The 144,179-nt window shown below is 46.8% G+C and overlaps 3 protein-coding genes and 2 pseudogenes across 3 annotated transcripts; 2 read left to right on the forward strand and 3 right to left on the reverse strand.

The window, feature by feature from the left end:
• Positions 1 to 24,792: 24,792 nt before the first annotated feature.
• OTUD1 (OTU deubiquitinase 1) lies at positions 24,793 to 27,887 on the reverse strand. The gene has a single exon (XM_066629044.1). It carries the CDS (start codon positions 27,661 to 27,663, stop codon positions 26,428 to 26,430), a length of 1,236 nt encoding a protein of 411 aa, XP_066485141.1. The 5' UTR covers positions 27,664 to 27,887; the 3' UTR covers positions 24,793 to 26,427.
• Positions 27,888 to 34,138: 6,251 nt separating this feature from the next.
• LOC136652134 (zinc finger protein 345-like) lies at positions 34,139 to 47,620 on the forward strand (annotated as a pseudogene).
• A 7,347-nt stretch (positions 47,621 to 54,967) lies between these two features.
• On the reverse strand, positions 54,968 to 55,087 carry LOC136654806 (5S ribosomal RNA; annotated as a pseudogene).
• A 1,628-nt stretch (positions 55,088 to 56,715) lies between these two features.
• C5H10orf67 (chromosome 5 C10orf67 homolog) lies at positions 56,716 to 111,447 on the forward strand. The gene is made up of 16 exons (XM_066627623.1): positions 56,716 to 56,882; positions 62,820 to 62,943; positions 65,483 to 65,626; positions 67,365 to 67,439; positions 68,940 to 69,095; positions 70,325 to 70,328; positions 76,709 to 76,837; positions 78,468 to 78,526; positions 81,778 to 81,849; positions 85,089 to 85,154; positions 90,212 to 90,403; positions 92,500 to 92,585; positions 92,681 to 92,746; positions 95,694 to 95,778; positions 97,564 to 97,657; positions 111,380 to 111,447. Exons 1-16 carry the CDS (start codon positions 56,716 to 56,718, stop codon positions 111,445 to 111,447), a joined length of 1,587 nt encoding a protein of 528 aa, XP_066483720.1.
• Positions 111,448 to 125,886: 14,439 nt separating this feature from the next.
• On the reverse strand, positions 125,887 to 128,506 carry PTF1A (pancreas associated transcription factor 1a). Its single transcript, XM_066631192.1, has 2 exons — positions 127,885 to 128,506; positions 125,887 to 126,089 (listed from the first exon to the last, which is right to left on the reverse strand). Exons 1-2 carry the CDS (start codon positions 128,504 to 128,506, stop codon positions 125,887 to 125,889), a joined length of 825 nt encoding a protein of 274 aa, XP_066487289.1.
• Positions 128,507 to 144,179: the final 15,673 nt, after the last annotated feature.

Below are 144,179 nucleotides of genomic sequence, written 5' to 3' on the forward strand. Positions count from 1 at the left end.
CTTTGTAGCACACAGAGGGTGTTTAGCACCAATCCTGAGAAGCCTCTTAATATCCTGAAACTCCATCCCTTCTAGAAGCATTTTCACTAGCAAATCTTCAATCTCTTGCAGCCCATTCCCAACTAAATAAATACCCGTGCAATGATGCAGCAGCACCAGACTGGGCTATGCTGCATCCCACAGAGAAATTTAGGCTGCTGTAGTCTCCACAGAGTAAGGGGACATTTGTCCCCTTGTTCCAGGGTATGCCCCAGCAACCACAATGGGTAAACTTGGTCGTGCACCAGCAATATTGTTGTACAAGTCTGAATTGATACGTGCAGGTGGATCAGGCCCGGGAAGGAGGTTAGGATACAGTGTGCACCAGCACTGCTCCTCCCACCCAATCCTGGGCCCAATCCACCCATTCCCCCACCCAATAACTTCCCCATAGCGCCCCTCCCTGCTCTCCCCCCCACCTTCCCCTTGCCCCGATGCTGGATGTACCTGGTCTGGCAATTGTCTCAACAACCACTGATAGACATGGGAAGGCTTTGGATTGGGCCATTCCAAAGCCAAGGTTTAGAAGAGGGTTGGTGTTCCCACACAATCTAGATATGGAACTGAAATGGCAAAATTAGGACAAACTATCTGAATGACTAGCATAGGTTCAGTTTTGCTTTATAATCAAAAGCTTTTCCACAAGCGTGATCTACACTTCAAGCAATTGAAATGGGATAAACACTTCACAGCAACTGAAAGCTGGAGCTAAAATATTACCCTCGGTAGGTGGAGACCATATTTAAAAGACATAGACATAAATGGAAGGCATGTTTATGCTGAAGATGGTCCTTGACATTTAATTAGCCATAACCTCTTGCCAATGTTTGCCTTTCAAGTGCTTATCTATAACTAACGGCTGATCTTGCAAATGCAAGACATGTGTCACTCCAGCTGGAATATATTTTCCTGTGAATTTATCTGTTAACTAAACATCAAGCTTTCTGTCACTTACAGTATTTTTCATGGTAAGGACAACACCCAATAACCACTTATCCTTCTTACTGCTTTAACATCTGTAAAAATTGATCTGATTTTTCCACTTCACCCATCTTCCATTGGGGCAGTGATTTGCAAGTGCTGAACTTCTAGGACCTCTTGGCTCATCAAATCCCCTTTCCTTTCTTATTATCAATTAATATATGTAAAGAACATCAATACAGATAAGTTGCTCCTCATGGGTTCACCTCTGTTTATGTTCAGAAAGGGTTTGTTAATGTGAAACATACTGTACTGTTATTTCTCTTTCAGAAATCTAATATGTGAGACAAAGCTAGCTTGCCTTGAAATGCACTTTGCCTCTTCTGTGTGCCCTCCAAAACTTGTTTTCTTGTGCCACCATTGGATGTAGAATCTGTGGGCATTACAGGGGATTCTGAGAGAGGGGGACACATACAGTTCAAATGGACATCCAAGCCGTCTGACATTCACAATGGCCTTGCATGAACTTTTACAACAGAGCCACAATTGTAGGGTAAGATCAGTATGGGTAAGAAGGCAGACTTTTAGAGACACTTGTCCTCCATTATTGATCATTTCATTGAGGAACCCATAAGTTTTCAAGGAACCCTACAGTCACTTGGAACACAGTTTGAAAACCACTCCGTTAAGGAAATACATGCCTCACTGAGGGAACATACAATATTTGCTAAAAAAATAAAACACAACTTTACCGGAAAATGCAGGCAGCCACGGGACCGCTTTTTATATAATGTTGTATAACTAATCTATGAATAGATTCTCTTTTTCTCATAAGCTTTATGCACAAATGTACACACACAAATAATTGTGAATGTCAGTTCCTATGGACACATCCACATATTTGCCTATCAGCTCTGTGTTCCCTGGAACTCTCTGCTGGATTAAAACTCTAGCAGAAAACCAAGATCTGAAAACTGGTGAAGAATTAAGTCGCCAGGTTGGAACCTAGGATTTTGCACTAGGTTCTCACATGTGAAACCTGCTGAACCTTCATAGGTTTTCCTAAGTGCCCACTTGGGCTGCACTCCAGACACCCCCTTTTTGGAATGAACCCTCTCTTTTCTGTTTCATAGCTGAGACTTTACAAGAGCTTGACTTACCCAGCTAGGGATCCCACATGGACTCAGCAGCCTTAAGGACAGGCCAGGTATCCTTTTGCCTATATTCCCTTTCTTGCATGTAGACTAAACCTTTCCACAGATCGCCACAGTTTGCACATAAAAGTTAGCAATAGTTCAAACAGCCAGGAAAACAGCAAATATCTCCCGTTTTGTTTCACGTAGGAGAAGAAAAGAAAATACTTCAAACACCCAGAAAATGCTGGTTTTCTGAAGTAATTGTCAAGATTGCAGGCAGTTGCTTTATGCACACACTATTACCATTTACTTCAAAGGAAATCTGGTACTTTTATCTCACAGCAAATTAGCTCTGAATAGGTAAGTAGGGGGTATATTACATTTCAACCAAAGTATTGCACACTGCACATATCAAGAAGTGGTCTATTTTGCTGTGTGTGCAGTTAAGAAGCTTCTGCTGATGACCTGCACATTTAATTACCCAATTGTGATTAAATATTAGCAGCCTATGAAAGGCTGCTGCACCGTTTTTTTGATGTAGGCTGTGAATATTAGCAGCTGAATCCTTTTCAGGACCAGAAATTGAGCTACTGCTTTGGTCAGTTGTCTATACTTTTTTCCAAAGTGCTACAAATTGCTCAAACCTGTCTCCTCCCCTCCTCTTTCCAATCCACACACACACACACACACACACACCCGTCATATGTGTTCGGATTATCTCTTTTCCCAGCACTATGAATTTCCTGCTGCCTGTGGCAGGTTCCGCATCCTGCTTTGGGAAACATGATACAGCACCAAGCACTAAAAACCTAGATTTATGCTGGTTTAGAGGTAAAATTCAGTTGTAGCAGCCATTACAAGAAATTCAATTTCTGTTTTGTAAAGCACAGTAGGCTTCTGTTGACACAAGCTTTACATTCATTTTAATGAACACCAGATGCCGGCGGGGAGAGGAGAGAAAAAGTCTTCGTTTGAAATTGAATAGGAATTTTATGCTAAACGCTTGCAAACTTTTCATTTTTATGAACTCTAAAAAAAGTTCAGACTCTCATTCCATGTTTACAAAAAACTTTCGCTGATTTAAGGTTTTCCCATACAGTTCTTAGTTCATGTTTATCTCTGGGTGTTAAACTTACTATCATTTATCATACATAAATCATTTTTAATTGGTGACAGCATCAAAGATTTTACTTTGTTTTCTCCTATTTTATAGACAAGGCTGAGAGCAAATTATTTTGCTAAGGGCTGCAGTGCATCCATAGTAGAGATGGAACTAGGCCATCTGCCATGGCCTAAGAACCTCTGAATAAGACTGGGCCTCAGGTTGGATTCATTTTGGGTCCCCAGTGGAGTTTTCTGTCAGATCTGAAGTAGATCAATTCACCACCAAAATGTGAGTAATCCAAGATTTCAGCAGCATCAGAAGGTGTTAATCACTGCCTCTATTACCCAAAGTCAACTACATAAGAAAAGCCCGCTGGATGAGGCCAAAGACCCATCTAGTCCAGCTTGCTGTATCTTACAGAGGTCCACCAGATACCTCAAGGAGCACATAAGACACCTGCATCCTGGTGCCATTCCCTTGCACCAGACCTTCTGAGGTAGCCTACTCTAAAACCAGGAGGTTGCCCATACCCATCGTGGCTTGGAAATCTGACTTGGGTAGAAATCTGTCCAATCTCCTTTTAAAGGCGTCTAGGCCAGATGCCATCACCATATCTTGTGGCAAGGATTAATCTTGTGGCAAGGATTAATCACCATATCTTGTGGCACAGATTAATGACATGCTGGGTAAATATTTTGTTTGTTCTAACTCTCCCGACACTCAATTCTAGCAGATGTCCCCTGGTTCTGGTGTTGTGTGAGAGGGAAAAGAGCATCCCTATATCCACTCTATTCACCCCCTGCATAATTTTGTATGTTTCAGTCATGTTCCCTCTCAAGCACTTTTTTCTAGATTGAAGAGTCCCAAATGGTATAGAACGTGCTGGAATCCCTAGCATGTATGCACTACTGAAACAGAGACGCCTGCGTTGGCTCGGTCATGTCGTGAGAATGGATGATGGCCGGATCCCAAAGGATCTCCTCTATGGAGAACTCGTGCAAGGAAAGCGCCCTACAGGTAGACCACAGCTGCGATACAAGGACATCTGCAAGAGGGATCTGAAGGCCTTAGGAGTGGACCTCAACAAGTGGGAAACCCTGGCCTCTGAGCGGCCCGCTTGGAGGCAGGCTGTGCAACATGGCCTTTCCCAGTTTGAAGAGACACTTGGCCAACAGTCTGAGGCTAAGAGGCACAGAAGGAAGGCCCATAGCCAGGGAGACAGGCCAGGGACAGACTGCACTTGCTCCCAGTGTGGAAGGGATTGTCACTCCCGAATCGGCCTTTTCAGCCACACTAGACGCTGTTCCAGAACCACCTTTCAGAGCGCGATACCATAGTCTTTCGAGACTGAAGGTTGCCAACTATATAGAAGGAAAGTGCCCCAGCCCAGCAATCATTATGGTCACTCTCTTCTGCATCTTCATGTGGCTATGCCTTTACAAATCATAAGATGACAGCTGCTTTGTAGTAGACTAGAAGAACAAGAAGTATTTCCCTTTTAAATGTCTGGAATAAATAGTAAGTAAATGAGGGTGCAATCCTATCCTGAGCTGGAATAGGCCAGCCAAGAGGCTTGCGCTGTATCCAGCATGGGATACGGGCCCAAAGTGGCTCAGCCAGAGGTAAGGGAAAACTTTCCCCCTTACCTCTGACTAAGGCACCCTGGCCCCTATGGGTCTACGTGGACTTGTAGTCCGAGGAGAGCAGAGCGACTTGAAGTTGCTCCAAACTCCCTGGGAACAGGGGTTGGGATCCAGGAAACTGCTGGTTCCCAGTCCCACCTCCCACTCCATATCTGCCTGTCCCTGGGGCCACCCACCACCTACCCTCCCCTGCCCCAGAACACCTCCCTTCTGCCTCTTCCCCACCTCCTCCCCACCCACCCCAGAGTCTTGTGTTGGCTGAGCTCAGCCAACGCAAGACTCAAAGCCTCAGGGCACAATCCTAACCCCTTATGTCAGTGCTTTCCAGCATAGCTGTGCCAATGGGACATGGCTGCATCCTGCAGTTGAGTGTCACTCACGGAGGCCTCCTCAAAGTAAGGGAATGTTTGTTCCCTTACCTCAGAGCTGCATTGCCCTTATGTCAGTGCTGGAAAGCACTGACATAAAGGGTTAGGATTGCGTCCTGAGTTGGCGCGGAGGCTTGTGTCAGCCTCTGCTGGCCAGCACGCCACTGTGCACCAGCCTTGCTGACTCCCATGGAGTCACAAACATTATGGCACATTTGCAAACCTCCTGGGCTGGCATAAGGGACTTGCACCAGCTGAAGGGCGCCTCTGGATTGCGCCCTAAATCATCCACAACCTGGCAGTAGATTAAAGAAGTTGTACATATTCTTCAAAGTAATAAACACAAGTAAATGATGATTGGTTATTTCTTAAACACGTCCCACCTGTACTTAAGGCAAAACGTACATGTCTAGACACACAAACTATAGAGCCGAATGTACTGGACTGCTGGCACTGTGCAATCAAGAGAAATAATAATTGGTCATAGTGAATAGCCTGAGATAAAGTGCATGGTGGGAAGAAGTCACCTTGTGGCTCAGTGAAAGAAGTTATTTTCATATAGATGAGACAGCCAACTAGAGAGGGATATCCAGCTAAGGACAATAAGTGGCTTTGAAAAACAGAAAAGGGCCATTCTTAAAATTGGATTCTGTTTGTGCTTTTGGAGCTACAGACAGAGGTGATGTAGTACACTAGCTGCTTCAAAAACAGCCCAACTGTAGCCTAATGATTAGACAGTGAAGGTTAAGAAGGACCATAAAAGATAATTGCAGTCGCCCAGTCAAGCAGTGATTAAGACAAGGGAATGGAGCTCAGCCAAGCCAAGCAGCAGATAAGGGTGACTCCTGGCCAGATTTGGGGCATCATGGCTAGAGAGATAACAGTCAGATTAAGCCAAATTTACACTTTGAAAATAAAGGTGGAACAGAGTGGTTCTGCTTAGAAAGGAGAAAGCACATGCCCTTGAAAAGAACAGGAAGCTTTAAGGAGGTAAGTGAACCACCAAAGCAACTGCAGCCCAATCTCCGTGGAAGTTGACCCTCAACGTAAACATGTGCTGCCTGCTTGGGGCTGAAAAGACCAAAGAGTTGCCAAACACACATGACAGAGGTCCCACAACATGCAATCTAGCTATGGACAGGCATTCACATGTGCTGAGTTTGTCAGCAGAGGCTGTGGCATAGCTAGAGGGGGTGCAAAGCACTAGGTTTTGCAGGGAGCCTCACCACGGCACGCAGGGGGCCCCTCCCCCCTTTCAGAGGCATTCCCCACGTACATCTCTGTTTTGCTCCCATTGTCTGGAATGGAATGACTGGACTGATTTGAACCATGTACAGTATATAGCCAGCATCCGTTTGTATCCCCACTGTGAGGTCATTACAAAATGTCACCCTGCTGTAGGGAAACGTCCATTGTTTCACCACAAGGTGGAGATGTTGAGGTATCCACTGAGAGATCTGCCTAAACCTTCAGTTAACAGCCATTTAATTAATTTGAATAGTCTTCAGTTTAACCATTAGGTCCCATTTGGCTCCAAATGAGATTCAAGATTGGCTATTATAATATTAAGCAATGTGTTCTTTAAGAAACTGTTTTCTAGCAAGATCCTGCAATATGAAATGATGTGCTACACGTTGCCAGAATTATGACTTGCGCAGTGTTGTTATTTTTCTTTATTGCCCACACTGATAATGATCTATTGATCAAGCTATTGTTGTCCAGAGGTGCAGCATGGCTTTCCAAAGTCACCAGTACAATGCAGGATTTCTCCTAGCAAATGCTGTTTCAAAGAGCTCTCTACCTGTTAGACTCTCAGCCCTTTTGGATAACACCACTGAATAGGGGCCATAAGCATTACTGATATAGAGGCAAAGAAGGGAAGAGCATTACTGAATCCTTGCTAAGAATACGATACGTTTTTAACCACACAGCTGCATAATCCGAATCACAGCTGCATAATTAGCAGACTGCCAATGGCTCAAAAGAGAAGCAAAACATTTGGAGTGAGATGGTTCCATTTGAAGGAGTCAGAATTCGAGACTTGCCTACAAATTGGTAACAAACAGCAGTGCTGTTTCCAAAAAGAGAACTCAAATGCCAGCGTCCAACAGAGCAGAACAGAATTGCTCTTGGTGGGACAGGGTACTTAAACCTTAAAATACACTGAGATACCAAGCAAGGCTGCAGCTCTTATGCCTCTTGCCCTTTGTCTTGCCCATTGTCTCCTCTTCTTCCATCAGGTGTGGTCAGCAGAACTCTATTCTGCCCCCACAGCAAGCAAGAGAGGAAGATTGGCAAGAGGACAAGTGGGAGAATGTTGCAGCAACTGAACACATGAATACGTGAAGCTACCTAATGCTATCTGACTAATGGCCCATGTAACCCACTAATGCCTACTGTGACTCAGAGGCATCGCTGGGAGGTCTGGGCTGCACAGGGTGACGTGCATGGGGGACTGACATCACTACTCACCCAAACTTTTAAAATCTTAGTATTTTTCAAACAATACTATTATGTTATAATATATCCATTGATGTGTAATTTTATGCAGAATGCAATGAAACAAACCACGTTGAAATATCACTATTCTATCAAAGATAGAGCCAAAAAACCAGTGGGGCAGGTTGATGATACATCATCTTGCCTGCTGCCCAAGGCACTGCCACACACACTGCATGGGAGGAGGTCCATCATAGCGCTGACATGCTGGCCTCCCACATCAGATTATGTAAACCCTAGTGACACCACTATATCTGACTACTGGCCCATCTAACCCACTAACTTCTACTTTGATACTCTCCAAAGCCTGCTACCTGCATTCCTTTTAAGCTGCAGACCTTCTGGGACCTTCTGTATGCAAAGCATGTGCTCGACCAAGCAATTGTGGCATCTCTGCTATATCCAGTTGAGGGCCTGATGACAGTTGGCAAGAGGCTGTATTCTACACATCCTGATCCCAAATGACCACCTGCTCTGCTTGTGGGCTTCCTGGGGTGTCTGGTTGGCTGGGGTATCTGCTTGGCCATAGTGAGAAGACAAACATTTGCAGAGTGGGCAGAGCCCCTTCAGTTATAGGCTTGTAAATGGCCTAATTGGAGGAGAGAGAGAGTGTGTGTATAAAGGACAGTGACTGGAGTTTCTAATATGCAGATGTAGTTATCTGGCTAGTCTTATGACTATTTAATGAAAACACATGTGGAAATGGAAAATGTTTTGACTTCTGACTCCCATTTTAAAGAAACCTAAAATAATCTGCAATAAATTATGTATACCGGGCGTATCTTATAACTCAGTGAACAGGTCTGTGCTTAGCTTTGTATCTGAAACTTCTGAATAAAGGTGATAACCAGCTCACTGCCATAGCCCACCTCTTAAACAGCACAGTTTCAATGAGAAACAAGTGTTATGGGGCTCAAACATGGTTGCTTTGACTCCGCAGCGGTGACCTCGTCCCATAAAGACTGACCTGGTTTAGAAGGCCTGCAGTCAGGAGGCAGCAACACCCTGTATATTAAGAAATCCCAGACTGGCTGCTTCTAACTATATAGCAGGTTGACCCATAGGCTTTCAGTTCTACAGGTTCCTCCTGTTTTCCTTAAATCCTACCTACAACTCCTTCACTTGCCTGTCTGAAGCCAGAGATGGATATATTTCTTGCAAACAACCCAACAAGGCCCTGTCCTCATCGGTGGTGGCCCACGGTCTTTGACCTCAGAGGGCTCTCCATAAACCAGCCAGGGATAGCCCAGGGAAACTAAGCCCCCAGAGATCTGGAGAGAGCAGGAAAGAGTAGGAGCGAGAGTCAGAGCAGGAGTATTTAACCCTCTTTCCTCTCATGACTGAAGCTGGATTTGGGAATAAGCAGGAGGAAGTTCCTGCCCACCACAGAGCTGGTGGTGCCAGCATCACACAGCAAGGAGGGACTGGAACAGAGCAAGAAATTCACATACAGTCCTTTTTTTTTTTTTTTTTTTAGGGCAATTCAGACTCAAGCTATCCTTGTATGTGTGTCCTTGTCTTATGCATGCAGCAGAATGAGGTGATCTGCAAGGTGAGAGTATGTGCTGTAACATTTCAGATGGCAGGTGGAGGGCAGCCTTTTAAAAACCTTCCCTTTGTAAAAAAAAAAAAAATAGATACACACAAACCCTTCCTGCAACAAGAAAACCAGCAGCACAGACAGAAGGCTGCCTGGAATCCTTCTCTCTGCTGTACTAGATTTATTCTGGCTGGAAATATTTTACATGGAGCATTTAAAAATTGTGTCTTCAGTCTGCAATCTGAAGTGGTTTCAGACTTCATCACTTCTTTGTACAGCACATGTTGAGCAGAACTCCATGTACTGAGAGTCTAAGAAAACACATCCTGAATAGAATTAACCCATTTTTGGCTAGCCCACAGGTGTACACATTTGGTCCCTGTTGCGTATATGCAACATTGGGCAGAAATGGCTTAAGCAAGCTAAAAAACTGAACCGCAAGCACAACCAGACAAGGTGGGTTTTCAGCCGCCATCAGGATAATGGGAAAGAGAGAGCCATTCTGATCTCTACTAGTAGAGAGTTTCACGTGTGAGCTGCCACCACAAAGAAGGCCCACCTACTTGTCACTGCCAGCTGAACATCCAGATGCAAATAATTTATCCACAAAGTGCCTTGCAAATTGGTCACAACAGGTGGCTGGGACAACCTCCAAACCTCCCTGCAGACCTAGATGCAATCAATTCTACACTGCTCAGACCAATTCCACTAAACCAATCTCTGCAGTTGCAAGAGTGGTAGAGAGAAGTAAGCTTTATTGCCACAAATGCCATGGAGCAGGTCTTAAAATGGGCTGTAGCCCAGGCTCAGTTGGGCTCACTGTGAGTTTTCCACCACCATTGCTCAAGATGCCTACCCAGTCACTTCATCACCAGCAGCTTCTCAGAAAACCAGAGTGCAAGCTCCCCTGAAATTGGGCAGAGAATACTCAGGAGCAATAATGTTGATGGAACCTTGTGGTTTCCTCCTTCCAGAGGTCAACCCACACCTCAGCAGAATTGCCATCCTTGTCAGCAGGAAGATCCCCCAGAGCCATCAGGAAGCCATCAGGATCCATCACTGCAACTGCCTGAAATGGTTTGTATTGGTTTGATGAAAAAAGTCTTTGTTTCTATCCAAGAGAAACAACCAGTGCACAACATATGGAACTTTGATTTTTACCTGAATGGAACACCCAGCACAGTCTTACATTTAGCATATTATTGCTGTAGGTAACTTTTTTTTCTAGCGCAGTCAGCTTTAGTTATGATCGTCAGCAGCTTATGACAGGAGCGTCAAACTCATTTCGTACAGTGAGCCAAATAGCATTCATGATGCCTGGTACTGAGGGCTGGTAGTGATATCATTAAGCAGGAAATGATGTCATGAAGCAGGTCATGACCAGAAATCAGCATTTTTTTTTCTCAGAAACTGCAAATGAAAGGAGAAAAAAAACACAAAACTTGACCGTATTTTCAAGATATGGCCCAATTTTCATACAGGCCACCCTTTTAGCTGTAACAGCTCAGCATAGCTCAGCAGCTGAGAGCAGCTGGTGGTGGGAGTGTCCAAAGGCCAGATAAACTGCTTCTGGGGCATTTGGTGGGCCGCTGTGAGATACAGGAAGCTGGACTAGATGGGCCTATGGCCTGATCCAGTGGGGCTGTTCTTATGTTCTTATGTTCACATCCAGCCCCTGGATATTGCCAGACTGTACATTGACAAATGCCTGCAGTCAACCAAAGCAACCATCAGTTGGCCTTTTTTCTTATTTTGCCCGTCTCATGAAACAAATACTGGCAGTATTTTCTTCAGCAGATATGCAGTCTGTCCCTGGTCTGTCTCTCTGGCTATGGGCCTTCCTTCTTTGCCTCTTAGCCTCAGACTGTTGGCCAAGTGTCTCAACCGGGAAAGGCCATGCTGCACAGCCTGCCTCCAAGCGGGCCGCTCAGAGGCCAGGGTTTCCCACCTGTTGAGGTCCACTCCTAAGGCCTTCAGATCCCTCTTGCAGATGACCTTGTATCGCAGCTGTGGTCTACTTGTAGGGCGCTTTCCTTGCACGAGTTCTCCATAGAGGAGATCCTTTGGGATCCGGCCATCATCCATTCTCACAACATGACCGAACCAACATTCCATTCCATTCCAACAGTCCATTCTCACAACATGACCGAGAGTGCTAAGAGCATCTAGCACTGCTGGAATAAGCCTTCCAGTGGTGCTAGGCACTTCCCAGCTGTTGCAGAAGGTGACACATGGGGCACAAGCGGGGAACATCCAACACCACATGCCTGCATCCACCTGGTGCCCATGGGGCACAAGGAAATGTGCACAAAGCATGGGAGGGAGACTGGAGTGGGAGTTTAGCAGCAGCGATTCCCACCAAATCCAAGCCCCCTTCCTGGCCTCAATTCTCCCAACCTTGATCCACAAAGACATGCGCTAAATATGGAGCTGGTGCACGTCCCAGTACACCTGGCAGCCTGGCACTGGAGGCCTCCAGGCAGCAATTCTAAGGGCATTTGCACTTCGAGTTTAAGCCAAACTGGCTTAAGTTTAAGGGCACAATCCAAACATGCCCTTGGCCGAGTGCAAGTCCCTTGCGCTGGCCTAGGAGGGTTGTAAATGTGCCGTAAAACACGTTTGCACCTCCTCTAGAGTCAACTAGGCCAGTGCAAGGACGCGCACTGGTCCGTGGAGCCAACTCAGGCAGGGAGGCTTGCGTTAGCCAAGCTCAACCAATGCAAGGGTTGGGGTGGGCAGGGAGGAGGTGGGGAGGAAGCAGGAGGGAGGTGTTCCGGGGCAGGGGGAGGGTGGGTGGAGGGCAGACCCAGGGGCGGGCAGGTGGGGAGCGGGAGGCAGGGATGGGAGCCCGCAGATATGCTGGATCCTACCCTCATTCCTGAGCAGTGCTGAGCAGCTACAAGCTGCTCCGCTATCCTTGGACTTATGCCACCTCGGAGGTGCCACAAGTCCAAAGAGACCCACTGAGGCTGAGGTGGCTTACCTAGGGGTAAGGGGAAGAGTTTCCCCAGCTGAGCCACTTTAGGCCCCTATCTTGTGCTGGATACACTGCAGACCTTCTGGCCTACATATTCCAGCGCAAGATAGGATTATGCTGTAAGTCAGTGGAACTTACTCCCAAGTAAACACAGATAGGATTTCACAGAATGGTTGTGGCAAATATATGTCCTAAGATCCTTTCTGAATGGGCATTTCTTCCCACAAGAAATGCACATTTGTTCCACCCAACCTACACATCTTCTCTCAAGATTTTGCTATCATTGTGTTACTTTGTTACATCACCACTGAAGCGCTGAACTAGGGAGAGTGCAATTTCTGTGAATGGAATACAGAAATGTGGAGCTTAGCAGTACAAGAGAGGATAAAAGTTTCTTCAGAAGAAAGAAATGAAACAGAATGGTCAGTCTGATTTGCCCATTGTCTTGTGCCCAGATGTTAAGTATAGTCTCCAAAAGAACAAGTTTTTGTTTAACAGAGCCCCTGCAGACAACTATCTATATTCCTCTAGTGCCACCTTCAGTTCTTTTAGGCCTACTGAGTTGCTTCTGTTACAATTATTTTTATTCCCAGAAAAGCTTTTCATTGCCAATAAACACAAAAGACTAGGGCCCAATCCACCTGTGATCCTGTGCAAGCCCCCTTAAAGTGAACAGGAGTTGCAGAAGAGCATAACTCATCTCTGTTTTCTCTTGGAAAGCAAGATCCTCCCAGTCCGCTTTCTCTCAGAATCCTTTGTAGTTTTATCTCCGTGTAATTCGTGGGCATGCGTGGATTGTGGTGTCATTCCTTCTCATATATTTGAGCTCCTGGTCAAATGATTGCCACAATCTTCCCTGCAATAGTGCTCTCAGGATTATAACAGCAGGCTTTGAATTCATTGTTGCCTCCAGTGGGCCCTATGTGACCAATATTATGCGGAACAATTCTGATGCTGAAATGACTCTTTGGCATCCCTACCTGTGAGACAAATATTCCATGGATGCATCACACTGGATTCATCAGCAGTCACAACCATGTGATGAGCACCCAAAAAAAAATGTTTGTTTTTTTTCTTTCCGTGACAGAGCAGGTTACATAACACTATTTTAACTTGTTACAAACAGACAGCAGAGCGGAATGGGTGACATGTTCTGATTATTATTAACAACAGGGTGTAAGGGGTTCTTTTACAATGCCAGATTTCACATAAGAGGAGAACTGGGAAAAAATATAATCAGTGTGCAAACACAAGAGCTTAAACAGAAAACCACAACACTTCCTCCAAGACAGAGAGAGTGTCAGAACCAGTTCTTACATAAGAGCTATTACTCACCCCATGAAGGAATGTTAGGTATTTGATGAAGCAAAGCCTACTGAGAGTTGTAAATAAGGCATGGATGCCAACATCTTGGGAGGGAAAGACAGGAATAAGAAGGTAGTGAACTTCAGGAATATGAACACAACGACATACGCTTTTGTTGTTCAAAAAGGAAGCTCTTCAAATGTTCAAACACAACTTTGATTTCCATGCAAGTTCCACATGCCATCATAGAAAAACACTTAGCTGACCAACACATTTCATGAGCAAGGGAAGGAAGGCCTAAAAACAAGGACCCTAACATGGATTGCACATTTCAGCACAAGGCATTGTGGCTTTACCACAGAGCCTGATCTTGTGAAGCAAGCTGAACTAGCCCAAGGCCAGGTGTGTGGGTGCTTGTCTGCAACAAGAAAGTTTTCCATTGCACCAGTACAACCTCTGAGATCATCAGGTCAGTGGGTGTATTGCATGACAACAACTGCACAGACTTGCTATGTGCATACTCCACATCAAACACTGCTCAGCTGAAAACGCTTGGCCCACTTTTTAAGTGACGATTAGCCCAATTTTATGCATGTCTACTCAGAAGTAAGTCCCATTTCAGTCAATGGAACTTACATGTGCATTGGACTGCAGCCTAAAAGGAAGTACTTTGGCAAATTTCAACTGCATATTTAAGTAACAAGCGGGTCCTGCAACAAAATGTTGTGGTGTGGCCCCAACCCCTAAGAAGAGTGCTCCTGATTCAGACTGCAAGGTAACTGGGGAAAGGGCCTTCTCAGTGTGGTGCCCCACTTCTGGCATGCCCTCCCCAGAGAGCCCAACCAGCACCTTTTTTCCTCTTTTTAAATCATTTCTGCCCAACATTGCATATATGCCATAGGAATCACCTGTGGGCTGGGCAGAAATGGACTAATGCCTTTTTATTTGCCCAGGCCTATTAGTTTAAGATGAGAAATGATATCTACCAGTTCTTAATGTATCTGCTGTTTTCAAAGGGTTTTTAAAAATCATTATGTACATATTTTACTGTTTCTATCCTTATTGTGTGATTCACCCTGAGAATATTTATACTAAAGGGCAGGGTGTACCTTTATTACATGAAGTATTTGAAATGGCTTTTTAGTTTTAAAATGGTAAAGGTTATACTGATAAAGCACAGCTAAGGTTTCAATTCTATTTGTATGTTACTTGGGAATAAGTACATGAACACAGTGGGGTTTGCTTCTGAATGAACATGCACAGGACTGTGCTGTACTTCATATATTAAAATGCCTGCATTACCAAGGATTGTAATATTGGCAAACAGCTTGGGTCTCAAGGCCAGTCTGCCTGTCTCAATTTTGAAAAGTCACAAATTTTGAGTTGGTTTAGTTTTGTTTAATTCTTCTGTTGGCTCCTATTCTGTTGTATGCATGTGACACTCCTAATGACTATGACACAGGAAATATGAAAAAAATGAACACGCAGGGACTAATGTCCCATTGCCTCCCAGTAAAGAAAATTGCCATTTTCTTTCTCAATGGGTAGCACAATTCTAAGTAACGCTATCACCGGCATAGCAGTTGCTGCGCAGGTGCTGGTCGTCGCAAACATGCCATAAAGCATGTTTGCGACAACTTGCAAGTAGGAAGTGCTGGCGCTGCACCCAGACCCCTGGGGAGGTAAGTGCTGTGCCAAGTGACATGGGAAAGGGGGAGGGTAGAACAGAGGCAGGGAGGGGCATTTCTGGGTAAGGGGAGGGCAGAACTGGGAGCAGGGACGGCCCGGAAGGTGATGGAATAGGTGGAGGAAGCCTCTATTGTATTCTATGCTCCTTCCTGGGCCTGGAATGGGGCTACGCAGATTTGCATCAGCTGATCAGCCCCATTGGGCAGGCTGGGGATTGACATAAGGAAACCTCTATTCTGCTCCTAACCTTCGGTGCATACTGCATAGGCCACTGGCTCCAGCTGTACCAGCAAAGGATTCTGTGCAAAGCTGAAATCCTATCCACATTTACCTGGGAGTAAGCTCAATTGACTATAAAAGGATTGGGCTCCTAGTACAGTACAGCAGCTGCATTTGAAAGGAGGATTGCATTTCTTGTACAAAAATTCACGAATACAGTACTATAACCCTTTGAAAGAAACGGGAGCTTTTAAAAATTAGCTTCAGTTCAAAACAGCCTCATATGTCCTTACAGGATACTATGCCTACACATGGTTGATGAGTTCTATGCACCACACATTTTAGGAGTGCAAAATAAGTAGAAGATGTAATAATTGGCTTAGAAAAAGAACTAGGGACGTACAAAGAACATGCGCACATGCACTAAGGAATCATTTTGGTCTCACAGGAACTCTTTGCTTCCTTCTAAATTCCTTGGATATTTTGGCAGAGCAGGAACAGCCACACTACATTGAAAAATTTCTCTTCAGGCAAACTTTCGAGACAGTTTAGGCAAGTGTACACAAACACACACAAGTAATTTTGTTAGCTTTATTAAAAGCACTTTTGCCTCCCTTGGAATTCTCCAGGCATTGTGCCTGAACATGAACCTTCACATTCACTTTGGTATCTTGCTCTAAGCAAAATTCAATAAGGGTGGCAACTGCAGAAAGGATGGAGAGTATTTCCTCTTACAGCAGGATCTGCCTCAGTGGCATCTCTAGGGGAGTGTGGGGAGGTGGGGGGGGGGAAGGAAGGCAAACTTGTATCCTACTTCTGCTCCTCCATCACTGGCACTGACTGAATGCTTTGTATTAGGGCTTGGACAACCTCACTCCTTTTCCAGCCCAGCAGAACACAGCTCACTGGTGTTCCTGTTGCCCCAGTGACCAGGAAGCCTGCCTTAGCCAAGGCCTAAGTAGTTGCAGGACCTGTCCAATGCCAAACTCCTGGCTGCAGTGCTAGCTGGTGGGGGTATAGCAACTGGTTGGGTAGCAGTGTGCTCCTCAGTTGCCTACATACCCCCCAGCATGGAACTCACTGGCCATATGGGGGGAATTGCAGCCTCTCGAGGGAGGCTTGATGGGCATAATGACAGGGCAGTAATGCGCTGCTAGACAGAGTGAGCAAGTGTATTAAGCCACAGGGAAGGGGGAGGCTTCCCTGCCCGGAGAATGCAGTGAGACAGAGCTTTAAAGGGGCAATAGGCAGAGGGAGACAACATCCCACCTCAGGAAGCAGACGAGGAGGGCACAGTTTTTTAAAAAAACAACAAATTGTCAGTTATTGCACTGATTATTGCAGTCAACTGCCATGTGGGGCAGCCTTTGCATTTTCTGCTTCAGCCATCTCTGCTGTTAATTTTGAACACACCATTCGGATTAGGATTTAAGCAAGAAGACTCCTGCATTGCAGCCCAATGCATGTCTACTCAGAAGTAAGTCCCATTAGAGTCAATGGGGCTTACTCCCAGGTACATGTGCATAGGATTGCAGACTTAGGGCCCAATCCTATCCAACTTTCCAGCACTGGTGCAATCACAATGCAGCCCCGAGGTAGGAGAACAAATGTTCCCATACCTTGAGGAGGCCTCCAAGACTGCCTCCGCAACACAGGAAGCAGTACATACCCTATTGGCATGGCAGCACCGGCACTGGAAAATTGGATAGGATTGGGCCCTATGTCAGCAATAAAAGGCACTGTATGAAGAATTGCCATGCTTCTTCACATCAACATCAGTCTTCCCATTCCTCAAAGCCTGCTAGAGACCTTCAAAGAAATAAAGGTTAACTAGGACATTTATGGAAACTCATTTTGCTTGGAGATGAACATGCAACTTCATAAAATCAGAACTGTCTCAATTCCACAACCATTGAATAGAACGATTTCTATAACATCTTTGTCCATGGGGACGATGCATGTTTTATTGTTGCAGTTCCTAGATATGGTGATGATGAGTTGGATAACCTTTCAGCAGATACCCTGAAACGAGCGCTCAGTACATTATGCATGGTTTCTGTGTGCGAGGTTACCAATACTGGATTAAAATGTTGTATGCATATAATTGTATCTTTCCCAACACTGCTGATTAGTCAAGTGTTTATAAGCAGCAACTCTTATAAACAATTCTTGCATGCCCTCTTTGAGTCAGTCTATGATTTGAAGCTCTAATTTAGAGACACAAGCAGTGCTATGAAATTAAAACCACACACACAGCGTGGATCAAGGTTTTCCATGAAATCCATACCAAATGATAGCCTCATTGGTCTTCAACCTTTTTTGTGCCATGACCCCAATACATAAAGAATGAGACTGGGAACACACTGCCAATCCCACCCCCTTCCTGGGACCCAACCCACTCTCACCCCTGCCCTGCCCTTTCCATTTCATTCTACCTCATGTATCTTCACAACAACCCTGTGAGGTAGCAGCCTCAGCTGTACTGGCCTTAGGAGCAGTGGAGCAAGAAAAGGCTTTGCAGGATTATATCAAGAACTCAGTTTTGATAAGATAGTAGCATCACTGGATTGGATCCAAATCTTCTCTTGCAGACTTTGCATTGGACTTTGCATTCGTGACCAAAACGAAGCTGGGGTCACGCAGTTTGTGGCTTCTAGGTAGTGTTGTATAGTCTCTTTTTAATTATGTATAAACATCAGAAACTTATTTAACAATATATTTTGTATGTGAGACAGCAACAGATGCCCCCAGTCCTACAATCTCCAAGGGGAGAGACTCATTTAGATGGCAGTGGTATATAGCACAAGCAGGAGCTTGAGAGAGTATCCCACATAAAGGCAAATAACCCTTTTCTACTCATGTGGAAAGCCAGACATTTGAAATTCATATCCAGGGTAGATGTGGTATCTGTCATCTGTGACTAGAGCTAGACTAAGTGGGGAGAATTGCAGCTGGACATCATTCATTGTAGATTGACTACACAAAACTAAATTGACCCTGCCCAAAAGCTAGAAGTGGAACTCAGGGCCCAGCTCCAATGCCATCAAGTTGGAGGCATGAGAATATCCATAGCAATTTGGTTCAAAACTAGCCTAAGACACTGATGCCCAAATAAAGGTGAAAAATTCAAGTGGCTCCCTCTTCTTTCACTCACAAAGATATATTAAATTTAACTGACAATTAGCTGCCTTTAATGGTACCCAAATCCTCTTGCCTAAAGCAGACCACGTCACTCTGCTTAACCCAAAGACTAACTGTAGTTTCTTATGCTAGATTATTTCTATGACAGCCACAAACAAACAGGGTCACACAGTAATCACACTCAAGGGCACAGACTTGAAAACAGTCTTTTTGAAAAATATTTTCTTTTTGATCATCCAAAACTAAGAAAAAAAATGAGTTATTCTCCTTAGATAAGCCTATTCTATGCAGTTTGGAAAAAAATCTTTTCACCAGTCTCTGAGGAGATATATCTCCAGAATAATAATTTTAAAAAAACCTTTTATGGAGACTCCCATATGGTACTAGCTAGGGACTGAACAATTGTTTGCTTTTCAGCCTTAATGGATAACTTCATTTGTTTATGGAATCAGTTTTATCTGCTAGCATTCTCTTGTTCTTGCCAAGGATAAGGTCAACAGACCTATGTGGGTGGATAGCAGAGTCTTTGCAGAGTGGGATCAGGTCTGAATAAGCAATTACTTATGGATTGGAGCTAAATGGATGGGGTTAAACAGGTCAAAAATATTCACCAGCAATAAAAGCAGAATTAAAGCTTTCCAGTTTCCATCTGTTAGTTTATTTAGAGGATAAAATTCACTATAGACGGACAGATGAAAGTATTATAATATCATGAACCATCCTGGGCCAATGAGGTAATAAAATGTCACACAAATACCTGAGGCTACTTTTTCCCATCTGTACATTCTTTGCATGGAGATGCTTAAAGGAGTTACTACTTCACACATGCATGTCCAGTTGACAACTATTTGTGGTGGTCTATTCACACATGCTAAGGAATCCTATCCATTGCCTTATATCTCCTCAAATGTAATGTTCTTCAAGTCAGCTAATAGGGCACAAGCCTATGGATATCTATTCAGAAGTAAGTCCTATTGTGTTTGATGGGGCTAACTCTCAGGAAAGTGTGGATAGGATTGCAGCCTTAGTTGCCAGTGACAGTATACAGTAATCAAGGACTGCACATATGTGTGTAAACCAAAAACAAACTGCTGAAAGTTGCTTTAATCGCCTTGTGAAACTGAACAAAAAGGTCTCTACAGTTGTAGCATATAGCAACAACCTCTACAAAAAACATTTTGTCATCTAAATTCTAATTTGTGTCAACCATGTCTTGCTCTTTAGAAATACTCAAACTATTTGGGGAACGTGATGTCAGTCAAAGACAGACTACTCACCAGCATCAATAGGCAGCTTTCTCCTCACCCTTGACAAGTATGCAGCCATGAGGTGGGATGGGAAATCCAGATCTGAGTAATGGTAGGGTTAAATCCACCTACCAAGAAGTTGACAGTCATGCTAATATTGTGCATGGTGCTCACTGATTAACAAATACTAGTTTGCTAATGCCTGTCAGCCCAGTCCTATCCACACTTCCCTGGGAGTAAGTCCCATTGACTATAATGGGACATTTCTGAGTAGACATGCATAGGATTGGGCTGTATATTAGCCCAGGATTCAAGGCCATTGTCTACGTGTTTTTCAGAACTTTTGCAGACATGCAGGCCTGTTGTTCCATATCATGACATCATTTTCTTACTTGGCAAAGCATTAGGTTTCATCATTCTTTTGGCTTGGACATCATCTTTTCACTATTGCTATTATAAATCACCAACTCCATCCCAGTGTGACATCAATAGCAGCATTTTTCTACTGCACTGGTTCCCAACCTGCGGACCACAGGTGGTCTGCAAGACCCTGAGAAGTGGCTCACAAGGTCTCAGGAGAAAAATCACCTTTGATCACTTCTAGCATCTTGCTGAGCAAGTGCTCCCTAATGGACCACTAAAGAGAGTGGAGAATGGATTGTCTACAGCCAGCACAGTAGCGTAGGCTGCGGGTGGTCCTTTCTCCACCCTCTTTAGTAGTCCATGGGGGAGTGTTCACTTGATAGATGCTTGCCCATGGACCACTAGAGAGGGTGGAGACAATGAAGGCTGCAGCTGTGGGTGGTCCATTCTCCACGCTCTCAGGTAGTCCATGGGGGAGTGCTCACTTGGGAGATGCTTCCACAGGGACCACCAGAGAGGACAGAGAATAGACTGGCCACAGCTGACATTGCATGTGGTCCATGACAATTCCAATTTTTGCTTCAGTGGTCCATGGGCTCCTAAAAATTGGGAACCACTGCTCTACTGTTTTTCAAAGAAATTTGCAAAGTGGTTTGCACAGTAAAAAATGGTTCACTGTCCTAATGGCTCACAAATTTAACAAAAGATCTACATAAGAACATAAGAAGAACCCCACTGGATCAGGCCATAGGCCCATCTAGTCCAGCTTCCTGTATCTCACAGCGGCCCACCAAATGCCCCAGGGAGCACACCAGATAACAAGAGACCTCATCCTGGTGCCCTCCCTTGCATCTGGCATTCTGACATAACCCATTTCTAAAATCAGGAGGTTGCGCATACACATCATGGCTTGTACCCCATAATGGGGTAAAAGAAACACCATCTAAAACATCTAAAAGAAACACCAGCAAATAATGACTAGAAAAGATGCTATGAATAGCAATAGTGGTGAATATACAGTTGCTCTCCCCATGCTAAATATAAGAGAACTGCCACTTTAAAAAGGTACCTCTTTACCCATAGGATTGCAGCCTTAAAATAGCAGGAAGTAACTGGTGATTATCATTACCAGTTACTTCTAGACTGGGAGGCTAGATGCAACAAACACTGGTAAGAGTTTCAGGGTAGATGGGAGGGCTTTTTGAGCATGTGAAAAGCACATGCTGGAGGTCTGCCTCCTAAGCCGAGCCTACTACCTCTGCTTGTCACATTGCATCACTGGTCTTGTTGCCAGGTAGCAGGGGTCCTGAGCATACCACCGGACACCACCTCAAGCACCACTAGTGGTACGTGTACCAGTAGTTGCAAAAAACTGGAGTAGATTGTTTTGGAGTTAAATATGTACTTTTGCACTGCAATCTGAAACACTGTAGCAGAATCCAAGAACCGTTTCAAAGTTTTAGACTGTCTAGTCTGGAAAGCACCTGTCTGGCATGTGCAGCCCTCTTTCATTAAGAGCAGTGGGAGAGGCTTTACAAAGTCTCCTGCTGCTCCCAGAAGTCCTTCACAAAGTAGGCTCCAACAGCATTTTACCTTTGCAACACACTTATTCAAATCTTTATATCACAGCATCCATTAAAATGTAATACATGGACATGACACAGGTCAGATGCTGCAGAGTCTGGCTGCAGAGATGAGAATTATGTGCCTTAAAAAATACATACGCAGGAGATACAGGAAAATAAAAATAGTTGAACCAAGCTGAAATTTACTGATTGTACAATACTTATTCAGACTTTGTCAGTTTCATTCAGCAGGGAGTCTCACTGAAGTCAAGAGAAACCCCTTGCAGTTTCAGCTACTGGGGACTCCTTGCAGAGGCAAAACAGACAAGGGGCTTCTCAGATCTTTCAAAAATAGGTTGAGCCCTTCCTTCATTTCCTGGCAGAGTTTTATTGTGGGTAGGGGATGGTGAAAAGTCAGCCTCCAAAGTACGAGAATAAGGGTCACAACATACTTTGGGCAAATGAGGGAGTGGCACATTAGTCATCACTTTAAACCCCAAGCAATACTGTGCTCACCATCCAGCCACATTGCACACTATCACTGTAGAATACACTATGTAAGAGGAGACAATACAGGTTCAGCAATTCTTCGGCAACAGAATACTACGTATGCAACACTTTGGGTGGTAGAAAAATGAAATATTCCTTCAAAGAAAAGTGCTGCTTCAAAGTAAGATGCGTGAATGAAGACATACAAGTGAGAACAAGATGTGTTCTTTGCTAATTGTTTGGAAGGGCCCCAAGGAAGTTACGACTGGGTGGTTTCCAAAGCAAGCTAGAACAGGTTGTTTGGAACCAAAGACACCTTACCTTGCGCTGATGGGGAGGAATGAAAAATTAAAGAACTGAACAAACCTTTTAAGTATGCCAACAAGATTGCTCTGTTGCAGAATACTTTGCTAGCTTGACCTACTTCTACCAATAAATAGGAAATCCTAACTGTAGAGCCTCCTAGAAATATGGAGACACAATTCAGTGCATGAGAGTGTATGAAAAACCCCACTGGATCAGTCCAGCATTCTATTTTCCACAGGAGCCTACCAGCTACCTCTAGGAAGCCCACAAGCAGAAGAAAAATACAAACTTTTCTCCCACCATTCCTCTCCACACTGGGTATTCAGATATCGCCACTGAACTTGGAGGTAACACATGGCTACTAGTAATGATGGCTATTGATGGAGCTTGTTCAATCCCCTTTTAAAGCATTTCAGCTAGTGCCTATTGCCACATCTTTTAACAATGAATTCCACAGATTACATTATGTGCTGTGAAGTTGCACCCCCTTTCGTCAGTCCTAAATCTCCTGCCTGTCCGTTTCGTGTGACCCCTAGTTTGAGAGAGAAAAACTTCTTTCTATCCGCACCTAATACAGGACCCACTCTTATCCAGCTTTCTAGCGATGATGCAGTTGTACAATACGGGATGTGCACTGCATTCCTCAGTGAATCTGGAGGGCTGTCACAGAGGCCTCCTCAAAGTAAGGGAACATTTTTTCACGGCACTGCAGCAGCATTAGTGCTGGAAAGTTGGAGGGGATTTTGCTCATAGTTTCTATAAGTCTAGATCAGGGGTGTCCAAAGTTTATGGCAGGAGGGCCACATCATCTCCCTGACACTGTGTCGGGGGCCGGGGAACAAAAGGATTAATTTACATTTAAAATTTGAATAAATTCACATAAATTTACATAAATGAATATATTAAAGATGAGCTTATATGAATGAATGAAGGTCTTGCAATAGCTCAAGGCCTATAAAAGGCATTGCACAAAGCAAGGCTGGCCTTTCCTTTGCTGCCGCTGCTGCATCACAGATGTGAAACAGCAAGCAATGGAGGGAGCTCTCATCCCATAGCTCATGCAAGAGGTGAAATAGTCGCCCTCATGCTGAAAGCAGTTGTGTTGGGCCAGTGTGGGCTCCAACAAATCTCCAGAGGGCCAGAGGCTCATTGGAAACTGGGGGCTCCCTGAGGGCCGCATTGAGAGGCCTTGAGGGCCACAAGCGGCCCCAGGGCCGGGGTTTGGGCACCCCTGGTCTAGATCATTCTACTCTTAAACACCTTCTGCAAGATCTTTAGATTAGCTGATACAGATAAGGCTCTAGTGCCCAAACAGTCAGGAAAGAGAAAATAGTGACACTTCCTCCCACATTACATTTAAGTGGTGTTAGGGCTAACATTTTGGCTCCAAGTAAACCCAAACACATGCAATATCTCTTCCTTGTGCTAAGACTACATTACAGCTGCAATCTTACGACACAGGGCCAAATCCTATCCAATTTTCTAGTGCCTGTGCAACCATGCTGATGGGGCATGCACTGTGGTGGGGAGACAGTCACAGAGGCCTCTTCAAGGTATAGGAACATTTGTTCCCTTACCTCAGCGCTGCACTGCGGCTGCATCAGTGCTGGAAAGTTGGATAGGATTGGGCCAACAGTCTCCAAAGAATTAGCTTCACTGAACTGGATGGGAACCAATATAGAGCTTGGCTGCATGTAGTTGACACTTACCACCCTTCAAAGTTGCCCAAGGCAAGTGACTCACTTTGCTTTTTAGCAGGAGCAGCTCTCAGCACTCAGTGATCATGTATAAAAACCACAGTGTGGAAAACGTTAAGTTACCACAAAGAAAAAACAAACACACACAAAACAGTTCTCATGGTAACTAATGCTAACCTTGGGCTGCAATCAGGTCCACTGTACACAGTGGAACTTATTTCCAAACCAAGGAAACCTACTTAAGATTGTGCTGGTAGAGAATAGAGTGCTTCTGAATGAACATGGTTAGGAACAGTAATGCCACCCACCTTCTAAGGAGGCTTTAGTCTTGACATTTAAACAACTAATTGTTATATTTACCTTCACTTCCACCTTCCCTCAAAGGAAGCTGGAGAAAAGGGAGAGCAGGATAAAGACTGCCTAGTGAAGAGGTAAAACCCAAGTTGTTCAACTACCCACTCTCACCTGCCCTTTTCCCTCACCCAGCTTTATCTAGATACTATACCACCAATATTCCCAGAAGCAAACCAGGTACAGAGAGATCAAACTTAAGAGAAGAATATTCTTCTAGTGCAGTCCACTCTTCAAACTGATATGTTCAAACCCTTACTCAAACCAGAGAAATTTATTTATATTTCAGTTGTGGTCTCCCAAAAACAGGCAAATTAGGATCCAAGCAAAACTATACATTTATTCCAGAATAGCTAAGAATATTCCTATTATACAAATACAGTATAAATTCAAAGATCACAAAATTAATAAAAAGTACAAACTCCATTACTTAATAAATATATCTAGCAATTTCAATTTAATTGGAAATTAAACGGTAGATTTTAGCCTGGAAACCTTGAATGTTTGACCCAGCAAACCATACAAACTCTTAGTATAAATACATCTTTACATAATACCAGAGTAACAGCCCAATCCTAAAGCTGGCAGCTTCACTGGGTGCAGTGGCACCAAAATGGCTCGCACTGCATCCAGTGGCACCACCGAGGCCGCCGGAGGTCTCCATGTGGAAGGAGACTTTCATCCCCTTGCCCTGGGGAAAGCCCCAAGCACCACAATGAGGCTTCTCAAGTCTGCACCAGCTATTTTGTGGGTACAGGCTTGAGGGAGCTTCGCTGGTCCCACCCCCCTCCCCCTCCAATAACACCCCATTTCTCCCTGCCTGGATACTACTTATGCCCAGTCAGCACTGCTGTAGTGCCTGCCGGCCTTCCGAGCAGCACTGAGGCTCAGCACCAACAGGCACTGGTCCAGCGCCAGTGGCCCCTGCCACAGATGTGCCTTCGGCATGTTTGCAACACCCAGTGTCAGCACTGGAATTCAGCAGCGGCACTGCTACTGTTTAGGATTGGGACCCTAAGCTCATTACTAGCAATTAGAAAACATCTAAAGAATAAAATGTGATAAGAAACCTTCTGATGCCCTTAAAAAGGCATCCAGGCCTTAAGTAGGAATTTCATGATGTCATAACATTATAAGCCAGATTGTTTCCAATAAGTGAACCCTCAAACCAAAAAAGATGGCACTAACCAGGCAATAAAATGAAAAGTTGGCTTACTCTAGACCAACAATTGAGTGCAGAAGAATCACAAAAGCCATGTCTGAAGATATCCTGCTCTGCAGAGTGGTCAATACATCTTAGAAACAGTCATTTCAAAGGTAACTGTATATTTTGAATGTTTAAAAGTTAGCAACTGAAAGTTACTTCATCAAATAAGAGGAAAAAAAATCAGCAGGCTAGCACAAAGTTCTTCCATTCATTAGAAAAGAAATGTGTATGTTTCAAATTTCAGCATGAAAACAACTGTAGGCCATAAGCCATATTAGCACAGAAAATAAACCAATAAATCAGACTTATTTCTGGCAGTAGGCTTAATAGGCCAGATGCCAAAATAAGATGCAAGAGACAGTCTAACAAGTTTTAAAAATTGTGCAAAAACAGAAAGACCCCCTTATAGAAGAGTACTGGAACTAGAAGAAACAAACATATACAAAAGAAGAGAATGGTAAATAACTAGGATCTGATTATATTTACAAGTGCTCTTTACAAAGTCAAGTCTTGATTTGTTCCCCTCAGATTCTTGTCCAGCCCAGAGGCTGCTGCAGCTGGATGGAGAAGGACTTAAGGCTAAGGCACCATGGCACTGGCCAGCGGATGCAGGGGCCATCTCAGGAGCAGGCGTTCTGCTCAATGTACATCTTCGACAAAGACACGGCCATGGACTTGGCCAGCTCCTCGTCCCTCCTGCGCTGCACCTGAGTCTGCCTACACCACTCCTCGTACTCCGGATTGGGGCACTGGCGGTCCAGCACTGCGTCGTAATGCCCGTTGCTTAGCCAGCTCAGCCAGATGCTGCGCCGGCTGGGGTCCTCAGGCCCCAGATAGTGGGCCATGGTGGAGACGGTGGGGCTCTCGGGCCTGCCCCCTGTAGTGAGGTGGATGTTCACATCCAGCATCTGCCCCATGGCCAGCAGCTCTGGGTAGCCGGCCCATGCGCCGTCCTGGGCAGCATTGATGAGGAACTCTCCCACGTCGCCCTCGATGATGGGGCTGAAGTGGTCCAGGTGGTCTGCGATGTAGTGCACCGTCTGCTCCCGGAGCTCGCCGTGCAGACGCTGGTCCCCGTTAACGGCCTTGCAGACGGCCCTGTACAGGCAGTTGCCATCAGGGATGATGTGGAAGCGGAAGCGGCCCTTATGCCGCAGGTACTTGTCCTGCTTCTCTACCTCGGCCAGGTAGAGGGCCAGCTTCTCATTCCTCTCAGTGGGCCGCACCTGGCACTCCTGCTCCTCGGCCACCACCAGCTCGGCTTCCTGGCGGCACCCCTGGGTGGCAGGGCGAGCCTGGCACTCGGGCTGGACAGGGACACCCGGGTAGGTGCCGGCTGCAGCTGCCAAGGCCTGGCAGTGCTCACTGAGGCGCAGGCCGCGGTTGCTGGGCTCCTGCAAGCCGGGGTGGGTGGCATCGCACCCAGCGGTGCCACCCTCCAGCAGCAGCCACTGGTGGCCATGGGGGGCCGCGGTCAGGCCCAGCTCCCCAGCCATGAGGACGGCCTCCGGGTGCGACACCAGCCGGATGGGCACGACCCTCTCGGTGGGTCGGCGGCGGGTCGCGGGCACCCCTGGGCCGTAGCATGCCTGGGGGGGCTTCCTCTGGGGGGGCAGCAGCTCCAGGCAGGAGAAAGCGGGCATGGCTGTGGCCGCGCTGGAAGAGCCTCCTCCGGCCAGCGCCGCCGCCTCGGCCCCCGCGACTCCCTCCGGGCCCGGCCCCTCAGGCGCTGCCGGGGAGACCTTGAAGACGACGCCTGGACCTCCGCTCGCCGCGCCCGGCCCTCCGCTCGCTGCTGCCGCTGCTGCCGCCGCGCTGGCCGGGTAGTGCGAGACGACTGCGCTGTAGAGCTGCATCGCCGCGGCGCTTTATAGGCGGAGCGCGCGGGGCCTGCGAGGCCCCGGCCGGGGAGCACCCCAGCCCCGGCCCAGCCCAGCCCAGCCCAGCCCCTCCTCGCGGCCTGCCGGAGAGGATGAGGCGCCCGCGCGGAAATAGCCGCGCGCATCACCCGCGCCGCCTCCCCCGGGAGCGCAATTCCTGCTGCGCCACAGCGCTCGGGGCGGCGCCCAGGCCGGGCCGGGCCCTGTGAAGGCGCTGCGGCCGGCGGGGAGGGGAGGGGAGGGCCGGGCCTTGTTTACCTCCCGCCCCCACGCCCACTGCCTCGCCCCGCCCCGCCCGCCCGCAGCAGCTGAGCTGTCGGGGAGGCGAGGGGGGAAGAGCCCCGGCCTGCGCGTGTCTACTCAGGAGTAAGCCTGTGATTGGCAGCGGGGCTTACTTCTAGGAAAGGGTGGGTAGCCCTGCAGCGCAATGCTGCGCGTGTCTACTCAGGAGTAAGTCCCATTGTAGTCTGTGGGGCTTACTCCCAGGGAAGAGTGGGTAGAATTGTAGCCCCGCACCCCAATCCTAGGCGTGTCTACTCGCGAGTAAGTCCTAGTACAGTCAGTAGGGCTTACTCCCAGGAAAGTGTGGATAGGATTTTAGCCCTACAACCCAATGCTGTGCATGTCTACCCAGGAGTAACTCTTATTGTCAGTGGTGCTTACTCTCAGGATTGTAGTCCTGCAGCTCGATCTCAGGTATATCTACTCAGGGGTAAATCCTAGTACAGTCAGTAGGATTTACTCCCAGGGAAGTGTGGATAGGATTGTTCCCCTACATCCCAATCCTATGCATGTTTACTCACAAGTAAGTCCTATTATTGTCAATGCGGCTTACTCCCAGGAAAGAGTGGATAGGATTGTAGCCTTTCAACCCAATGCTATGTGTGTCTACTCAGGAGTAACTCCTATTATTATTAATGGGACTTTCAGGAAAGTATGGATAGTATTGTAGCCCTATACGCCAATCCTATGCATGTCTACTCAGAAATCCTGTTGTTAGTCAAAGGAGCTTACTCCCAGGGAAGTCTGGATAGGATTGTTCCCCTACATCCCAATCCTAGTCATGTCTACTCAGAAGTAAGTCCTATTATAGCAATGGGTCTTACTCCCATTGAATAGAGACTGTTCACTCCCACAGTGAATAGGATTGCAGCCTAAATTGGATCTGGCGCCAGGAGGGCTTAGAGCCCTATCCTATGCATGTCTGCTCAGAAGTAAATCCAACTATAGTCTACAGCAGGGGTGTCCAAACTTTTTGGCAGGAGGGCCACATCATCTCTCTGACACTGAGTCAGGGACCCAGGTGGGGGAGGGGGGATTAATGCACATTTCAAATTTGAATGAATTTACATAAGTTTACATAAATGAATAGATTAGAGATGGAACCTATATGAATGAATGAACGTCTGGCAAAAGCTCAGGGCCTATAAAAGACCTTGCACAAAGCAAGGCTGGCCTTTCCTTCGCGACCACTGCTGCATCACAGATGTGAAACAGCAAGCAGTGGAGGGAGCTCTCCTCCCACAGCTCACATGAGAGGTAGAACAGTTGTTCTCTTGCTGAAAGCAGTTGTGTCAGGCCAGCATGGGTTCCAGCAAGTCTCAGGAGGGCCAGAAGCTCATTGGAGACTGGGGGCTCCCTGCAGGCCGGATTGGGAGTCCCCGAGGGCCGCAAGTGGCCCCCGGGCTGGGGTTTGGGCACCCCTGGTCTACAGAATGTACAGCCAGGTAAATGTTGATAGGATAGGCTTAGGCTCTCTGGGCCCTCTTGGATAAGGCTGCAATCCTAACCAACACTTACACAATGCAATGGAAGTAAACACCATTGACTATAATGGGATTTAGTTTTTGAGTATGTATGCCTAGAATTGGGCTGTAAGCAATGATAGCAAAAATAAGCATTTTGAACATGTGCAGAGTGGCTTCTTAGAACCCTATCCTATACATGTCTAGTCAAAAGTAAGTTACATTAGAGTTAATGGGGCTTACTCACAAGTAAGTGTAGATAGGATTGCAGCCATTTGCTCAGTTGCATGGGAGGGAGGGAGGCAGGAGTTTGCTGTGGGCCGCCTTGCACCTCTCCACAGCCTGTGCCCACCCCCCACTGAGAAGTATTCCTAGGCTAGACATCTTAGGCTTTCTGTCATAATACAGTATTAATAAAATCAAAGAAATTTGAAAATGGTTTCCTGCACCAAAGAGGATGAGAGTGTAAATAAAAACTTAGGGCCCAATCCTATTCAACTTTCTGGCACTGATACAGCCATGCAAATAGGGCTTGCACTGCAGCCTGCAAAGGGGGAGGGCAATTCATAGAGGCCTCCTCAAGATAAGGGAACATTTGTCCCCTTGCCAAGGGGCTGCATTGTGGCTGCATCGGTGCTGGAAAGTTGATTAGGATTGGGCCCTTACACATAAGAGATAACACCTACTGGGGGGGAGGAGTAGGGGTAGTTGTTTTTATTCTTCCCCATAGAGACATAAAGAGAAACCAGGAAGGAGCATTCCTCCTCTTTGCTCATAAGATGTAAACCTGCTTCCACACAGGTAGGAACGTGCACACAACCCCTTAGGGGTGAAGATGATGTATGGGCCTGAAGTTTGGATGAGTGAGTTTCCCAGTGTATGTACATGTTGTAACATATACAAATGGACAAGAGATTGCATTGGCCTAACTTACCTTTTCTCTACAATCATGCCATGAGAGCAAAATGTGAGCAAAGCAGCCCTGCCACATCAAGGTCTAAACAGATTCTAAACAGCTTTACAAATTCCTTCTGTTAGACTTTTGTCTGACTTTTCCAATATGATATATGTGGGAATGTTAACATGAGCCCCTGCCTGCACTGAAAGGAGTCCCAAATTATGATGCACAGTAGCATGTTTTTGTTTTAACTAAAATAAGTCTCAAGAACAAGACTAATCCATCCACTTTTTCCCCTAGAAAAATCACCCAACCCCAAGCTGCTTTTCTTCCATAGGAGAAAAACTGCCTGTATCTTTCCACCCTTGTAGAAAAGACTGATATTTCACATCTAGTTGGGCCTAAGGCACTGGAATGAATACTATAATCATAATTCCCTTTTTGTTATAAGCACCCTTGCAAATAAGAACACACAAAAAATTCCTACCAGCTTGCTTGCCTATACACTTCTGTATTAGTCATCTAGCCTGAAAACCAAAGTACCCATTTTTGCAAAGCTTCTCTGTCAAGAAGTGATTCTTTCTAAAGGCAACCTAGAGAGGGCATTCAATTATATTTATGACTGAAAGCCGCATCAGAAAAGTTGCTGCTTAATATGTTGCTCTATATATATGAACAATGTATAAACATGATGAGACTTCATCACATGTGATCCATGAGGTAATAAAGTGGTCAGCATGACTATATTTGACTTTCATGTTCCAAGCACTTATGTGCTCAGCAGACTAGAGTTGCCATTCAGTTTGAGGCAGTATGTGTACTTTGTACAATACACTATAATTTGCAGTTGACAGCATACATCCAACATTTTGCAAGTGAAAATAAGGCCATGCTTATAACAATCACTGCTCTCCTATTATGTGTTGCTGAAGGATCACCTTGTCTGATGCATGCATTTGCTATACAACAGCCTTTAAAGGGTGTTAAAAACAAAATTGTCTGTACATGTACTAAGGGGACTAGAAAAGACTGAGACCACCAGCTGGGGAACAGGCAAGCTGAGCAGGCACTTGTCTAAACTTGTCTCAGCTAACACAAATGAGCACTTAGGGGGGTCACCTGGGAGAACAGGGAGGAGACAAGAAGAGGACAGGGAAGGCCAACTGGTGGGGTAGCTGTAAAAGAGCCTGTCTGCCTGTGATGAAAGGGAGGAAGAGCTGAGGGAGATGATGAGCCAAAACCAGCCAAAACCTCCCTGGGAGACCTCTTGAATACCCAGGGGGGAGAAGGAGACAGGGGGCCTCAACCACCCCCTTCCCACCCCAGCTCTGAGGCAGTACTAAGGGTTCTGACTGCCTGACCATGGTTTACTGCCCCCACAATTGCTCAGTCCTGAAGGGAGCACACTCAGTGGTGTGGACCTCTTGCTGTAGTACCTGGAGCTGTGATACTCTCCACAAGCGATGGGGCAGTAGCAATGGAAATGTCTATATTTGACAGAAATGTATATATTTTATTGGTAAAAGACATATTTGAAACACTTAATAGTTCCACATGCTATTAACCATTGAAAACTTACCACAACAGCTGCAGTGTGTGAAATGGTAGGCTTTGCAACCTTAGGGTTCATGCACACCTATTTACATGCATTTGCCCTAGACAGAGCCACTGGTGTCCACGGTTCCACTGTGAGAATCATCTTCTAGAGACTCTTAGGCTAGGGATGTGAAGAAGAATGACAGCTCCAGCTTCTCATGCTGTTTCTCACATGTTGTATCCCCAGGGAAACCATGAATAAGGGCAGTGACTTGCCAGCAACAGAGAGCAGAAAATAGGAACTAATTAGTGATAGTTGAAGTGCATGTGATAGTTCTCTGATTTGAAATAAAGAGTGGCTTTATCCTCAAAATCTGGTTTTGAGTAGAGGCTAGTGGGTACAATTTAATTGTAAATTTCGTGCTGCCACATTAAATGTTTTCGAAATTGAGAAACACATGAGGGAGCATATATTATGAATCACCATTTTTTGGGTTTTCCTGCCTTTACCACTGACCACATACTATAAAAACTGGTGGATACTCTTCATGTCACTTGGCATGTCTTTTATACAGCACTAAATCATGCATTAGTATGGTTTAAACAGTATCAGTGAGTTCAGCAAGTCTTCACTTAAAGTTTTTTTTCATTCAAGGTAATTTTTTAAATAAAATTGTTAAGGAAAAAGATTCCTGGCCGGGGCTGGGTAGGAGTTTGCATGTTCTCCCCATGTCTGTGTGGGATTTCTCCAGTCCGGACAACTCACATTAATTTCAGGGTTTAATATTAGAAACATTTGGGGTCTTTATTTAGAAGTTTGGTGATGTTTCTGTGACCAGAGATATGCTGTAGGAACATAACTTTTATCAATTGGCCTATGGTAGAATTGATTTTGTTATAAGTCATTTTGCTTAAAGTTGCAGTTTCTAAGAACCTGTTGACAACTTTTAGGGAGGACTTGATGTACATGAGACTGTTTGTGAAGCAGCCTCATATACTAGGCTAGTGTTCTTCAGTCTTGTTCAGTATTGTCTCCTCTGACTACCAAGAACCTTTTAAGTTCTCAGGCAAAGAGCTTTCCTAGCCCTTCTAGTAAAGAGAGTGTAAAGGAAAAGCTGCATGAATGTCTTAATACTGTCTAAACTTTCATAAATAGCCACTGGTTCTAAACACCTAAGAAAGTGTCCATAGGTGTGTATAACTTAGTACATAACCCTAAAAACTTGTCTGGGCCAAAGAATGAAACTGGATGCCTTTACCAATTGGCCACCAACCAAATTTTCATCTGCCACTTATCCCTTGATAAAGAACTTCTGCTAATGACGCTGGAATGAACATGACTTGAATATTGAAGTGTCTTTTACTAGTGATTCATAGTTGGCTTAGTTGTGTCTGTGCTGTTCATGAATCAAGTTACAACGCTTAACACACTGATGTATTAATAAACTTTTATCTAAGTCTCTTATGGTTAGAAGCTGACGTTGTACATAGATACAAGCTGATGTTGTTCCGGCTAGAACAATAAAAGTGAACTGAACCGAACAAACCAGTCTGATCTTGTTGTGACATAAAGATGCCGGCCAGTCATTTCTGGTTAACAGTAAGATCCATTGTCAATACAAGCATTTTAATCTATCATTTGTGAAATTAAAATCAGGCACTGATACCAATCATTTTTTTTTTTTTCTGGAAGGCCATATGCTCGTATGGTAAGCATATGGCAAGGTCTCATGTGCTGTCCAAGAGTTTAGAGGAGTGAGCAGGCAGAAATGTATACAATCATGTAAGAGAGCCTTACAGTGTAAGAAAAACTGATAATACTGCATTCCCTGCAATAGTTTTGCCCCATATCCTCTCACAAATATGAAATACCACCATAATTTATTGTTAAACTGATGAGAATGCAGATTAATCAGAACTCAGAAGTACAGCCTTTTCTTCCGTCTTTAACAAAGCAATCCTTGCCTCATTTCTTCAGAAGTAAAGCCCATAGAATTTAATGGGATTCCATGATAAAGTTTGCAGTCTCAGTTCCTGAATATTGTGATGAGGTCGCTAGTCCCTAGTGATCTGCCAGACAATTACCTGGATTTGAAATTATGGACGTTATGGAAGACACTTTAGAAGCATTAACAACCACAGACTGCATTTGCTGTCAGTAATAATAATGATAATAATGCCACCAACATCTGGTGAGCTGCGTCTAAGAACCAGTATAATAATAAATATTATTATACATTATAGGCTCAAATCCTAACTAGGTTTCCAGCAGTGAATTACCTGTGCCAAAGAGGCGAGTGATGCATCCTTCAGTTGGGTGGCAGTCACAGACGTCTTAAGGTAAGGGAATGTTTGTTCCTTAATATTGGAGCTGCTTTGCCCTTACTTTGGTGCTGTAAAGTTGGTTAAGATTGTGCCCTTAAGCATTGTTTCCTATCACTACTTTTACAAAGAAGTAAAACTAGATGTTCAAGACAGGGTTACCCTAGAAGAAGCAGAGCAGCTTCTCCAAACACTTTGGGCCATCAAAAGCATTCTTATTTTGGCAATGGAGCTGGGTGGTGGCAGCAGTATTGTGCTGGCTGCCTCTCACTGGCTCCATGAACTTTAGCAGGCTCTAAGCAGGGCATAGGTAGGAAAAGGGAGCTATTTGGGGCCCTGGTAGCTCTGAATGCCACAGAGATTTGCTGACCTGTTGCTCTCTGCTGAGACTCAGGAGACCTCAGGAGACCTTCCCAACCTTCCTGGGCTTGGGAAGAAGGAGGGAATGGCAAAATGCAAAAAAAGCGGTACTGGGTATTCTGCAACTGCATTCGTCCTTACCACATGTATCTGAGTCCTCCATTTCCATCGCATGCCAGCTCCAGCATGGTGGAAATGGAAACACTAGAGCATGACAGAGATGGAGAACTGGTTTTTCTATAAACAATCACCTCACAGTGTTATTGTGAGGCTGAATGACATGAGCATAATTCATATCACTTAGGGCCCAATCCTGTGCTCACCAGCTCACTGCTGCCACGCACTGTCGCAAACGTGCCATAAAGTGCAATTGCGAGCCCTTAGTGCTGGCCCAGCACTGGAGCTAGACCAGTGCTAGTGCCAGTGGATAACTGGTGCTTCAACACTCCGTGGTCGCCTGAACTGTCGGGTAGCGGAGAGGTAGGTGGGGACTTGGGGGGAGGCAGGGAGGAGGCATTCTGGGGCAGGGGAAGTTGGGGGGAGGGCAGGGAGAGTGTGGGGAGGAGGCGTTCCAGGGGAGGGAGTGGGGAGGGAGGAGGGTGGGACTGATGGAGCTCAGCTCCACCAGATCCTGAGCCCTGTGTCGAACCGCATGTTCTGACATAGGACTCTCTGATTCTGCAGCAGCTCCACAGCTGCCACAGAATCGAATAGCCCCATTGCGGGGCTACTTTCCTTACCCAGGGGAAGGGGATGAACGTCCCCTTCCCCCAAGGAGCCACCGGCAGCTGCCTGGTTGTGCTCAGGATGCCAATGCAACCATTTTTGGTGCCTGGCAGACCTGCATGCCAGGCAGTTTAGGCTTTGGCTATAAGGCTGCAATCTTATACATACTTGCCTGTGAGAGAGCCTCACTGAACCTACTTCTGAGTAGATAAGCAGATGATTGTGCTGTGTTATTGGTTGGCAACCTTCAGTCTTGAAAAACTATGGTATAAGCCTACAGCACCCGGTATTCCCAGGCGTTCTCCCATCCAAGTACTAACCAGGCCTGACCCTGCTTAGCTTCTGAGATCAGATGAGATCAGACTGTGTTATATCTGATGAATAACGCATAATTTGCTTTTCATATATCGAACCAAAAAATTATAAAAACTGACTTGCCAAAACATAAATGAACTCGGAGAACATATGGATCTCTGTCTTTTGCATATTCTCCAACTGATGTTGTTTACTGAGGTAGTCACCATTTTCTGGTACCTAACCCTGGTAAAAGACTGGCTTTCCATTTTGCTCTTATTTTGCCTTGGGGGAGATTTTGGAAATTTATTTTAGTGTGCACGCCAGGGTATTGGTTTCACTTCCACCACCTCATCTCCGACAACTGCCTATCCATACAGTAAATGCTGCAGAATATTTTGAGGTTCAGGTATTCTGTGATAAGTATAATCTCTATTGTAAGAAAACTTTCCATTAAACATTTACGGCCATGATCATTGACCTAGGACCTAGGGCTGGTCAAGTTATTACAGAATAAATTAAAGTGGTGTAAGACAAAGTGGAGCAGAGCCTTTGAAAATCTCCTCCCAGATTAAAAGGAACAAAGAATTTTGTAGCTCCTTAAAAGATGGGCAGTGTGAACCTGTTCGTGTCTACTTAGAAGTAATTCCCACTGACTGCACAATCTTATGTGTCTCTACTTGGAAATAAGCTCTATTGTATTCATGGTGGTTTATTCCCATGAAAGTGTGCATAGGATTGCAACCTGATTTAGGGCCCAATCCAATGTGGGCCGCATCAACCCAGCACTGGCGCATACTATTGCAAGCATGACATAAGGTACGCCTGCAACAGTCTACGCCAGTCTGGCACCAGAGTAGGCTCAGCATGAGCTTGCTGGGTGCCAGATGGAGGATGGTGGACCATCGCCCGGCAGAGGTAAGTCTGGGGGGGAGGCGTTCTGGGGCAGGGAAGGTATGGTGGGGGAGGGAGGGGGTGGAGATGGCAGTAGTCCCTGCCTCCATATCCTAACCGCTCTCCTGGCCCAGGGGACCCAACATGGGGCTCCTCGAATCTGTGCCTGTTCCATAGTGGGCACAGATCCAAGAAGACCCATTGAGGCCATCTGGAGCTTACATGGGATAAGGGAATATAAGCTCCCTTACCCTGAGTAGCCCCGGTGCTGCTTCCCAGCCCAGCTAGATGCAGCAATAACCATTTTGGGGCTGCTGTACTCCTATGCGCTAGGAAGCTTAGGAATGGGCGGTTACTTCCAAGTAAGTTTGTAAAGGATTGCCAGCCTAATAGAGTAGATTTATTGTGACAGAACATAAGAAAAGCCCTGCTGCGTTTGATCAAATCTTCATCAAGTCCAACATTTTGTTTGCCAGAAGGACCACAGATGGCTTAAGGATGTAAACATGCAGGCCATGAAGACCCTCCCCTGCTATCACTCCCCACATCCCAACCAAACATCTGATGAAAAGGACTCTAGTTCATGTAAGAGTATGTTAACAATAAGGCTGCAAACCTATACACACTTTTCTGGGGATAAGTCATGCATAGGTTTGTGCTGTAAATCTATTCATCTTAAAATGCCACAAGACTTTGTTGTTTTGCTAAACAAAACCAGCAACTTCTCTGGAAATGGTTAGTAGGTTAAACAAGGATATCTGCAAAACTGACCAAATATTTCCATCTCAGACAGCAATAGAAAACAAATTGCCAGAAAATTCTATCTTACTTGGCTCCATTTATTATCTAAGGCTGCAATCCTTGTGACAAAAAAGGAAAATCAATGACCAGGTAACATCTGAATAAATAAAGTTTCTGCTTGTAGCCATGCTGTTAGGCCCAAGTGCCAGGCCCAAGCTGTAACCAACTTTAATTAGTGCATACCAGGCCTGGGAGGACTGTGGAGGAGGCCACTTCACAGGGCCCTCTGATATCCTACCAAGTGGGCTTCAAGGCCAACTTGATTAACAACAGGGTTCAGCTGTGAACATCTCAGGTTGGGAGGGGGGATTCCACCAGAAGGCTTGTGGCACATCCACCCCTAGAATGTTCGGCTGGAACCAAGTTCTGATTGGTGGATGGGTCAGGAGACCTATAAAGGTGAGGGAGAAGAGTTTCTTTTGTTCTAGCTTTGTCTCTGGCTGAGAGGGCCTGAGATCCTTGAGCACCCTGACAAGAGTGACCCAACTTGACTGCAGCAGATTGGACTTTGGAAAGCAAAGACTTTGGTGAGTCATGGTTAGAGCTAGGAGTTAGTTGTTATTGTTTTATTAGTGCTGGGTGTTGTTTTGTATTGGTGTTTTTTCTAAATGCCTAAAATCTTGACTGATGCAGTGCTGTCTGTATAACTATTCTTTAACATTTATTCAATAAATCCTACTTATTACAACTGGCTGGATTATTGGGACTGGAGAGGTCGGAGGTAATGGTTGTGGTTGACAATCCAGTGTGTCTGGGGTGGACCTTGGAGTAGTGGGGGTCTGCTCCACAATTTAAGCCGAGCCCAAGGGGGCATAGGCTGGAGTACGACTCAGGGGAGGGTTCCCCAAATTTGGCCTGGCTACCAGGACTGGAAGCTCTGTGGTTTAGGAGCTATTTGGCAGCTGGATTTGGAAAGATCCATGGGGGGGTGCCAAGGGACTATAGTGGTTTATGGTCACTCGATCACCCTCAAGACAATAAAGTGATTACATGGTCATTAAGGAGGGGGGGGGGGTCTGGTTTTGTCACAATCCTAACCACACTTTCCTGAGAGTAAGCTCCATTGACCAAAATAGGACTTACTTCTGAGTAGACCTGGTTAGGATTGTGCCCTAAGAATTAGAGAAAAAACCTATTTACCCTTCCAGATTATTTTATGTTGCGTACATTGTTTTACAAGTAGACACGCATAGCTGTATTTTCTTCAAATGTTCTATGCCATTAAGTAATGATCATGCAGTGGTGGTCCTGGCCACTGTGCTGCCCTGGAGTGAGTCTGGAAATGCCCCCAATCAGTTGCGTGACCTCTGGAGGCATTCTGAGGGCTGGGGAGGTCACATAGTGCTCCCCCGGCATCAGAATGCCTTCTAAGGCCTCTGGAGGGCCTTAAAATGTTACTTCCAGTAGGGCCCTCAAAACACCTCTGCGTGGGGAAGCAGCATGCCCAGGTGGCCCTCAGGGTGGCACCGCTGGCGGACAGCGGTGCCATCCCAGCCATGCTGCCTAGGAGCAATTGCACCCGCTTCCCCCCTTTCCCCCCCAGTACGCCACTGTGCTCATGAGATATTTGGCCCTTATAGTACTACGGGCACTCCTATGTGTTTTTACATATTTATAGAGTGAGTGCATACATGTGTGCCTCTTTTAAGAGAACATCTTATTTAAGATGACATAGAAGAAATAGGCTTCCTCTCCAGTCTGTAGACTATCCACTATTGGAAGAAAATGTTTTTTTATTTATTGCATCATTTTAATAGATTGCTTAGGCAGAATTTAACAGAGCAATCCTATACATGTTTACTCAGAAGAAAGTCTCATTGTACTCAGTGTACTCTCAGCTAACAGGATTGCAACCAAAGTGTATTATCACATTTGTCACATTTAAAGAATTCAACATACAGATGTGCCCTGGTAGCCGCTGGGGTTGTGTTCCAGACTCCCCCATGGATACTTGAAACCATGGATACACCTTTTTAAAAGGGGAAATGTTTAAAAAATCTTAGTACAACAAGATTTTTTAGAAGTTCCCCTGTCTTTTTAAGAGTTGTCCCTGGTATCCATGGATAACTGAAACCGCAGATACAGAATCCATGGATACTGGGGCTTGCCTTACTGCAGGACTATATGCACCATTGAAAATGTATGATGACAGCTCTCGCTTGGATAGCTATTCAAATGACTCATTGTAAAAGTATCCCCAGCATTCCACAGTCTCCAAGCAACTGTCAGATTACTTAGCCTCTCCAGGACAGTGACACTTTTGGAATGAGTGGCAATGACATCACAGTACATCAGGAGAACTGGAGGCAAAGTTGTCTCTCTTTTGAAGTGACAGACTTTGCTCTCACATTTCAAGGAGTTCTAAAGCGAGCAAGGGTGCAAACAGAATTCTTCTGAGTTCTGAACACCTGCTATACAATTCAGAAACTGAAGGCCAATTCTAATCTGTGCTGGTGCAGTGGGTCCCAGGGCCCTTGAGAGGGGGGTGCAGGGGGTAAAGTGTACCTGGGCCCAGGGTCAAAAAGCAGGCCCTGGAGCCAAAGGAGGGAGCCTGGGGTAAAAAGGGGGCCTGGAAGCCAAAGGAAGAGAGCCAGAAATTTTGTGGGATCTCTGGAATGTTTGCATATATTGTGTGAAGACCAGCATTCACACTTTGTGTAAGCCTATGTGGTTTTATATATAGTAATTTGTAGAAATTCTGATCCAATGGATTTGGAAATAATGATCCAATGGAGAAGGGAAGGGCCCAAAGGACACTTTGTCCCCCCTGATAAAGTTCCTCTGCACTTCCCTTCCCCAAGCAGGGCAGCCTTGTGCAGGGTCTGTGGGGAAAGAGACCTGCAGAGAAGTGGGAGGGCAGCAGCCCGCTCTTGGGTCACTGGCAACAAAGGCCAAGACCACCCTTCTTAGAGGGGGAAGTGTTTTGAAACTTATGGACTGAGCAAGGAGAATGAGAGTTTGTGCAGAGGACAGAGAGGAATGCCTGCTGAGCCCAGGGACTACGTTTCACAACAGGCCCTGCTGTGATTGGGGACTTTGGCCCTGAAAGGGGAGGAGGCCTTGCCAGAGGCTGGGAGTGAGAAGGCCTGGGCCCAGGGAGAGAGGAGAGGCCTTGGGAGAGGGTGAAGGCTTGGGAGTGAAGTCGCCACCCAGCGAGGACTGGAAGCTGCAGGGTCTTGGCGATGGGCAGAGAGCAAATGGAGAAGCAGAGCTGAGGCTCCTGGTGGCGGAGGCTGCGCTGGGAGGACAGGAAGAAGGGCCTGCTGGACTCCCTTCTGCCCCTGTGCAGTGGGGCCTCTGCTGGACTGACAGCCACAGGGGCCTGGCTCAAGGCCTCATGCCACCCCCTTTGTGTGGTTATTCCCCCCCCCCCCAGGGATTGCCAGTCCCCCTGCCTCGCCTGACCCATTAAACCAGCTGTTCTGCTGGGCCAGCTATTGGGGTGATTGCTGGAAACAGCCCCCCCCCCCGCCCAGTGCAAAGCTCCCAACCAGGACTATGGCCTTGTTCTTTGTTCAGCTAGAGAACAGCCAGAAGGGAAGGCACTGATGCCTCCATTGCGGTTCTGTTTGCAAATGACAAAATGGTGTCTAGGCACTGAACTCAAACGTAGGGAGGCTGGCATTTCTCCATTAGAGCTCAAAGGCCTGGAGGCTGTCCTATTTCCTGACCTCTGTCTCAAGAGAAGGAGCCAGCTTGGCGAGTACTGGGAGGTGAAACACCAACGCGAGCCTCTGTGCACAAAGGAGGGAAAGAGCAGCTCTTGGCGCTGCTGGCCTTGGAGGCACAAAAGTGAGCACAGCCTCCGTTCGAGGACGGAGCTCCAGCCATCAGGACAAATGTTAGTTGGCTTCCAGCCATCAGGAGTCAGGATTAAGAGCCATGATGTTCTTCCGTGACTCTGCCTGCCCTTTCCAGCCATCACTTCAACTAGTGGGAAGGGAATCAAGTCAATTAATGAAGCAGGTATAAAAGGTTAAAAAACTCACACGGGTCTCCCTTCTCTTCCTAACAGATAGCAGACAAACGGAGTCAAAGCAAACCCAGTCAGACTCTTTGGGAACAGAAATGGCTGCTGCCCGTTCAGGCCAGGTAAGGGGGACTGGCAGCTTGGGCTTTTCCCCCTGTAGCATTTCCAGCCACATCTTTCTGCCTCAGTCTGGACTCTTTGTACTATACTTGTTTCCTTACTACTACCCCACCACCAACAACAACAACATTCCCTACACCCTCAAGTCGTCCTTCTCCAGGGTTCCTCCGGGAAGCCCAGCTAATCTACCCCATCCCTCCTTACATTGCATTTTCCCCATCTCTGCACTTCTCCTTCACAGGAATTTCTCCCCCCCCCAATCCACTTCCTTTTAACTAACCTTTCTTAGGGCTCCACTGTGCATGCATGTTGGTGGTAGGCAGTAGCATAGCTAGGTCATTTGACACCTGGGGCCCATAAATTTTTGTCACCCCATAAGACTTACTCAGTTAATTAACCACATTTTTATACTACCTTTCCTCTAAGAAGCTCAGGGTGGTGTGCATGGTTTCTCCCCTTATTTTGTTCTCCCAACAACCCTGTGAAGTAGGTGAGACTGAGATAGTAATAATCATGACATGAAATGAATAATAATAATGGCCAGAAAATAAATGCAGTGAATATTTTCCCACAAACAGTAGATGAAATTCTGCATCGAATGGTATATAACATGATGGTATTACTGCTAAAAGCCCCAATTTCCACAACTTTGGTCATTAGCGTGTCACTCCCCCCCCCATATGTCTCATTGATTCATTTTGAGTTAAGGCAGTGGTTCTCAAACTTTTAACACTGGGACCCACTTTTTAGAATGATAATCTGTCCAGGACCCACCAGAAGTGATGTCTTGGCTGAAAGTGACACCATCAAGCAAATTAAAATATATAATTATAAATAATTAAATTAAAGAAAAGCAAATAATTAAATAATGGAAAGTCAGCCCTGTTTCTCCAAGTGAATTGTCTCTGTAGCCTGCCTGCAATAACACCCCCCCATATATAAATGAGTGAGATTTTCAGCGCTCCCCAGTGCCCACCTTACCAGCTCAAGTCTCTGCTTTATTCTTTTTTTTTTGGGGGGGGGGGGGAGGTTGCTGCCTTCTGGAGCATTTGTTGAGCTCCACTTTCATTAGATCGAGACCATGCTGCTAGCCTTGCATTCCCTTGTGCTCAACTTGACCAGGAGCCAATGTAAGTTTGCTTACTTGAGAGTAAATGCAACCGTGTGGCTTAGTTTCACTTTCCATAGGGCTCAATACATTTGTCAGAAGGAGGGACTTCCTTCTTGGGTGTTTTCGGGGGGCTTCGTTCATCAAATCAAGACTATTCTGGTGTCATTGGATTCCTCTCGGCCTGTCCTTTCCGAAGAACTAAGGCAAGTTTGCCTACTCACGAGTAAAGGTGCAATATGACTCGGTTTCACTTTCCATAGAGATCCATGCATTTTTTTGTTTTCCTGTTTTTTGGCCCTAACTTTTGATAGAACTGAGGTATTTCGCTTTGGTTTTCTTCATTGCATTCTACTGGAAATTCTGCATCCAACGGTATATAGCATGATGGTATTAGGATTAGCAATTTCGATCACTTGTGGTGTCACCCCCCCCCCAAGGCTGGTACCTATGGCGGACCACCCCCTGCCCCTCGCTAGCTATGCCACTGGTGGTAGAAGTCCCCCTGTATAGTTTAAAAGTGGGCATGTCAGAATTGTGCATCCCAGTTGAACCCCATTTTTGTTCTTATGCACTTTTATTAAACTTTGGTACACCTTAATACTTGCCAAAGTACATAGAGGGGCCATTATCTTCAATACGAGATCCCTCCACATCATTGCTTTCCCCCTTGTGTGCACATTTTACATGGGTTGGTAAAAAGCACTGCTGGTAACATTGTGCAGGGGCTCGAGTGGGTGGACACCCACCCGGACAATCCCACCACAGCCAGAGCAGCAGAAAGTGAGGACACGTTTTTGAAAGTGGGGAAAGTGATGGGGATTATAATGTGAGAAAGGAGCTACACCAATACCAGGTTGACCAGACATCCTCTTTTTCCAGGATATGTACTCTTCTTTAGCATCGTTTCCTGGAAAAGAACTTAAATGTCCTCCTTTTCCCTGTGAGCGAGCCCTGCAGGCAGTGCATAGCCTTCTTGTAATTAATAAATTACATGTCATCCCTTGTTATCCACTAGGGTTTCATTCCAGAAAAAAAACAATGGATTAAACAACAGTAGAAAAATAGATTCAAAGACCCACTGCTCCTAATGGAGTAAGATTGTGTCTTGACATTTGCAGAGGTTTGATTCTGGTATCCCTGCTGATACCATAAAAATGTGTTAAATAAAAGCAGTTTAACAAAATTAAAAAGTGCATCCCTTACAATTGTGGTTTAAAACAGCTTTTCTTACTGTTGCAGAGAGTTAGGGCCCAATTCTATCTAATTTTCCAGTGCTGGTGCTGCTGCACCAATGGGTATGCACTGCTTCCTGTGTTTGGAAAGGCAGTCACAGAGGCCTCCTCAAAGTATGGGAACATTTGCTCCCTTACCTGCATTGCAGCTAAGCAATCCCTTAGCTTAGCAATCCCTTAGCTGCATTGCAGCTGCACTGGTGCTGGAAAGTTGGATAGGATAGGGCCCTCAGGCAGCAATTAGAACTCCTGCTTTTGCCTGGTTCAGCTGAAGATGACTGTGAGCCCAATCCTATGGATGTTTACTCAGAGTAAGTCCCATTACAGTCAAGGGGGTTTACTCCCAGGAAAGTGTAGATAGGATTGTGTCCTGTCTCTCCACAACAGTAAGAAAAGCAGTTTTTTAAACTGTGATTTTAAAGGGATGCATTTTTTCCCCTTATCCAGGGATCGGCACATTCCTTCTCATTTGCAGTGGCCGTTCGTTTTGAGTCAAATCTGTGTATTAAAAAATCCATGTATAACAAGGTTGGACCTGTATATGTAATATAGTTTTAAATTTAATAATATAGTGTTTAAATTAACCACAGGAAATCAACATATGAGTGCTTTTAGCTTTTATTTTGTTATGCCCTACATTTTGGGGTGCTTTGTCACCTTTTGCAGTTATGTCATCTAGTCATTCTTCACCATGCACAAGGTTCTCAGTCCCGGGTATGTTTTCCTGGGAATATGCCCTATTGGAAGCACTGGGGCTTACTTCTAGGCTTGCGTGCATAGGCTTTTGGGGTCAATTTGGAAGCTGGAATGGAAGGATCCTCTATGTCTCCTTTCAGGAAACTTGGAAATCTACATTGGAGGTGGAAGCCAAAAAGAGGGAAATGCAAAGTTGAGAGGGAACATGTGTGAGAATGGGATTTCAAATTTAGAATGTTTTGTCCTTTCATGGAAACCTGAATACATTTCTCCCTTTGGATTTCAGTCATGGCCTAGGTAGGTCCAGTGTTGCTCATAGGACATTTCTCCTTTTTCTTTCAGGGTCTGATTTCATTCACAGAGATAGCTGTGTATTTCAGCAGTGAAGAGTGGGCTCTGCTGAGTCCACCTCAAAGGCTCCTATATGAGACCATCATGATGGAGAATTATGAAAATGATATCTTTGTAGGTAAGGAGGATCCTTTGGCTCTGAATTCATAATGCCCCAGATTGGAACCTCTTCTCCATTGGATGTAGCCAAGGGGAGTTGGTGGCTGGGCTGCATGACCTGGGCCCAACATCTTTCCCTTCTAGCCAGCCCAGATCTGCATCTTTTGATGAGGAGGGAGCCCCAACCTGGTGCCATAAATGAGCTGGTAATCCCTTGGCTGCCCTTTGGAGGAGGTGGATATGGTTTGGAAAGCACTTCTGCCTGTGTTTGGGCTCTCCTTCTGTGTGCAGGACCCATTTGAGCAAGAAACAGTTTAGAGCAGGGGTGCCCAAACCCCAGCCCTGGGGCCACTTGCGGCCCTCAAGGCCTCTCAATGTGGCCCTCGGGGAGCCCCCCCAGTCTTCAATGAGCCTCTGGCCCTCTGGAGATTTGTTAGAGCCCATGCTGACCCGACGCAACTGCTCTCAGCATGAGGGTGACTATTTGACCTTTTGCGTGAGTTGTGGGATAAGGGCTCCCTCCACTGCTTGTTGTTTCACATCTGTGATGCAGTAGCAGCAGCAAAGGAAAGGCCAGCCTTGCTTTGTGCAAGGCCTTTTATAGGCCTTGAGTTATTGTAAGACCTTCATTCATTCATATAAGTTCATCTTTAATGTATTCATTTATGTAAACTTATGTAAATTTATTCAAATTTTAAATGTAAATTAATTCTTTTTTTCCCCAGCCCCTGACACAGTGTCAGAGAGATGATGTGGCCCTCCTGCCAAAAACTTTGGACACCCCTAGTTTAGAGCAGTGGTTCTAAAACATTTTAAGCGCTGGGACCCACTTTTTAGAATGACAATCCTTTGGGACCACAGAAAGTGATATCATTACCCTAGAAGTGATGTTATGGTGGGAAGTGACATCATCAAGAGGGGAAAATTGTAACAATCCTAGGCTGCAATCCTATTCGCACTTACCGTTTTGTCTTGGGATTCCACAGCACAGTCAGTCTTTTCTCTCCTCTCCCTATGCCATAGAAACTCCAGACTGTTTAGTTAGATTCACCCTTTGTTTTCTTGTTTCACCATGTGTGTGTGTGTACATGTGTGTGTTAGATGATGATGTCATTTTACAGAGGCAGGAATGGTTTTATTTACCTAGATGATTTTTAAATAATTGTGTTGACCCATATACAGTAAATGGTAATTGTAGTTATTTATCATTTTCTTATTTTTTTGTACAGTATATCAAGTGTGTGTGTGTGTGTGTGTGTGTGTGTTATTATTATAATTTATTAACAGTATTTATATACCGCTTTTCAACAAAATGTTCACAAAGCTTCAAAGATCCCTGTTAGACACTCTGCTCCCCCCTGACTCAGGGACACCAGGGGTCATGAACATCATGCTTCCCCAAAGAGTTTCAGTTTATTCCTTTAGTTTCTTACTGCATTTCTCTTATTTCAGCAGCATCAGTTTGGGACCACATTGGAAGAAAGAAGGGGCAGCGAAGAGCCAACACAGGGGAGAAGCCCTTTGAGTGCCAGGAGTGTGGAAAGACCTTCAGTTACAGTAGTGTACTTAAGATCCACCAGAGAACCCACACAGGGGAGAAGCCCTTTGAGTGCCAGGAGTGTGGAAAGGCCTTCAGTCACAGTGATGATCTTATAAGCCATCGTAGAAGCCACACGGGAGAAACCCTTTGAGTGCCAGGTGTGTGGAAAGGCCTTCCGTCGGAGTTCTCAACTTTTGAACACCAGAGAACCCACACAGGGGAAAAGCCCTTTGAGTGCCAGGAGTGTGGAAAGACCTTCAGTTACAGTAGTGCACTTAAGATCCACCAGAGAACCCACACAGGGAAGAGCCCTTTGAGTGCCAGGAGAGTGGAAAGGCCTTCAGTCAGACTGGTCATCTTATAAACCGTCATGGAACCCACAAAGGGGAGCAGCTGTTTGAGTGCCAGGAGTGTGGAAAGACCTTCAGTTACAGTAGTGCGCTTAAGATCCACCAGAGAACCCACACAGGGGAGAAGCCCTTTGAGTGCCAGGAGTTTGGAAAGACCTTTAGTCAGACTGGTCATCTTATAAACCATCATAGAACCCACACGGGGGAGAAACCGTTTGAGTGCCAGGAGTGTGGAAAGACCTTCAGTTACAGTAGTGCACTTAAGATCCACCAGAGAACCCACACAGGGGAGAAACCCTATAAGTGCCAGGAGTGTGGAAAGGCCTTCAGTCAAAGTGGTGATCTTATAAGCCATTGTAGAACCCACACAGGGGAGAAACCCTTTGAGTGCCAGGAGTGTGAAAAGGCCTTCCATCGGAGTTCTCAACTTATTAAACACCAGAGAACCCACACAGGGGAGAAGCCCTTTGAGTGCCAGGAATGTGGAAAGACCTTCAGTTACAGTAGTGCACTTAAGATCCACCAGAGAACCCATACAGGAGAGAAGCCCTTTGAGTGCCAGGAGTGTGGAAAGACCTTCAGTCAGACTGGTCATCTTATAAACCATCATAGAACCCATAAAGGGGAGAAGCTGTTTGAGTGCCAGGAGTGTGGAAAGACCTTCAGTTACAGTAGTGTACTTAAGATCCACCAGAGAACCCACACAGGGGAGAAACCCTATCAGTGGCAGGAGTGTGGAAAGGCCTTCAGTCAGAGTTCTCATCTTTTTGGACACCAGAGAACCCACTCAGGAGAGAACCTTAGACAGCTTAGGAGTATTAAAATTGGTTTTCAGTCAGGCAACAAAAGTTGAGTCCCTTTTTGCATCAAATAACTGATGTCTTAAAAATTCCTGCTATTTCCGCAGTGTTCATTTGGAATGTAGATGAAGTATTTTGCTTGTTCTTGTTTTTCAAAAAATAAAATGTGTAAAAATTGTAATTTTTTTAAATATTTTAATTGTAAAAATTAATTGTTGGAATCTATGAACTGAGTTTTGCTCAGTCATTGACCAATTTGGGGTCCAGCAACAATCACTACAATACAACGAACCCTCAATTTAACAGACCTTGATTACACAGACTTCAGAATTCGATTTCACAGATCTCAGAAATGGACAATTTCTCTTCTATTGAAAGTTAGTTTTATACGTTTTGCAGATGTGCATCTCCATTGACTTCAGTGTTTTTAATGGACTTTCAGCATTAACTGAACCCCTTCCTATTATTCCATTAAATTGAGGGTTCACTGCACTACCAACTACGTTTTCTTTATTAGGATCTACCTGTATGACTGAAATTCCCAGCACACAAGGGGAAACTGAACTTGCTGCATGACCACGCCTTGCTGACGGTCAGAACCAGACCTGCACTCACTCAGGGCCCAATTCTGTGCTCAGCGGCATGGGCCCATGCCGCTGAGCACTGTCACAAACGTGCCATAAGGCACATTTGCCAGCCTCACTGCCGGGCTCCTGCTGTTGCTAGCCCAGCGCTGGCCGGTGCTGGGCTAGCGTGGGCGGTTTCCCAGCTTCTGCAGCTTGGCGGTTTCCAGACTGCCGAACTGCAGAACAGTAGGCGGAGGTGGGGAGGAGGCATTCCGGGGAGGGGAGGCTGGTGGGGGGCAGAGAGCGGGCGGGAAGGAGGCATGACGGGGAGGCGTGAGGTGGGGAGGAGGGTGGGCTGGAGGCATGCCGGGGGGAAGGATGGGAGATGGGTCTGTGGAGCTCTGCTCCGCAGGATCCAGGGCACTCGTGTAGGGCTGCGCGCCCTACGCAAGTGCCTTTACCTTACCACTGACCTTTTGGTCAGCGGTAAAGTGAGTAGCCCCATTGCGGGGCTGCTTACCTTACTCGGGGGAAGGGGACGAAAGTCCCCTTCTCCCGAGGCATCTCCTTTGGTAGCTTGGGAGGCGCAGGATCCAGTGGCAGCCCTTCCGGTGCCTCCGAGCCTGGGCACCCTGGGCAGCTCAGGACTGGACTGCTCGATACCAATAGTCTTTGGAAGAGCTGGAGATGGTGTCATTATTTGGAGCCACAGCTGACCCTGCTCCTTATGCCATTCAAGTAAGGGATCTCAAGCAGCCCTTAATTGAAAAGTTATCTTTGGAGGATATGCAGGTGTTACCAGCATAATCTGTACATGTTTGGTGGATGTCCAGGTGGACAATTAGGCAGGGGCCCTGTCAGAGCGGAGCCCATGGGAGAGGCCCAGGGCAAAGAGGGGACCCGGGAGACAAAAGAGGGAGCCTGGAAATTTCCTACTCACAGCCCACTTGGGGTTCCTGGAACTGCTTGGCCTTAGCTGCTGCTGACATCACCCCATCTCCAACCCAGCCTCCCACAAGTGATGCTGGGGGATGCTACTGTGGGCTGCACCTCAGAGACTGCAGTTGCAAGCCGTACGCACTGGGCTGAGGAATTTATACATGATAGTTCCTAACAGTGTCATATTGAGAGGAAAGTGTCCTACTACAGTAGCTCTTTGGCTTGTGGATCCACTTACCATGAAGGAGTGCATAGGAACTCAGGGACACAGCTGTGGAACTGGTGCAGGAGTAAGTTTTGAAACCTGGAAATTTCCTGGGATCTCAGCTGGCCTTGTGGAATGCACAAGATTGCGGCTGGGTTGTCTGACAGGCCAGGTCTACTGGGCAAGTAGACCTGGGCTCTAGAGAATTTTCTGGTCGCTCCAACCCTTTGCCCCATTTTGTTCCATCCTTGCCCTGTTCCACCTGCCTCCATCATCCCTATTCCCCTGCACTGTTTTTCACCTCAGCCTTTGGGAAGGAGACCCAAAATAAACTTTGTACCCCCTGATAAAATTTCTCTCAGATGCCCTGGCAGGCCCACTGTATCCAGCACAGGTAAAGAGGAAGCTGGAGGTCTACTCAGGGTAAGGGGTATATCTTCTCTTATCTTGGATAAAGACCCAGACTGCCCAATGAGGCTACTTGGATCTGTGCCAGCAAAATAGCTGGCATAAATCCCAGCAGCTCCATGTGGGGCTTCCAGGCCTTGGAAGGGGCTTAGGATACAGCAGAGACCTCCTCCACCATCCTGCCCCCTCCCTCTTGGGCCTTTCCCACCCCATGCCACCCTCTGTCCTGTTACACCCCCTTCCTGCCTCTGTTCCACCCTTCCACTGCACCCTTCCCCTGCGCCATTAGGCACAACACTTATCTCTGCTGGTGGCTGTGCGTCTAGCGCTAGTGGGACGGCGCACACCTTCCTGCCAGCGCTGCTTACACGAGTTGTTGCAAACATGCTTTATGTGCTGCATCGGCACTAGCGGTATTTAGGAATGTGCTGTGAATTTGAGTATGCCCCATTTTGTTCCATTTTGAGTATGATCTTCATGTTGGAAAAAGGGTTATGAATGTAATTTAAGGTATGAGGTTCCCCATGGGGATGGAAACTGCTTCCAGTTTGCCAGAAGCACAGTTTAAAGTGTTGGGAACCTTCAGGAGGTTTTCCTGACATGTCCTGGAGTCATGCGAGGCTCTGTGCACTCCAGGTAAGTGGGGGGCAGATTTGTGCATGGGGGGCACCAGCGCGAATCTTTGCCCCAGGGCAGGGGCTGGGGATGTCTGCCACTGTTGCAATCCTATTTACAGTTAACTGGGAGTAGGCCCCATTGAGTATAATGGGACTTACTATGCATGAATGGACATGCATAGGATTGAGCTGCTAGTCATGCTAAGGCTGCTTTACTTGCCCCACAGAAAACAGAAACTATGTCTCTCCCTTTTTTCTTCCTTTCTTCTCTCCTCATAAAAGTTGATCCTCTGTTCCAGGACGTTGTAACCCTAGGGAACTGACTTTTCAGTATATGATTATTCACCAACTTCAAAAGTGTCATCTTTTTATGGAAGTTTTTTCCTTTAATTTTTTCTTTAATTTTCCAGTTCTAGGTATGAAGGCAGTGCAAGCTTCTGAACAGCATGACATTGGACTTCTGAAGTTCGACAAGGATTGATTGAAACCTTGAGAACAGAAATACTAAAACTGGGTCTAAAGTATTTCAGTGAGGGGCACATCCTACCAACTAATAACCGCTCAATGACAAAAAGTTGGTTTAAGAGGAAATTGGGAGATGGTCATGGTGAGGAAGTGACTTGCTCATGGCTGGTTTATTCCCCTTCTAAAAAGTCTCCATTTTGTATATGTAGAACGTCATCCTGGAGGAACATCTTATCTTTCACCAGGTGTCCAGAATGAATTCAACCACCTGATGGCATCCACTGTTCGCCAGAGTTTACTGAGAGGCATTTGTAAAGCCAAGTACTAGGACATCATGCTTGACTTGACTCTTGATCTGGTACACCATGAGCAGATGTCAGAAGTAGTGAGGTATGTAAGAATTGATTTTGAAAAGAACACTGTGTTAGAGAGTCCTTCCTTGGTTTCATCCAGATAAGACAAAAGGATGCTGTGAGCTTGGTTGAAGACATCTTGAAACAGCTAGAGAAGGATGGAATGGAGCTACAAGACTGTTGATCACAGTGCTATGACAGTGCTGCTATGATGGCTGGACACAGAAGTGGTGTTCATCAAAGAACACACGAGAAAACAAACTGGCATTGTTTGTGAATTGCAACAATCACTCACTCAACTTGGTGGGTGTACATGCAGCCAAGCAGGATCCAATGATGGACAGTTTTGGAGCCATTGATGCTCTCAATGTATTCTTCTTTCAACACTGCACTCTGAGAAAAGCTCAAAAACACCATGTCTGAATCGTTAAGTTGGCGTCTGAAGCCAGGTGGAGTGCAAGGGCAGAAGCAGTGAAGCTCAACAGCAAGTTGAGAGGTTACTTAAAGTTCTCCAGCACATGTGAGACAATGAAAAAGAGACCTGTGAAACAAGGGAGCAAGTGCTGGATCCTGGCCCCACCTCCTGCTCCCTGCCTGCCCGCTGACCACTCTGGATGTTGGCCCCACCCTTCTTTAAAGAGCTGCTTTTTTCCATGTAAATCAGCTTCTCCCTGCTCTCTCCTACAATTTACACAAAAAGTCTATACGTCTGCTGAATCAGGCTGGGAAATGAAGCTTATTATATAGGTAGGCATAGCTTCTGGTTGAACAAATAAAGGACCATGTCGTGTGTGGTCCCGTCCCCCCCACTTTAACACTTCCACAGGCATAGGAATCACTGATTACTGGGCACATTCCCGGATGCAATCAGATTACATGAGAGGCACACCACAACTACAAACACGTCTGGCAGAACATTGGTATCCAATGATGTCAGCTTCACTGCTGCACTAAAAGCAACTTTTCTTATTATGTATGACTGGCAAACAATGCAATGAGAACAGTGGCAAGTAGAGAAGGGGGAGAACTACTTTGTTTTGTATCAGCCCTCATTGAATTATGATTGAACGCCCACTCATGCTACTCCATTATCCATGTCCCCCCTTTTCCTTCCTGATTTGTCTAATTGGTATAATTTGTCTTGATTTGTCTCATTTATCTTTCAAATAAGCACCATTGGCACAGATTGTGTCACTTGTGTTCTGTTAAGCACCTAGCACAATGTTCGCACTAAATCTGTCTGGCAGAAATCATAGTAATAGCAGCAGTAAGTAACGTGACATATTGTGTGGTGCTTCCTGCTTCTTCAAGGATTAGAAAGTTGCATGGACTGCCTTGTGCAGGGATGATTTCCTTGGGGGGTAAAGGACACTTGAGATGTAATATTTATTTTCAGAGAGAAGTTCAGCATTTGGGATATAGACATTCAAATGGGCGATGCTAGCCTTAAAGCAACAACTGGTCTGCCCCCCCTTCCTCCAAAAGTAACAGGTCTTTTGCCTCCCCACACCTCCTCCCCCAAGGTTCCTTTCTGCTAACCAGTCCAAGTTGGACATGTCCTCTGCTGAGCATACTGCTTCTCTCCAGCCCTGACTTAAGTAGGTAGGGTGTAACCTACCTAGGAATGTAGATAGCTAGTAGCCATGAGCCATCAATGTTTGAACTAAGACGTGGATGATGTCTCTTTGACATTAGGAAGATGTTAGAACTTTGTGATGTTAAACTTAAGGAGTTATGGATACATAAATGGAAATTTTATACTTGCAGTTTCCTAAGAAACAAGGACAACAAACAAAAGCCAAAGACGTAATTAACCATAAGATAATTGTTACTTTGTTAATGAAAAGCAATTAGAAACTGCCATTAATTACGTAACCTTAAAAACACGCAGCATTACATTTTATATGCTTTTTGCCACCTATGTCTCCCACATTCCATTACGCACCCTGCAAAACTGTAACCTGAATAAAATTTAGGTGCCCTTTTCAAATATAGGACACGAGATCACCACATACCTATTCATTGACATATTAAATGAGCTGTGTTTATAACACACATCAGTTAGTTATCACAAAAGTAATCCACACCTGCAGGGTGTGCAGCATGGCCTTTCTCAGTTTGAAGAGACACTTTGCCAGCAGTCTGAGGCAAAGAAGCAAAGAAGGAAGGCCCATAGCCAGGGAGACAGACCAGGGACAGACTGCACTTGCTCCTGGTGTGGAAGGGATTGTCACTCCCGGATTGGCCTTTTCAGCCACACTAGACGCTGTGCCAGAACCACCTTTCAGAGTGCGATACCATAGTCTTTCGAGACTGAAGGTTGCCAATATATAATCACACCAGGATGGAATTTGGCTCGGCTGCCTGGAAAAGTGTGTGAATGGAGACAAGAAATTAGTCCATTGCTCAAGTGTGTATATATTTAGAGAATGGCTTCAGGTTTCATAGAAATACAAGAGTGTAATCCTACATACAATATACAATGCTTTATTATCTGCATTATTATTTTCCCCATAAATATTATTTCTAGTATGTATATATTTAATCAGTCATAGCATACTATCTATTATAGTGTATTAATTACAGTTCAAACCTAACCTGCCCTGGAGTAGGCAGGCTGGCAGGCCTACGCTGCATCCAGGTCAGGCTTGGGTCAGGTTGCAATGCAACTCGGAGTAAAGGGAATTCATTCCCCTTACCCTGTGTTGTGCAGCAGCTACCCCACAGGACTACTCGGATCTGTGCCACCTAAATTGGTGGTGCAGATCCAAGCAACCTGAAGTAAGGCCAGGTTGCTCGGGAGACGGGCTAGGATCTGGCCTAAGTGACGTATCCTGGTCTTTTCACTGGTGTGCCTGCTGCCCACTTTCCCCCACCCCAGAATACCCCTGAAATGCCCTTCTCCACCCTGCCCAGACCCCCACATTGCCAGCCTGCTGCTGGTGCAAACTTACCTTGTATCAACCAAATTCACTGCCCCAAATCCCCTATGACAACAGAACCACGCAGTAGATCTAACCTGACAGTAGATTTTGCACCTTGTACAGGAGTTTAGAGCAGCATAAGGAAAGGTTGGGGATTAATATATTTTATGCTATGGTAAATCTTTCCTTCTTCCATCCAGCTCCTTGTATCTCCATGCAATTTTGCAGAAGACATCCTAATGTAATTGGTTTCCCACTGTAACACAAAATAAGATGTAGTGGGAAGATTCAACTATTTGTAGGCTAGCATAATAGTGATCATATGCATGTCTGTGCTAGAGGCCTCACTGTGCTATTCCAATGTGAATTTGGTTGATACAAGGTAAGTGCAATATTCAATCACATATGCACATATGATACTCACTGTGGCAGTGTTAAGGAGGATTATAAATTTGTTAGTCTATTCCATGAGACACAACAGTCCTCTTCACCATTATCCCCCATCCATTCCTGAATGCATGGGGGATGATGATGTGTAAAGTAAGAGAACAGCAGGCTATCTCTCTGGCTCATAACATAATTATTTTTCTGAATAGGTCTTCAATGGGTTTTAAAGTAAACTTCTAAAACTGTCTTCGCATATATACCTACTCCGGAATTTAATTCACACGTTAGCTGTTACCCATTTCATTTATCATGTACATTTGCATTGCTATAGTTACCTCTCTCCTTTGGAAAAAGAAAAATAGTGAGTCTTTTGTGAGTGTGTTCCCCCCACCCCGGGCCACAGAACACTATAAAAGATCTCTTGGAATAGCACATTTTATTTTATACAATCTAACAAAATACATCTTGTTGTTCCTTCTGTTTCATCCTATCCAAGTTCAGACATGTGGGTTGTTTTGCAAGTTGTAAGCATATTGGTTGGCAACCTTCAGTCTCGAAAGACTATGGTATAAGCCTACAGCACCCGGTATTCCCAGGCAGTCTCCCATCCAAGTACTAACCAGGCCTGACCCTGCTTAGCTTCCAAGATCAGACGAGATTGGGCATGTGCAGGGTAACAGTTGCTGCTATCTCCCCTGGGGGCTGGGGATAAGAATACCATAGTCTTCCAAGACTAAAGGATGCCAACTCAGATGTAAGCATATGGTGGCTGATCTCAAAGTAGGAAAAGTTTATGATGTGGTTGAATCATCAAAATCAAACTTGAAAAGTTACTTCTGTCTCAATGCCTTCAACTACAACTTCAGCCTCTGAGAAGCCCACAAGCAGGAGAGAAAGTCATATCGTACATAAGAAGCAACTGTTACCCTGCACATGCCCGATCTCAGAAGCTAAGCAGGGTCAGGCCTGGTTAGTACTTGGATGGGAGACTGCCTGGGAATACCAGGTGCTGTAGGCTTATACCATAGTCTTTTGAGACTGAAGGTAGCCAACCAATCACATAAGAAGAGTCTGCTGGATCAGGCCAAAGGCCCATCTAGTTCAGCTTCCTGTATCTCACAGTGGCCCACCAGGTGCCTCAAGGAGCACACAGGACAACAAGAGACCTGCATCCTGTGGCCACTCCCTCTTATCTGGCATACTGAAATAGCCTACTTCTAAAATCAAGAGGTTGCACATATCCATCATGGCTTGTAACCCGTGATGGACATTTCCTCCAAACATTTGTCCAGTTCCCTTTCAAAGGCATCTAGGCCAGATGTCATCACCATATGCTGTTGCAATGAGTTCCACAGACTAATCACACGCTGGGTAAAGAAATATTTTCTTTTGTCTGTCCTAATTCTCCCAACACTCAATTTTAGCAGATGTCCCCTAGTTCTGGTGTTGTGTGAGAGGGAAAAGAACATGCCTCCATCCATTCCCTGCATACCCTACTTCTCTCCTGCCATTGGGATTCACAGGCACACCGCTGCTTAACTTGGAAGTAGCACATAGCCATCATGATCACTAGCCATTTAGACCTGTCTGCCATGAATTTGTCCAATTCCCTTCTTAAGTCATCCAAATGAGTGGCCTGCATCACATTATGTGGCAACGAATTCCACAGATTAATTCAGCACCTCCTTCTGTCTGTCCAAAACCTCTACCTTTCTGTTTTATTGGATGACCCCTGATTCTGGGGAGCAAGGGAGAAAGACCTCTCTCTCTCTCTCTCTCTCTCTCTCTCTCTCTCTCTCTCTCTCTCCATCATGAAGTGGTGTAGCTAGAGAAGGTTTAGCTAGAGCTAAATGCCTCTGTTTTGTGCCCACTGCCCCAATAGCTCTGAAGGGGAGGGGAAGGGGCCTCTTGCACGTGGTGCTTTGCACCCCCTCTAGCTATGCCACTGGCACCATGCACACTTTTGTAACTCTCAATCACACATACACCCTGAATCGCCTTTCTTCCTAGCTCCATTGGCTGACATCAAGTCCAATCCTTATGCATGTCTACTCTGAAGTAAGTTCCATTATAGTCCGTGGGGCTTACTCCCAGGTGTAAGTGTGACTAGGACTGCGGCCCAAATCACCAAGCACCAGGCTCAGCACCCCGTTTTGCCACTGAAGCCTTTGCACCCATAAGGATGGTGGAAAGAAAAGGATGGGGGGGGGGAACTCTTGCAGGGAGCGATGGAACTGCGCCCCCCCCCCGGAAGAGCATCTGGTTGCCATGGGAGCGCTCGCTGGCGTTATCCCCAGCGCTGGACCAGAGGAGCAAATGATGGCCAGGACGGCGACGCGCGCCCTGGCGGTGCCCCTCTCCCAGGAGGAGGATGTGAGCGCGCAGGCTCGCGCCCTGCACTCCACGCGCGCCCTGAGTCTCTCGCCCCGCATCCTGGAGCTCCTCACTCTGCCTTGCAGTCTGGAGGAGCTGGAGGAGGACTACCGGTAACACGCCGGGCCGCCTGCAGGGGGCGACCAGCAGAAGGCAGCCAGAGGGAGGCAGTGGGCAAGGGAAAGGGGTGCCCTGGGCTGCACCCTTTAGTCCTGCCCTTCCTCCAAAGGACCTCAAGGCTGCCTGCCTCCTTGCCCGTCTTCATGCAATTACTAATCTAGCCACATATGCACAACACACCTTGTGCCAAAGTGCATGCTCAAAGCCCCTTACAACAGAGTTTCTCAACCAGTAGTAAGGGTACCACCAGTGGTACTAGAGGTGGTGTCTGGTGGTATCCGCAGGACCTGCCGCCCAGCAGAGAGACCTGAACCATGATGCAACAAACAGGGCTAGGAGGCTTGGCTTGGTGGGCAGAGCTCCAAAGCATTTTTTCCAGGCTCAACAAGCCTTCCAGTCCACCTTGAGCCTCTTACTGGGGTTTGTCATGTGGCATCTAGCCTCCCAACCCAGAAGTAACTGGCAATGATGTCATCACCAGTTACTTTGAATAGGTGGATCATGTGAAGTGGTACCACAAAGAACAAACTTTGGGAAACGCTGGCTTACAACTTTCATTCAATCATTCACTCACAATACTACTACAGTATGCCGATTTTCAAGAATATTAGTCCACAAAGTAATTTACATACTAAAAGAAATCAATAAATTACTGTATATAAGTCACAATATCAAAAATTGAACCAGTTACAATAAAAAGAAAAACATCAAGTATACGAATTATTATAAACAGAAGAGCAAATAACACAAATCACACAGGACAAAGGAGGACAGAGCAGGAGTCAGTCCAAAGTAGGTGAGACTTAGAGCACAATCCTACAGGTGTGTCTACTCAGAAGTAAGTCTGATTGATTGGACTTACTCCCAAGTAAGCATGAGGCTGCAATCCTAACCACACTTTCCTGAGAGTAAGCCTCATTCAACAAAATAGGACTTGCTTCTGAGTAGACCTGGTTGGGATTTTGCCCTTAAACAGGTGCTAGCCCCCCATAATTTGACTTATGTTGTTTTATGGGGAGCGTATGATTTCACGAGTGTTGTTAGGGTTCTTGTGATGAGAAAGGTAAGGTGCAAATGCCTTACTTAGGATGTAAATAAACACTAGGAATGAAAGTGCCAGGCTGAGGGTGTTCCACAAAGAAGGAACCATCAGAAAAGAGGTCTCTGATGGTGAGACCAATGAATAGGCAGGTTCAGAGAAGAGAAGGCACTTCTTGGGCCTCTGACATTTAGGCCTTTATAGTTTGTTAAAAACCAACACTTTAAATCATGCTCAGAAACAAACTGGAAGCCAATGTCAATACTGAAATATAGGCGATGATGTATCTCAGATTTATCCTCATAATAATTATTTTATCAGATTTTTATACCACCCTTTCTCCAAGGAGTTCAGGGTGGTGTCCATAGTTCCTCCCCTCCTTTTGCCCTCACAACAAACCTGTGAGGTAGGTGAGGCTGAGAGATAGTAGGATGACCAGATGTCCTCTTTTTCTAGGACATGACCTCTTTTTTAGCCTCTTGTTTTGGAAAATAACTTAAATGTCCTCCTTTTCCCCATCAGTGGGCCTCTACAGGCAGCACACAGCCTTCTTGTAATCAATAAATTATATGTAATAAATTATGTGTCATATAGTTTTAAATTTAATAATAAGTAATATGGTATTTAAATTAACCACATTAAATCAGTATACCAGTGTATTTAGCTTTTATGTTGTCATGTCCTAGGATGTCCTACATTTTGGGGTGCCTTGTTCTCTTTTGTGGTTATGACATCTGGTCACCATGAGAGATAGTGGCTGTGCCAAGGTCACCCACAAAGCTTTGTGGTTGAGTGGAGATTTGAACTTGGGTTTTCCAGGTCTAAGGCTGCAATCCTAACCACACTTTCCTGAGAGTAAGCCCCATTGAAGAAAATAGGACTTACTTCTGAGTAGACCTGGTTGGGATTGTGCCCTAAGTCCAACTTGTGAACCACTACATCATCCTGGCTCTCAGTATGAGATAATATGCTTTTATCTGTTTTTAAATTATATTTTTAATTTGTTTTAACCTTGTTGTAAGCCGCCTTGAGTTCCTTCGGTGAGAAAGGCAGGATAGTAATAATAATAATAATAATAATAATAATAATAATAATAATAATAATATGAGAGACAGGTTAGCCTGAGAGACAGTGACTGGTTCACACACCTGACCTGTACGTTCCTCATGTGATCCCTGCAACATCAAGAAATGACTATACAGTAGTTATGAATTGTCTGTGTACGTAGCAATTTTAAAAATAAGCATGCTTAGTATTCTTCATATTTTACTGTTATGTAATAGAGACTTAGGGCACAATCCTAACCAACTTTCAAGCACTGACACAGCTGTGCCAATGTGGTGTGCCCTGCGTCCTGCAGTGGGGAGGCAGTCAAGGGGGCCTCCTCAAGGTAAGGGCATGTTTGTTACCTTACCTTGGGGGCTGCATTGTGGCTAGATCAGTGCTGGAAAGTTGGTTAGGATTGCGCCCTAAGAGATTCTGACTTGCCTTGGCTACATAAGTACAGTGCTTCCAGAGTCACACTGGCTTCATAAGAATAAATAGCTAAATTGGCGGGGGGGAAATATACTCTGGTCAGATTTGTTCACAATGCTGCAAATGGTGCACAGCTCTTCTCCTGTTTTATGTAAAATCATGGAATCAGTGGTAAAATCCAGCTCCGAACTGTCCCTCATTGAAAATTGCACTGATGTGTTTTGCCACCAGATTGAACAGGTGCCTGGACCCTCCATGGAGACCAGATCCATTTGCTGTTGAAAAAGCAAACAGGGATGTGTTTAGCATACATTTCCTGTAATGTGCATTTCTGCCCTCAGATACAGAGATTGAATCTTCTCATGTTGCTATTTAAAGAGTTTACTGACATGAGGAGATTAACATATGTCATCTGTTCAGGTCTGAGAAATGTGAATGTAGAAGGCTATTTAAAACCACCCTGGCATTTCTTCCACCCCTGTCCTCCCGTAGTGTAGCATGAAGAGTTCCCTCTGATGAGCTAAGTTTAGCTTGGGTGACGTACATCTTGACTCATTCCACAGCCAAAGCAGCCTCCATGTGCAGCTGTTCTCTGAAGTTAGTAAAGCCAGTCAGATTTAGAATAGCAGCCTCCTCCAGGAGATTGATGTGCTACAAATTCGTCATTCACACAAGCCAGTCATTAAATGAGATGCTCATTCACTGGGCTTCTCAGATGATGGGAGAGAAGGGCTAAGGTAACCCTCCCAAAGTGGAATTGAAAGATGCTTTGAGTGGTTCCACACAAGAGGCTACCTCATATTGTCTTTTGACTGTACTATCACATAACATAAGAACATAAGAACAGCCCCACTGGATCAGGCCATAGGCCCAACTAGTTCAGCTTCCTGTATCTCACAGCGACCCACCAAATAACGTTCCATATTGTCCATTCCAGCTGGTAGCCCTTCTTCAGAGAAGAATTTTTATTTGCCCTTTCTAAAGATATCAGGGATTGTACCTGAGATCTTTGGCATGCAAAGCATATGCTCTACAACTCTGCAATGTTTCCCCCCTCCAGAAAATGATTTACAGCCCAATCCTGAGCCGACTGGCACACAGGGCTGCAGTGGCGCCGATAATGTCTGCGGCTGCATCCAGTGCACCCCAGGCAGCTACTGCTGTCTCCTTGGGAGAAGGGAACTTTTGTCCCCTTCCCCCAGGTAAGGCGAGTAGTTCTGCAATGGGCCTACTCGATTCCATGGCAACCTAAGGATCGGTATAGAATTAAGAGCCTCCATGTTGGGCAGGTGGCCTGACATAGAGGCTCAAGATCCTGTGGAGCAAAGCTCTACCAGTCCCGCCTCACTCCCTCGCCCTGGCACGCCTCCTGCCCGGCCTCTCTTCACCCTCCCTTCACTTCCACCCACCCCAGAATGCCTCCTCCCTGTCTCCCTCCACACCCTCACCTACCTCTCCGCAGCCCAGTGGCCCGTGCAACCACTGAGTGGTGGAGAGCCGGTGCTCCACCAGTGCTAGCCCAACGACAGCCAGCGCAGGGCTAGCACCAGCGCTCCACCAGTGCTGAGGGCCGCAAACGTGCCTTACAGCACATTTGCAACAGCGTGCACTGGCAGTGAGCCAGCACGCACTGCATAGGATTGGGCCCTCAATGCCCTACAGCAGTGTTCCATTTTCAAACCTAAGCAGGCCTTGGCCTAGTTAGTTTCTCAATACTGCCTGGAACCAACCTTACCTAAGCTGCTTTGAGCTTCCTGAAGGAAGAGCAGGGTATGAATGAAATTAATAATTCTGGCAACTGAGATGCCTCTGGTGTGTCCCTTTTCAAGTCTTTACTAACATGGAGAAAGCCCAACAGCCTGTGCAGTGTGAGCTGTTGCACACCATAAGATAAGATCTGCTGCATAAAGCAATGTGATGTGACTTATGTATAGTGGTGGCAATGTATGCAGGGGGCCCAGGGCTGACCTTAGGGTAATGTAGCCTATGTTGTGGCATTGGGCACTCACACTGGGGTGGTGGGCAGATCTCCCACAGCCGAAGTCAGCATCTGGTAGCCTGGAAGGGCAGCATGTGGGTGGAGTGTGGGCTTACCATCCCCTTGGACTGTTTGGCCTGAAATGGGCCTCCCAGAAGTAGTTGTCATCACCGACTATTTCTGGGTGCCATGCTTTGCACAGAGCACCACAAGTGTCTAGTTCACTGTGGCTGCACTTGCCACCGCTACCTGATGAGTGGGGGGCTGCACATGAGTGCCCCACATTGGGCACCACCAGTCCTGAGGCCGGCCCTGGCTGGGCCTAGGACAAAGCAAACGCATGCTAGGCCAAAACAAAGTAATGTATTATAGCCAGCAAGGTCCATGATGGCCATGTAATGTACAACTTTTAAGCACTCCCCTCACCCCCTACCTCGAAATGAGCTGTCTGTTGAATCTTGACTACTGAGTTCAGGCTCTGCACAAGTGTTGGGAATGAAAAAGGTTGTGTACAGGTCCCTGGCAGGTCTCCAGATCCAAAACCAGGCCTGCAGGATATCTCCTAATCTGAGCTGAAGGAGAGGGAGTCTGGAGAATGTTACTGCATAATTCACTATGCCTAAACTGAATAAAATAGGGAGGCCCCATTAGGACTTAGTCTAGAGACTCCAGTCAGTAAGTACAAGCCACACAGGAGACACTGGAATTCTGCCTCCTGGACAAGTCAGTGTGTTGGTTTGGTTGCTTTAATTGGCACAGAAGCACCTTGGTCATTTACTGTGTCACACACAGTCTAGGCTCACATGCATTAAAGCAGTCCAGATTAGGGAGGAATGCCTATACTTTTGTGGTGACACTTTTAAAAAGGGCTTCTCTCATTCTGAAGCTCACAAACACCTGCCACTTCATGCATCAGTTTTTCAGGTGAGCTTGCAGAAAATGTGTTTGCAAACGGAAGTCTCTAGTTCACATACACACAGCACCAAACATCCTGGCTGCTGAGTAATCGGAAGAACTAGTTCTCATCAGTTGTATAATTAGCACAACAATTTGCACTGACGCAGTACATTGGAGTACTCAGAATGCTTCATTACGTATTATGTTAGTAACCCTTACGATCACTCTGAAAAACAGCATAGTATTATATTTTTCGGGGGGGGGGGGGGAACTAGAAATGCAGATTCTGTAGTAATGATCTGCTTGAGAACAACAGCCAGCCATCATTATTGTTTACATAGCTGAAAAACAAAGAGCAATAACATACTTGCTTAGAAGCAAATTTCATTATAAGTACAATGTGTTTGGCATTGAAGTACATGTGCTTTAAAAGGAAAATTGATTGTTTTATCAGATTACTGCTGCTCTAAGCTTAGTATCTATATAAGGCTAATTGTCTCTGCTGTTTAGAGTAACTATTATTTTCAAAAATATTTTTAGTGTGACTTCCATTTCAGATGACCTAAGAATAGGTTTTGCAATCTCAGATCACGCTACCCAAACTGATACAAATGAAATAAGGGAACTAAAAGAGTTTACAGCATCAACAAGAATGTTGTTAAATGTAAGTTGTTTTCTGAAATCATGTGGGCAGGGCTTGAATGCATATAAGGCACTGCAGTCACTTATATAAGTAGTTAGTTCTCGTGTAGGGATTGTGGGCAAACTGTCATTGTAGTTTTATATCTGCAGTGATTTTTGCTTCAGAAATGATAATTATAGAAGACTTCCGATAATCCGGTGCCTTTGGGAATTAGGTATTGTTGGATTATTGAATATGCCAGACTATCAGAAGGCCTGTACCAGACTGATGTGGTGCCTCCTCAGGCAGTGGTAGCAGCTCAGAGCAATTACTCAGAGCAATTACCTGGCCACTTGGACATCAGCTCACTGCAGTTTGACCGGCTGCTGGCATTGTATTCAGAGTACACTGCCCCCTGCCCAGGGCTGTGCCTATGGAGCTTCCAGCAAGGCCTACTCCATGGTCCTGGGTGCCAGCAAGGATTGCTGCCTGCAAAAGCTTCCCTGCTGGTCACGCACCCAAAGTCAAGACTACTGCTGACCCAAACAACATCCAGCACTTCCACATGGTGACCAGGATCCATTTTGATGCCTGACTCGGGATTGCCATATAATTGGATGTAGGACCATTGGAGTTTTACTGTTGTTGTTTCATCAGCCTCTCTATTGTCTTCTTATTCACATATGATTAACCTCCAGCCTGGTAATATACGCGAGTGAAAGTGAGTGCAAGAACTGTGTTGTCGATAGGAATAGATACAAGATATGAGACAGGGTATTTAAACACTGTTAACTATGTAAGATTTGGATAAGTTCCATGTTGTCGTCCCTGTCGAACCCCCCTCATTTGCCTGAGAAATCATACTGATGTGCCACCGGCACTGAGCCCAGCATCAGTTGGAACTGGGTCTCAGTGCTGGAGGATGTCTGCTGAGAGCTCCAGGTGATAAGTTGGCCGCAGGGTTGTTCAGAGCAGGGGAAGAGGCAGAACTACTGTAGATACTCACGTATAGTACCTGAAATTTTTGCCAAGTAATCAAGCTCCAATTATCACTTCACCTTATCTCCAGGTCAATCAGAGGGCAGAGCCTTGCAACTCTGAAAAGTTTCCTTTCTACTGGGAAATCCTTTCTACTGGAAAACTGGCAACTGGGAAATTCCAGCCAAAGTTAACCTTTTAATCTCCTTCCTTCTACCGCAGCCTGGTTCTGGTTCTGCTTGGCAAATGCTTGCAAAGCAGGTCTGTTTTTTGAAACACCAGGATGGGAATCCTCCTTCCCAGGCTACAGTTCAGTGCACCATTACTTAAGAATAACACCCATGGAAAGCAGTGGGTCTACTTCTGAGTAAAAAGGATTGCAAATATATGTAGCTGCATCTCTCTGCTGTGAATTGAATTGCACACTCCCAGTTACGTGTTATGGGTTGTATGTTGTATGTGGAGCTTCTGCCTTAACACACCAGACACCTTAAAGGTGGATTTGATTCAGGGTTCAATCTTTTTCACTTGCATATCCCTTGGCAGCCCATTTCCATAAATTGTACCCTTCCTATTAGCACAATGTTTGTAATAATACAAGCCCTCACCTCCTCCATATGAAAACCCAGACTTCATGTATTCATCACAGTGTTTTCTCTTTTTATCTGTTTGACAAACAGAAGACTCTGCCTTTGCACTGTTTTGTACCAGAAGTGTGCTGAGAAATTCTGGGTGATTGATCACTTTTCATATTACGTTTCAGCTTTTTTACTGTGCTGGTTTTCAATCACTGGTTCATACATGAATTGATGACCAAAAACTAGCTATTGGTGGGGCTTTCACAGTCAACTAGCTACCTCCCTTCCTGCCTTGCTGGCCCTGCAAAGCATTCTGGAGCACAACCTGCCTTTTTCTGCCATTATTCCATTCTTTTTCAAGTACACCTACAGGTCCTGTTGAGTGTCCCTGGGAGTACATGAATACCAGGTTGGGAACACTCTTTTACTGGTATGGTGTTTACAGTGCACTTACTCTGATAGTGATTACAAAAAGGTAGTGAAGACCAGAATTTAAAAAAGAATAAAAATGTATCTTATGATCTTTTATTATGTTTTTAATAAATTAGAGACTACAGTTCTTAGGTAACAATTAGTGGTAGGTTATTTTTCAGGATCTGGCCTCAGGTAAAATCAGACAAAACTATAGTCAGACACCCCCCCCCCAAGTTTAACCCCCGACTTATCTGAGGGTCATAGAAAATTCCATGATTTATGGCTCAAAACCTGCCCTCGACTTATCTGTGGGATCGACTTATGGGTGAGTGCCTGTGGTGGGCGGGAGGAAGGAAGGGGTGGGTCCAGAAGGGGAGCATTTGTTCCCTTGCCCTGGTAATGCTTCCCTGCCCCATAGGGTACAGCCCTGGGTGATAGGAAACCTTAGGATTGGGCTGCCCAGCTGCAATCCTAAACTCCTTTACTCAGAAGTAAATTCCACTGAATTTTGTGAGAATTACTTCTGAATATATATGCAAAGGCTTGCACTGCAATTGACCATCAATCTCTTTTGAATGCATGGTGCAACATTAACTTTCTTGCATTTTCAGTTCGCAAACTCAATCTATGATGATTTTGCAATGTATAAAACCATCCTTAAAGCTCAGTATGAGGAAAAAATTCAGGAACACGCATTCCGTCTCTGGCAAGACATAAATGACAGACTGCAATATGTTGAGGACTTTTATAAGCAGGTACGGAGCAATTTTTCCTGATTCCTCTTTCCTATAATTTATTCTGTTGCCATAAAGGTTTATTTGATGTTTTTGTTTACTGTAGATATATAGCAATGTATACATGGTGGATTGCAGGGCAAGTAGTCTGCATCAGACCATTGGGCCACCTAGCTCAGGGGTGCCCAAACCCAAGCCCAGGGCCACTTGCCACAATTAGGCACTCGGGGAGCCCCCAATCTTCAATGAGCCTCTGGCCCTCCAGAGACTTGTTGGAGCATATGCTGGCCCGACACAACTGCTCTCAGCGTGAGTACAACTGTTCGAGCTCTCACCAGAGCTGTGGGACGAGGGCTGTGGGAGCTGTGGGACTACTTGCTGTTTCACGTCTGTAATGCAGTAGTGGCAGTGAAGGAAAGGCTGGCCTTGCTTTGTGCCAGGCCTTTTATAGGCCTTGAGCTGCTGCAAGACTTTCATTCATTCATATAAGTTCCACCTGTAATAAATTCATTTATGCAAATTTATTCAAATTTGAAATGTAAATTAATTCTTTTTCCCCAGCCCCCAACACAGTGTCAGAGAGATGATGTGGCCCTCTTGCCAAAATGTTTGGACACCCCTGGCCTAGCTCAATATCTACACTGGCTGGCAGAATTTCTTGCCAACCTATAGGAAGTACCAGAGACTGAACCTGGGGTCTTTTGCATTCCACTGTGAAACTTACTGTACTTCATTTACAGAGATGGGGTTTCTGGATGGGGGAGGGAGGGTGGAAAGGTGGGAGGATAGGGCTGCCCAAGATCTAGCTCATTTCATCCCATACTCTTGGAGTGAGTTGCACTAGTTTAATACAAATGTATGAAAACTGGAAAAATACATGAATGTAAAAAATCGCAAATGGAAAAGATATAGGAGAGTGCTGGACTCACATTTACTCAAAAGGAAGTCCCAATGTGTTCAGTAAAACTTATTCCCAGATAAAGTTGTGTAGAATTATAGCCTTAGAGCACAATCCTAGGACTGCACTGGGTTGGCGCAAGTTCCTTGGGCCGGTCCAGTACTGTTGCAAATATGCCGTAAGGCACCTTTGCACAGACTTGTGAATTGGCTGGGCTGGTGCACATCTGTACTCTGGCCCACAGAGGCCAAATCTGGCCTCTATGCCAACGTGGAGAGGTGAGTTAGCACCAGCCTCCCTAGACCAGTGCATGGGTTTGGGAAGGGCAAGGGGAGGGTAGAACTGGGGCGTTCTAGGGTGGGGGGGAAGGAGGGGTGGCGGACGGGCCCATAGGTGGACTGAGCCCAGGAGGGGGTGGTGCCAGGATCCGGCACTTAGGCCAGATCGTAACGCCCCTCTCTGGTTGCCTGGCCTAGTACCTGGCCACTCGAATCTGCACCATTGCTTTAGGTGGAACAGATTCAGACCACTTCCACATTACCCAGGATAAAGGAATTGATTCCCCTTGCCCCGGGTTGCACCACAGCCAGCCCCAACACTGCTCTGGACACTGCCAGCCAGCCAGCCTGCTCCAGGACAGGTCAGGATTGGGCTGCCCGTAGAACATGAGCACCATCAGAAAAAGAAAATATGGCACATTTCTCTGATTGCCTTCTGCAGAGTCTGATGCTTGCATTTAGACCATTACAAGGAAAACACCAAAATAAGGCTATTTTGATGTCAGATCAGTCTTTCCAATTAATATGTCTTGATTGTTTTGGTAATTTGAAAATGATTGTCAGTGTTTCCTCTTAATTACAGAAAGAAGCCAAAATGCGACACAGCTTCCAGCAACAATTATGTGATGCACTTGCCATTCTCAGAACAAACTATACGGTGAGTTTAAAACACTTGGCTACAATACATAGGACATGCAGCAAGCAAAGAATTGGGCTCTGGGTGTGCAAAAACAGGTGCAGAAGCAGCTGCTTCAACTTCAGTGCATTTTTTTTTTTTAGATTGTGTGCCCCTTGGGGGCAGGGAATCCTTCTCTTTCTTTTATTCTAAATGGCTTTTTTGGGTGAAAAGTGGCATATGCATATTCTCAATAATAATAAATAATAAACATATTATAATAATAAAAATAATAAATAGCGGTGCTGCTTTCCTTCTTCCCTACTTACCACCACCCCAGCCCCTAACTGTTGGAAGTACAACAAAAGAAGATTGCTTGCTGATCTTTTTACTAGCTGGCTGGTGTGGTTCGTGTACCACATGAAGGACTGCATCTATATGGCTGGTGGCTAATAATAATGGCAATAATGAATAATGGTGTTTTTACCTCACCTTGTCTCCAGGCAGTGCATGGTGGCGTACATAGTTGTCCTCTCAATGGAGGAGGGTTAGGCTGAGTTATGGTGAGTGATCCAAATGCTGAGAGAGAGAAGAAGGGTTTACATCAACCCCTTAAGTCCAGGCCCCTCCAGTCCATGGGCACAACTAGGCAAGAAAGTGGAAGATCTAAGGGCACCTGTATGCTGTGTCTCATGGTTCAAATAGGAGCTGGGGGCAGGATTTTAACGTGGAAACAGCACAAGGGAAGTAGTAAACCACCTCTCTCCATAGCACCATGGTCCCAGTTTGAACTGGAGGTTCCTGCAGCTGCATTTTGTCCTCCCACATTTTTTAATGGTGCTCTCAGATCCTCTGCCATCTCATCTACTGTGGCCTTATGTGCAACACTCTCTTCGCAAGACCATGCTGCCTGCTCTTCTGCATTAGCAGAAGTAGCTTCACTAGGGTTTGTGTCACCCGGTGTGGGAGGACAACATGTCATCCCTATGATGGACCTCCTCCCATGCAGTGTGTAGGGCAATGTCCCGGGCACTGGGCATGGTCATGTACCATTGCCCTTCCCCACTGGTCTTTCTGCTATAATTTTTGATAGAATAGAAATATTTCAATGTTGTTTGTTACATTGCATTCTACATGAAATTATGCATCATTGATATATAATGCAATGATATACTATGCATTGATATACAACATGATGACATTATTCAAAAATACCAGGATTTTAAGAATTTTGGCCAGTAGTGGTGTCACCCTCCCCCGCATGTCACCGGCATGGTCTGCATCCCCTCTGCCCCTAAGCAATGCCACTGGTCAGCAGCAGAGTTGGGCATTGTGAATGCTGCTATAAAATTCAGTGGCAATTGTTTTTTCTTAAAAGGGAATGGCAGGCTGGGAAACTCCTGATAAACTGGGAATGAAATAGTTTAGGTGTTACAAAATCATCATCATCATCATCATCTGAAGTTGTGAGGCCACCCAGCAGTTCTCGTTGTACCCTGTGACTGCAAGGTCTCTCACCAGTGCTCTTCTCACTTTTAACAGAAATATTTCCAGATTGAGGAAGGAAAAACTGGAAAAGATGAAGAAACATTGGGGGAGAAGTTAGACAGACTGCGAACCAAGATTGAGGAGCAGGCCGCTCTTATTACAAGTTTAGAAGAAGACCTGTTGAATTATAAAATGAAGGAAACTAAAAGGGTATGCTGTTTTCCAAAGCCATTTGAAAGCCTATACAGAATATGGCTGAACCTTCACGCTTGACATTTTACTACATAGGTACCATTTCTAGGTTGGAAAACTAGGTAAAAACCCTTTAGTGTAAAGAATGTGTGCTTTCCTGTTGCCGTGTTTGGGTTCCAGACAACTACTTTAGGCACAGTTAAGAGCAGTGGGATTTTTAGATGTTCATCTCTGACCAGCATTTCTAATCTTCGTTGTATCTCAAGGTACCTGCTGCTACCAGTAATGCCAAGTGTCAATCATATTTTATTCATTATGATGAGTGCTCCCACATCTTCTGGTGGTTAGAAGTTCCAGGGGCATCACTGTGTCTCGCTTCAGCCAAGAGATCACTGGAGGCTTACAGTGTAGTGTTTGCTTTATTTACAAGTGTACAAATTGTGCATTGGCAACAATAGGCTCTTTAGACACCCACATTCCACTGTGGGCAGGGAGGGGTAAGAAAACATGACACCTTTGATTATTTCTCCCTCTGTCTTGCCAAATTCCTGCTACAAACTTGGCCTAGAAAACCTATGCCCACTTTAAGGCTAATTAGTTCCCCCAGGTTCACCACAGCCAGCTCTAGCAAACACTGTACCCCAGCACTAGTGAAAAAGGTAGCTTGCCTGAGGGCCCCTACAGGGTCCCTCCTCCCAGTTCCTAAGGCAGTAGTTCTTCCAGGTGCAGCAGCACCCCTTTAGCTCTCCACTTAGCAATCTCAGTCCAGACAATCAATTCATTAATCAGTTGGGCAGCCCATTGGTTAATTCACAAGTCAGTCCACCAATTTGTCATGCATCTGCAAGTCTATTGGTCAAGATGCCAATTAATCAGTCCAAAAGTCCAGTAAATCATTAACCAGGAAATCAGTCCAATAAGCAGAGCCATGAGTCAGTTCATGAGTTAATAGGTCAATTGGCCAAAAAGTCAGTCCATCTTAGCCAGCAAGTCTCTTCTCCCTCCACCACACCCTCTCTCCAACTACAATCCACAAACTCTCCCTGCCCCCAGGTGCTCCTTATAGCCTGACTGCCTCTAGTGGCTGCAGCTGTGCAGCACACCCTCTGCTGAAAGCCCAGTTCTTAACCCCAGGTTTCCCAGTTTCATCAGAGCAAAGGGTCACTGTAGACACTACATCCTATCTCCTTGCCATATCTTCAGTGATTCCAATACACTCTTCCCCACCGTGACGTTTCCACCTCCAGGACAGTTTTTCATTAAAGAACATCCTGGACTATTAACAATTAGGTTTTTTCTCAAGCTCCAGGTATACTAGCTTGGAAAACGCTCATCTACAACATCAGATTTCAAGTTTGTAACATTATTTATTGCAGTGCTGCTTAAGGCTGCAATCCTATCCACACTTTCCTGGGAGTAAGTGCCATTGGACTCAATAGAACTTGCTTCTGAGTAGGCATGAATAGGATTGGGCTGTGAGTGCACTCCCACAATTGCCATGAAAACCACCTAAAGACTGTTTCTCTGCAATAACAAGGGAGGAGAGGTATACCACAAACATGGCTAGGAAACCATCTATTATGAAAAGAAGTGGAAATATATTTTTCTCTTCTAGGAACTATTAGTCTGATTCGCCCAAGATTAAGCACTTTTATGACCTGTTGATTCAGTGGGGAAAATGGGGCCCAATCCTATTCAACTTTCTAGTGCCAATGCAAAGCTGCATTCAGCCTTGAGGTAAGGGAACAAACATTCCCTCACCTTAAGAAGGCCTTTGTGGCTGCCCCTTCACCCCAGGATGCAGCACATGCCAGATTGGCAGGGCTGCATCAGGACTGGAAAGTTGGTTAGGATTGGCCCTCAAGAATACTTTTCTCTCTCTCCAGGTGAAAGTGAATCAGTGGGATGTGAAAGGTTTATCTGAGTCATGTCTGTTTCAATCAGTACCTGTGTAGTATTATTTGAGACAATAGTTGTTTACTACTTTTTCTGTAACAGGATATCATGATTTATTAGAAACTGAGTGAAAGGAATGTCCATCTCTTACAGTATTTGCAAGCTGTTCCTTTAGTAACACAACTTGTACAACTGCCCCCTCTTGTGGTATCATGTCATGGAGACAAACTTGTCTTTTGAGAGCTGATTCCAGTTCACTCTTTTTCCTCCATAAAAGAAGAAGGAACACAGTACATAGGACTGAGACGCACATGGATTTTACAGGACAGTTTCTGAAAATTGATATATAACCAATGTAGATACCTATTCTAATATGCATCATGATGTTTTTCTGGGTCTGAGAATACTAGCTAGATATGGCTTTTAATATGGGTGGAAGCATCCATCTCTCTGTGTCTTGGCTGTAGTCCTATACACACTGACTCAGGAATACCATAAGTCCCATAAACTTAATGGGACTTACTTCTATGTAGGCATGCATAAAATTGGGCTGTAAGACCACTAATTGTTGTCTTGTGAGTCATGTGAGTGACTGTGCACAGCTAAAGCTGAATGAGGCCTCATTTTTTGAACGTTGCATTGTAGCTATAGGTGTGCCCCATCATGTATCAAGTTTGTGGACTGGAATGTGAGATGGTTGATTTTTTACTTCATTATATTACTAAATGATAAATGTGTAGACCAGGGGTGGCTAACCTTTAAACTTTAGGGCTCCTGGACATTTAACAAAAGGGGAGAGAATTTCAGCAGGTGCAGCTTGTTATCTGTGAGATGAGATGAGAAGCTGCACCTGCTGAAATTCTCTCTCCCACACCATTGTTAAAAGTTCAGGAGCCCTAAAGTTTAAAAGTTGGCCACCCCTGGTGTAGACAGTAAATATTCTCTAAATTCCATCAAAAGACTCTACAATGTATGTCTGAAGAAAAAAAAATTAGCACCAGCTCAAAGCATGCATTTATTAATGGATAAACAGCTGCTTAAATTGGGAATTAGGTAATTGTATAAGATAATAGGACTAAAATGTTTAACCTCTTGGCCTTCCCTAAGTTAATTTACTATATTTTGATGGCTTCGCACTTTCTGCAGTTGCTGTTTAAGTCCCCTGGTGTAAGCAAGCAAGGTCAAACTATTGCAGTGGGCAGATGGTGTGGAGAACCCCACCAAAAAAACCTGCCACTCAAACTGTAACAGATGACTGTTGCTGCAGAAAACTGTCCTTTGTTCATTTTGCTAATTGGATGTCCTCATTGCAACATGAGCCCAAATAGTTCATTCTTTTATTTGCAGTTCCTGTTTAGAACAGATGGTGGAGCTAGAACTAAAGCCAAGCAAAAAGCAGCAAACTATGAATTTAATATAAGGCTAAGACCCAAGGCAACTAGATGTTTGTGAACTGCTATTTTCAAGCAGTCAGGCTACATTTGTATTTTAAGGCACTACAGGCAGCTCCCATATCTGCGGGATGTGTTCCGTTCTGGAACCATTCGTGGATATGTAAAACTGCAGATACAGGTGAATGCCTCCCCGCCACCCTTTGGAGCCAAGGGAGCTCTGCTACTCTCACCTCTGGAGGGTCTTCTGAGCCCAGTAGAGGCTGTGGACATCCATCCACGGCCTTTGCCTGGCTCAGACTGAGCCCCAGGACTGAAAAAAGTCAGTTTCTCTGTGAAACCAGAAACGAAGTTTTTGATACCCTATAAGGCACTGGGAAGCCCAGGGAAGCCCAAGGAGGCCCATGGAGAAAACAGAAGTGACTTTTTCAGCTCTAGGGTTCAGTCTGAGCCAAGCAGAGGCTGCGGACAGGTGTCCGCAGTCCCTGCGGGGCTCAGTGGACCCTCCAGAAGCAAGGTGAGTGGAGCTACCCTCTCCTCTAGAGGGGGCATGTGCAGGGGGGTCATGGACCCAATCCATAGATAACTGAATCTGCGGGAACTGAAACAGTGGTTCTCAAACTTTTTAACACTGGGACCCACTTCTTAAAAACAGCAGTCTATCAAGAACCTCCTAGTGTTATGATACTTTAAAAAAATCACTGCTGGCTTGGGCCAGCTGCCCAAGTCTCTGTTTTTATCCTTTTCACTATGGTGGTTGTGGGGGCACCTTCTAGAGCGTTTGCTTCAACGAACATCAGATCAGGACCATTCTGGTGGTCTTGAGTTCCCCTTCACCTTGCCTTCAATAATAACCAAGGCACATTTGCCTACTCATGATTAAATGCACACATGTGGCTCAGTTTCACTTCTCTTAGGGCTCAGTACATTTTTCCTTGTCATCTTGGAGAGAGGGGACTTCCTTCTCTAGTGTTTTCTGGGGCCTGTGTTCATTGGATCAGGACCATTCTGGTGGCATTGTGTTCCTCTTGGCCTGCCCTTTGAATTGGGCTAAGGCACATCCACTTATTCGTGAGTAAACTCACATTGTAGGACAGTTTTACTTTCCATAGAGTTCAAAACATTTTCTTTGTCAGCTATCAGCTTGTCAGTTTCAGTTTCACAACCCACAAACAAGTCACAACCCACTGGTGGGTCCTGACCCACATTTTGGGAACCACCGCTCTAAAACATAAGACTGCTGTTCATGTAATGAATTCATTCCTTTTTCATTTGCAATAATGGCAGCTCCTGATACAGTGAGCCACAGCTAAGGAACTACGTTTTAAGCCTATTAAGCCTTGAAACAGTTTATATAAAGGGATCTTTGAAACTGTGGATTTGCTCTGTACCATATAGAGCTTAACAGCATCACATGGGGATCATTGGCTAATCTCTCCTTTGTACTGTTTGATGTTTATTAACACCCCCCTGCAGAGATTCATTGGAAGCTTCCTAGAGCCATGATTTTTGATAATGTTTTTCTCTTTAAATAAAACATAATTCATGTCGAGTCCAATGAAGTCACTAGTAAGTGCGGCTTAAATAAAAAGGCTTCTGCATGGTGGAAACATTCATTTTGAAACATCTTTTGTTGGGCACATGTGATGTGAAGAGTTGTATTATTAATTTTAATTGTTATTAGTAATTTGCTTTCCCCATTATTTGCTGCATATAATTATTTGCTAAAGAAGACAAAAATACCAATTAAAACAATGGCCAAACCCGCCACCTTAAGCCACCATACTGGTTGTTAGCTGCTGTTTACCATAGATAGTAATGCGCATCAGGCACTTAAACAGCATGCTGATCGTTTACCCTGTACTTACATGAGCATCAGCACTTACCTTGAAGCAGCTTCTTTGGCCACAGTAGGATTAATTCTAGGGTGATAATCTATGCACATCTATCCACGCACACCCCATTACCATCCTTATCTTAAACACATTTCGGTGGAAAGCAACAGCCCAATCCCCCATAAGTGCCCACACAGTGATGCAGCAGCCCCAAGGTGGCATCCACTGCATCCTACATGGGAGCTTCAGCCTTCTCAGCACAAGGAATTTCCCCGCAAAACAGGAAGTGGAGCTCGATCGCCCCACTCTCACTTTCCCTGACCTGAGGAGCCCTGCAGGTGCTCGTGCCCGGCTCCCCGCAGCCAGGGATGGCTGCTGCAGGGACTGGAGGGTGCACCCCAGTCCCTGCAGCCTGGTCAAAAGGGGAAGTGGGGCGATTGCGCACCGCTTCGGTTTAGCGGACCGGGACACGATCGCTCCGCTGTCACCTTTCCTGACCCGGGGAGCCCTGCCGAAGGTCACGCAGGGCTCCCCGCACCCCCGGGGCGCAGCAGCGGGCTTGGGGAACTACACTAAGCCCCTGGAGCTCCCCTGAGTGGCGCGATCCTGGGGATTGCGCTGCTGCCTCCTCACTGCCTCCTGGCCGCCCCCGCCCCTTAAGGGGAAAGGGACCAGGACCCTCAGGCTGGGGCGTTGCGACGCCTCAGTTTGAATACCAATGACCTAGGCAGTTGAGCTGCATTGGACAGAAGCAGGCAGTCTCTCAGATACCCTGGCCCTAAACCATATAGGGCTTTAATTTTCTGAACTGGGCCACCAAATGCCTTCTTTGGCTGGCCCTGCTAATTGTCTGCTTCAATACTGACTAACTGGTTAACTACAACCAGGTGCAAAATCAGAACAATTGCATTTTTAAAATCCCACCCTTCCTCCAAGAAGCTCATGCCCGCATATGTGGCCTCCCTCCCTGAATGTTATCCTGTGTGGTAGGTAGACTGAAAGATAGTCAGTGACCTAACAGTCTGATCCTATGCATGTCTTCCCAGAAGTAAATCCCACTGGATTCATTGGGACCTACTCCCAGGTGAGCATTATTGGATTGCAGCCTAATTAGTTCCATGAGCTTCAAGTCTGGTGGTGTTAATCCTACAGTTTTAAGTTTGTCACTGTGACTACTATTCCATACAGGTTGTAACAAACACTTGAAAAGAAATGAAAACTATATTTTACCTGTGCACATGTTCTCACAGCATTTTATTTAAGCATGTGTGTCTTCTAAACCTTCAAATTTCAGTTTCAAGGTGCTAGGGTTTTGTTTTTTTCTTCTTTGTTTTATGTTCAGATAATCTGAAAGGGAAACTTGTTTACAGGTGCCAAATAAATTAACAGCAGCACATGTTTCTTTTTATTAATTGTGGAAATTATTCTTCACTTTAAAAAAAGAAGAATTTGAGAATTCAATCTTTTCTGGTGTCCTTATAAACTTGTTTTCAACTTTCTGCTCTCTTTAAAAGATGCGGCAGTAAAATCTCAACAGCCATTTGACAATATATGCAAATGTGTTAAATAGCTTTGAAGCAGACGAGAAAAAAGGGTAGCTCTCCCCAATAAGCTTGGATGCATGTGAAGTCTTTTTCCATAATGAATGTGGCAAGATTTTAACAAAGGACATGCATAATAAAAATGTAAATGAGTTTGCTTTACTAAAAGTATAACTTTAAAGTCTTTTGTTGCATGCTGTCCTGGAACTTTCCTACAAGGTTATCTCTGTTCGCATGGAGATTTAAACCACCGTCTTCAATGGTGTTAAAGGCCCCTGAACGGCCTATGTGTGACGTGCATGCAAAGCCATCTCAATGTTCAGAATATGAATTGCCTTTGGGTGGCACGGAGCAGAAAGCCAACTGTGTTGGTATCAGGCTGCCTGATGGACTCCGTGCGGCTCCCAGCCTGGAAATTTCACCGATTGACATGTGATGTGCTCCTCACGGCAATGGCAGTGCTGTCACTGAGGAACAGCACAAAGGCAACAAGCCGCCCCCCCCTCTCCTTAGCCCTGCACTTTGCAACCCCCTGGAATTGCCTACCCATGGTTTCCCTCTGCCTGCCTAGTTACGGACAGCACTTCAGAAACACAGAGAGAAGTGTGGGTGGATAGGCCCCAGCTGCCTTCCTGGACGCAGCCTCCACAATAAATTGGCCTGAATGATGAGGGCAAACAAACAGTATGATATGCATTATGCCTGTCAAGAAACCATCCCCGTGTGTTACGGTCTTTGTACATAAGGTACCATAGCTCTTTCTTCCAGCAACTTCTATTTAGTCTCCCAGTTTTCCCTCCCATTCATATTATAACTAATATGACAGGATTCAGAAAATTTTATGATAGCGGCATTGTATATTTATTTGTGCCCAGATGGCATATTTACATTTTTTCCCCCTTTCACGCCTCATGCCTTAGAAACAGATAGCTTCTTAATCTTTTAGTTTTCACAATATGACGATGAAGAAGACATTGAAAAGGAATTGCTACAGCAGGAGAACTGGGAGTTCAAACAGCAGCTTACTAGCCTCAATGAAAAAATGACACGGCTGCAAGAAAACGTCAAACGCAAAGAGAAGGATCAAGTGGAATTAGGTAAAGTTTCTCACTGAGCAAGAAATTAAGCTGATTTTTTTTAAGCAATTAAACATTAAGAAAGCAAATGTTCAAATCCTAAATTGGACCCATAACATGAGGCACAGTTATTCTTAAATGGTACTGCTTTGTTCTATAATTTGAGATGGTTCTGAAATTTTGAACAGATTTATATGAAAGCCATCTCCTTTCAGTGTATATTTAGTTATCCTGTGTTTATAGATGAGAGAAGAATGTTATTCAAAATGAATGCTGAGATTTCTGGTATTTACAGCTAAAAAATAGTGATGCTGTACACCCCCCCCCCTAACATTCCATCCCAAAGGGCCTAATCCTATGGGTACCTTCTGGTGACAGAAGTAGTGTTCTGTCAGAAAGGCCTTCTCCATCCGCCCTGCAGTGATGATGTGTGCAATGGGGTCACCAGTGTGAATGCCTGCCTGCAAAAATATTTTCCCTTGCCTCTTACAGGCTTCCTGATTGCCCTCTTCTCACCATAGCGTGCAGCACATGTTTCCATGGGATACCTGCATGCTATGGTGTGGCAGAAAATAGGATTGGGCTGAAATTTTATTAAGTATTTATACATGTATCAAGGCAAAAACTCTTGCTAGCTCTTCTTTTTCATACCAATAAGTATAATCAGAAGTATATTTAAGCATGAGGTGCTTTGGGGTGAGATGCTCTATTTTTCCTACTGGCATGCCAGAGTTCTACAGAAGTTTGGTATAGTCTTTCGAGACTGAAGGTTGCCAACCAACCATTTGTTTGGTATATTTTACTAATTCTTCTAATCTACACGATAATGTTCCTATTTATGGCATCTGAAAATTGAGGTGTGAAGGATATCTCATACTGGAAGTGTCCAGATAAATGACTCTCTATATACAGGTTACTTCTCTTCTTGTCATTGTCATGCAGTGACAAATGGAAAGCTAGAAGTGTATGGTGGTGACAGAAAAATTCTGTCCAGAAATTATTTGCTACCATTTCCAGCCCTGCCTTCTGGACCTGTGCAGGCACTCAGGGTAGCTCACAAGCTTTACAGCAACAAAAGGCACATCAAACAATTAAAAATAAGTAATTAAAATCATTTATACAAGTCATAGAAAGCCTTCCTAACAAACACAAACCGCCAGCTAAGAAGGCACTCTGGCCAAATACCTTAGAGGAAGATGATGAATTTAACATGAAGTTGGTATTATGTCAGTGCTGTTGTATCACCTCTTGTGACGGTGTCTTAACCCTGCTCCCCATCTTCAGAACGTTGGTTGGAGCAAGCGAAGAACCACCTGCTAAAGGACTTTGTATTAGCTGTGACTAACAGCAAGGATGCGCAAGGCTAGCATGGATGAAAAGCAATGGGTGCGTGGCCACACTTGGCTCTTGAACTTATTTCATAATCTCTGTCTCTGGCCAGCCAGCTGAACAGCAGGAAGAAGGCTGTGAATGTCAAGGGCAGTGGTGAAGGTCACGATTCAGCCACTGCCTCCATCCACTACACATTCCAGTGGCGCTTAGGGATTGACCCACAGTGCACATTATGAAGCCCTTTAAATAGCCATGTAATTTCATGGTCTGCTTTTTCTTCCCCACCTCCACCCCCACCCCCGGTTCCCACTTCTTTCAGAAACTGAAATTAGAAACATGCAGGATAAGAGAGAAAGAGATATGAAGACCATTGAAAAGGTACTGTATTATTTATTTATTTGTTTTGACAGTGATGAATTGACTAGTACAAAGGCGCAAGAGAGTCGCATGTAGTCAAAAGAATGTTCAAAGGGTGACCATCCTTCTCACTGTCCCAGCTTTTGTGTTATGTTTTATATAACCCACTATTCTTCATAGATCAAACAAGCTGGTGTTCTTTCTTCCAGATGATACATTTACTTGGGGGCTTGAACCAGAAAGTGCTGAGTCCAGAGCCTGGGACTAACTACCTGGGCCTCTGTGTTAAAGCTTCTGGCACCCTCTCTAGGTGCGCAAGGGAATACAGTTTGAAACATCAGCCCCACGATTAACTGGCAGGTTGTGCAAAGCCTCTGATTGGACAGGCCTGGTATGAATGCTAAAACCCTGGCTAACAAAGCAGTGCCTTCTTCTTGCTACTCATCAAACGTCAGCTTTAAACTCAGACCATTGATCTTGGACAGCTTGCTGTAGGAGTCTTTCTGCAGGCCTGGGTCTGTGCACATAAGAACATAAGAACAGCCCCACTGGATCAGGTCATAGGCCCATATAGTCCAGCTTCCTATATCTCACAGTGGCCCACCAAATGCCCCAGGGAGCACACCAGATAACAAGAGACCTCATCCTGGTGCCCTCCCCTACATCTGGCATTCTGACATAACCCATTTCTAAAATCAGGAGGTTGCGCATACACATCATGGCTTGTACCCCATAATGGATTTTTCCTCCAGAAACTTCTCCAATCCCCTTTTAAAGGCATCTAGGCTAGACGCCAGCACCACATCCTGTGGCAAGGAGTTCCACAGACCAACCACACGCTGAGTAAAGAAATATTTTCTTTTGTCTGTCCTAACCCGCCCAACACTCAATTTTAGTGGATGTCCCCTGGTTCTGGTATTACTGTGCACAACTACCCTGTCCCTTTGCTGGTTCAGATGACCCAGCAGTTGTGAATGCAGCCCAAAGTTGTGATGTGGGCATCCCAGTTTATCTAAACTACAGCTCTGTACTGTTTTTTTTCAGACTCAGGAGTTGTAGTTTAACTGCGGTTTAGAAACTAGGATATGAAACTAGAATCTAATTCCAATTTCATATCCTGGTTCCTAAACCATAGTTAATAAACCCAGCTCCTGGGTTTAGGCAACACATATAGCTGTGATTGAAACAAACTGGAATCCACTCCCCCCCCCCCAGTGTGTAATGTGAAGAGTAAAAGGTAAGGGGAGCACAAGGGCTTGACTGACTTCAGATCATCTGAACTGGCTCATAATCTTCAGTATGGTATACAATCTTCAGTGTGGTATTTCACAGTATAATTTCAAAACTGCCGTGGGAACATGTGAATCTCAAACACAAACACAATTCATATATCCCTATTGCAGTTCTTTTACTTTCTCCAAACTAATACTGAATGTATTTTAAGAGTGCTCAAAAGTGGAACTCACAAGACATTTATTACATGATTAACTACAGATCTCACTACAGTCAGTTAGATGCCACAGGTATTTAAGGAAATTTGTATCGGTGCAAGGACTCCCCAGCAGAAGGCGGACCAGGCAAAGACTGGGTCATCAGCTGCCACCAAGTTGCAAGCAAGATTGAGAAGTGTTCAGGACCAATCAAGCTTGACCTGAGTAGGCTAGTGACTCGCTTCAGGACTGGGGAGTGGCTCAGGATTGTGTAAACTCAGTAGCCTGGCTCACAAAAACCAAGATTGCCCACTTATAAGCGTCTCAATAAACAGTTGTGATAATGAAAAAATTAGGCCCCGATCCTAAGCCAGGGCAGTGCCAGTTGCTGATCCTAAGCCTCGGCAACCGCCATTGCAAAAATGCTATAAGGCACTCCAGCGTTAACAGAAGGGATGTGGCACTGGTGCTGAGGCCAGTGTCAGTTGGCGCTGGACCTCAGCGCAGGGAAGACGATGACGTGGAGCGGCCAACGGTAAGTGCTACCACTGGCTGGCAGTGAGGCATTGATGGGCAAGGTGGGGGGAAGGTGGAACTGGATGGAGGGCAGACTGTGGGGAAGATCAGGCCCAGGAGGGAGGCAGGGGTGACAGCAGAGAGACTGCCGTAGAATTCTATGCCACCTCTTGAGCCTGTAAGTCCGACATGGCCTTGCTTGGTTCTGCGTTCTCTAAATAGCAGGTGCAGATCTGAGAAGACCCATTGCCAATTGCGGCATTTGACACGGGATAAGGGAACAACTGTTCCCTTACCATAAGGAGACTCTGGTGGCTGCCATGGTCTCATTGGATGCAGTGGCAGCCATTTCAGTGCTGCTATACAGTTGGGTGCCGCCAGACCATAGGATTGGGCTGCCCAAGTGTTTCCCATCCCAGGTGAACATGTGTCTGCAGGCACATGTCACATCCACCTTGCTGAAGCTAAGCAGATCTGTGTCTGGTCAATCAATGCCTGGACTGGTAACCTTCTGGGAAACTCATGCAATTCACCTTGCATTCCATGGTGAAAGAAAGATATCAATTTAATGAATGAAAACTTTTTTGTGCCACGACCCCAATAAATAATTCAAATAACTGGAGATCCCACTGTCAATCTCGCCCCCCCCCCCAGGACTCTATCCACTACCCTCACACTCCATCATGCCCTCCCAGCACTGTTCACTGTAACCAAATATTCTTATTTGGCTACCGAAATAAGAATACAGAACAGAAAAAGTTGCTGTGAAGCCTGCACTAGTGAAAGCTGTTTTAGCACAATTGCTAAGAACCCAGGACTGGGACACAATTACCTGTTACCTGAAGGGGTACACCAGATGCTTCCCCCTTTACCCGGTGGTGTTCTAGTCCAGTGGTCTTCAAGCTTTTTGATTGTTGTAAGTTGCCACGATCCCACAACTGAGGCTTCGTGACCCCATTGGGGTCCCGACCCCATGGTTGAAGAACACTGGATAAGACAACTCCATCTGATGCTTTTCCAGCATCTCTGACTAGGCATGTTCTGCCCAACGGCAAATACCATCCCAGAATTTCCCTCACTACCTTTCAAGATTCAGAGACCAACACCTAACCTAGGAGGCAGTGGCCAGAGTATATTTCCAGACAACACATTTTATTTAAAACAAGAAAAAAGATGGTGTTTTTAAAAACCTGGCTGTGATTGTAAACCACCGTGGGCATTTGTTTCAGCAGAGGAAAAATGGAGTATAAATCTTTTCAATCAATTAATCAAACAATCATGTGAAACTGCAATGCCCCCTTCTAAGAATTTTCATTTAAATTTTAGCTAATGAATACTCAAGAAATACTGAAGCTGGAACTTGACCGGGAGAAGCAGAGAGTACTCTCTAAGGCTCTGGTAAGATGCTATAACATTGATATTATATTTTTAAAGTATGTGTTTTATGTCTCTCTGTACTCCCTTGAAGTTGGGAATAGAGGAGTGAGTTGGTGTTCAATGAGGAAATTAGGATGCAATCCTAAACAAACTGACCTAGGAATAAGCCTCATTGAAATCAATGTTATTTACTTCTGAGTAGAACATGCATAAGATTGTAAGGGAAACTGCCTTGGACTGAGTTAGACCATTGGTCCATCTAGCTCAGTGATTTTCAATCTTTTTCATCTCGTGGCACACTGACAATTGTCAAGGCACACCATTCTGTTTTTTAAAGAATCTATTTAATCCTTTAAAAAATGAGTATTAAGTTTGTGCTTAAAGATCAATAAGTAAAAATTTAATCATTGTGTAAAGCATTTTTACATCGTAAAGAAATGAAAAGATGGTTCTTTTCCCTAAGGGGCTTACAATTTTTTTTAAAAAAAAGAACATAAAGGAGACTCCAGCAAACAGCCACTGTTATGCTGAGATGAATGGGGACAATTGCTTTCCTGTTAAATATAAGAGAACCACCACTTAAAAAGTCCACTTTCTCCTGTTAGCAGGGGAAATAAATAACATCTCAATGGAGTTGACACATTCCAGAGTGTGTTATCTGTTTCCTGGCCCCCTGAAAAAGGGGTGTGAAAATTGGTTGATCTGGGTTCAAACTTGACACATAGAACTGTATCCTGAACATGCATTTTGGGGAAAAAAATGGATAATTCAATCAGCTGTTTATTGTGAAGGTCATTTATGTACAAAGTTCTGCTGCAGAATTTTTATTTATAAAATTTTTCTGCTGCTTTTCACAGGAGGTTAATAAAGGAGCCCTTATATATGAAATATTTGAGTGTTCTGCATTGATCTCATCAACTCAAGTGGGCACAATCCACCATCATTTCAAAGAGGCTTCTGTAGCAGACATCCTGGTGGCCTCATTGGTGCTTTTTATCCCCTTTTAAAAGGATTCAGGAACTTTCCAGATGGCTGATCCTTTTTTTTATCATTTGATTCCCCTTCTGGGCAGGAGGGGGATAACTTGGCTTCACATTGGCCATTGCCAGTATGTTTTTGTTACAGTAAGCTGAGTGGGTTTATTATATCAAAATATAAAACACAGCTTGACTTGCTTTCTTTAAATGTGCCAGAGAAGAATGACTCTGTTCAGAAGAGAAAAGGTTGTGAATAGCAAATCAATACCACTTCAGCTATTTAAATATTCACTTTTTTTTTGCAGCTTGTCACACTCAGTGCCAAGTTATAGCTGCTTTGCTTATTTTGTTTTGTTAGTCTCCGCACCAGACGTCATGGGTTCTCGCACAAAAGGTCACATCCTGTGGGTCCTTAGTCTTTGACTTGAGAGAGAGAGAGAGAGAGAGAGAGAGAGAGAGAGAGAGAGAGAGAGAGAGCTATGAAAACTCTCTTCATTGAGAGGACTGATCTCCTGCAAAATAAGAGGCAACTGAAAAGTTCTCAGCTTATTTTCACTTTTATTTCCTCTCAGGTGTCCAGCATATTTATCCATCTAAATCAGGGGTGGACAAGCCCTGGCCATTTGCGGCCCTCAAGGACCCCCAATCTGGCCTACAGGGAGCTCCCAGTGTCCAATGAGCCTCTGGCCCGTCAGAGACTGTTGGAGCCTGTGCTCACCTGTGACTGCCCGTTGTAACCGCCATACGCCAAGTTAGAGTAAGGCATTTTTTAGTCATCCCCCCCACCCCACCCCCGGTTGCCTCTGAACAACTTATGTCCCCAAGTGTTTCTGGTTTGGTCCATATGTTTTCACTGTGCAAGACGTGTGTGGCAAATAGTTCTCATGTGGTTCTACATGCCTTTATAGCACTATAGTTCTCATGTGTATTATAAATAAGCTCAGTAAAATTCATTCATTTATATAAATTCTGCCTCTAATATATTCATTTATGTAAATTTATTCAAATTTAAAATGTAAATTAATTATTTTTTTCCCCAGCCCCCGACACAGTGTCAGAGAGATGATGTGGCCCTCCTGCCAAAATGTTGGCCTACCACGATCTAAATGTTTGAAAGCTTAAAAAAAAGATCTGATGTTAAATGAGTTTCTCCTCTCCAGTCTTAGGGTGGCAAGTGGCAATGAGAGTTGAGACTGCAGTGCCGAAAATGTCTTCCTCAGAGAGTCTTGCATGTCCATTCACTATTGTCTTTCCAGCCAATACTTAAGATCATAAGAGAAGCTCTGCTGAATCAGGCCAAAGACCTGTCTACTCAAGCATCCATCACCTGTTTCTGGGACACTCACAAGCAGGAGAGAAAGGTCTCCTGCCATTTCTCTCTACAACTGATATTCACAGATTTACCACCACTGAACTTGAGGAAGAACACAAGCTGTGTGACTAGTAGCCACTGACAGAGCTGTCCTATGTGAATTTATCCAATCCCCTTTTAAAACAATCCCAGCTAATGGCTATCACCACATCACGTGACATTGAATTTCAAACTAATTATACACTGTTTACTTGTCGTGTTGCAAAGCCTTTTGTAGCCTAATCCTATTCTTCCCCCCCCCCCCAATGCAGCATCACCAAAATGACTACTGCTGCATCCTACAGTGGAGGGTAGTTGTGGTGATCAGGATTGGTGGCTGCCACTGCTACTGAACCTGCCCTCTTCCCGTGCCCAGTCTGCCCACCCTGCCCCCTCCCTGCCCTGTTTTGCCTCCTCCCCACCCTATTCTGCTCTTTCCCCCAACCTTCTCACCTTGTCTGCTGAATTACCTGCTCCAGCAGGTGGAAGGAGAGCCAACTATGCAGGCAGGAATGCGCTGGCCTTCCCGCCAGTGTCCCTGGCAGTGTGCTGAGTAGTGCACTGCTGGAGTACCTTTTACAACTGGTACTGGCTGCTTTATAGCAATCAGAGACAGAGGAAAAGGAGCACTGCCAGTGAACAGGAATTATAGGATTGGGCTCTGGGTCACCTAATGCGACCGCTGGTGTGTCCTCCTCATTGTGTTATATCTTGCTGCATTTGTTATCTATGTGGTTTGTTTATTCTATTTTGCTATTATTGATTGGTTTTTTAAAGATTTTTTTTTTAAAGCGGCCAGAACAATTTCCCAGAAACTGATCAATATTATAGAACTGATTGGTTAATCAAATAGCCTTAAAAAAAACACTACAATAAAACTATGTTCTATGTAAAGAAAATTTACATTTTCTTTTCTGTGCTTTCTTTTTCAGGAAGTAAAAGAAGCACAGGATGCTGTTCAAAAGCTAAAGGAAGCTTCAGCCAGCCCTGTACAAAAGGTGTGTTAGTCCTTTTGCTGTGTTTATCATTTTATTCCCTTATACCAGGATTCTCAAAGTGTGAGTTTTGATCTGGGGGGGAGAAGTCACTAAAAATATAATATTATTATGTAAGTGACTTGCCTGTCCACCTGGTGGTTGTCACCGGTGCACCTGCCTGCCTGCCTAACCCTCTTCCTGTCCAGTGTTAAGCACTCCAAGAGCATTACAGGGGGAGGGCCACATCCACATATCCTCTTTTCACATTTATCCTTTGATCAGGTCCACGGGGGTCCCCCCATGCTCTCTTTCCAGAGGTGAGGAGAGCAGAGTCAAGCCAATTGGCCTGCCTGTTCCAGTGCAGGTTAGGATTGCACCCTATAAGACTCTTGTAACAAATATATTGTGTTTTAAATAGAAACACTGAGTTTTGAATTAAAAAAAAATTATAAGACAATTTCTGAGAAATATACTTTATTTCATATGCAAAGGAAAATGTGCTTGATTTATCTCCTGCAAGCCTACCTACCAGTGGCGTAGCTAATTATCATGTAGCCTGGTGCCAAGCTCAGAATGTTGCCCTGGAAGTGATGTCACAATCGGAAGTGATGTCACACCCGGGCTTTTTTTTAAGTGAAAATTGGGAGAAACCTACCTTCTCCCCGCAGCAGCTTGTCACCTAATTGCTCTGCCGCCTCCCTCCAGTCAGTGGCATAGCTAAGGCATCTATCTGTTATCTGGGGTCAAAGAATATTTGTCACCCCCCCCCCAGACATAATCAAATTAATTAAGTATATAGTGTGCCCCTGATAGGTTCAAGATAGGTTGAACCTATCAGATACCATTCAAGATAGGTTCACCCCTGTGCTGGGGTGAAGAGAGATGCTTATTCTCCCCTTGCTAAATATAAGAGGGGCACCACTTGAAAAAGTGCCTTTTACCCAGTTATCAGGGGTAACAGTATTATGATACATGGAAATGAGAGCTGACTCACATTAACATCTTAGTGGTTTCATACTATACCATGATAACATGTCATTGCAACATGTCAATAACATGATAATATGTCACTGGCTCTGAGAACAATCAGGTTGGTTTTGAGTTACAGAAATTCACTTTTTGTTCCATAAGGCAATTGTGTTTTCATTTTCTGCTTAATTGGCCATAACTTTTGATAGAATACAGATATTCCAATGCAGTTTATTTCATTGCATTCTGCATTAAATAACCTTTCCAATGATATATAACATGATGGTGTTGTTCATAATACCAAGATTTTCACAATTTTTGTCACTAGTGTCAAGCTCAGCTTGTTGCCCCCCTAAAGCTTGATGCCCGGTACAACTGCTACCCCCTGCATCCCCTTAGCTATTCCACTGCTACCTACTCCTAATGAAATCAATAGCTGTAATGGGGAAAGTTGCATAAATGTAAACATTATATTGCAGTAACAGAACATTTGATAACCCCTGTGCTTGCAGAGTTGCTGTGCTGCTCAGTGAGCCTGGGACTTCACCATTCTCTGTCCATTGGGTGGCAAACTCTGCAAGAGGCAAAGCCACCCAAGCTGAACTCCATATGGGCCACTTCCAGGTGCTCTGCAACTTGGAAATTCAGTGGTGACATGATGATGTCATTGCCAAAAGCCCGGTGCCTTTAAAGAAAAAAGTTGCCAACTCCTGCCTTAGTGGAAAAACCGCTTGTAGCAGCTAATTCCATACATCATCTACTTTGTGAATTACTGTACTTCAGTTTGCTTGTCTTGAAACTCCTGATAATCACTTTAACCAAACATCGGATTCTAGTCTTGCCATTCAATTTCTTCACCATGCATAATTTGATAAACTCTACCATTGTTATCACCTTAGTTATCTTTTTTCCTAAACTACAAAACCCTGAACTTTGTAACCTTTCTTTGAAAGAGAGCTGCTCCCACTCCTAGCTTACTCAGGCCAAAATGGTAAGATGAACATCAGAGGTTTGAGCTAGATCAGTTGTTCCCAACCTGGGGTACTTGTCCCCCCAGGGGTACTTGCCAGGACTTGTAGGGGTACTTGAAAAAGAACTGAATAATAGCGGAAAAAGGCAGGTCTATATTAGAATGCCTTGCAGAGCTGGCATTAGAATGCCTTGTGGAGCTAATACAAGGGGTACAATTTATGGAAATGGGTTGCCAAGGGATAAGCAAATGAAAAAATGTTGGGAACCACTGGGCTAGATGGTTCAGCTCACCTTAGTAAGGCTTCCAAAAACACTTTTGTACAGAAGGCATTTTTCTGTCAATGGATCTAATTTTTTAAAAAATTATATTTATAGGAGATCATGCTCAGCCTTTGCATCCATTGTTGCCTATTCCTTCATGTTTTTCATGGCAAGTTGCTCAATATTTCAATTAACTGGATGCCTTTTCGATAGTGTTGAATTGCTTTTGTATTCCTTTCCAAAGATAGACCCAACTTAGAACTGAGGTAAACCCTTTGACGAAAGGGTACTGTTGTCCTCCGTCCTCTTCCGGCTTCAAATGACACACCGCAAACTCAGAAGTTAATGTCTAAATTCACGTATAACTCTCCTTGACCCTTTGAAGTGATATTGCTGGCAACAAGTATTTGACTTCCTTTATTAATCAAGTGGTATATTTGGCAAAGTGTGACATTCAGTGGGAAACATCACACATGTTGAGATTAGCTGGGCTTAAAAACAGATCGGGAAGAAAGCAGTTCATTATATTTGTGTCAATAGTTTCAAAATATGTGTCTTTGTTTGTACTGAGATATAAAATGCAATCAAGATGTCTGTGTTGACTATCCTTCAATGGTGCAGTAACCCAAATATCAGAAACCTAATGGCCTCCCCCCTTCCCGAAGGTATGACGGAGAGCAGCCTCACGCCCTGCTGGCAACAACCCAAACACTCAGTATATTTCCCCATTACTGCACACCCTGTTTCTCGTATGTTCAACATTGGTAAAAATGGGGTTTTACACATGGAAACAGCTTGCACATTAGTCTGTGTGTGTGAGTGGGGGCCTAACTTTTGTGCCAAGAGACTGCGAAGTAATAATGAAGCACAACCTGCAACAGAACTGGGATGAGATGTGTAGTGCGCCAGCCTGGCTTGATAGCACATCATGCCTCAAAGTCCCAGAGCTCTTCCTCTTTCCACCCACCCTCAATGTTGCGTGGGGGAGGGGGAATAAAGCAACTTTGCCCTGTCTATGAATCGGTCTGTAAACAGAAATATCTGGGTATTTTTGGCTAGCGCCCTGAAGCGCACTGCAAGGTGCGCTACAGTGAGATTCATAAAGTAACATGAGAGAACATGGAATACAATTAATGGTAAACACACAGAGGCACGTTGTTCAATATTTAATCTTCTAGCACAGATTTGGTGGAATAGTTTGTGAACTCTAGATAGATACAGTGCTGGGCACCTGCAACCATTTCAAAAGGTTTCTAAGCCTTATGTTTGTATGGGTCTAAGCTATATTTGTGCAAGAAAATTTGCTTTTTCTTTGTAAAGATATCAAGAGAACAATAGGATTCCTGTGTTTCAGGGAAGGCTTGATCAGTTTGGATGAACATTATGTTTTGCTCTTAATGGGAATATTCATATACAGTTTAAAGAAATATTTATGAAAAATAAAAAACTTATCAGATCAGAAATGGAATGCAGTTTCCCATCCATCTTGTAAACAGTTCTGAAGTTACTTGTTTGTATAGAAAGCATATAAATCTTTACTAATCAGAAACATGGTCCAGTGTAAATAGGTAATCCACCAAATGCAATTCAAATATGTGGGTTACATTAAAAGGTTTATTTTCTTTAAAGGAAGAAGCTTCGTCCAGAGCAAGGAGTTTTTCTCTAGACTGGAAGGAGACCTTCCTCTGAAGGAAGACTCCATACTGGAGAAGTTTCTTTGGAGGAAGTGAACCCTTAGATGTAGCCAAATATTTTTCTTGAAGACTCAAGCTACAAGAGGTCATTATTTGCTAAAAAGGGGCATGTGTTTTTGAACATTTAACCAATATCCATATATGTGCCAAATCTATTGTTACTTAAAAGCATTTGGTGTCTGATTTGGTTTGGGGCCATGGTACTGGGGGAATGAGATTTAATACTGCACTGTTTCCCAAATTTCAATTATTCCCCCTGCTCCCACCAAAAGCTGCTATTTTCCTCATGGGGGAAATCATATAAGTACCATACTTTATATTACCCACCAAGTCATCTGCTACTTGGCTTATAATAAGTATGCATCTATTTAATTTATTTATTTATAGCTGATATAATTTTGTCACTGATACTCAAGGCAGTTAAATACAGATGTCCCGCCATTATCTGCAGGGGTTCAGTCCCCCTCCCCAGTTATGGAAACCCTATATCAGGCGTGCCCAAACCCTGGCCCTGGGGCTACATGCGGCCCTTGAGGCCTCTCATTGCTGCCCTCAGGGAGCCCCCTGTCTCCAATGAGCCTCTGGCCCTCCAGAGATTTGTTGGAGCCCGCACTGGCCCAATGCAACTGCTCTGAGCGTGAGGGCAACTGTTTGACCTCTCGTGTGAGCTGTGGGATGCGGGCTTCCTCCACTGCTTTGTGGTTCACGTCTGTGATGCAGTAATGGCAGCAAAGGAAAGGCCAGCCTTGCTTTGTGTAAGCCCTTTTATAGGCCTTGAGCTATTGCAAGACCTTCATTCATTCATATAAGTTCATCTTTAAGTTAATCTCCTGCACACTAGAGGCAGGAGACTAACTGAACATTAACAGGAAGCAGGACAGTTCCTGCTTCCTTCTAACACTCTGTGTCCCTCTAGCGTGCAAACTGCCTGCCTGCATGTTGCATTCCTCAGTTATGCAAGAAATTATTGAGCAAGAAAATCAAAATAAAGAAAAACAAAAGTAATGGGCGCAGGGGGCATTGCCCCCCGAGCGGAGAGCCGTGGATAAGTGAAACTGCTGTTACCAGATCTGCGGATATGGGGGGAACACCTGTCTCAAAATTCTTGAGCTATTGCCTTCAGTGTGCACCAGCCACCTATTAGGCTCTTTGATTTTTTTAACTGTGTGTTTGTTTGTACAGCTGCCATCATCAGAAGGCATAAAACAAGCGAAGAAAGGAAAAGGAGGAAAGAAGGCAGGAAAAGGAGAAACAAAACAACAGAGAGAAGCAAGAGAAGCGGCTGAGAAAGAAGCGGCAGCAAAGGAAGCAGCTGCGAAAGAGGCAGCAGCAAGAGAAGCAGCTGCGAAAGAGAAGTACTTGGGCTCAAGTCAGGTAATGAGTTTTTAATCTATGTCAGCAGTGAACAAATAGAATAGTCCATCTTCTGATAATATTTGCAACAGAAGGATAACCTAAGACTCCAACCTCACCTGTCTTTTTTTCCTTGGGATCTGCTCCTCCAACAGCTGGTATGGCCTTCACCTCATAACAGTGGTGTTCCTAATTAGGGCTACATTTCCAACAGGGGTCTCCAAAAAGTGCATATGTGTTGTGAGGTGCGCACTGCCCCTGTGATGTTCAGACCAGTTGTTGCTTCTCTTTTGCATGGAGTTCTCAGTCTGTGTTCATTAACGTTTTTACGGAGAACCCAAGTGATGTCATTGGCACATCTGTGCTGCAGATTTTCTGCTATTTCACTACCGAAGAAAGAAAGAGTGGGAGAAAAGAGAGCCTGTAATTAAAGCTTCCCCCACTCCTTTAGAGCAGTGATTCTCAAACTGTGGGTCAGGACCCACTAGGAACCAATTTCAGGTGGGTCCCCATTCATTTCAATATTTTATTTTTAATATATTAGACTTGCTGCTACCATGGTATGTGACTACATCTGGGGAAATGTTACAGCTCTGTACTTTTAACAGCCTACTACATATATGCTTTTAACAATCAATGGGACTTACCCTTGGGTAAGTGTGGGTAGGATTGCAGCCTAGGATAGTTAAAAATTTTCCTGCTTGATGATGTCACTTCCGGTCATGACATCACTTATGCTGGGCCCCTACAGATTTTCATTCTAAAAAGGGGGTCCCAGTGCTAAATGTATGAGACCCCTGCCTTAGAGAACAGAAGCTGACTAATTAAGGGACAATTCATTGCTAATTCACCAGCCAAGTGGAGTAGGAAGCACTAAAAGGGGAAGAACTTCCAAATCAATGTTTGCAGGAGACCTTTGTTGAACAGGACTTGTAAGTATATATCATAGAAGGATCTTGGCCATTGACAAAGACATTGCTGGATAACTTGGTGCTATATTCAGTGTCATTTTTAATTCTGTTTCCAGCTAAATTGTGGAAAAACAGAGCCTCAGGAGCGCCAAATGGTCCTACTATGGAAACAGACCTTGTGGGTGGAAGGGGTGTTCTGGGGGAGGACAGGGGTGTGGCATGGGTGGACTGGCTGTGATATTGGCAGCAGTGGCAGCCCTGATATCCTGTGCCCCTAAGTCAGGCTCAACATGTCCTCTTGGATCCAACTCAGATTTACTCCAACCAAAGTGCTGGTGCAGATCCGAGTAGGCCCATCAGTGACAAGACAATGACAGAGTAGGTAAGTAAAATGTGTTTCACTTACCTCTCCATCTCTTCCTGGCCCCCAGCCAGACCTTAGCATGCAACAGAAGCTGTGCCAGCTTTGCTACATTCTCTGCATCGGCCCAAGATAGGAGTGGGTTGTAAGTGACTCTTCCAGTCTTCCAGCACTGTGCCTCACTTATCTCTTGCACAACTATAAAATTTGTAACAACCATAGATAAAGCTAATTAAAAACTTTTAATTTAGGTGCTTTAATGGGGAGGGGGATTGCAGGGAGGCACTTTTTGTGCTACTTGCTTCAGCTTGGCATCTGTTGAAACCATTGCAACAGCTGGACAACACCAACATAAAAACACTGGGTCCCCAAGTTAAAGTCATCTGAGTTAGGGACAGCTGAGTTCAGTGGCATAGCTAGAGCTCCCCCTGCCTGGAATGGCTCTTAAGGGGACGGGGAGGGGCCCCTTGCATGCTATGGTGAGGCTTCCTGCAAAATAATGCTTTGCACCCCTCTAGCTACCCCACTGGCTGTGTTGGCATTTTCACACATGTTCAGTTCATCCATTGCAGCGCTTCAGCACAGGCATCAAACTGCTGGGTTGGCAAGAGCCAGCGAAACGAGCTTTGGAGAATGGCCACAGAAGAAGCAAATTAGGCAGAGTTGGTATAAAGGGAGTGCATTCCCTCCTTCCATGTCCCCAAAGCAATGCACAAAACTTACCCATTTTCAAAGCATCAACCAAAGACTGGAGCTGTGAAGCTAAAGCCTAGTTTTTATGTCTTCAGTATATACTAATAATTAATGCATGGTTTTCTTTTCTAAAACATATTGCACTTGAAAAGGACTTGGAAACTGAAATATTAATGCTACAAAATGAGATTAAAAGGCTTAAAAAATCAGAAGAGAAAGCAAGACTGCAGGCCCGGAGGTGCGTATACCAGGCATTTCTGCATATGCAAGAATTCTAAGCCCATGTTTGGTTCACATGTGCAAAATGCATATTAATTTTCTTTCCCTTTGTAGACTTGAACATGAAATTCGTCACTCAAGTCAAGCTTGGGAAATGAAGTTTGAAATTCTAAAGAGAAGGTATTGTACTCCTGTCACATTTTCTGTGGTTGTGAGCTAGTCACATTTAAGGCCCACTGCTTTCAGTGGGAGAGTTGAACATGTTTCTCTCTGTCTCTTCAATTGCATTCAGTGGAGCTGTTGGACATTTTTACCTGTGACTGAATCATGCTATGGTAAAAATTTACAAACCACAGAGCAAAGGTTTATTGAACGTTAGTGTAACTGACCAAGTATGGCTCTGTGTAGAAGACCAAGCATAGCTCTATGTAGGGAGATAATGGATGTTATGCTGCACTGGTATGGGACTGACTGCTTGAGAGTGTGTACACACTGTGGATTACCAGGTGGTCCATTCAGTTTAGTGCACCAAAGTAGTTTCCCAAACTGTGAACCGTGGAGGGGCAGCAACGTGCCTTGAGAATGAAGATGTCATGTTGAATGTATCCGCCACAGAGAGACCCTGAGCAATATTGATCCTTCCTGACTCTGCCAGGATTTGGTCAATGAGCGACCTCACTTTAAGGAAGAGAGTAAAGATATACTTGGATTCCCTGATGTTGCTTGTGCTATAGCTGTTAGATGCAGGAGAATCCCAGGAATAGCACCAATGCCCATTCCTGAGCCCTGATTAACCATTAACCGTGCAAAGAAGGTTGCTCAGGAGGTAATCTTAAAGGGGCTATCCCACAGTTGCTCAGTCTATACATTTAGTGTATGTTTGCCCAACACACCGTAACTCCCTGCACAGTGATGCAGTGATGCCAGCATGGCTCCTGCTGCATCCTGCAGGGGACTTTTGGCCTCCTTCTTGGGGCCAAAGGAAGCATTTGTTCCCTTGCCCTGGGGTAAGCCTATGCCAGGCCACAGGGTCTACTCAGACCTGTTCCAGTGATATCACTGGAGCATGTCAGTGTGGACCCATGAAGGCAGATCAAGCTCAGGAAGGGAGTTAGGTTTTGGCATGTGCCATTGTTGCTGAAACTGCCCCCTTCCTGGTCTTGATCCATCATTCTCCCCACACCCATCATTGCCTCATTCAACCCCCGCCCCCCACTTTCCTTCAACCCCCTGCACGATCTTACCCAGGATGGTGGATGCCTGAAGTCCCCTGCCAAGTGGAGCCAGCCACCTGCCACTACCAGTGGCAGCCAGCCCAAGCGCTCCAGCGTGTCGTCTTTTGCAACAGCAAAAGCTCCTAGCACTGCTGGAATGCTTGTTCTCTAGAGGCATTCAGTGCTGTCAGGATATATGACGGTTCGTGTCACTTCTTTAATTGTAGTGGAATTCTGCTAGTGTGGGCAAACTCATCTGATCTGTTTAGTATTTACCAAAAAATCTTTGGTGAACACTGACGGTGATACTGTAGTAGAGGTTTCCTTTCTACTTTGCTACTATTGCAAACAAACTTTTACCAACGTTTGCAAATTCATGGTATTAAAGTTGCTATAGACATCACTTGCTTTGAGTATAGGGAGATCTGGCAGGGATCAGGACAGTGCATACCTTGGAAACCATAATAGCGTGTGCCTCAATCTATTTCACCCCACAGATCTCAGACCAAAATTACTTTGGAAATCTAGAGATTTGAAACCAATAAAGCTAATCAGAAAGTACAGTACACAAATTATTTCCAGGGTAAAAATTTCAGTTGCTCATATTGACTGAGTTTAGCGCCATCCATATGAATGTATATTTATAACGTTAAGGCACTCAAACCTATTCGCAAACTGTAAAACTGCAAGATAAAAATAAGGCAGAAGGAAGCCTCAGCAAAGGACAATTAATTTTTTGCCTAATAAAGGTTTTTGAAATTGAAAGAATCATTAATAGCCCAATCCTACCTAACTCCCCAAAATGCAATGGCACCAACATAGTGTCTGCTTTATTCTGCAGTTTTGTCATGGGGTGAAGAAACTTCTGTATGTGTCAGCAGCCGCCATGGGTCAACTTGGATGATATTGTTGGCACATGTCCTTGTTGATCTGTGAAGGTGGATTGGGCCAAAGAAGGGGCTCAGGATTTGACAGTGGCCACTGCCACTGAACCTCCCCCTTCCTGGGCCCAAACTGCCCTCCATGGTACCCCATCTCCTCCCCAGTCTACCCACACCTGTTTTCCCCCACCCTGTTCCACCCCCTCTGCAGCTTTACCTCCCCAGTGGCATCCCCAGTCTATTGGAGTACAGACCCAGCTGCTCACTGCTTGCACTGACTGCTGTAAAGTGCACTATGCCGGCAGAATGTATCCATAGGATTGGACCGCTAAATGCAAAATGATTCTTGGAAAACTCAACATTTACAAACTATCAGAAAGGTTATAGAGGTGTTAGAAAAGTTATTTTACTCAGAAGTAAGCCCTTTGTGTTCTGTAAGACTTTGGCTGTAATCCTATCTTACTCACTGGAAACAAGCATCTCTATAAGGAAGCATGTTTCCATATGGATTTATTTGGGAAAGGAAATGTATCCAAGAGATACATAAAGGGTTGAATGTTGGAATTCTAGTTTTACTTCAGTTCTTATTGATAAATACGTCAAAATGCATTGTGGAATGAGATAACATTTTCATGGAAATTACATCATCTAGTAATTGCCTTGGTACTATGGCTTTATGGTACTTTTGGTCCCCCTCCCCCCATATTCCTACCTATATTTTTGCTGGAATCAGCTATAAAATGTGGGAGCCCTCTTGTGGTCAAAATCAGTTTCAAAAATGGAAGACTGTCAGTCACATTTTTTGCATGATTACTCAGAAGTAAGCTCCACTATATTCAATGGTATTTATTCTTAGTAAATGTAAAGACTGCAACTTGTTTCCTTAGTGGGTATCATCTTCCAGACTGCCCTATGTCAGATTTAAAAAAGAGTGTGCAGCACTCAGTAGCTTCTGCATTGCAGTTTTATTGACAGCAAATGTATAGTCTACCATTTGATAACTGAATATAATGGCTTCTGTTTATTTGTCAGCCTCCATGCCATTAAGGATGAGATGTTTCTTCGACAGTCATTGCGACAGTCTTCAAAATCTAGACGCCCATTACACACTGATCGGGTATGTATGGAGCATGGTCTTTTGTAACCAGGGATAAGGAAATTTGCAAAATTTAAATGCAAGTGAAATTTTCTAGGAACCAGTTAGGAGAGACCTGTGTCCTGCCCTCAGCTGCAAGCTAGCTGATGGTTGCCAAGCCCTCCCCCTTTGGTTTTAAAGTTCCAGTGGCCATTGGGTAACTGGATATTTGCACTCCTGACTCTAACGTTCTGTTTCTGCTAAATGGAGTGAAAATCTCTTAGCCAGTACAGACTTAATACTGGTTTGCAAATCAGAAGAAAAGACTGAATTTTATAATATTGATCTTTTATCTCAAATGTTCTTGTAAGTGTATACCCCATAACTATATGACCATCTAACTACATTAAGGTCCAGAGCCAACATCAATTTGGCTCTTTGCATACCATGGTCTGAAAATTAGAAGCCAGCCTCCAGGACACATGCACCTTCTCCGTTTCTTTTTCTCTCTTTGGAGCAAATTTTCCTCATCTATTTCTTGTTGGTGTTAACTGTGGTCCTGGGTTAAAGGTACCTTGGTCAAAACTGTGGTTCCTTCACAAATTAGGATTCATACCATGATTTTAACTGGGTTTAGACTGTAATACTTTGCATGCTTTCCTGGGAGACAGCCCCATTGAGCTCAATGGGACTTACTTTTGAGTAGACACGCATAGGATTGGGATGCAAATCAACCCAATAATCAACCATGGTTAGTATTAACCGTGGTTTATTATAGCATGAGACTTCATAAGCAAATAAAATGCTTAACCAGTATTATGTGTTCTCTCCAGTCAGTTCCTCCTCTGCGTCTACAGAGCCACGGAGGCAAAAAAGATAAACTTCAAAGTGGCAGTAGTTTATATGTGCATTATGCACCTCTGGTATGTAGTTTCATGTCTCATTGTGGGGTGTGTGTGTGTGTGTGTGCGTGTGTGTGTGTGTGTGAGAGAGAGAGAGAGAGAGAGAGAGATTCACTGTCAGCATGCCCCACTTCCCCAATTCGCCAGACTCCACACAGGTAATTAGCCCTCATTTTCCTTGGCAATACTCTGCATTCATCCTATTTTCTTATTCACCCTATTTACTTTGCCCTGTTTACTTATTTACTCATTTACTCGCCCTGTTTACTTATTTACTCATTCACCCTATTTACTCCCAATCCATATAAGTTGTTGCTGGGGCTTAATTTTAAAGAGAATTCTGGTCTAAATAAGATAATTGGCAAAACTGATAACCTGTTAGACAAGTGTTCTGCCAGCGCTAAGAGTCTTATGGTAGTCATGAAAGGTGCTCTGGCAGCTCACACATGATGCCAGAGCACCGGCAGGAAGGCCAGAGCCTTCCTGCATGCACCAGAGGATCTTCCTTGACCTTCCAAGGCAGGTAGGATGGTTGGGGGGGCACGTCATCCAGTGTGGCTCACACCACCCTTGCAATGCCACTGCTCTAGGGAAGAGAAAAATTGTTCCCTTGGGGTAATTGTTACTTTGGAGAAAGCATCTGTGGCACAGAGGTGTCTACTCAGACCTTCGACAGCAATTTTACTGTTGCAGGTCAGCATTGACCCAGCATTGCACCCATGCTGGCACTGCCTGTTCAATGCAGGCAAGTGCTTCAGCATCCCTGACAGGTGGCTGTCCAACCTCTGCTTGAAAACCTGCAGTGAGGGAGAGCTCACTACTCCACAAGGCAGACTGTTCCAGTAATTGTACCTGTAACTGTAAGTTGTAGTTCAATGCACAATGGCCTTTGAGTGACATTCATAAGCAATTATTTCTCATTCAGCCTGGAATAAATCCTCAGACAGATGCTGAGGCAAAAGACGAAGGTACTGCTAAAATTCCGCTTACCATTGACATTCCTGGCACATATGAAGGGGGTGAGTAATGACATTTCCTAGAGGAAGTTGAATAGATTTTCATTTAATTATGCGAGGCATAAGCTGTCTATTTTGGTTACTGTGAAACATGCATGTTCTGCACCAGTGGCCTAGCTAGAGGGGGCGCAAAGCACTAAGTTTTGCAGAGACCCTCAACGCAGCATGCAAGCGGCCCCTCCCCTTCAAAGTCACTCTAGGCATGCGCCTCTGCTTTGCTCCCACTGCCTGGAATGGCTCCAAAGGGGAGGGGGAGGGGCCCGTTGCATGCTGCTGTGAGGCTTCCTGCAAAGCTTAGTACTTTGCACCCCCTCTAGCTATGCCACTGCTCTGTGCTTTTCTGCTAAAATTGGATTGTAGATGCTTCACTTGAAAAGTGTCCACAACTGCATTCTGCTTTTCTAACGATTTGAATCCAAGATGTTGTCACGTGGGCAGAAAGCTCATTTCTATTCATACAAGAGGGGGATTCCAATATTTGGTCATTCTCTCTTCCTACTGCAGTTCCCCCATACTACTTGCCATTCTGTCCCAGAAATCCCTCCCCCCAACTCTCAGTAACAAATTTTTGCTGAGGGGATGCAGAGAAAAGGGGGAAGTGGGAAAGCCCCATTCTGTGACTGTAACTCTGTTCTGCCCAAAGACCAGAAGTTAAGGCCCAGTCTTGTGTTGGAAGTAGGCAGAACAATATATTTAAAGCTTCCATATTGCCTAACCATAACAGTGTATAAGATCTGGTTGTTCCCAATAGCAGTCCTTACAAGGTCTCACATTACATCCTCTAAGACACTGTTTATCAACCAGTGGTACTTGTATCACTGGCGGTACTTGAGGTGGTGTCCGGTGGTACACTGTGACCCCCAGACTCCCACCACCTGCCAGTGAGACCAGCAATGCAACAGGCAGCAGTAGGAGGCTCAGCTCGGCGATCAGAGCTCCAGTGTGTGCTTTCTGCATGCTTGAGAAAGCCCTCCCATCCACCCTGAGTCTCTTACCAATGCTGTGTCATGTCTGGTCTCCAAATCTAGAAATAACTGGTGGTTATATCATCACCAGTTACTTCTGGTGGTACTTCCAAGCGATCAGTGTTTTCCAACCTGGGGTCATGACCCCTCAGGGCAGGCATTCCCAACCTTCTTTTGGGACCCAACTCCCTTAAGGAGGGTAGTGACTGTAGTGCTGAAACTTCCCTATTGCTGTTGCCACCACCAAACATGTGTAAGGGTACAGTCCTAACCCCTTATGTCAGTGCTTTCCAGAACTGGCATAGCGGTGCCAATGGGACATGTGCTGCATCCTGCAGTTGGGTGTCACTCACAGAGGCCTCCCCAAAGTAAGGGAATGTTTGTTCCCTTACCTTGGAGCTGCATTGTCCTTATGTCAGTGCTGGAAAGCACTGACATAAGGGGTTAGGATTGTGCCCTCAGTTAAAAAAGGCAAGATTTTTACATGTGAGTGGTGATGGTGGCAGTGAAGCCTGGAAGTGCCATTTTAACTGCACTACAGGTCCTTGATTGGGTTGCCGCCCTCCTTAAGGGTTTAGCATCCCAAAATAAGTCTGGGAAGCACTGCAATAGGTGGACCATGCAAAACAGTTTGACAGGGGAGGAGACAAATGCTGAGAAACACTTCTCCAAGGGTAACTTTTACAAGAAGCACAGGAAGTTCATTGGTCCACCTAGATCAGTGCCCTCTACATTATGGGACTTCAGGCAAGTCTTTCTCATCATCCTACCTGGTGATTCCAGTGGGTTGAATCTGGGTTGTGCTGCATGCAAAGCAGGTGCTCTGCCACTGAGCTATGGCCCCTCTCCCCACCCTGCACTTGCAAGTGATGCCAGCTGCCTTTCTTAATAGCAGATTTTGAAGAACCCCACCTGAGCAATGTGTTTGGCTGTGTGATCAGAGGAGCTCCTTCCTTATTCACTCTACCGCCCATTGCTTAAGGACCCTAGGCTGAAATTTCATTCTAAGTTGTTGGAGTCCTCTGAGTTTTCAGAATTTACTTCCTGCTGTCAGATTAACATAAATGTCAGTTGTGGAGCATTCCTTTGTGCTCTTGCAGCTTACAGGGTTTGACATAAACCTGTCCAATGCCTGCACTGGTGATCAACTGATACGACTGTTTTGCTTTAGGTTAGCTGGTAGATAACTTCAGTTCCTTCTGTTCTTATGTCCAAATGGCTGCATTTTTATTTGGCCATCTTATTTGTGCTTTGTAATGAAGTGCTTTCTTTCTTACACATTGCAATTTTGCACTGGACCAGTTTGAATGATACCATCCAACCAAGCCACTGAAGCATGCAATGAGGCACATGCGTGCACACATTGTACACACCCTGTCCTTCCCTGGTGTACCATCCAGCCACGGTATAACCATATGGGACAGAACATCTGAACCCATCTCCCCACTTTATATTTGAAATACTACTTTAGAGTACTGTACTATTTCAATCGTATAATGAGGGGCAGTTTGGTACCTCTGTTTCTCCCCATATAATTACATGCTGGGTGCAAGGGAGACATGAATGTACTTGCTGTTTCCCTTGTGAGTCAGTAGACTGGTGAGGCAGTGTCATCCACATTAGCCCTGTGTAATGACTTGTGAGTATAAGTCACAAGTCTTATACTTGTAACTTCTGCATTCAACCTGAGCATTCAAATAATTCCAGAATACATAAAAACCTCCAAGCTCACTAGATCCCTGATACTTTAGACTCAGAGGAGGTGCCCAGACACCTGTTTCCTCTACCACTCATTTGGCTCTCTCAGTTAGAGCTGCCATGGGCTCAGTTAGAGCTCCTTAGCTTCCTCCTCGGTGTCTTTTCTGGCACCCCCAGGAAGGGCCTGACAACTTGGGCATGTGTGGAAAACCAAAGGTCTGTTTTGTGGAAGCTCAACCGAAAGGGCAGGCTGAGACACCACAGTTGCCACCACAATCACAGTGACACCATTCACCTCCCTGCCAGATCCCAGCTTGCCTTGCCCTCTCTCCCCCCCCCCCAATCTGGCATCAGGCTGTGGTCCACACCCGTCTTTGCCAGTTACAGGGACAGATCTCAGTATGAGGGCTTCAGTCAAGTTAGTGAGTCACAAATTCACAACCCGCAGCAATTTCTATTGCTTCAAGAGGTCTTATTCCCATGTAAGTGTGTATAGGTCTGCAGCCTGAAGTCAATTGACTTGGTCTGACCTCCTCAATCAGGCCTGGTCAATTGATTTGATCATCAGTTTCTCCCTTTCTTCTTTGTTGGACTTCCTTCTTGTTGGGCAACAGTAAAATAGGATAGTCAAGAGCATCTCAGGTAGGGACAGACAGGAACAGTAAGCATCTTATTGCAAGGCATAAAACCCCACTTTATTTATTCTGAACCTGAGACCTTCTGCATGTAAGGCATCTGCTGTATCACCAAGATAGGGGCTGGTATATCCTTGATGAATCAGGTCACACTTTGTTTACAATGCTTATTTATGAAAAGACTGATACCAAACTCACAGACTTTTCTCACAGTCCACCAAAGAGCACTATTTGCGTTGTAATCTATAGATACTGTCTTAATGAGCAAGAAAGACACGAATCCCTGAGATAAAAAGGCCGAGGAACAATTGCTCTTTGCGCACTTTGTCAACAAGAGAAAGCTCAAACAGGAATTTCTGATGCACAGTAGCAGCACCGATTATTCTGATAGATTACACTATTTGTTTCTAATTCAAATGACTTTGTCAGTCCGAGAAGAAGGGGTTAAGAGGAAGGTCAGACTTAGCAGACAGTTCCAGTAAAGGCCATGACAAGGAATCTTTAATAAATTTGAAATCCATATTTCACTCATTTTGGTAGCCCCTTTGAAGTATAGAACTTAAAAGTATCATTTGACAATTGAGCAATTGGTCTTCTGCTCAGATCAGTGGAATGTTTGCAGTTAGTTTCAGAGGAAAAAGAAAAAGATGCAAATATTGCCATTTAGAGAAAAACAGAAATGGAACAGAGGCATGGTCTATTCTAGCCCATGTTAAGTCTTCAGGATTTCTGTCAAAGAGTTTGGTGCACACAGCTCTTTCTTATTGGACAAAGTGCTTGACTTTGGCTGGATCATGATTTAGGGTTTTCTTTTTCTTAGCATTCTGCTATCCTGTTGTGAACCAGCTGTGCCCCTTGAACTTTTGTTGAAGCACGTATTGAATAGAGATGTTTAACTCATCAGTGGTGGCCTCTTACTTCAAGGCTGGGCTGGACCATATGCTGATGTTCTTTCTGGTTTCAAAACCTACTCCTATCTACAATTATCTTAATGGGTAGAAGTGGGAGTCTGAGGGGGGTAGTAGATAACAGGCAGGAATAAGTGATAACCCATGGTGTATGTGTGGGGGAGGGGAATCCATTGCACATTGAAACTTACTGCGCTGACTTACAAATGGAACATTTCCCCAAATTAAAGGGCCATATACTGCTTTCCTCTCCAGATCCCTATCTCATTTCACTGTCTGTCTTATCTATCTCCCTCCCTTCCAGCTTTGAGAATTTCTATAAATCACAGGTGCTTTGAAGCATTTGTACTGCATATATGAGCTACCTTGTCTATGCCATACAAGTCCACTTGACTTTCTGTCACCTGTGCTGTGAACAGGGGATGTATGTAGGTGCCTTATTATCACACTGAAAATATTCTGCATTTGAAGAAGGGCTACACTCCCTACTTAGTACAGTGCAGAAATGTGCACAGTTCCAAATGTTGCAGTTCAGCTGTTGCCCCCACACCTGCAAATAAGTGACAAGACAACCTGACATGTGGCCACAAGTAACATAACTGAGATTTACAATATATGCACCCAACTATAAGGCAGGCACAATCCCTGAGCTGAGGCAGCTTCTGCAGTGTGTCTACTGCCTCCCACTTCTTGGGTGGTCTGTAGCAGGTTGCTGGGGTCTGGGGTCTGGGGTCAAGTCCTGTAGCGTGTCGCCCATAGTGGTGTATTGGGCAGTACCACTGCTACTGATGGTTCAGGGGATGGCCTGGCCTGGTGACCCTGTAATAGGCATGAACCATCAACCAGTACCTTACCTGGCTGACCCCTGAACCCTAGCTCAGAATCCAAGAGTAGCCACCACCTTGGTGCCACACAACGACCTGTGCCACCAATTTTGCCTGAGTCCCCACCTCAAGCCCTAGGGCTCTGAGTGGGTGAGACAGGCAATCTGCAAAAGGGATTCCATTCCTAAGTCATTGCAAAGCCCTGGGAGGCTGATCCAACCAACCTAACTTCTCAACTAACTAATGCATTCAAATGCTCACAGATGTTGCAGCTAATGCCTATGGGTGAAACTAGTCATGACTTTTTCTTTCTCCTTCACACATCCTATTCCTTAACACCTGTGGACACTTTTTGTTTTCTTTGTTATACTTTGTGATGTTGCACAGCTGCTCTAGGTAAGCATGAATGGTCTTAAGGATGGAGGAATAATGAAATGAGAAAGATGCTTTAGATTGTTACCTGCAAATGGGTAAAATGCTAAAACCTTCTCAGATAGTGTTTGGTTTTTTGTTATTGCTGTTTTTTTGCTTTTGTTAAAGTGGGGAAGATCTAGTAACATCATGGCCAGGAGATCCCAGCAGTATATTCCCCAGCTGCAGCCAGTTAGCCCAGAACATGCATGCTTGTGCCTTACCAGAATGACTAACACATAACTCTGGCTCACTGCCAGTGCTCAACTGCCTCACAAAACTTTGAAGTTTGTTGACTTGGCTTGAAGCCATCAGTGCCTTATGAGCCAAAGCACATGGGAATCTTTAAATTATCTTGTGTCTTTAAATTATCACTCCAAGTCTGCTACACTATTAACACAATTCATCAGACATTGCGCATCATTTCTGAGAAAGGCACGCGTAAGTTCTGTTAGAGTGCAATCCTGGAGTTGCGCTGGGACAGCGCCAGCCCCCTGCGCCAGCCCAAGACTGTTGTGAACGTGCCAGAAAGCACATTTGTAACTACTCTTAAGTCTGGCATACTATCATAGGGACATGCACCAGTCTCCCTGCATCGGTTCCGGTCCAGTCAGGGTGAGTTCACGATGGCCAAGGCAGGCCGGTGCGGGAAGCAGGAGAAGGTGGCATGAGGGTGGAATGGAAGTGGGGGCATTTGGGGGTAGGGTGGTCCCAAGGCAGATTGGGCCTGGGAGGGGCGGGATTGGCTTTGCATTGAAGGAGTGGCAATGCGGGCCAAATCCTAACCCCCATTCTCAGTCCCTGCAACTTTACATGGGCTGCTTGGATTTGCGCTAGCAAATTTGCTGGTGCAAATCTGAGTAGCCCCTACAGGTAGCTGGGCACAACATGGGGTAAGGGGGAAAATGTCTTATTTACCCTTATTTATTGACTCTGAGTTGCACTCCAGCCGGTACCATCCTTGGGCTGCATACAGTGCAGGCCACTTGGCCAGCGCAAATTAGGATTGGGTGCCCATTTTATTTAAAGCTTACAAATAAATAACTGACCCCCTCTTCTAGTTAAATATGTCAATTGAAACATACAACTCCCTCCTCATAGACTTGGACCTACCTTCAGAGGGGTCCCTGTTGTTGGCCATGAAATCCTTCTAGTGTCAAAGAAGGGACCCAGCTCTTGCCTCTGTTGCCCACTCATCCTCAAGTGCAGAACCTTTCCCTATGCCATGGGAATGAAAGAAGGAGAATAAAAGCATGTGCTTTAAGGGCACCACTAGGAGAGGGACCAAAAGTGACCCTTCTAATCTCCAGACGTGCGAGTTCAAATCCATTTTTGGTATTTGGCACTGCTATGAAAGCATTTTGCATGAGCAAACAGCAGGATGACTTTTTATACCTGTGTCAAAATTGGATTTCTAATACAGCATTTGCCAAAAGTTTTCCGAGCATGTAGGAACAGTCATCAAAAAGAGGTTGAGTTTTGTTGTTGTTGTTTTTGTTGTTGCATTTAGTACTGTGGTTAAAAAATAAAATGGAAGAACAGTGGCTGGCTATTTAATTGATAAGGAGCCTTAATAAAAATCTCCATTCAATGTTAGGAGAGCTTCTTCTGGTATAGTAGCATCATTGAGACCTAAGTCCTTCATAGAGCTTTGGCTCCAGTTTCTCTTTCTCCAAAGAGTTTGTTTATTAAGCAAACCAGTCCCTTCCTTCTAACAGTGGCCTAGGAATGTTGAATCTGAGAGCCGCAGGGACCATATCTTATTGAAACATTATAGTGATAACTTTATCAGTAGTCTGTGACACGGGGTGGCACCAGCCCACAACATGTGCCCTCGTCGTAGGCGTCTACAAACATTTCAGATAAATTGTTTGCCTGTTTTGAAAGAAGGCCTATGTCTCTTAGATCTGCTTTCTTCCCCCTCAAATTAAACTTTTTTAGATGTTTCTTTCCTTGGTGGTTTGAATTTTAGCTGGGAGCTTCAAGCCAGGCTGAGCGACAAAATTCACACGTGACATTACTAGTGACTCTTTAAATGGAATTTTTCATTCAGACTTTGACATTAAACTAGAAAGGCCTTTTGGCTGTGACCATACAAGCATAATAAATTGTGTATGTTTGCGATGCTGAATGAATCTTGCCCATATGCTGCACTGCAAGGCTACATGAATGAAGCATTTACCAAATCAGGCCCACCACATTAAACAGAAAAACAATCTTTATTCATGGTAACTTATCAGTTTCAATTAATCAACCTTAACAATGGAAATTCTGATGTGTTCGAGCAACTTGAAAGCAATAGGTCATCTCCAGGGCAGCCATGTTGTGTCTTTGTGTCGATGGCTTCAAACAAAGCAACATCTCCAATAAATGTCCATACGCAATTCCATATTGCCTGCACAGGCACTTTTAAACATCTAAGCAGACCTCAGTGTCTAATGTACCCTCTCTGAGGGTATGTACAGTGTTTGCTTGGGGTTTTGCTGTCCCAAATGGAATTGTTTCCTAGTATTTTTGGAGCTCTGTTAAGTTCAAACAAAGGAAAAGACATTTCCATTGGATGACCATCCTTTCAGTTTCTGCGCTGCTATGTGAATGAGCTTTGTGCAAACCATTCCAATGGTATTGAAAGGGGGTAACCATTGGTTTGATTTGGTTACACGGTTTTGTAAAGCGCTCCCTCCCACTGCCTTAGGGTCTGTGAAAGGTCCGTGACCTGTTTAGAACTGTCAAGTGAAATGTCATGTTGCCCCTCCCAAGTGGGAGTATCTGCATTCATTTGATCAGTATAAAAAATGATTGGGGATGGCGAGATCAGTGCTTTTGAATTGCAATTTATAGCAGTTTACAAAAATGCACATTGTTGGAAAAGAAAACATGGAAGTGTTTCTTTCGAAATTGCATTACCTGTGAAATGTCATTAGTCTTTTTAGGATATTTGCATCCAATTTTTGCTATGAAACTCAAAGAGAGGCTTGAAATGAAGAAACTGAGTTGTGTGCTTTTTTTTTTTTTTTTTGCTCGTTGATTTTTTCATGGTGCTTGCTCTCCACAGCTTTTTGTTGTTCTACCTTTAGCTTTGTTTTGGCCATCAAAATATCTGGGGAAGCTTCATGTTTCATGCACCTTTTGCAAGGTTCTGGTTTAGTTACTGCCTTCTTCATGATAATGGCATCTGGCAGTAATGTGTCTAGAAAGATAGGGTGGGCATATTTTTCCTCCAGTGAGCTTTTGCAAAATCATTGTTTAAATACTTATCCTGTTGATTGCACATATATTTCTGGGGCTGTTTTGTTAAATTGTAGGTGGACTGATGTTTTGCAGAACTCCATCACATTGAAACACCTTTTAAAAAAAATTCAAGATAGATAGGTGACTATCTAAAACACATTGAACACCTTGAAAATACTAATTATTTTACTGGAACCTTATTGTTGCCTCTAAATAAGGTTCCATTTGTAAATGGGCAATCAAAATAATTTGACATCACGTTTTAGTTAGGGAGGACATACAATGTTTGACTACATGTAAAATATAATTTACCTTTACAGAATTCCCATGCACAATAAGGCAGTCTGTGGCATTTTTATAACATGAGATAGAACTAGGTTAATGCTGCAGATGTGGAGAGATGTGGAGTGAGTCCCAAAGGGGTTAGCCCGGGCCATTCAGCAGGAGGCTGTGGCTGTCCCTGTAAAAGAATGAGAGGCTTGCTTGTGTCACCTCCCAATGGAGACCGAGGCTGGTTATTTATAGGGATTCCCTCGGGGACGCCACCATGGGCACCTGCTTCCCAAACTCTGGAAGGACCATAGCAGGGCAGCAGTATTTCACAAACTGCTTGCATTGGTGACGTCACCTGATTAACTGCAAAGCTTCGAAACATCCCTTTCCGCACCAGCCTCAATATGTGCATGAACAATAAGAGGTTTGCGCAGCAGCTGGAATGGAGACCCACATGTCAATTAAGGCCACAGCATGTGAAAGAGAACATCAGTTCCCTTTTCTGTGGTGTTCCTCTCTGCCTGAGGATTTTCGGCCGGATCCACAATAGAGTTGCCACCTTTTCCCCCCCTGACAGAAGTTTCTGTGCTTTGAACAGCTGCATCTGACAGAAATTGAGCAAGTCTCCTAGCATGGAAGTGCAGTGACAGGCAATGACTGCACCTGCTGAACTTCAGTCTTTTAGGCAACTGCATAGCGCAGAGACTCTGTCAGGAAAAAGATGCTCACTCTACTCTCTTGGTGCTGTCAGTCTGGTCAGGACTGCAGGCAGGACGTCTGTTCTAGAGGGTAGAGCCTCTGTTAGCCCAAAGATAACATCCGAAGGTTGCCAGTTTGAGGCCACCGGCACCTTGAATGGTGAGACCTTGAAGCAGCTGACAAGCCAAGCTGAGTGATTCCACCTGCTCTTGGCGTGAGCAAGAAGCGTCTTGGCTGCCTTCCATGTGAGAGATGGAGTTGCTTGTCAGCCTGTGTGGGACAACTGCAGGCCAGAAGTGAGACCAAACCAGGAAGATTCATTCTGAAATGTTGTTGGTTCTTGAAAGAGAGAACCTCTATGATTGTAAAAATCCTCTTGAGGGATTTAGAAACACCTGCCTATGTAAACCGCCTTGAATAAAGTCAGAGGAGTAATCCGATGACCAGAAAGGCGGTATATAAATACCTTGTTGTTGTTGTCAGTCAGCCTCTCATTTTGTCCATTGAAGCTTCTTTCCATTACGTGCCCATTTTAAATTCCAACTTAGAAGCCGCTTCTGTATAGGAACACTGCAGCAGGTGAAACAGCCTCGGAGAGAAAGTTCCCATCCTAAATTCTGTTGGAGTTGATGCAACTTTGTCTGCTGTCCAGAAGGGGTCAAGCTATGACCCAGTGACTCTACTCTTTTTACCTTTTCTCTCTGTGATCCTTGTGGGGGTGTGGCCCCAACCCTTTATCCTTCCCTTCTCCTCCGAGCACTTCCTCTCTTGTCCTCTGACCACTGACCTGTTAAGATGGCACACAGCAGGGCTCTGATGCCCACGCCATCTTGAGCACATGGCATGCAGGGCGAGGCAGCTCTAGGGCCTTGCTATCTCTAAGTAACAGCTAAACCTCTGATCCTAATCAGATGCTGTAAATATACATTCAATGGAACTGTAAGTAAATAACTTCTTTTTTGCAACTTTAACAAGCCATCTTTTTTCATTGAATAGCAGTCAGCCGGGTGAGGGAGGTTCCCTGGGTTGATACCCAAAAGGGGGGGGTTCACTGCTTAAGCTACTCTTCTTCTCCCCCCCCCCAAAGAGGAAACTATTTTTTAATTTCCTCCAATAAATTCATCACATGTATACACAACCCCCCTGGGTTGCAACACAACTTTCTTCCAGGCAGGTATAGGCTCAAGTTTTCACACGGCATCCTTAAGGTCCACGCTCTGTGTGATGAGGCAGGGTGTATGAAAGAGAAAAGTGAGAGAAAAAGAAACGTTTTAGCACCAGGACCCATTTTTAAGAATGACAATTTGTTGGGACCCACCAGAAATGATGTCACTTACCTGGCAGTGAGGTCATGGCTGGAAGTGACGTCATCAATTGAGGCTTCAAACCTAAGCTGCGATCAGCCAAAGGTCCCATAACACAGTGCACTCATGCTGTTATTTTGCACAGCTCAGAATTCAAACATTCCAGCTTGGAAATCAAAGCAGAAGGCAGACTTGGATCCTTCTCCAACCACACAGCCCTCACCCCTTTCCAGCATCAAATCTTCCCACCTGTTCAGGGCAAAGCACTGTGCCTGTCTCTCACCGGGATCCCACCCTGTCCAGCAGGTCTGTACCCTGTATTTTCAGCTCTGCATTTTCAGTGGTCGTTACGCAACCCACCTGAAATTGGCTTGAGACCCATCTAGTAGGTCCCGACCCACAGTTTGAGAAATTCTTCCTTAAAAGAAAAGCAACTAGATTCCATCATATTTCTCCCCCCCCCCCTCTTCTCTGCAGGACCCTTCTCTATTACAAATGTTGGGTGCAGAGTAGCATTTATTTAGGAGTTAAGTATCGACTAATATAAGTCACTGTCTTTCCATATAGTCAGAGGGACGAAGTGGAAAGAATGTTGGATTTGGAGAGGAGAGACTCAGGTTTAGGGTTGTACTTGGCCACAGTTTTCACTAGGTGGCCTTCAATCGGGTTTCTCACTCAGCCCAACCAACCTCAAAAGATTATTGTGAGAACAAAAAGATAAATCTGTATCCGTAGTGGCGTGCTAAGGGGTGGGGTGGGGGACCAATTGCCTTGGGTGCCATGCCTGGGGGGTATCAGAGGGTGCTTTACTGAGGCCTGGAGAGGCTGCACATGGCCTACCTAAGCCTCGGAAGGCCTGCCAGATGCCTTAGAAAGACATTTCTGGTTTTTGGCAAAAACTTGAAGTACCTTTCCAAGAGCTCAGAAGGCCTGCTGGAGGCCTTAGAAAGGCCCTTCAGATTTTAGCAAAAACCAGAAGTGCCTTTTTAAGGCACTTTAAAAAAAAATTGTACCCCAGATGTCAGATGGTGTAGCTACACCACTTGCAGGTCTTCAAAACTATCGTTTATGAGTTTTACAAAAGAATATATTCTCTACAGATGAGCAGCCCAATCCTGAGCTGCCTGGGGCACCCAGCCTTGGTGGCACCGAGAACGGCTGCTGCTAGATCCTGTGTGCTTTGGGCTACTGCAGGTGGCACCTTGGGAGAAGGGGACTTTTGTCGGGCAGGAGGTCTGGTCTATAGGGTAGAGCCTCCGTTTGCCTGAAGATAACATCCACAGGTCGCCAGTTCGAGGCCACCGGCCCCGTGTGACCTTGAAGCGGCTGACAAGCTGAGCCGAGCTATTCCATCTGCTCTGAGCGTGGGAGGATGGAGGCCAGAATGTGAAACCAGATCAGAAAGAAACATCTGAATGTTGTGGTTCTTGAAAGATAGAACCTTCTTTCAATTGTGAAAATCCCAACGGGGATTTAATCAGCCTGCCTATGTAAACCGCCTTGAATAAAGTCTGAGGAGAAATCTGACGACCAAGAAAGGCGGTATATAAATACCTTTATTAATTATTATTATTATTATTATTATTATTATTATTATTATTATTATTATTATTATTATTATTATTATTCTCCCGGATAAGGGAAGCAGCCCTGCAATGGGGCTACTCACTTTACCGCCGACCAAAAGGATCCGGTGGAGCGGAGCTCCACAGACCTGCCTCCCTCCCTCCCCACTCCCTTCCCCCCGTGAGACCACCAAGCTGCAGAGGCTGGGTGCCCACCCCACACCAGCCTGACACTAGCCCAGCACCAGATGCGCAGCGGCACAAAGCTACGGCGCCAAACCCAGGATTGGGCTCTTAGTTAGCATTGTAAAAGCAGTGGTGCTGGATATATAGAGGGCTAAAGAAAGTATTTTGATAAAGGGAATAAAGTCTACATTCAGTATTACTTTAAAAGGTGTACAAGTGTAATCCCTGGTGAAATCTCAGGGTTGCCACTGTTCACCCTGGTCTCCATTGCCTATACTAAATAGGCAGTGACTTTCCTTGGTATCAGACACAAGTTTTTCCCTGCTCTAACTAGATATGCCAGGGCTTAAAACTGGGACCTTCTGCATACAAGGCAGGCGCCCTTTTACTCATCTATGGCCTCTCCCCAATCTTCCTGCTCTTGGGCTAGTGAACAGGACTGTGATTTTCAGTGGTGGAGAAAGCATCTGGTAGTAGACTGGTATGGTGTATAAGTGCTGTTGACTTTCACAGGCCATGTACTCCTTTAGCCCCAGAGAGTACATTGGGGAAAAGCAGCTATACACACACCTGCTCTTCTCATAACCCTTGGCATTGGGGAAATAATAGAGGTGCAGTGAACTTGGCATCAATATGCAGGTCAGTGGCATCACTAGGGTTTGCATCACCCAGTGCGGAAGGCCAGCGTATCACCCCCATGATGGATTTGCTCTCATGCAGTGGGCTGGGCAATACCACAGGTAGTGAGCATGGTGATGCGCCATTGCCCCACTCCCACTGACTTTTTGGCTATAACTTTTTAGAGTAGAGATATTTCAACGTGGTTTGTTTCAATTATGAAATTATGCATCGAATGATATATAACATTATGGTATTATTCAAAAATACCAAGGTTTTGACCAGTACTGGTGTCACCCCCCTGTGTGCATCACCTGGTGCAGCCCACCCCCCCCCCCGCACGTCCTAGCAACACCACTGATACAGGTTTAAGGTACTGATATCCTCTTTTCTTTTCCTCTTCTTCAGGGTCTGACTATGAAGAAGACTTTGAGGAAGCGCCACATGTGCCTTCACCCACTACTCCTCTACTCTGATATAGGGTAGAGGGCACCTGGGGGCAGTGGGCAAGAAAGAAAGAAAACAGGGGGTAGACAGAATCCACCACAATTTTCTGGTCTCACTCAAAGGATCTCCATCCAAAGCTGTCCTGTCTAGAGAGGATGAATACCTCCATTCTCCAGCTGATGTGGAGGAGCCTGTGAGCAAAAGAGGTGGCTCCAAAACTATCCCACCTGCTCATTTTTATTCCTGGCCAAGGTTTCTGAACACAGAGCATGGTCAAAATCCATGATTTCTATTTGACATCCACTTTGCTCATTCTCCTTGGTGAGCTATATTGAGGTTAATTTCTTCATTAAAAAAAATAATAATAAAGAGGTGATTTCCGCCCCATACACCTGCATTCTCTCTCTTTGGGCCATCATGTAATAGCTGTTTAAGATTATTAATGGCCTCCAGTCTGATGCAGGTTTATTCAAATGGGTCCCATTGTGTTCAATGGGGCCTATACTATTGCACAGGAAAGTGTGCATAGGATTGTAGTTGAACAGTCCAATCCTATTAATTAGCATTCTGGCAAAATTAGCATTCTATCATCAGTGCTGCCTTATGAAAGCACCCAAAGGCATGCACTACTGAAGTGCCATCAGGAAGGCCAGCACCAGGGCAACAAGAAGAATTCGTTGATGCAGCGCCTCTTCCAAAACAAGGGTAGAGCCAGAGAGGCACTCATGTGCCTCCCTTGGTGTAGGGTCCAGGGCAGGTGACCCTCAGGCTCTGCACTGGTTACGCCGTTAAGGGCCCAATCCTAACCGCCCCTTGGGCTAGTGCAAGTCCCTTGCACGGACCTGAAGGTGCTGTGAAAGTGCACTTTCACACCACCATGTGAGAAGGCTGCCAAAGCCTCCAGAGGCCAGAACGGGCCCCACTGTGCCAGCACCCAGGTATGTTCACACCAGCTGAGTCCTGCTGGTGCAGGGGTTTGGGGAGGGCGGGCCTGTGGGCAGCCTAGGACTTCTTTAGGTGGTGCAGATCCAAATAGGCCCCTTGACACTGCTGCTGCATTACCCAGGGTAAGGGGAATTAAATCCTCTTGCCCCAGGCTGAGCTACAGGTAGCTCCAACCCCATGCTGGATATGGGGCAGGCCAAGTGGCCTGCCTGTTCCAGTGCAGATTAGGATTGGGCTGTGACTGCATGTTGGGGATAGACTCATCACCCATTGTAATATTGCAGCCAAGCAGTTTGTCCAAATTCCTTGCCCAGAATCTAATCTCTATTTGGAAATTTCATTGATTTTTTTTAACCCTAGCAAGCATTGAGAAGGCCACATTTTAATCTTTTCAGATGCATTTATATTAATCTTTTACCTCCATCGTGTGCTTACTACAATGCTGAGACTTATTCCTTGGACATGAGGAGAGCGGAAAGGGGCTGCCTCTGGATCTGTGCACAGTAATGCTTCCTCACATTGTTATCCAGCCTTCCTCCAAGGATGATATAGGTAGTTCTCTCCACCTCTCCCCCCTCCCACTTGTTTTTTTCATTGCAACAGTTCTGTTAAGTGGATGAAGCTGAGAGCCAGAATGGTGTAGTGGGTTTGGAAGATGAACTTAAGACTTGAAAGACAGAGGTTCAAACCCCCAATGAGAGGGGGTTTGAACCTCACCAAGCCCCCACTGAGCCATGAAGCTTGACTTTGAGCCAGTCATTATCTCTCAACCTCACCTACCTCACAGGGTTGTTGTAAAGACTAAAGGAGAGGAGAAACCAATGGGAGCTAACGGGGGGGGTACATTACCCCAGGTACCCCACCTTGAGGTGGTGCCAACCCTCACCCCTGAAAGTGGACCCAAGGGGGGGGAAAAGTGACCTTGGATCACCTCCTGGATCCAAGGATCACCTGGGGGGTGGTATCTGGCACCAGGGGGGAATGTTAAAAATTATTGCGCCAGATCCTGGTGACAGATCCCTTAGCTATACCACTGGGAAGAACGTAATTCTTACTGAGCTGAGCTCCTTGGTGGAAGGGTGATATAAAGATGTGAAAAATAATTAAGATAATAAATCTTGGGTCAAGATCCCTTCATGACTGAAGAGGGATTTAAACACCATAGCTGTCCCCCACTCCTGGGGCTGTCAGTTGCACCACTTCCACTGGTGTAGCTAGAGGGGGCGTGGCGCACTAAGTTTTGCAGGGAGCCTCCCTGCAGTGTGGAAGCGGCTCCTTCCCCCTCCCCTTTGCAGCCATGTGGGGAGGGGGAGGGAAACTGAGGCGAATGGTTCCCAAGGGAAGGGGGAGGAGCCGCTTGCAAGCTGCAGGGAAGCTCCCTGCAAAACTTAGCGCGTCTTCCCCCCTCTAGCTACGCCACCCTACCAGCACAACCCACCATCCTTCCAACGCAAGTGACAGCACAGTCCTATACATGCCTCCTCCGTTGTGTTCAAGGGGGTTTACTCCCAAGAAAGTGTGCCTAGGCTTGTAGCCCCAGAATGGAGTTCAGGGCTTCCAAATGAGGCTTGGGCTCATCTTTTGGAAGAGAGCCGTCCTGTAGGGAAGCATCTGGGAAGTGGCGTAGCTAGAGGGGGGCAAAGCACTAAGGTTTGCAGGGAGCTTCACTCACTGCAGCGCGCAAGCGGCCCCTCTCGCTCCCCTTCGGAGCTATTCCGGGCTCTGCCCTCTTTTGGCTATGCCCCTGGAGCCTGCAAGCCCACCGCCTTCCCAAGGGTGGTTGTGGTTGCCCTAGAAACTTGGTGCTCGCCCTCTCGCTATATATCAAGCATCTAGTCCTTGGGCTGAATTGCGGGACACAGTTTGGCGCTGCTTTCAAACTTCCTCCCATCACTTGGGCCAAAGAAAGGCTTTTTCCTCCCCTTTAGAAAGGAAGGCCCTTAATTAGTAAGTAGATTAATGGCAATGGCTGGTGAGTGGGTTTCCAGCAGAGTTTCACCAGAGAGGGTTAATCGGAGTCAGGGCTGGATTCTTTCCCAGAACTGGCGGCCAGCCATCTCCCTCCCACCCACCAATCAGCGCCCTTTGCGATACCCACCGGGGAAAGAGAGCGGAGGGACTCGCTTCGAGACGCAGCAGCGACGCTGCCCCGGCAAGCGGGAGCTCCGCGGCAGGGCACTCGCGTCCGAGCTCAAGCCTAAGCCTAAGCCAAGAGCTTCTCCGAATCGGTTACATCCCGGGAAGCAGCTCGATGGGAGGGATCTGGGTTCAAATCCAACCGTCTCAGGACGCTTCAGGCAGCAGCTCATAGCCCAGCCCTAGGCATGTCTACTCAGATGTAAGTCCCATTAGAGTCAATGGGGTTTACTCCCAGGAAAGTGTGAATAGGATTGGGCTGCCTCCTCGCAGGGCTGTTGTGTGGACTAGGGACATCAAGGATGCAATATCCAAACACCTGACTCGAATGGTAGTTAGCAGCAGGGCGGGTACACGTGTGCAGTGGCGTAGCTAGGGGGGAGCAAAGCACTAAGTTTTGCAGGCGCCTGGGGAGGGGCCACTTGCATGTTTAGGCGCCTGCAAAACTTAGTGCTTTGCACCCCCTCTAGCTACGCCACCTCTTTTTATTTACTCGGAAAATAATTCCACTGATTTGAATCTTAGGGCTATGCCATGGACGCAGGTGGACCACTAGAAACTGTCCCCTTTACTTTCGCCTTGATCCACACTCCTTGACTCGGAGGTGTTCGTGTGAACTCTCTCCAAGGAACAGCACTGTGTTTGAAGCGATGTTCACTGAGCTGAGCGTTGTTTTGGGGGTGTTTAATTCACAAGAGGTGTTCCACCTTGACAAGTGCCCCTTTGCTGTTGCAATCATGGGATGAAGGGTTTACACGTGCGAATTTAGCTTTACTTGGAGTTTATAGTCGTGCTTGGACTGCAATACTGCACACACTTTCTGGGAGTAAGCCCCATTGAACACAGTGGGGCTTACTTCTGAGTAGACATGCATAGGATTGCACTGCCAACCCAGTTTACTCTACAGAAGCTTGAAAAGGGGCAACCACAGTGTGGGATACTGGGTGAAAAATTTTGCTACTGACTTGAGTCAAACGACTTCAGACATTCTTGACTGGAGAAGCCAACTTGTTGCATTAGGCTCAGCTTAATCTACATCAACACCTGATGCGTCCCATCTTGTGCCTAATTCTGACGAATGAAGAGGAGAGACCTTGCAAGTTACAACATGTAGGGCTTTTTTTTTTTTTTAATACGAACTAAATCTCGTCTGTTAAAAAATGAACCACATTTTTTTTTTCTCCAAATGTGGCCACCAAAACGTGTCCAGGGAAGTGTATAATCATATGCAACTTTGGGTCTTACTTTTTCCCCCCAGAGTGATAGAAATGCATTCATCGTTAAACTGGCAGCTGCAAAAAAATAAAAGTGCTTGCAAAAAAAAAAAAAATTCCTGCTGAGAAATGCAGATAATGGGGGGAAAACAGATCGCCCGGACAACAGCGGGGTAATTGATGCCAGGAGAGGCCAAGGCGGTTTCATAGCTGGTCTTTTGAGGACATGGGGACGAGACCTCGTGAAAAATGACGCGGGCTTTAGCAATTCAGGGAGCTGGCAAGGAGCAGAACCTCGCCCCTCCCCCCGCCCCACTGCCTCCGAACAAAAGGGTCGGCCGAACTAGCCAGGTTGTAATGAGTTCTGTGTCCCGAGCCCATTAAGGGCATCCTGGAAACATATTGTATCGAAAGGGTTTGGAGGAGAATACCGGGGATGAAAGAGAATGGGGGGCTTTGATCAGCTCCCGGGGGTCCCCAGCGCGCACAGACCGGCTTGCAAGGCCTCATTCAGCTCCAGCGAGACACACTTCCAAGACCTTTCAATGCGATTTGCATATCTGCCATTTATCACTTTTGGGTGTCCCCCACCCCCCCAGCATTTTTTCTCCTTTTTTGCAAGGTAAATAAAAGTGGGGCTGAATAACCGAGATCAATCATCTCGCAGCCAGCGAGAAAGGGAGGAAGCAGGCGGCGGAGGGGCGAGGGGAGACGGGGAGGGAGCCCCGCAAAAGGGACTTCAAAGAGCCCTGCAGACAACAGGTTCAAGGCTAGGAAAAAGGGGCGCTTGGGCAGCCCTTGCCGTCTAGTGCGGGACTCCGGCTCGTCCAAGGCTATCCCCCCCGAGGCACGTGGGAAGGGAGATCCCTGCGTGTGCAGAGCCAAAGGCGAGCGCAGAAGAAGCCCTGGCCTGGTGGCGCCCCGGAACCTTTCCTCGCCCCTCCGGGGGCCAAATCTTATCCCATTTCCCAGCACTGGTGCAACCCTGCCAAGGGGGCATGTGCTGCATCCTCAGGGTGACCAGATCCAGTGGAGGAGGGAGTGCCTGTACCTTTAACCACGGTACAGAAGAGGGCATGTGAGCAGGTGCAGCTTTTTCAACCCTTCCGCGTGGAGCTGCACCTGCCCACAAGCCCTCTTCTATATAGTGGTTAAAGGTACAGGCGCTCCGTCCTCCATTGGATCTGGTCACCCTGTGCATCCTACAGTGGGGGGGACGGACAATAATGGAGGCCTCCTCAAGGTAAGGGAACATTTCTTCCCTTACCTGGGGGCTACATTGTGGCTGCATCAGCGCTGGAAAGTTGGATAGGACTGGGCCCTGCACTGCGTTGAGTTTCAAGCATTCCTGGCAACTCTTACTGGAAATGGGGGGGGGGGGAAATAAAATAACTCCACTTCCCTCCCCCCTCCTTCCCCCCCCCTCAACCCTAGAGAGACATCAAGAGGAAGGGCCTTGGAGGGACTCCTCCCCAGAAGCAGAGGCAACTTAACCAACTTTAACCAAACTCCAGTTAAACAAGAGCCGGGCAAGACTCTTCAACTTGACCTTGGCGAAGGGCTCGGCGCCTCCGGCCCATCGATCAAGCCACCCCCGGTGACAGGGAGGGAGGCATGTCCGGGGATTGTCAGATGGTGAAAAGATGGAGAAATTGGTCGCCCCACACCCGGGCGGAGCGCTCCTTCGGAGGGGAGGCAGGCTGGAGGGGAGCGCGCCTCCTCCGCACGCCCAGGTCCCCGCGAGGGAGGGGGGCTGCCCGCCACCCTCGCGCCCGTATTTCTCGGAGGGGCACGAGAAAGCCGGAGACAGCCCTTCTCGCCCCGGATTCCGGGCTTTGCGAGCAACAAAAGTCGAGGCACGGCGCCTTTGTGGCCCGCGCGGTCAAAGGGCCGCCCGGGCTCCCCTGCGGAAAGGTCGCTGTCGCGGCGGATGGTCCGCCCAGGGGGGTTTTCACGGGCCAGACGGAGCCAGCTGGCCTGTCACGCTCTCCCCGCTGGGGGGGGGGCGGGCAAGCGCTGGCCGAGCCTGTCAGGCGCCTGCTCCACCTGCGAAATGGACCCACAGCCCCGGCTTGGCGAGGCTCTCCTTCCTGGACAGCCATCCAAGGGCTCTCGCTCCCTGCTGAAAGCGCCGGGAAGGCGAGGGGGCCCGTTGAGCGCCCAGCCAAAGGAGTGGCCCTCCACCAAGCGCGCGTGGACGCCGGCTCCAGTCCTGGCCACGCTTTCCCGGGAGTAAGCCCCATTGACTCTCATGGGACTTACTTCTGAGTAGGCAGGCCGGGGCTTGGGCTCCGAGTCCCGAATGCTTCGCCCCGACGTGGGAACGGCCTGTTGCCGAAGGAAGCGCCCTCCCAGCCAGCAGCTCCGGCTGCCCGCCAGGCGAGCGCTCTCCTTCTCCCCCAGGGCTGCCCGCCTGGGTGCCTCACAAAGGGCCTCGGTGTCCCCCGCCCGCTTCCTTGCTGGGGCCCCCAGATTCCGCCGGGGCGGAGAACGGCTCCGGCTGCCCACAGGCCGGATCGCTTTAATTGGAAGGCAACGCCAGGACCTCCAAACCGGCCGCTCCTTCCCCGGTGGACTGACGGGGGCGTCCGGAGCACGTGGGGCGCTCGGGGCTGCCGCGGGGCTTCCCAGGAACGGGGCCCTGAGGCTGGCCTCGCCTCCTGCCCTTGCAGGGCCCAGCCCTGTCCGACTTTCCAGCACCGGCGCAGCCCTGAGGCCAGGGAACCAACGTGCCCAGACCCTGAGGGGCCTCGGTGGCTGCCTGCCCATCGGCACAGGTGCCCGGCACTGGAAACGGGCGGGCATTGGCCCGCAGCCCCCGGTCCTCGGCAGGCTCGGGGTCCTCTCCGTCTGCTCAGGACTCCTCACCAAACGCCCCTCGAGCCCCCACTGGCTTTCGCGCCAGAGGAACGCGCGGGGAAGAGGCCTGGCCAAGCCCGCGGGGAGGTGGCCCTGGGAAGCCGGCGCCGGCGCCAGGCTCTCCGCTCCGCCTGCCCCGAGCCCCTGCCCCGGGGGAGAGGCTCGGGTGGGCACTCTGGGCCGGGGCGGCACGCCTGCCCGCCTCAGCCCGGCTCCGCGCGCCAGAGCATCCCCTGGCAGCCTGACAGGCGCTCCGCGCAACAAGTGGCCTCGGAGCAGGTGCGCGGGAAGGAGAGGGGCCCGCTGTCGGCGTGCCCGGCGCAGGAGCCCGGCGGCTGCGGGGGCTGCAGCGGGACTCCTCGGCCTGGCCTGAGGTCAAGGACGAGCCCCCCTTGCGCGGGCGCCTTTGGCGGGCAGCCCAGGAGGCGCCCTGAGGCAGGGCTGGGAAGGAGCGGGAGACGAGCGCCGGCGGCACAAGTCCTGCCAGGGGGACCCGCTTCTTCTCCCTCTGGCAGCCGCCCGCGAGGGGCGTCCCGGGCCCGAGGCGAGCGCGGCCCCTTTGCCCTGCCTTGCGGGTGCCCTCCGCCGCCGGGCCGCCCCTCCCCCGCGCGCCCCCGTCTCAGGGCGGCCCGCCTTGGCAGGGCCCCTCTTGGAGACCTCCATGCGCAACGAGGCCAGGCCGGGCGGAGAGCCCTGCTTGGCGCTCCCTTTCCTGCCCCTCAGGGCCTCGAGGGCGCGCGGAGGCGGCCCGGGGCCGTGGCGGGGGGTCCTCCCCTCCCGGGAGTCCCCAGAGCGGGCTCCTCGCGGGCTCCCCGGAGCCCCGGCTAGTGCGGGGAACGGCGGGGCGCATGCGCGTCTCCAAGCGGGGACCCTCCCCAGGCGCTCGCCTCAGAGTTTGGGGAGAGTTTGGCCGAGCCGCCCGGAGAGGCGCTTCGCTCTGCAGCGCCGGGCTGGAAGCGCCGGGGAGGCCGGCTGAGGCCTGGGGGGGCTCCCCGGGCGGTGAACTGAGGCCGGGGGGGGCGGCGGGGGGGCGGGCGGCGAGGCTGCGAGGAGGCCCGGGGAGGCCCCTGCGCACCAAGCCGGCGGTGCGCTCGGCAGAGGAGGCGGCTGTGCTGTGCGGCGGCGGCGCGCGCCTCATTCGCCGGCCAGGCACTCAGCCTCCCCTCCCCCCGCCCCTTTGTCCGCCTTAAAAGTAGTGCTGCGCATTAAAAGAAGTGGCCGTGCTTTCCCCCCGCTCGCAAGTCCCCGAGAAGGGCCCTTGAGCTTGGCAAAAATCAGGCGGATCATTCAGCATGCCACCCCGCACCTGTGATCTGGGCATTGAAAGGCCCGCGGCCCCCTCCCCAGGAAACTTAATTATTCCCCCCGGGCGCACAATGGAGCAGGTCGGAGTCTGTTTATTGGCCGGGCAGGTTTTTTTCCCCGAGCATCTCCTGCATCTCATTGTGCGCTCGTCGTGCGAGGCTTGCCCTCTTTCTTTCAGCCAGCCGAGGGGAGCCTTGGACTTCCCCATTTTCAATCGTAACATCTGCTTAATCGTACGGATCAAAATATGGAGGCACAAAACATATGTAATGGTGGATTTGTTAAATCCTGGTAATGAGTTATTAACAAGGCAAAACAATAGGCCGCGATGGTGAGAGCCTTATGGTAACAGAGTCACTTTAGGCAACGCCTGACGTTCCTCCTCTTGATAAATGGAACCAAGGTCTGAACGCCAGGTGATCGCAGGAAAATCAATGTCTTTAGAGGCCAGCACGGAGACTTTTTTTTTTTCCTGTGTGAAAAATTAGGAGACATAAAATTTAATTGGCTGATCGGGGAGGGGGGGAGAAGCAGTGGCCTTAAGTTTAATTGCCAGGCTGAGACAAAAACAGAAGACTTGGGCCTGTTTGTTTGCTTGCATCCCAGCTCCCGGTGCAAGTGCATCCCTGAAAATGTGTTTTATTATAACACATGTCATGCTTTACAGTTCCCCGGATTGTGTCAAGACAATGCTTAATGGTACATTAAAGACAAGCAAACCATGCCAACACGTCTTGGAGACATTGTAAGGGCCTCTCTCTCTCTCTCTCCCTCCCTTTGCTTGTTTTAGGCAGCTGCAGCCCAGCACCCAGAAACACAAAAAGAACAAGTTTGAACTACCAGGTGCATCCCAGAGAAACCCGACAGGGATTGATATGTTATAGCCCAGGACATGAACCTAGCTATAAAGATATCATTCCGATTGTCTGCGGCTTCCACGCCATGTAAAAAGCAAGAGGCACCCCGGCAGCCTGTTTTTGCTGGCCCGCCAAGCTTTCTTCCCCTCCCTGGGTTTCCCTATCTGCCTCAGCCAAATCGGAACACCTGTTGGCCAGACCTCACATCCCGTCGTGGGAATCGTTGCCTCCCAATGCTTCCAGCTCTGGAAAAGGCAATTTGTTGAGGAATGAGCCCCGGCCCATTCCCACAGGCCCTGGGCAGGGGGGAAGAAGGGGGAGAAAGAGGAGGAGGAGGAGGAGGAGAGATTTACCCGGGACACTCAACTGGTGTTTGTTCATCCTGGCAGCTGGTCCTCGATGCCACTGCAAAAGAGACCTTAATGAAAATGGCCTGAGTTCATGCCTAGCCGAGGTTTCACAGCCCATATATTACAGGGGCCTTAATCCCAATATTGGCAGATTAGAAGGCCTGGGAATCCCAGGGGAGCAGGTTCTCAGTCTCTGCGCCCTGCTTGTGCTTGTGGCAGGAGAAGCCCTCCTTTTCCCATACCTTGCCTGCACTTGGGGGCCAAGGAGATTGATGCTCGAAGCTCTTAATGGGCCCTCTGTGTTTTGTACAAGGCAAATGGTCTTTTCAATGGGAATTAAGGGGCATCACAAATGCTATTGGTCTCAAGGGCGAGGACAGGCTGGTGTAAAAAGGCAGGAAAGAGTGGAGGAGGCTCTCTCTCAAGATGTCAGCAGCCTTCGGGAGATGGTTTGCCTGTTTTGTTTTTTGACATAAATCAGGGCGCTCCGGGCCTTCCCACGTCGGAGGGGGGAGGGGCGTGGAGAGTCAGTCGCCCCGGAGCAGCAGCCCAGCGTTGAGATGGTGCTGCTTCTTCACATCTCTCCCAAAGTGGTGGAGCATCAGAACGTGTCACTTTCAGATGTCCAGGCTGCTGAAGTCGTGGCCCCCTCCCTTCCTGCCACTTGATTGGCAGGCTACTTGGAAACGATTTGGAGGGGCAGGGATACATTTTAGAAGTACTTGCGGTCAACCAGATCTCTCAGATCTTCAGCTGAATTAGTTTATGTCGAAAAACATATTCCCCCCCCCTTTTAAAAAAAATGCTGCTCACTTCCGATCAGGCAGCTGGGGGGAGGGGGAGAAATGCATAATTCATTTGAATACAAACCCACTAACCCAAGGGGAGGGGGCAGAAGTATGAATATTGTTATTGTTGCTCTGGTGGGGCAAGGGGGGAAGAGTGGGGGGGGAGGCTGATTTCAAAGACTTGAATAGCTGTCAATCATGCAAGCCCGCATGCTGGTTCTTCCCGTGCCAAGCAATATTCCACCCCCTACTTCCACCCACACCCCTCCACCGCCACCCCACACGGCTCTTGCCTTTTGGGGGGGACTTTCCTCCTGCAACTTCCGAGCTTGCCTGCCTTAAATAGCCGTGGGTCTCTTCCCTCCTTTGAGTAAGCAGACCTCAGATGAAAGTTCTGCTTTTAAATTTATTTTTTTAAGGAAGAAACAGACTCTGTGCATTTTTATTTCTTTTCATTTTTATTTTTATTTTTTTGCAAAATCGACTGAATGGCTTATGAGTGCTGCTAAAGAACCTGTCAGTCTCTTTGAAGCGGGCCTTTTTAAAGGGACTTGCCAAGTCAAGACAGCAGAGTGACAAGATAGAGACCCGGGTGTTTTCCATGCGCAGCCCGGCTCTTCCGCTTGATCTGCACCATACTAAAGGACGTGACGAGGCATTGAATGACCAAAAAGAACCACGCACACAAGTGGCACGGCCGAAGAAAAGGTGTCCCCTAACAATGCGTGTAGTGTTTGAATTGTGCAGTGCCACAGTAGCACGTCCCATCCAGGCGGAGGGTTCTCTCCACACACATACACAAGGGATCGACCCTTCCATAACTTTAGAGCTTCGACGACACTCAAGTCCGACGACCATTTGACTTTCTAATGAGTGTAATGAAATTACATGCCTCGCGGAAGCGTTTGTGCCACAGCCACTTTCTGTGTTTAATGAGGGCCTAATACAGGACAAAATCGAATTATAGTCGACTTGTGATTTCCCATCCTCCCTCCCCATTTTTCTGTCCTGCTTTCCCTCCCCCCTCCCAGTGGCGTAGCTAGAGGGGGTGCAAAGCGCTGAGTTTTGCAGGGAACCTCACCCCGGCGTGCAAGTGGCCCCTCCCCCTCCCCTTCGGAGCCATTCCAGCTTATGCCTCCGTTTTTGCTCCCCCCCGCCTGGAATGGCTCCGAAAGGGAGGGGGATGGGCCCCTTGCATGCAGGGTTGAGGTTCCCTGCAAAACTCAGCGCTTTGCACCCCCTTTAGCTACGCCATTGCCCCCTCCAAGTACCTGAATCCGTCTAATACACTTGTGAATGTCTCCAACTCGGGATCTGTGGTCTGTTTGGGAGAGGGGGGGACTTTCTTTCCCTCTCCAATCACCTCTGAGATCCTAGGACAGGGTGGGGGGGGGATGAGCCTGGGTAATTGCTCTTGGAAGAGGTCCATGCCATGCCAGGCGGGAGCCTTGAAGGGGCGAACTAGGTTAATGCAATTAGCCCACCAGAGCAGCGCGCTCCCAGATTGCTCCCCTGAAAGTACCGGAGAGTGAGTGGCCCTGCAATTATACCTTGGCTGGGAGGACGGAGAGTTCCCAGCCGCCTGGCTGGGCACCCCGGGTCGGGCGGGCGGCAGTTCCAAAGTGGGCCGGATCAAACCACAGGCCTGGGCTGGGCATCTGGGCTTCTCCCCGGGGACCCACCCGGTCCCGTGAAGTCTGACAAGTGGCGGGTACCACGGGAAAATCAGCACCTGCGACCTCAGCCAGCCGCGGAGCAGAAGCTGCAGCAGTGGCCTCAGGGCAGCCAGAAGCCTCCACCACCTCCCAGGCCCTGGGAAGGGGAGTGGGAGGCGGGGAGGGGTCGCAGGCTCGATCCACCGCCACCATCTTCCCCAGTCACCAGGCACACGTTAACTCTTCCAGCGCCAGGGTCTGGCACCTACAGGTGCAAGGGGGAAGTTGTGGTGCCCAAAGCACCTTTAGGCCCCTCTAAAAGGAGGGTGGTAGTGAGAGGCCTTCCTTCACATACAGACCTCAAGGCTGTATTTCCTCTTGGCTCCATCTTTTTCCATTGAGGAGGTAACCTGTGGCCTTCGATCTCAGTGCACTTTGCTCTTTAGATCCATTTCAGCTCCCCAGGAAAAGAAGCTTAGGCTGCAGTTCTGTACACAATTACCCAGGAGGCAGGCACACTGAGCTCAATGGGACTTACTTCTGGGTAGACATGACCCTGTTACAGGCGAAGGTGCCCTTAATAATAGACCCTCTCACACACTTCATCTCACTCCAACTACAGACACCTATAACACACCATAGTACAACTATAGCCACCTTGGGCATTTGCTCCCGCATGGGAAAGACAGGATATGCATTTTTTTTTTAACTTAGATGGGAGGGGGCTGGGGGAGAGGTAAGAAACAGAGGGGTTCCCTGTGCTTGACAAGAGTTAGTTTCTTACTAGGATCTGCCACACTGAAGGATAGGCCACCAGCCTCTCAACAGTCCTTCGAGATAGATCAGTTTATTCCTACTTTTTATGTGGAAAGCAATGATGATGATATTTGACCAATTCCACTTTTAAACATTCGGTTAGTCTGGCATTTCACTGATTGATCCAACTGAATACATTCACATACCACAAAACTTTAATGAGCATGCCTGTCTGAAAATTCTAGTGTCTCATGTAAAACAGCTTGATCTTCAAGAAAATTAAATATTTAACATTTTTTCTTTTTCAAATTTGGGAATATGGAATAATCTCTATTACCTAAGCCAGAATGATCTGACTACACAAATTCAAATCCATCAGTATTGTGAAAAGTCCAGATTGACATAGGGAGAGGGGAGTCAGTGTTAGTCAAGATTGCAAGGTCAGTCTTTGTTTATCCTCACCCCTGGACATCCATTTGGGAAAGAGCTAGGGGTTTTAAATCCACATAAAACTTTAAAGGTGAAGCTACTTAAAACCATTTAAAACTTATACTTAATTGTAATTGTCTAATCAATTTTCTGTTTAATATTCTGGCCAAAGTCCTGTACCCTACCAGATATTGTGATGGCAAATGGTGTGGCCAAAGTCCTGTTTCTCATCTCGAGTGGACAAGATAAAACTTTGTGAAAGGGATGCTTTGCAAGTTAGTGACGATTACAAATAACTATAATGAGGAAACTAACCTGCATTAAAAGTTTCTGAGTTCAAAACAAAACCCAAAAGGGAAAGAACAAAAAGGAGGCAGTTCTGGAAATCTCTCCAGACTCTTTTGGAAGGGAACCCTAACTAGTTAGGCTTTGTGTAATCCAACACAATTTATTCCAGTGCAGTTGTGTTGCCATCTTTCATACAGACCCTGTCGTACCTTTAACAGCACAGAAAAGTGGCAGGTGACTCTTACACCCAGGATCGGTGGCAATTCTGCAGTACCATCCAGACAGGTTGTCCTACTCTGGAATAAAGTGGGATGTGAATTCTGCAGCATCCATCTCATCAAGACCTGCTGGAAGCCAAGGAACTAGACACCTGCTGGTGTTGGCTCCCCTTCACATGCAGGACAGGTTCTCCTGGAACCTGGAGAAACCTCCAGTATTTATCTGCAGTTTAACCCAGTTTGAAGTGATACCTGTCTTTAGCATCCATCCATCCATCCCTCACACCCACACCCCTTTCTTGCTCCAAACAAATCAGTTTAGACTGAATCAGAGTTTATTATTAATATAATATATTCAGCATGTTCAACAGGTAGCAATAAATTACATTCACATTTGAAGGGAAGGGTTTTCTTTTTCCAACAAAGAAACTCAACTTATTGCATTTTTTAAAAATTAGCATAAATTATATAAATTATACATTCAAAAAGATAGCTCTATTTTTGGAACACTACAAAGTAATAAATAGATAAATAAGAAGTTGATTGCCATTTGAATATTTGCCTTTTGTATCGTAAACTACCTTGGAAAAATACAAGTCTTTTAAGTACACCTGTACAGTGGAATAAAGATTTCTGCTATTTACAGTCCCCTGCTGGGCATTCACATCTCATGATATAAAATCAAACGGAGGTTCGTTTTCTATGTTGTTCAAGGAAGATTTGTTGTTCAACTTTCTGGGGTCTTCCGGGGTCCACACCTTCGCAGTTCTTATAATGTTTTGCTCCTTGAGTTGTTTTTCATCCGTCCAGGAGAGAGAATGCCCCGCCAGAGGAGGAAGTCCATAATCTGGATCGCTTGGAGAAGGAGATCCTGGGGGGGAAAAAGAAAGAAAGGCCCTCAGTAATCTGGCCAACTATAGCAAAAACCCACGTTTGCACCAGCTCACTCTCTTTTGGCTGTGGCAGCCAGTGGCGTAGCTAGAGGAGGGGCAAAGCGTGAAGTTTTGCAGGAAGTCTCATCGCAGTGTGCAAAGCAGATCCCCCCCCTTCGGAGCCATTGGCGGTGGAAGCAAAATGGAGGCGAATGCTCCGAGGGGGAGGGGCCCCTTACACGCTGCAGTGAGGCTCCCTACAACAATTAGTGCTTTGCACCCCCTCTGGCTACGCCACTGGTGGCAGCTCAGCGCAGCCCAGCAGCAGGTGCACTGCTCAATCTCACCACTATGGCCAGTGCCTGTTGCACTAAGTGGAAGCCTTGGGTCCACCCCACGCCGCGTTCTGCCTGTTGGACAGATCTCTCCACCCAGACTTAGGGGAGAAGCAATTTCTAGCAACCCCAACGGTGCTTTTTGCCCTCCCGCACCGCTTGCCTGGAGGAGAGCAACATCAAGACATGGGCAAGCAAGGAAGCGCATTCCTTCAGTTAGACAGGGATGGCGCGGCAGAAGGCTCTTGGCACAGCGGTGGAAGTCTCTCTCGAACGAGCGACAAGCTACGCTTATAAAACTATCAGCTACAGAGGGAGCAGCTGAACAGGTGGACGTTTTCTCGTTCAGTCCTGAGAGAGCTGCTGGTGAGGCTACCCAGGGAATGGACCTCAATTCGTGCGCACTCAGACTCCCTGCGGGTATTGAGCTTTGTGTTGATCATGAGCTGAAGGCGCACAGGCAGTCTCTGGTTGCCTGAAGACTCTGCCTGTGCGGACAGACGAGGACACTGCTAGCATAGTGCGCGCGTCTTTCAGCGTCCAATGTGAGTGTGGCTCCTCTACTCTCAACTCGTGCGACCCTGTGTGTTGCATTTGCTGGTATGTTCGTGTTGCTGTGTGAGCGCAGGGCTCCATGGCAGAGGGTCTGCGTGCGTTCATGCGGGCCACAGATGCATGGGAAGAAAAAAGCCTCACTGAAAGCTCCTGTTGTGGTTCCCAACCGGCTGCTGTGGGCAACATTTTTGAGGCAGCACTATTCATGCGCCCGACGGGGTGAGAAAAGCTGTGTCTGCTTGAAGGGGAGTCCAAGCCGAGCTTTTAGGTGTGGATAACCAGCTGAAGCAAGCAGCAGGGACGTGGAGTGGCTGGGGAGGCAAGTGAGGCAGAGCCTCCCAACCGAGTCCTTCGATGAGCGAGTGGCTTGTGAGTGCTTGCGCACCTCACACAGCTGCGGGGCTTTTCGAAGGACTCCAGTGGAGAGGCTCTGCCTCACCAGCCTCCCCACCCACTGTAGGTCCTGGCAAGCAAGTGGAGCACGTGGGTTGTGAGTGCTTGCACACCTCACACAACTGAGGAGCTTTTCGAAGGACTCTGATGACTGGCGTGTCTCCCCACTCACCGAAGGTCCCTGGCTAGCAGAGCGCATGGGTTGTGAGGTTCCTGGCAAGCAAGTGGAGCGCGTGAGTACTTGTGTACCTCACACAGCAGCAGCGCTTTTTGAAGGACTCTGGTGGGGGGGCTCTGGCTCACCTGCCTCCCCTGGCAAGCAAGTGGAGCGCATGGGTTGTAAGTGCTTGTGCACCTCACAGGACAGCAGCACTTTTTGGAGGGCTCTGGTGGGGAGGCTGTGCCTCACCTGCCTTCAAGCGGCTTGCCGTACCTGCCAGTGGGGGTGGCAGGGAGGCGCAGGAGGGGCGCGCGGCAAGGCGCTGGCAGCGCTGCGGGCGTCCGCACTTACGTGTGCCCCGGTGGCAGATGATGACCTTCTTGGGCTGGCAGGGGCTCTGGGCGCCGGCGCTGCGCAGGGGCAGGTCCGAGCGCACGAGCTCGCTGAGGAAGTTGATATAGCCGATGGCGAGGCGCAGCGTGTCCACCTTGGAGAGGCGCTTCTCGTAGGGCAGCGTGGGGATGTGCGAGCGCAGCCCCTCGAAGGCGTCGTTGATGGACTGCATCCTCCGGCGCTCGCGCACGTTGGCCGCCTGCCGCAACTGCTGCAGCTCCGCCTCGGAGCGCACCCGGCGCCGCCTCCGCGCTGCCGCCGCCGCCGCCGCCGCGCTCAGAGCCTGCAGCCCGCCCGAGCGGCCGCAGCACTCGAAGGCGAAGCTGGACGGCGAGGACGGCGGAGAGAAGCCGCCCGGGGCGTCCGCCTGGCCGCAGAAGGGCCCCTCCGGCTGCCCCCCGACGCCCGCCCCGTGCCCGCAGGTGTGGAAGGGGGGCGCCAGCAGGTCCACGTCGCCCTCCAGCAGCTCGTCGCCGTCCAGGGGGTCGCGGGGGGCGAAGAACTCCTCGTCGTCGAAGTAGGGCGCGCAGGGGAAGGAGTCCAGCCCCGCAGGGAAGTGCTCCAGCAGCACCGCCTCCATGCTGGGCAGGGGCCCCGCGGGAGAGGGTGGAGGGGCTTGGCGAGGGGAGCGAGCCCTGGACGGGCGCTGGAGCACCGCCGCCGCCGCCTCCTCCTGCTGGGGCGACCCGGCTTGCCGCTGCCCTCTCCGCGGTGCCCGCGCGCGCTCTCTCCCCGGAGGGAGGCTGGAGACCCGGGAGAGCGCAGGGCTGGCACGCGAGGATTCTTATAACTACAACCGCAGGCGCGTGCCGTGGACCAGCAGCGCCAGCCAATCAGAGCGCGGCCAGAAGGGGGGTGGAGAGGGTAGTGGAGGGACCCTGAGGAAAGGGGAGGGGGCATGTACACACCTAGCGGCTCTCTGCAGGGGAGGCGGGGCCTCAGCTGCTGCTGCCCTTGCGCGCCCTCCTATCCTTCTTGTCCCTTCTGCGCAGCCTGGTTGAGCTCTACCTGTCGCAGGGGACCCAATCCTACCCAACTTTCTAGCACCAGCTCCCATGCAGCCCCCAGGGCAAGGGAACAAATGTTCTCTTACCTTGTAGAGGCCTCCCAGCCCAATCCTATGTGTGTCTACTCAGAAGTAAGTCCCATTATAGTCAATGAGGCTTACTCTCAGGTAAGTGTGCATAGGATTGCAGCCTCCATATCTACCCTCCCACCACAGGACACAGCGCACATCCCACTGGCAAGGGCTGGAAAGCTGGAGAGGATTGAGCCCACAATCACAGACCCAACGGTTGTCTGGGGGCGTCTCAGGTCCCAGAGCTATCCAATTTTCCAATGCCAGTGTAGCAGTTCCAATTGGTCTGCCCTGCCCTGAGACAACGAGATTGAATCTGAAACTTCTGCATGAGACCCTCCCCCAAGGCCTCCTGGGCAATTTTGCAACATGATTGCTTTTAACACGCCATTTAGCATACCTGCTGGTGCAACTCTCCAGTCTCCTCAATGGCCTCCAGAATGACAGGAGGGGAAATATTCTAAGCACTCAAAATGGCTTGATCTGTAGTTGTCACCATCCTTCAATTAGCTTGTGGTCTTCACAATAAACGGGGTCAACAGACAGCCCTCCTCAGTTTCAGTGCATGTGATTTAGTGAAATAGAGAATCTCATGCACTTTAGAGATTCTGCTGATGGGACCAGAGATCGCACTTCCTGAAACTCAGGGATAATCCAGGCTATTTTATTCATCCCTTGATTTACAGCCCATCCTAACCAACTTTCTAGCTCTGGTGCAGTTGCCTGAAGAAGCCCCCATTGCAATGCAGCCTCTGGGGAGGAGGCCTCCCCAGCTGCATTGGAGCTGGAACGTCAGTTTGGTTTTGGGAGTTAGGGTCCAATCCTATCCAATTTTCCAGTGCTGGTGCAGCTGTGCCAATGGGGCAAGTGCTGCATCCTGCAGTGCAGAGGAGCAGCCATTGAGGCCTCCTCAAGGTGTGGGAACGTGTCCCCTTACCTCAAGCCTGCATTGTGGCTGCACCAGTGTTGGAAAGGTGGATAGGATTAGGCCCTAAGCCCCACTGGGCTCAGTGAAACTTTCTTCTGAGTAGATATGCGTGGGTAGACAGGCATAGAACAGCGCAAGCCTAAACATGTTTACTCAGAAGTAAATCTCACTGTATTCAGTAGGGCTTATTCCTTCTCTAGGCAGGACAGGACAGGTCCATTGGCACTGCTGCACTGGCACTGGAAAATTGGATAGGTGTGTCTAGGATTGCACTGTCAGTCTCTAGGCTTATATGCCGCTCTATCCCATGGGCTCAGAAGGGTTTACTCTCTGTTTCCTATGTGTTCCTAGTCTGGTCTGTTCCAAGGGGGTCACCAGCTTAAAGTAAAAGGAGGAAAGCAGGAAACCTGCCCAGGAAAGCAAGTACAAATGCAGTAAGTATGCAGTAAGGAACCATTCTCATTTGCCAAGGAGCAGGTCATCCATCACCATAGCCCTTTCCCTGGGCTGTAAGGGACCCTTGGTCAGACAGTTCTCTGAGCCCTGGGGCTGCTCCCTGTGGGAGGGGTTGGAAAAGGCTCCGACTACCTTGGATTAGTTGAATGCAGGGGTGAGAACCTAACCACACACACCTCCAACATGACTGTGAACAGGAGCGGCTGGTAAGGTAACCAGCCCATTCAGCAATCCAGCACCTTCTTTTCCAGAGTGGCTAGCCAAGCAGGGACCTTCAGTGGGTGGGGAGGAAGGTGAACCTCCCCGCTGGAGTCCTTCAAAAAGCTGCCTCAGTGTGAGGCATGTAAGTACTAACAACCCATGTGCTTCTGCATGCGGTGCTTGCACATAGCACTGGTGCTTTTTGAAGGACTCCAGTGGAGAGGCTCTGCCTCACCTGTCTCCCCAATCACCGCATGTCCTCCCGTGAGCAGGACTTGAAGGGAAGGAAAGTTGTCCTTGCTCCTCCATAACTAATAGTACTTTAAATGCCCCTGGACACCAGAGTGCATTTAGCCATCATGGCCCACTTGTCCATGGATTTGTCGACTGTCCTTCTAAAACCATTGAAAGTGGCTTCACTCCTAATCTTGTGGCAGGGAATTCCATAAATTATTGAGGCTGCAATCCTATATTCACTTGCCTGGAGTAAAGCCCATTGAAGAATGGGACTTACTTCTGAGTAGACATGCAGAAGATCGTGCTGCTAGTGTGTATTCAAAGTGCTATGGGCTTGAGCAAGGGCAGCTGTATCATCACATATCATCATCACATCTTACCAACACATGGGTAGGTTTTCAGGGGACTTGATGGAGCAGGCATCACTTCTTCCTCACTTTCCTGCTTCTTTTAGTTTATTTTTTTTTCTGCCTTTTAAAATATAGTGACCTTACTCTGGACTGGAAGACCTATAAGTCTGCACCATGATTTAAACTGCTCTTAAAGAAAGAAAGAAAGAAAGAAAGAAAGAAAGAAAGAAAGAAAGAAAGAAAGAAAGAAAGAAAGAAAGAAAGAAAGAAGCAGGCACTGGCACAAAAGTATCAAACCCCTCCCCCCCCAATGATTGATCGAGCATATCTGAGCATTTTGGTGCCTCCGAAGTTGAGAGCATCTTTCCCTTTAACACATCAGACCAAATTACATCCACTTCTTGTGATTGAGTATGTATCGATTTTAAGCGTATCGGATTTTAGTCTTCCCACCCTTGTCATATGCCTCCTACTTCTGTGGTCATTTTCCCAATTCTCTCTGACAAGTGTGCTGACCAGGGTCTTAAAAAAAGCCCTGGAATCATTTTTTCACCAGAGTTTTTAACATAAATAATGCGGAAGCGGGGGAGGGGGAACCAGGCAGATGGCTGTGGATGGCTTCTATGGCACTGAGAGATCTGGACTGAAAAAGCTTACCTTGTGGAATATTGAAAGTCATGGAATACTGAAAGTCTTAGGCCAAGACTTGCTTTCACCCTAAGTTTCCCAACTAATAGCCTACCTGGCAGGGGTGTTGTGAAGAGAAGCTCCTACAATGAAAGTGCTGGCAAATTGTTGGTAACATGAGCAATCTTGTTTATTTAGACTGGGCTTATTTAGGCAGGGCTTTAGAGATGTTATATTAAGCATAGAATTGGGACAAATCTGCTTGTTATTTACTCCAGTGATGTGCAACAGTGGGGAGGCAGGTGAGGCAGAGCCTCTCCCCACCAGTGACCTTCATAAAGCACTGCTGCCACCACTGTGTGAAGCGCACAAGCACTCACAACCTACATGTTCTGCATGGTACTTTTCAAAGGACTCCAGTGGTGAGGCTCTGTCTCACTTGCTTCCCCACCCAACAGGGATCTCTGATATATTCTGTCAAAAGCAGCCAGATCAGTACCTCTACCACCACTGCCCTCAAACTGTCCTGAAAAAGAAGTTCCCATTTGGTTCCAGACTACTATGTTAAACTTCCTGGAAGTTAAGATGAACTTGTGGGACAGTCCCACTGTTTTGCTCCCTCTTGAAGAATTGCTCCTAAGGGGGAGGAGGGGCCACTTGCATGCTGTGGTGAGGCTTCCTGCAAAACCTACTGCTTTATATCCCCTGTAGCTATGCTACTGGATTTACCACTGTGGTGGGGGCTTAGCATCTGCGCAGGGGTGCACTGAAGAGGGAAGGCAACCCAGAACCCTTCTCCAATGCCAGGAGGGTAATGAATGACCAGACTTCAAAGCCCTGGACAAACTGCGATAAGGGGAAAAAAAATAATATGGAGATCAGTCCTGCAGAGAACAAAGGCTTAATTCTTGGAAGGTCCCTGGTTTGGACTAATCCCATTCGAAAGAAGGGGGAAATCAAAAACATGGCAAGGGTGAAAGCGTTCAGGGATTGATCGGTGCAATTAATCAATTCGTTCATTCATCAAGGATTATCAGTGTGAACTGCAATTGGAGCCTCTCCTGTACTCCGAGCCTTCAGAGAAGAACATACCGGATGTGTGTGCCTCTCCATGGAGGCATTGCCTTTGAGATGATTCCACAAGACAAAATGGCTTTCTTCCCTGTGACGAGTGGCTTACTTGCTCGAGCTACTGGGTTGCATTGGGCTTGCCTGTCTGGTGAACTGAATTAGTTTGAGAGGGACACAAAAATAAGAAGTGTCATGTTGGGATGTGTTGCCCTAGAAATTGTGACTCCTCATGCCAGTGGAAGGGAGTTGCTTTGGGGTTGCTCAGTATGGTGAAGCCTTTATTCCCCCATTGTATAAAAATTCACTAGAGTAGCTCTAGAGTAGGATCCAGGGCCACTGAGAACTGGCATTGGGCCCCAGGGCAAGATGCCTGATTGCTCCCCCTTTCCTAAATGCATTGGGGTAATAGAAGTTCTGAAGAGATGCTAGTGTGTGGAAGATCCTGTGTTGGGGCAGAGATTAGATTTGCCCTCTTCGAGCCCATAAACAAGTACTAAAAACGTGGAGGGAAAATCTATTCCTTTTTCCTCTGCATTCTGCATTATTGTAGACACCAAGATACAGTAGCAGTAATTAACTGTCCCCAACTTGTTCCATCTTTTGGCTAGGGCTCATTCAGGGTGGCCCAACTGCTGTGAAGAAATGATTGGGAGGGTCACGTTCTTGTGCTTGTTTATGGGTGAGAGGGGCAGCCATACACAGTTATCAACATGCATGGTTGTGAACAGCAAGGGCAGGGGAAATAAGAATGACTTCAGAATTAATCTACAACAGTAAAAGCACATGATTCTGTATATGAGCCTTGGCAAAGGACAGTGTGATTAAACTATATCAGATTAAACAGTGTGAGTGGGGTGAACCTGGCTCTGGAGAGGAGATGAGAAGGAAGGCTACAGAGTGGTGTCTGCTTGCTGTAGAGCCAAATCTATGATTCAGAAGGTAGAATCTATAGCCAAGCCAAATGGGTAAAGGGGATGATGCAACCAGCTCCAAGCAGAAAGAAACCTTGAAAACTGGCTCTGTTTCCTTGCTCCTCATTAGGATCATGTTTGCTGTGTTGTTGATCCTGATAGATGCTACTGCAGGCTAGACAGCCTCCCTTTATAATGCTCTGTATAATTAAACATCCAAGAATAATATCCTACAGATTGAATTTTATACTCGGTTGTGGATGTCTCCCTGGAGATGTTTACAAGCCATAGCTCAATCTCTCAATAGAGATCCACCACCAGATAGCATTTTTTAAAAAGAAAACTGCACCAGGGTGCCTGAGGGTTCAACAGTGAACTTGTAGGGGTGCCACTGGATGTCTCCAGTGGCATCATCTTCCTGGCTGTCCCAGGCGTTGCCATCTTGGATCGCAAAATATTTTGTGTGATCCAAGATGGTGGCACCCAGGAGAGCCAGGAAGAAGAAGCTGTGGTGAAAGAAGGGTGTCATGACCACGGTAAGTTTGGCAGTAAGTTCCGTTGAACTCAATGGCAGATGCAATTTTCTGAGTAGACACACACAGGATTGCTCTGTAAATCAGGTAGGGGTATAGCTTTTTAATGATGGAGAGCAGAACTGCAGCACAGTAATCAGCTGAAGATTCCCTTTCACTGGTAACACAGGCCTACAAAATTGAGGGTCAGAAAAGTTTTTCCCAAACTTTATGGTGGTTTGATATGCATTTGGGGTGCCAATTCCAAAAATGGCATCCGTTTTGCCCTACAACATCTAGTTTTGGAGATATAGCATAGCCTCATTAGTGAATGGTTCAAGCAACTTCCTCATGAGGAAGCTGCTTGAACTATTCACTAAACAGGCTATGCGGTGTCTCTCCGTGATAAGGCAAAACAGATGCCACTTTTTGAACTGGCACCCCAAATATACCCAGAAGTTGGTGTAACATTTAAGGAAGCAAAATGTGTGTTGGCCTGTGTAATAGAAGATCCCAGCCATCCAAGCTAGTTGCTGTTAATAAGGCACACACTGAGAGGCACACACAGAGAATCAGCTTGGTGAAAGGTTTCAAAAGAAAAAAAATGTACTTACAGATTACAGTAGTTTATTACATGTATCTTCTGGTTAGGATGAGAGGCTCTACTAATGTGGTTTTTTAATATGTTTTTATCTGTGAAATTATGTTTTAATTTGTTTTATATGTTGTTAGCCGCCCTGGGTCCCTTTTTGGGAGAAGGGCGGGATAAAAATAAAGTTTTATTCTTATTCTTATTCTTATTATTATTACTAAATTTGAGGAACAGGGAACACTAAATGCAGTTCCCTTTGTGGGTGAGTGTGGAGGAGGGACCCGTGAAATGAGGAGCTTGCGCAGGACACATCCGTCCTCTTTGCAGTCTGGAGATCAAGAGAAGATGTGGGTAAAAGGCAGGAAAGAAACAGGGTTGAAGGGCACACCTCCTACAAAAACCACAGAAAGGTTAGGAGACAAGACAGTACACTACCCTGTAAAGGCCTGCAGGCAGGGTTGCAATTCAATTTCCAACACCGAAAAGAGTGACAGATGATGGCTTAGGTCTAAAATATTTTTTAAAGTGTCATTTTCTTTCAGCACCTGCCCAAAGGAACTTGTCTCTCATTTGCCTGTGCTAGGAATTAATGAAGACACATAATTGCACAGACGCATTAAAAAAAACTCAGATCTCTCAGACAGCCCAATCCTACTGCAGGTCTACTCATAAGTGAGTCCCATTAAAGTCAATGGGGCTTACCTCCCAACTGGTTTCTGAGGTTCCCCAGGGAGCTGCAGCTCAGTTTGGAAACCACTGATTTCACTGGTCAAGTGACAAGTCTCTCAAAATTTGTTGAGAATTATAACTTTGTTTATAGGAACTATAGATGGCAGGTGCTACCTTAGAAAAGACATTCCTTCATCTCTCTCAAGTAGGGTGGGGTGCCTCTTAGAATGATATCTGCTGCAATGCCTACAGGTATAATCTAAAATGAAGTAGGTTCTTTCTTTAAAATGATTGTTTTACTAATCAATCAATTAAGGCCACAATCCTGGGGTAAGTCCCACTGAACTCAGTCCAATGCATGTCTACTGAGATGTCACTTACTGAGAATATCCCACTGCAGGGGTGCTCAAACTTTCAACTTTAGGGATGTTGGACCTTTAACAAGTGTATAGAAGAGAGAATTTCAGCAGGTGCAACTTGTCATCCCACAGATGACAAGTTGCACCTGCTGAATTTCTCTCTTCTATACACTTGTTAAAGGTCCAGCATCCCTAAAGTTGAAAGTTTGAACACCCCTGCCCCACTGTATTCAATGGAGCTTACTCCCAACCTTAGGCTGCATTCCTATCCACACTTACCTGGGAACAAACCCCATTGAAGAGGTTTTCTTCTCCTACCATATATTCATACGTAGAAACTTGGTATATTTCATTTAAAGATCTACCACAATTTCATTCCAAATTCCTGAAGTGGGTTGAAACAGTTTAAAACTACTGTATGAAATGTATAAAAATTGAAAAATGGAATGAAAAACTATCCTAAGGAAACAGAAATGCATCTGAGAGTGCTAGCTTATGCATGTTTACTCAGAAGCAAGTTCCACATGCTCAATAAAACTCACTCCCAGATGACTTTGTTTTAGAACTGTAGCTTTATTAATGTAACATGAACTACATACTGTCTTTCAGGAAGCCCTTGGGAATGATGACAGTCTAGAACAGGGGTGTCCACTTCTTAGAATGAGAATCTGTCAGGACCCACCGGAAGTGATGTCATGACCGGAAGTGACATCATCAAGCAGGACAATTTTTAACCATCCTAGGCTGCAATCCTACCCACACTTACCCAGGAGTAAGTCCCATTTACTAACATTGTTAAAAGCCAATGCATAGTAGCATGTTCAGAGTACAAGTTTGTAACATTTCCCCAAATGCAATCACATCCCATGATAGCATCAAAGTCTGATATATTAAAAATAAAATATTGAAATGAATGGGGACCCACTGAAACTGGCCTGTGACCCACCTAGTGTGTCCTGACCCACAGTTTGAGAAACACTGGCATATGAGAATGAACACTGACATACTGTGTGAATGCAGGCAAAGCACGTGCCAATACTGGGTTGAGACCAGTAGAGCTAGACCCCTCTGCTCAGTCTTTTCCTAGCCAGCTTCCCAGCACGGGTGCAGCTGCAATTCCCCTCCCTTGAGGAGGCCTCTGTGCCTGCCTGCCTGCCTTCCCACCAAGGATGCAGTGCGAGCCCCACTGGCAGGGCTGCGCCGCAAGGGAGTGTTGGTTGGCCAGGATCGGGCCTTCGTCCTGGGGTGGGAAAGGGAGTCCGCCTGGCTCCGACAGCCAGCGGGCAGGGGAGGCCCATCCATAGCGCGGGGGGGGGCCGCGGGGCGCACAAGAGCCCCCCAGCGAGAGCAGAGCGCCACCAAGGGCCACTCGGCCGCACCTGCAGCACGGGCCTTGGTGAGGAACTACCTGGGCCGCCCTCGCTCGGCGGGTATAAAGAGCCTCCTTTCAGGGCCTTTCACGTCGGGGTCACCGTGTCTCCTGCCCCTCCCCCGCGCGCCAAGCTGCAGAGCAGGCCCGAGACCATGGGAATCCCGCCACGTGCGCCTGGAGGGGAGGGGCTGCTCTGCTCCGCCCCGCCCCACCGCCGAGCAGCTTGAAGCCGCTCGCAAATGGGGCTCCATCGATTAGGAGGCAAATCAATCACAAGGGGAGGAAGAAGACGGAGGACTAGGGAGGAAGGAGGCGCCCAGGGAGGCTGCAGGCCTGTCCACACTTCCTGGAGAGTAAGCCCCATTGCCTATCATGGGGCTTACTTCTGAGTAGGCATGCCTAGGCTTGGGCCCCTGGGCCCTCCTGGCCCCTGGGCCCTCCGCCCCCCCCGCCCCACGGGTGAGGCTGGCGCGCGCGCCTCTGTGTTCCAAGGGGCGATGGGAAGCGCGCGCGTCCTCGGACGAAGCCGCGTTGCGCGTGGCCAAGCTGGCTGCAGGGCAAGGGGGGTGACTTCGAACACGTCGCTTGGGTTCCCTTGTATTGGGGGGGCTGTAAACGCGGTGAGGAGTGGGGGGGTTGAGCCTCCCTTCCCCCCATCTTCTGCCAGACAACTCGGTTTGAGAAAGCACTGAGAAAAGTGTAGAGTGCCTCAGAGCCCAAGCCGAGGCGTGTCTGCTCAGAAGTAAGACCCATTGTAGTCAATGGGGCTTACTCCCAAGAAAGTGTGGATAGGATTGTAGGCGCAGGCTCTGAGCGCACGTAGGAGGGAGCCAGCCTTCCCTTCCCAGGGAGGTGGGTGGGGAGGCAGGTGAGGCAGAGCCTCCCTACCGGAGTCCTTGGGAAAGCAGCGCGGCAGCCGCATGAATTGCTCAAGCACTTTCAACCCACGTTCATTGAACCCTCATTCATTGAACCCAATGTGCTCAAGCACATTCAACCCACGTTCAACCCACTTGAGCACCTCACACGGCAGTGGCGCTGCTTTTCCAAGGACTCCGATAGGGAGGCTCTGCCTCACCTGCCTCCCACCCATCGCACGTCCCTGGTTGAACCTCTGCGCAACCGTTCCACAGATATGAGAAAGAGGAAGGAGTGCGCAGTTCTTGCTCATCCTCCAAGCCGACCCCTTCCTGGGTGGGGTCCTGCTGCTGCTGCAGTGTCGCCCTGGGACTGCTGTACGGTCCCCGCGTGGAGCCAAGCAGAGGATGCCCCAAGTCAGCAGCAGCAGCGCCCCGGAGCGCACTCCGTGCTCAGGGAACTTGCTGGCGCGTTCTTGGTGCGGAAGACCCCTCTCTTCAGGCGGGGAGAGAGAGATCGGCCAGCCCCGGCGGGCGGGGATCCTTCTCCCCTCTCCCTTGATATGTGGACTTATAACCCTGCCAGCGACCCCCAGCTCTTATCCTGAACTCTTGCAGGAAGCATAACTTGGCTAAAGTGAGAGGAGCCACGCAATAACGCATAGAACTGCGTTGTATGGCTGAAATTCTATCCACACTTACCTGAGAGTAAGCCCCATTGTCAATAATGAAACTTACTTCAGAGTAGACAAACCTAGAATTGGGCTCTCAGGCTGCAATCCTATACACACTCTCCTGGGAGTAAACCCTACTAAACACAATGGGACTTACTTCAGAGTAGGCATGCGTAGGCTTGGGCTCTAAGTTCAATGGTCACTACAGTAAAGTTGAATGGTCGCATCTAAAGGGGCTTTGCGTTCTGAGCAGTGGCATAGCTTGAGGGGGTGGGGGTGTAAAGCACTAAGTTTTGCAGTGAAGGGAGGGGGAAGGCCCAGGGTGACCAGAAGTCCTCTTTTTCCAGGTCATGTCCTCTTTTTTAACCTCATGTCCTAGAAAAGAGCTTAAATGTTCTCCTTTCCCCTGTGAGCAGCCCCTGCAGGCAAGCCTTCTGGTAATTAATCAGTTTTATGTAATATAATTTTAATTTTAAAAATAATCTAGTTTAAAAAATGTAATCTAGTGTCTAAATCAGGGGTGTCCAAACCCTGGCCCTGGGGCCACTTGCGGCCCTTGAGGCCTCTCAATGCAGCCCTCAGGGAGCCCCCAGTCTCCAATGAGCCTCTACACCTCTATAGATTTGTTGTAGCCCACACTGGCCCAATGCAACTGCTCTCAGGAAGAGGGCGACTGTTTGACCTCTCGCATGAGCTGTGGGATGAGGGCTTCTTCCACTGCTTGCTGTTTCACGTCTGTGATGCAATAGTGACAGCAAAGGAAAGGCTGGTCTTGCTTTGTGCAAGGCCCTTTTTAGGCCCTGAGCTATTGCAAGACCTTCATTCATTCATATAAGTTCATCTTTAATATATTCATTTATGTAAACTTATGTAAATTTATTCAAATTTTAAATGTAAATTAATTCTTTTTTCCCCGCCCCCCCCCAACACAGTGTCAGAGAGATGATGTGGCCCTCTTGCCAAAAACTTTGGGCATCCCTGGTCTAAATTAACCACATGAAATCAATATATCAAATGTTTTTAACTTTTATTTTGCCACGCCCTACATTTTTCTTGGATGTCCTACATTTTGGGGGTGCCTGGTCCTCTTTCGTGGTTATGCCATCTGGTCACCCTGGGAGAGCCACTTGCATGCTGCGGTGAGGCTTCCTGCCAAACGTAGCGCTTTGCGCCCCTCGAGCTACGCCACTGGTTCTGAGGTTAGGGGCGCCGTTGGCAACAGGTTTCTTCCCGTCTGGGCTGCAGGCAGTCTCAGCTTCGCGTCTAGCCCAGAGCAGCGCGCCACCTGTCGGCAGGAGCGGGGTGCTGCGCCCCTCACCTGAGCCATCGCCGGCTGGCTGAATGCGCTCAGAGGCTCCATGGCATCTCTGTGTATGCCCCCCAGAAATTAATCACCCGCGATGCTCTCCATCGGACTGCAGCCAATGTTCACGTCTCTGCAGAAATGAACAGTGGCAAGCAGCTTTGTTGGGGGGGGGGGAGAAGGGGAGGAGGAAGCTTTTCAAAGGCAGCACCTGCAAAGGCTGCGGGTTGCCAGGGCTGGAAAGGGGCGCCTTCCAGCAGCGAGGCTCGTACCTGCGCGGCTCTCTTGTGTCTGGGACTCGCCTGCTCCAGCCCGGAGCAATGAAGCCTCCCCCGCCCCGCCCGCCCCGCCCTGAGCGCTGGGAAAACAAGAGCCCCGCGCCTGGCAAGCTGCAGCCCGGGCGAGTCCATGGGAATCTGGCCACTTGTGCGCCCGGCCGCCGGGAGGGGGCTGCGCTTCCCGGACAAAAAGAGACACAATCAAGCTCAGCGCGCACATTCTAAGTGACGGGCCCGCGCCTCGCACATTGCCTCGCAAATCACATTATGTACGGTCGCTCGGGGGGAGCGCCGGGCGCGCTTTGCAGCCGGACAGGTAGCGTTTTGTGCGCCTCGCCTGCTCCCATTGGCAAGGCAGCCTTGAACAGAAAGGAAGAAAAGGCAGACCCGACCCCCCCCCCCAGACCTGCAAAAGGGCTTGGAAAGGGGGCCTTGGGGTATTCACACTCTCCACCACCCCCCCCCCCCCATCTTTGTCAGCTACTGGCTTTCACACCAGCACAGGAGGTAGGGGTGTCGAGGCTTTTACATTGTCCTCTGCTGCGCCTGGCCAAGAGTTGGGGTGTCAAACCCTCAGGCACCTGCTCGCGGGAGCCAAGGGGTCGCCTGGGTTGCCATCGGGGGGCTTGGTGCTGAATTGGAGCGCACAATGCATGTCTTGGAGGCTATTCACACACACACACGCACGCACGCACGCACGCACACACACGTGTCTTGGAGGCTACTCACGCACACGTCACCCACTCACTTCTTGGAGGCTACTCACACATACGTCACCCATTCACACACACACGTGTCTTGGAGGCTATTCACACACACACACACACCCGTTTCAGTCAAGGCTCCATGTGGCCAAGAGGGATGGAGAGCGGGACGTGGGCTTGGTGGGCAAACCACCTGTGCTCCGAGAACTGCGCCCAGGCCAGAGGCGAGAGAGCAAGTCCCGGAGAGCCCCAGGCGCCCACCGCCCCTCCTGGCACAAAGAGGGGCGCCCAGCCAGGAGGCTCAAGCAAGCCCGCCATCCCTGCAGCCGCGGACAGAAGCCCAGTTCTTCCCGGAGCCGCAGCCTGGATGGAGCCGCGGGCTCTTCTTTGCGCCCCCCGTCCAGCCACTTGTCCTTCCGCGAGGGGTGCCCGCTGCGCAGCTCGCGTCCAGTCCGGATTGCTGCAGGGACGGAGGACAGTGGCGACCGCTGGGCTTCGCTCAGGAGTTGGTGGGCTGTCGTGCTTTTCAAGGCTGAAATTGAAGGACTGTGGAAAGCGCGGGGTCCGGTTGAGAGAGCCCCGGGGGTGTGGAGGAAGGGATTAGAACTCGAAGTTACCCACCTGATCGAACGAGATCGAGGGCGGCGTTCAACCCGTATCGTTCTCACCATTAGCCCGTGGAACTCATGGCGACAGGATTTGTGATGGCTACAACGATAAATGTTAAAGAGAGAAAGAGAGAGAGAACGCAGCGTTTAGCTTTGAGGGATACAAAATATATTTTGTTGGCACAAATCTGTAATATTTAAAATGGAAGCTTTCCATTTTCCAAATCGACCACCTCTTTAGTAGATGTGTTTGTTTCCAGTGAGTAAGGTATGATTACAGCCTTACTGAATACAATGAGCTTACTTCTGAGTAAAATAATTAGCACCATTTTCAAACACCTTTATAATTTGAAACAATTTTGATATGACTTGTTGCTCTATCCATTGGTGCGTCCTGTTAGGGAAATAATATTTTTACTCTGGGCTAGTGTGACTTAGCAAATGGGCAGTGCGGGGGCTGGACTGAGTTCAAATCCTGCTTCATTAAATCTTGCTTTATAAATTCACAGTCTCACCTTGGACAAATTGTCCTCCATTCCTCCAAAGAGGAAATATTGAAATGTTTTGCGATTTAAAAATGGTAGATTGTTAATAAAAACTCCAGGAATGGAGGGAACAGGGATTCAACAACACAGAATTCAACAGCTTGTTCTTAATCAGGAAATTCTGTCTTAACAAGAAGTAAGAATGGTTGGACAGTGGGTCAAATTATCAATGAGTGGGTGCCCTCCCCAGATCTTTAAGCAGAGGCTTGATGGACACCTTTGACGATGCTGTAGATAGAATTTTCCTGAGTTAAGCAGAGGGTTGGACTAGATGGCCTTAAAGGTCTCTTCTGTCTCTGTCATTCTATGATCCTAAGTAATTTCACTGTTTCATGAATGGAGTAAAAGATTCTATCAGACAGATTTAAATGGGACAACCATAAAGTAGCTGCTGAATGTCAGAGCCAAGTAGCCTCCTCCCCACCATGGGCAAAGCACTCCCCTCCCCTCCTCAAATCTTTCAGGTCCAAAGTGTACGTCCTCGCTTCTGGATGGACGCCTCAAATCTTTCAGGTCCAAAGCAGTAACCATTGGAGTTGTGTTTGCAAACCAATCTCTTTGCCTTACAGGGGGCGCCCCATAGTTAAATATATCAATAATCAGCAAGATTTACCTTGTTCTTACAAGTAGCTGGACCCTGTTTGCTGCGGGAAGGTCGTTGTTGCCAGAAGGGGGCATGGAAACAAACCGAGGCTTCTGGTGTCATCTCCAGTGGCGGCACTAGGGTTTGTGTCACCCAGTGCAAAAGCTCATTGTGTCACCCTCATGATGGACCTCCTTCGTTCCATAATAAATGACAATATCACACACACAGCCTAAATGCGGTGGCATTACTAAGGTTGGTGTCACCCCTATTAACTTCATTTATTTGAATATGTAACAGTACAAGTTACCCAACAAGTCAGTAACCAACCAAAAAATAACCCTTGGCCAACTTGTTGACACTCACACAACTGAAGAAGAGTTCTAGTATTAGCTCTGATACATGGAAATAAAAGCTGGCTCACACTAACACCTGATTGGTTTCCTGCTGTGTCATGATAACTCCTCACTGTCTCTTGGAACTGACCAAGTCACATTGGTCAGTCTTGAGCAAAGGAAATCTACCCTTTGTTACATAAGGCAGTTGTGATTTCCTTTTTGGATTTTGGGGTATAACAGTTGATAGAATGCAGATATTTCAATGCAGTTTGTTTCATTGCATTCCGAATTAAATTATGCATCAAATAATATATAACATGATGGTATTATTCAAAAATACCAAGATTTTACAATTTTTGCCAGCAGTGGTTTCACCCCCCCATCCCAAGTGCGTCACCCAGTGTAGTCCGCACACACACACCCCGCACCTGCCTAGTGATGCCACTGAAACTAGCCTCACCATAGCTCAATACTTTCACACACAGGCTCTGTTTTTCGAAAAAGACAAGCACCTCAAAACCTTGTCATCTTTAATGGAGTGCCAATTGCCTTGCCTCAAAATGGGCAGCCCAGCATTTGTTGTGGCTGATTCCCATCTCAAAAAGGATGAGTGTGACAAGAATGGTCCTCTTCTTCTTGCCCAATGACAGGTACTGACGTCACACTTTTGCACAGCAGAGTTTCACCTAAGCTGTAAAGAGTGGGCAAGGCAAAGCAGCAAGAGAGTGTGGGGATCAATTCAGCAAAACAGAAATCAGCAACTGGCTGGTTTCTCCCCTGGGGCAGGGCTGGTCCATCCATGAGGCCAAATGAAACAGTCGCCTCAGGCAGCAGATTGGTGGGGAATGCTCATCTCTGCCTACTTGCCTCCATTGTGTTGGAGTTTGGTGCAACTCCATCTGCTGTCCAGAGGTGGCAGGATACTGTCCTGAAAGGGTTAAGCCATGGCCCACTGACCCTACACTTTACCTGTCCCCTTTAGATGACCTATGTGGGGGTG

This window comes from Tiliqua scincoides, chromosome 5 (assembly GCF_035046505.1).
Source record: "Tiliqua scincoides isolate rTilSci1 chromosome 5, rTilSci1.hap2, whole genome shotgun sequence".
NCBI classification, from domain to species: domain Eukaryota; kingdom Metazoa; phylum Chordata; class Lepidosauria; order Squamata; family Scincidae; genus Tiliqua; species Tiliqua scincoides.

Bases quoted from the DNA above. Each gene is read 5' to 3' on its own strand.
- OTUD1 (XM_066629044.1), bottom strand. From the start codon at position 27,663: ATGCAGCTCTACAGCGCAGTCGTCTCGCACTACCCGGCCAGCGCGGCG.
- PTF1A (XM_066631192.1), bottom strand. From the start codon at position 128,506: ATGGAGGCGGTGCTGCTGGAGCACTTCCCTGCGGGGCTGGACTCCTTC. The intron at 126,090-127,884 runs GTAAGTGCGGAC...TTTCCCCCCCAG, and splicing joins CATCTGCCACCGGGGCACAC to GATCTCCTTCTCCAAGCGAT.
- C5H10orf67 (XM_066627623.1), top strand. From the start codon at position 56,716: ATGGCCAGGACGGCGACGCGCGCCCTGGCGGTGCCCCTCTCCCAGGAG. The intron at 56,883-62,819 runs GTAACACGCCGG...AAATATTTTTAG, and splicing joins GAGCTGGAGGAGGACTACCG to TGTGACTTCCATTTCAGATG. The intron at 65,627-67,364 runs GTACGGAGCAAT...TCTTAATTACAG, and splicing joins TTGAGGACTTTTATAAGCAG to AAAGAAGCCAAAATGCGACA.